This window comes from Topomyia yanbarensis, chromosome 3, assembly GCF_030247195.1.
Source record: "Topomyia yanbarensis strain Yona2022 chromosome 3, ASM3024719v1, whole genome shotgun sequence".
NCBI classification, from domain to species: Eukaryota; Metazoa; Arthropoda; class Insecta; order Diptera; family Culicidae; genus Topomyia; species Topomyia yanbarensis.
In genome coordinates, this window is record NC_080672.1 from 395,580,439 (window position 1) to 395,717,737 (window position 137,299).

General features: G+C 38.1%; 1 protein-coding gene across 6 annotated transcripts; it reads left to right on the top strand.

The window, feature by feature from the left end:
* The first annotated feature begins 13,290 nt into the window (after nt 1-13,290).
* On the top strand, nt 13,291-110,142 carry LOC131689584 (uncharacterized). 6 transcript variants are annotated; one of them, XM_058974781.1, is made up of 13 exons: nt 13,291-13,380; nt 13,962-14,328; nt 62,861-63,127; nt 63,191-63,326; nt 63,420-63,564; nt 63,652-63,976; nt 64,070-64,253; nt 74,720-74,836; nt 74,933-75,033; nt 75,188-75,279; nt 105,629-105,821; nt 106,023-106,123; nt 106,257-110,142. In XM_058974781.1, exons 3-13 carry the CDS (start codon nt 62,908-62,910, stop codon nt 106,413-106,415), a joined length of 1,773 nt encoding a protein of 590 aa, XP_058830764.1. In that variant the 5' UTR covers nt 13,291-13,380; nt 13,962-14,328; nt 62,861-62,907; the 3' UTR covers nt 106,416-110,142. The 6 variants fall into 6 exon arrangements, with proteins under 6 accessions (XP_058830764.1, XP_058830760.1, XP_058830761.1 ...); XM_058974777.1 differs by having other exon boundaries at nt 13,294-13,521; XM_058974778.1 differs by having other exon boundaries at nt 13,294-13,521; nt 14,029-14,328.
* The last annotated feature ends 27,157 nt before the right edge of the window (nt 110,143-137,299 follow it).

Sequence of the window (137,299 nt, forward strand, 5' to 3'; positions counted from 1 at the left end):
TGTACCAGGAGGAGTGTCTTGAGAAAATTCTTCTGCCGTTCTTAAGGGAGCATCATGCGGATGGGAAGTACGTCTTCTGACCGGACAAGGTGTCTTCCCATTACGCCAAGAAGACGCTGGATAAGCAGAAAAAGATACCCTTCGTGCCAAAAGAAAGGTAGCCGACTAACTTGCCCCAGTACCGTCCCATTGAGGATTTTTTCAGCTCCCTCAGTGTCCTAGTGTACAAAACAATATTGGTGGGCCAAGGATACGAAGCAGTTGACCACCAGGATCCGGAATTGTATCGGGAAGATGGAAGTCAGTGCCGTCCGCGTCTTGTGAGAGCATCGCGTCTAAGTTCTCCAATATTCATTGACGTTTTTTTGATGAATAAACATTTTGTTTTTAATAAAAAAATACTGAATTCGCTGAAATTTTGTTTTTGTTTTTTAACTACATGACTGTAAAAATTCTCATTTTTTATTGAACACCCGTTAATTCCAAATTAACACCAGAACTTCTGTGCTTGGCTTCACGAGACATCACTCGGGACCAGTCTGGTTCTTTAACGGAAAATTTCTTCACTTGGATGAAAACCGGTTTTCGTTGAAAACCGGTTTTCGGCTAATTGGTTACCAGCAACTTGAAAACTGGTTTTCAGCGAAAACAGGCTTTCATCTAGTGAAGAAATTGGCCGTAAGTGTTCTCATATGTTATATGAACTGGTTGAATTTAGTTTCTAACTGGCACCATGTTGGTGTCACCTACTGACGAGTTGCTACGAATCACCGAAATCCAACTTTTCTAAGTTGAGTGTTATGTCGTCATGCACGAATTAGTTCATTGAATTTGTTTTCCTTGGGGAAGTTAAAAAATGCATCCAAAGAGGGATAAGTTGCATTATGTTTTTAACTGCTTCAAACCCTCACCAGAAATGGCGTCAAGTTTTGCTCCAAATTATATTTGCATGGATAAACATTACCTGGCATATCAGATACGTTTAGTTCGTTAATATGTACTTTCTTCGGTAACGCTGAAACTCCTTGCAACTTAGTTGTAATTGAACTAATTTCCTAATAGGTATAACTAAACGGACAAATCGATAAACTAACGTCACCTTGATAAAATTTATCGTTCCGTACTCGATTCGATTAGTTTGTTAATGTTACTAACAGAAATGCATTGGTTTTCATTAGTTACCTACTTCGTGGTGGCGCTGCTAGCTGCCGGATACGGTGAAGCAGCTCCCCTGCTTGAGGTATTCTATCTAGTGATTAGTAAAATTAAAAGTTATTTAGGTAATGATATGTATTATAGCTAAAGTGTTCAACACAAGCTTGCTGATGTAGGAACTCGCCTTCCCGCTTCAGGACTGAAATGTGACGAGAATTGGAACTGTGCGCACATCCCTAACATAGGGTAATTCGAACTAGGATAATGTGTAGGCGTCAGTTTTTTCTTGGCCAAATATATTTCCTGACCGTACTGGTGCTTTATTACACAAATAAAGTCATTTTCACAGTTTGGACGTTGTTTGTAATGAAAGGTGTTGTTTGTATGCCTATTAGGGTATATGGGATGTCTTTAGGTATGACACAGTCGACCTAAAATTAAAGTAGACTTTCAACCTTATCTTTAAGCGGACTACGGGAGATACGCTATAGAATATTCGAAACACGATTTTATGTTGTCACTACTACGAAAACCTCTTCGCAACATTCCCATCAATCATACAAATACATGAATTGCTTGTTGAAATTTCATTGCTGAATAAATTTTACAATGAATGTTGAAAATTTGAGTAAAATAAGGAAAAAAACTATTTTGGGGATAATAAATCATTAATGATAAGTTACCAAAGCTAGAACATTTTTTTGCGGAAAACCTGTTGAAAGGTTTCGAACAAATATGCGTTACAAATCATCGTCGCACTCAATTTCACATCGGTGAGTAACCATTGACTAATCCATGTGCAGTTGTGTTAGTCCGAGATTGTCGTAATAAACGAAAGAGAAAGTAAATAAAGAGAGGCTCTCAATGTTACTTACGTACTATTGAAAAATTTCTCTAGATTTATCGGTATGTTTCGAAAGACCAAGGTTTTTACTAGCTTATTACGCAAATAGTTGAAGGGAATTCAGAGAAAGAAAACAAAGTAAACAAAGAGAGGCTCTCTTTTGTAGATTGGACCTATTGAAAAAACCTGTTTTAATCCACCTAGCGGTGCAATTGTGCCTTTGAACACGAGAATGTTTGCGTTGTTTATATTCATTGAAAGCTTTCAAATGCAAACAAATCTCCGAGAAACCGATGTGACTGTTATTCTGAATTTGGATACTTCCGCAAGTGTACCGTATTCCAAACAGAAATTTTTGCGATTCTGTTTGGCGTACAATCAGCGCTTCAACAGGGAATTTGCGGTAAAAGAATCTATTTTTGAAAGCACTTAGTTCGAGATTGAAATTAGTAATCGCAAATCGAACTCAAATCGAAGAACTTTTTCAAAGCATTTCAAAGGCTATCTACCTTCTGTGAGTCCGGTGGTCATTCCGGTGTTACTGGAAATGAATGGGCGGACAAATTGGCTAGAGCGGGTGCTGCGACTGACTTCGTTTGGCCAGAATTAGTTCTACCGCTGTCGATAAGTTGGAAAAAGCACGAAATGCAGTCTTCGGCTGAATCAGAACATGGCAACCATCGGCGTAGCTCGCAAACCTGCGTTCAAAAGAAAACTTTTTCTCCTGGATGTGATTCCGAAAATGCCGAAGAATTTGTTGCATTTTTTCAAGCACAATTGCAATATTCTAGTCAGGGTACTAACTGGATATTGCGAAGTCAATTATCATATGGCTGCTATTCAGCATACTGAGAATTATTCGTGGGATCTTTGCGAATCCGATTACCGAAGTTCATATCATTTGATATGCAACTGCCCTGCAGTAATACAGTTGCGTAAAGTGGTAAAGTTTAAACCGTATTTGAATGACAATATATCTTCGGGGGTGTTGTCGTTCTGTTATCTCAATATTTCTTCGGCGGAGTTGATATCCCGAATAGAAATGTACAGTAATAAAATCTTGATTTTCACTGTGACAGTACACTCAGGTTTTTTTTTACGCGGGGGATACGAGCCGCGTAAATGAAAACCGCGTAAATGAAAACCGCGTAAATTTCAAAATCCGCGTAAATGAAAACCGCGTAAATTTCAAAATCCGCGTAAATGAAAACCGCGTAAATTTCAAAATCCGCGTAAATGAAAACCGCGTAAATTTCAAAATCCGCGTAAATGAAAACCGCGTAAATTTCAAAATCCGCGTAAATGAAGACCACTTAAATTTAAGAATCCGCGATAAAGGGAACCTCATTGATGGATACCGCGTAAATTCCAAAATCCGCGTAAATGAAAACCGCGTAAATTTCAAAAACCGCGTAAATGAAAACCGCGTAAATTTCAAAATCCGCGTAAATGAAAACCGCGTAAATTTCAAAATCCGCGTAAAAAAAAACCGCGTAAAAAAATACCGCGCAAAAAAAAAAACCGCGTAAAAAAAAACTTGAGTGTACAGTATTTTTACAATATTTTCAGTAAGTTTTAGTGTTATGCTACAATACAAAAACAATAAACTTTAACGTTTTTATAGTAAATTTCAATGTAAAATAGACTTTTACAGTGAAAAAGGGGGGTGGTTATGTATCTTAACATTAAAAAAATCAGTTTTTCTCCATACATTTTTTTTCTCGAAAACAGTAAAATTTAATGTGAATGCACTGTATCAGTTTTTTGCTGAACAGTGAAATTTATTGTTACATGAAATTTTATTGTAAATCTACTTGGCATCGAACAATGTTGAAGCAGAAATAATTATAATATTTATTATTTTATGATTGATTTTAGGGTAAATGCTATTGTAAAATTCTATCCGGGATATCCGCTCATCGAGAAGTGTCTTTTAGTACCTTGGGAGTCAATAATACTTTTGTATTGTCTATGTTCTCTGTGTCGTTATTTACCTTTTCCCCAATCTTACCACTTCCCCAATCTTCCCATCGGGAAATGAAGAAAAGACAAATCACAGTAAGGCACGAATCTCCGATCAACACGAGGAACGTGATGGCAAAGAATCCCTTTGCAAAATTATACTGACCCTCTTTTCTCATATTACCCAATGATGAATGAAAAAAACACAAAATTCCATTCAAATTTTACAGGATTTGACTTCACGAATCTCTAAAGCGAAAGATCATAAAAGTTAATAGAGATAAGCTTCGCGTTAGCATTAATTGGGTCATTAAGCTTCCATTAGTTTCCCATTCCATTCGATAAATTTTAGGTCCAATATGCATAATATAACATCATTTCAAAAAAAAAAAAAAAAATTCGTTCTAACACGTAAAACCGGTTTTTTTTGTTTTTTAGAATAAATCTTATGTAAACATAGACAACAATACATAGGAAAACTGCGGTTGTTTACATCTGGCCTATCAAGACAACACCCAAATTGAAAAAACTATATGCATGTTTTTGTCAAATAAAAATAACCCTGCGGGAAAACCGGGAAAACATGTATTCACTTTTTCTGACAGGGCATCATTTATTGTGAAATTCGAAATGTCAAATGCTTTTGATAGTGTCAAATCAAGACTGTTAAGATATTTCTTTATTTTAAATTTAAATTTTATTTTCGCGTTTCCTGAGTTGGAAAAAAACATTGTTGTGATCACAAAAATCAGCTTTATCGATCTATGTAATAAAAAACGATATTTTTTTTTCTCATTTAATTACCTAATTGCGTTAGACAAGCCAACGAGATTGTCTCCTATGTGCTCTTTACGTGTTTATATTCCATCGCGCGACAATAAGATTGACGGCGTTTCATCAGCATGTCATTATGTGATCATGAGCAAACCACAAGTCAAGTGTGATGTCCCGCAAGAAAAGGAGTTCATTGCACAGGAACACATGTTGTGGCTACGTTTTGGAGCTCGCGTGAATCCTGTGCTAGCTGTCCAAGAGGGTGAATGTTTTAACGTTTCTTTGAAAAATGAGTGAAGCTAACATAAGCTGGCTTCCTGGCTCGGATAGTTGCCAAAAATGACAGCGAACGCGCTTTAAGCAACATTTACATTGCTACGAGCCAATGTGGTAGCTTCAGGCAACAAACATTTTTCATGGGGCTGTAGCTGTCACTAAGTTAGTATCGGATTTTGATGAGACAAAATCGAAACGCTAATTCCATAACTAATTTAGTTATAGGTTTTGTGCCCTTTACGCGCAAATGTTTTCTCCTTAGTGGAAGAAAATCGGTTTTCACTCATTTTTTTCCTTATGGAAAAATATAACATAGCAGATTGATGATGTTGTCACCGAATTGAATCTCACTGAAATATAAGGTTGTTCGTTACATGGATACCATGTTCAAGGAAGAATTAATTGGAAGTAATCACTCGTAAGGGGGATGCGTGCAATACGAGTACTGAAAAATGTCGGCTTTCAGGAGAAAATCTCCATGAGCTTTCAGCATATCACATCCATAAATCAACATTTCATAAGGCATTATATACAATATGCTCATGTTGAGAAAATGGCGTCTGAAAAATTACCTCGTACTTTATATTCCCATTTATGAACAGGAGCTTGATTTAAGGACCAAACAACTCAATGTCGTGTTAAATAGTAGATACAGAACACTAGATTAGGATTGTCGCTGGCATCAGTGGTTGGAACATCATTGTTTTGATTCCGGGATATACCTGTTAAATGGGCCAAATAAAAAAAGCAAAAAAAGAATCCTCTATCGTTGTTTCATAGCGATTAATCATCTTTGTTTCTTTTAGCCAGAAAAAACAGTGGCCATTCTTAGTTGATGTATTTTCACTAATTAGAATGTACAAATTGTCTAAATCTGTACTGAATTTTAATGAATTTTCATTTCCTTGTGCGGTATATACAAAATCTTCCATTTCATGACAATAACTGTCGAAAATGTACACCGAGAAAATTCGTTATATTGAATACATAGATTTCACACATATTTTTTTGCAACTTGTAGTAGCACATAAAAATGATTTGTCACCCATAGATATCATGTGAAAACTAATGAAATATTATAATTTCATTAGTTTTCACATGATATGCCACATAGAAATTTGTTTCATAGCAGATATCACGTAATTTTTCTGTTTGTCTCTCGTTTATTCTGCTGTAAATTTTATGCATTGGACGTTTTCGATCTTGAATGTATAAAAATCACAGCAGAATAAACGAGACTGAATTGAAGAAAGGCACACTCTGCATTTTACTAATTCGAAGTTCAACTAAACGGTTTGTGGTTACAAGCAAGCCATATTTTTCTGCGCGTACCAAAAGTGCGGACCAAAGAATTTTACTAGAGAGACTTTCGATATCTTGACAGATATATACCGAAAGCAAAACAAACATGTTCCGAGGCGAAAACGATGGAAACACCAGCCACAATCGTTATCTAGTGTTCTGTATCTACTTGTTAAATTAACCATTTTTTCCGAATAATATACCAGATTTATTAAAAAAAAAAAAAGTGTTTTGAACGATTTTTGCAGATAAATGTTTTGGTCCCTTTTGAAACATCGCACTGGTTGTGTGCCCTCTCTCATAATCCCTTTTCAGCGAGACGTTAGCTTATAGTGCGTGCGGGTGAACCCTTTTGTTTACATCAAATGATTATGTGACGTTTATTTTGATTTCTTTCTTGGTGTTGCGATGTTTTATTCCCTTTTCAAGTATAGTCTTTTTCATTAAGAAATGGGCCCATAAACAATTTTTCCGTTTTATTGTTTGGTGTATATGAACCGTTTATTTTTGAGGGGAACTGCAAGGGAACATAAGCAAAACAAGTTATTTTGCTTATGTGCCTTTTCGATAATCCATTATTTCGCCAACAGCCAGGCTTCAGAATCGGCTTATTTAAGGTATGTATAATGCTTTGTTAGTGTCCATTTGAAGTAAGTATTAACCGGAATTGTTTACGTTTTGTTTATCGACCCATTTACTGTTTTCGATGAAATTGTAGAGCAACACATTTTAGACAAATTTGCTGAAGACATGCAAGCTCTAGCTTTTATACTTTCCATTGCACGAGAAATATAAATGTAAGCTTCAGGGTGTTTCTTAAAAACCGGTTTTATTTCTAGAATTTTTGAAGTTTTTGTTTTACGCTAAAGTACCCTTTGGACAACTTGAAGATTATTTTAGGGCGCATAATTTGCTTTAAAACACCAACTACTTAACCTTTTTCGTTTTAAAGTTATAAGAACTTTTATATAAAAAACATAACTTTTTCAAATATAATTAACTTTGATTCGGGCATTGAACATTAAATACCGTTGCTTTCATATGAAATAGCATGCTTTGCAGTATAGATCACCAAAAAATGGCAAATGCGATATTTTTTTATATCTTAACGAGTAAAGCTAGAGGTTCAATATATTAAGACAAATTGTTCCCCTTCAAAATATCTGAAAGAATTCTAAAGTGATCTTAATGAAAAATCAAAACTGCAAAATGTATACAAAGAAAACCATTTTTCAAGTAACACCCTAATTTTTTTGGTAAATTTCTTGTAAAATGAAAAGTACACGACATAGAGTTTCAATGTCTTCGACAGAGTTTTTTAAAATTTCATTTTCTTCAATTTTCTGGAAGACCGCGAAACTCTATCTCGAACCATTAAAAAGTTGATTTTCTGATTTAAAAAACTACAAGGGGCAGCCCTATGGGGTTGCACGAACTGTAGACGTAGGACTATACTTCTTAATGTAAAATATTTATTTTATTAGTACTTAGTGTGTGGGAAAAAACACCCGGACCGGTGAAGAAAAATCAAATTTTAGACAATATAATCACATCTCATGTATAGAACAAGCTTTCTAGTTGCTCTCAAACAGATCCTAAAAGTTCAAACACTCATGGATAACCCCAAGTTTGTAGATGTGTTTCGATGCCACAGGATTGTAAAATGGTTAATATTACGTCATGAAAATTCAATTCTTCCGTGACAATTTTTTGCCTGCAAAATGCCCTGTGTGTGTGCAAAGCTCATGATTTGTTGGGATATTAGCATTGATCGGAAAATGCTTTCCAACGCTGCGCATTGCATACATACAGGACATTTTGCAGGTCACCAGAAGCTGTTCATTTTACCACCGCCACATGTTCATTTTACCCACTCGCTATAAACATTTTGGACATGTTTAGAAATCAAGAAAACATTTTGGACATGTTTAGAAATCAAGAATCATGTTTGAAAAAATGTTTTTATGACGAAATATTTTTACCAGATATGTACAAAACATGTCTAACAAGAAACATAAGGTGATTGTAATATCTCATTCACTTATTAGTTAGAAAATAATGACTTTGCTTAACGTGTTCATTTTACCGCCAGTTCCTCTACCTACCAACACATTCGCACCAATCATTGAACCCAAGCGTATAATGCAATATGAGTCAACGCTGATGATGATGAGACAAAAGAAGAGACGAAAGAGACAACTAGTACCACCACGACACTATTAGCGCGTTTCACCAAAATTCCACGCGGCCTTTCCCGATTGAAAGGAACGGCCGCGCTTAGCCCATCTGTCATAATATCATGATTTTGCATAGCGAAGGGCTGAATGATTTTGTTACAAGAAACAGCCCTGCGTTATGCAACACTTTGTGCAGGTTGATTATACCAGTTGCAAGTGTGGCCAAATTCACCAAGTTCCGTAAAATTCCTTTTAAATTACAGAATTGATAAAATTGCTTAGATGAGCTAAACTAATTAATCAAATCCTGTTTTAAAAATTGTCCTTGCGTTTAAACCAAAATAGGAAGCTTATTACTACCACTACATTACTTAATTTCAAGCGCAAATAGCAAATACATGCGCTAGTTAAACCAAAAAATTTCTGGCAACATTACAGCGGCATTTAGGAAGCAGGTGGAGCGGTCGCCTGTTGGACGACACAAGGTAGCGTCCCTCCACAGCCAGTGTAACGGACTTCTAGCTCAGCTACACTGGCTGTAAAAAACACAGCGCAGTGATCTACTTCGCCAGCCGTTCAACAGTGAACTGAGCGTGTCTGGCCAAGTCCGTTCTTTAAATAGTCGATGATGACGTCATTCATAGAAGCGTTGCGCGCAAGGACACCGATTCGTCGTACAGGGCTTGGGAAGCGCTATCTTCTGTGTGTTAATGCGCGATATTTTGACAAGGTTGTATATTATTTAATTTTTTAATGCTATGATATCAAAAATCTTTGGATTTATCTATTGGAATCAATTCTTAGAAGTATTTCGGGGCGATTTGTTCAAAAAATTTGAAAATTTATCTTGAGATGGCTGAATTATATGCGTTTAAAATTGGACCACTTTTCGTTACATACCATTTTTGTAGAATTTGCAGAGTGCACCCCCATATCGAAAACAAAGACGTAGTCCTACGTCAAAAAAATAGAACCACCCTACCCACTATTTAAAATTATAGAAAATTATTGTAAAGTGCAATATTGTATCATGAAAACGAAACTACCTTTTTATATTGTAAACATATTACAAAGAGTCAATTTTTGGAAAACCAATTTTTTAATATAACTTTTTCAGTTTTCATTTTTTTCAAATCTATTCTTCAGATGTTTTTCAGAGTTTTTGAAGATGAACATTTTCTTCTAATACATCAAAACTCTAGCTTTTATTGTTCAGAATATGTAAGCACTTAATATATCAAAAATAAATTTTTTTGAACCAATTTTGTGAAATTTAAAAAAATATCGTGTTAGCCATTTTTAGCTCAATTATAACTCTAATCATGACCTTATTTATAGTTCAAAAAGAATTGTCTTTTGTTTGCCCCAAATGAGTGATATTGTTATTCCAAAAAACCTCATTTTTGGCGAAAAAGTGCTCATAAATTTTCAACGGAAATAGTTAGATATATGGTGCCATGAAACAAATTATTCGCCTTGAAACAATCTTAAAGTTGTCTGAAGACTACTTCAGTTTTAAATGAATACAGCAAAAGTTATTTGCATAAAACTGTATTTCTAAGAAACACCCTAAGCCCCGACTTTAAATTTGTTGTAAAATAAAAAGTATGACAGATAAAGCTTACATGTCTTTTAGCAAACTTTTCTAAAATTTGTCGCTCTACAACTTCGCTGAAGGCCGCCTCACACCAGTTGGTCTAGGTTCAATCCCAGCCGAGGTTGTTGAGATTTTTCTGAGGTAAAAACAATCTGTGGTCACGCCTTCCTCCATGAGTTTGATGGGTCGATATCTAGTCCAGATAGTGGAGTCCCCTCTCTGCCGTCAGTGTTTGGCCTCGTAGCGGAACTAGGCCTGTGGAAAATACCTAGAATAAGAAGTAGAAGAAGCAGAAGACTGCTCAATGGCCTGTCCTTGCGATTTTATCTCTTGATAAATAATTCTTCATTTTAGGTGAAAAATTCCATTAGTTTTTTAAAGTGAAATTGTAGAAGTATCGGTCCCAAATATGAATCCCTTAAATATTACTACACACTAATCACAAATGCAATACTCTTACTTTATATGCCACATGGCTTGCTACTAACTTTAATCTCAAAATTAATGATTTCAACTAATTGTACGATTGTTGCATTTACGACGAATGGCTTAAAAAAATGCGGATGAACATGGTCAGGCGATTTAACCAGTTTGACGTTTGACGCAACTCGCCTGGGCAATTAGCCCCTAGGAACAAATGCAATTTGCGAATGCGATTGAAAGTCAATTTCAACACTTATGTGGTTTTTGTTTGAGGCGAAACTGAGTCAGTTCCTAACCCCAGCTGCTGTCAAAATGTATGAACTGACAGCGGTTGGGGTTAGAACCTGACTCAGTTTCAGGTTCAAGCGAAATCGCCATTAGATAAATTTTCTGGCGGCTGAAATGGACTTGTCAACAGTTTTTTCGGCATTTAATTAGCAAGGGACTGGAAGGTGAAGTATATTTTTCAATATTTAGAGCCATAGTACTCAAGGGAGAGCAAGGTGTTGAAAGGAGAAAGTTTAGAAAAGCGTGGAAGGATCATATATGCAAGCTTAGAGCTCACCGGCGACTTAACCCTTTGTCTGCTGCCGTAGTGGTCAGGGTCTTTTGGCATTAGAAATGCGGTTCCGACAGCATGAAGTAACAAGTTACTTTACGCTTGTTCGGACATGCCGTAGACTCAGGTGATTCGCATTTCTAATGCCAAAAGACCCTGACCACTACGGCAGCAGACAAAGGGTTAAGCCGCCGGTGAGCTCTAAGCTTGCATATATGATCCTTCCACGCTTTTCTAAACTTTCTCCTTTCAACACCTTGCTCTCCCTTGAGTACTATGGCTCTAAATATTGAAAAATATACTTCACCTTCCAGTCCCTTGCTAATTAAATGCCGAAAAAACTGTTGACAAATTAACTCAATAGGTCGTTAACAAAAATGGTTAACAAAAAAATGGTAAAAATATGAAATGGACTTGGTTATTTTTTGCGTTTTTCAAACATGGCGGTTCATGTTTGGCTTAAGCTTAAAATTGTTTTTTTTTTAAACAATTGGCGGGTTATCGCTTGTATTTTGTTTGTCTAGTGCACTTCATTTAGCCAACGAATGCCGAAAATTGTGGAATCGTGTGTAAGTATAGTGGAACAAGATCTCTGACCCAAAGTCATAATGATCGTCAGATTGTGGTAAGTTTGGTTGTGCAATTCCAATTTCACCATTGATTCTTCCTATAGTTTGGTGGTGATTACCTAGTGTACTGAAAAATTTATGTGAGTAGATAATGAATCCGAAAATAAGTATTATTTGTAATTTTCATATTAGGCAATTAAGGGCGATTAAATGGCGCGTTCCAGCGATTTGGGGGCGATTTAAGGGCGGGAAGGGCGGCAAAAAAATGACGGCGGCAAATCGCCCAAATGTTGCATTTGAAATAGCCTCCTAATTGCAATTTGCTGGCAACTTGCCCTTTTTCACCGGGTACTTACTCTAACGCCGTTGGTAGCCTAGTTCTTGGCTGATTGACTATTGACCATTGTATGAAATGCCTTAACCTCACAAATTTGACAAGTGCTGGTCCTTATATTTACAGTTTGGACTTAACAAATTTGAATTCCATTAAAATAAGCTTAGTGCTAATAATTAATTACCAAGAAATTTTACCCCAAAACTACTTACTGATTCAAGCAACACTAGAAGTAATTGATAAACAAATAATTAGTTCACTTATTAGATCTTTCATATAAATTTTCGCACAGTAGGGAATATCACAATTTAATTGTAAGGCGCTCTAGAAAACATTTATACTTCTAAAAACATGATTCCTAATTTATTTCAAATGCTTCATTTCGAGAATACGAATAATCTCTAAGTTCAAAATATAATCAACAGGACCACCACCTGTCACATTTAATGCATGACGTCACTGTGCAATGACCAATATTCAATGGCTAAATGGCAGGTCCCACCAAGTACAAGAAGTTCGCAAAGTAAGACGCTAAATTTTGACATGGTCAAAATTATCGGTAACAACACCACAAGTCCCACAAGCAATGGAGTTCCTCATTGCCAACTTCCTTTGTCATGGTTCCAGTTAACCGTGCAGTAGAAGCCTCGATTGTATCTGCCGCAGAAAAGGAATTAACCTTATGTTCCTGGTGTCTAATCTCGTGCATCTGGTCAGGTCAAATCTGTAGATTTCCTCCGAGCGTTGGAAGAATTTTATTCTTACATATCGAAAATTTTGGCATCACTATCGCACACCCTTCAAACCATCAAAACACCAGCGACGAGAGCGCGCGACCATTCAATACGGAACCGCCTACAACAGCCTGTTAGATTCAAATCAGCTGGAGCGGCAAAAGTTTTTGCAAATGCGCACGTTTTCTGAGCATAACAGTTCCGAAATGAATGCCCTCGCTACCAACCCCCCTCCGACCCCACAATCAATCATTGTGATTTTCTCCCCAAATCCTGTTATCACGGGAAGCAGAACAGCATCGCGCGATGGCAGTTATCCTTCGCCGTTCGCTCGTTTCACCAGGATACACGAACGAGGGGCTGCCGGATGTTGGTAACACTGCCCATCGCTCATCCGGAACGCAGCGTCGGGTCACCCTTGGATGGTGCGGTGGCAGTTATCCCGGAGCACAGAAAAACGGGCAAAAAGAACCGAAGGCTACACCGACCGTACGTACCCGATGATGACAGATCCCTATCCGAGCGGTTCGAGGGTGACTATCGAAGCCCGTCGAGCTGACTTCATCCATCATTCGATTGCGAGACTTACAGACATTCTAAATCAATCTCTTCCAGCAGAATTTTCTTGTTTTTTTTTCGGTCGTGCTAAACCAATGTCAAACTCTGAATTACAGGTACTTGAAAGCAGTTTTGAATTGTTTGCAGAATAGTTTTTTTTTAATTTTATTATGAGTGGTAGCAAATAAAAGTGATTCGAGTGAAAAAGTTTGAACAGATCCGGGGCGGATTCAACCGACGGCAGTTTGAAGCACCGAGTAAGTGAAAACTTGGAGGAACCTTGAAAATTAGTTGAGGATGCAATATTAAATTAATTTTTCCTCTCGGTCTGTTTGTCTGTATCGTTCTGGTGCACGGTCCCTACCGCTCATCGTTATGTAGGTACTGAAGCTGAAACAGAAGATTAGTGCAAACAAATTTTTCTCAGAAATCGTCAATAAAGTCAAGCTACGTTGATGAGATTGGGCGGTCAGGCCGTTACGTGTTTAGTGTACGCGTGTGTGTGTTTGTGTGCCTCCACAGTAATTCACAGGGTGGGCGGGCGGAAGTAGGGTGGTTGTGCAAGCGTGAACCCAAGTACTGAGCAAAAGTGCAAAAATAACTGGCATCTCGTTGCCTCGGTTCGGGCTTTCACAGTCACTCGTTCTCGATTCATTCGGTTTTCGGCAATTAAATTTCCTGTGTGCAAATCGAAAAGGTAACCCCGAACCGAGTTCGAACGGTATAGAAAAGTGAACAATATCGTACAATCTTTATATATATAGAGTTCAACGGTTATCACCTTCAGCAGCTGAAGAGCACAGGCAAACCACAAGTAGAAAAAGGCTAGTGGAGAAAAAAAGGATGTTCTTCGTCGGATCACGACCTTTTATCGGCTAGTACCTAGTGAAAGCGAGTTTCATTTTGGCTGCGAAAGGAAAATCCAACGTCAGATGAAAATTGGATAAAAGCCGAAAAGGAGATTACCTGCCTCACTCTCAACGGAGTCATCAGCCACAGGTCGTTTTGCTGGTGGTTTGTTTGATTTTGGCGTCGTCACCGAATACCACGCGTCTAGCTAACAGGTGAGTGAATCGCACACGCACTTGAGGTGTGATACGCCGTTCATGGTACATATGATTATTGCATGAGAGCTTTGGGTATTGTACATACTACGTGCTAGGAATGGGAAAATTAATTCATTTGTTGGGTATTCTAGTTCACTTTTAATGTATGATATGTATGCAACAATATTTGGTTGATACTCTTTCCAAGAATAGAAGTTGCTTGTAGTAATGGTTCAGGTTCATTCGTTCCGTCTTTGACTGCATGAGGATCAATGCATCTGAAGAATAGTTGCTTAAGCTTAAAAATGAAATGAGGTGCGAATGTCAGATACTTTTTTTTTAATTAAAAACCGTTTTTAATAAGATTTTTTCAACGATGCAAAAAGTGTATTTAGCCAATTTTCTTATAATAATGGAACATTTGAACAATATTTTAGTAAATTTTCATTGTAATATATTGAAAAATTTATCGAATGATAAGGAATCTCCGGTGTCACCTCGAAAAAAGATCTACTGAGTTAATCATTTTGAAATTTTGTACAGTTCTTCACATTATTTCTCAGGTTGCTACGAGAGCTTTTTATAATAATAATTGTTATTATAATAGTTATTAATATTTTTATGCTAGCAAATTAGCCGATTTTTGAAGTAGAATACTTCTAACGTTTCAATAGTGGGTCCCGTTTCAAAAATTTCTGCTGAGAAATTTTCCCACTTTTTAAATGCGAATAACTTTCGTTCAACGAAATGGCAATATCGGAAATATGTGCACGCGTTTTGTATTCAATTTCACAAAATGCATGACTACTATAAAAATAAGCAAAAATTAAAAATAGAAAATGTTTCGAAAACGACGTGGAATAAGCGAAATTGGCAAGCCTTTTTCAGGCAGAGCCGTCAAAAAAGAGCATCTAAGCGTTTCATCGCATTCGGGAAAGTTAATAAATAGGTCAATAACGCTGAATAAATAGGTCACGTGTACTCGTTTTGCATTGCAGAAACAACTCAAAAGTAGGTTGTGATGCAGTTTGTTTTTATTTATGCTCTTGGTTTTGAATTGATATTCAAAGCAAATTCGGTGTTTGTGACGTTGTGATAATAGCGAATCTTGACTAATCCGTGCATTGACGATTTTCGGTTGTGCGGTGACAAAAATCGAAAAAAATGTTTCATTTTTCGATAGTGAAAAGTTGCTTTTTGGTTTTTGACTTATGTGCAATTCGCCAGTAAAATTTCACATACTTCGTGCTTGCTTCGCCATCTGCAGGTGAGTAGCAGTAAGTGTTTCCCGCATTCCATCAAGGCGGTATGAAAGCTCTTGCAGAAAAGTGTTATAATTGACATAAACAAACGCCGCGTCGTATTGTTGCATGATTGTCAATGAAAATTTATGTTAAACGCGACACTTCTTTATATGTCGAGAGACGTAAAGTGAGAAATAAAGAAAATAAGTGAAATCTTTCCAAGGAGTGTCTACTCGAACAATTGTTTTAACAGCGGAGCGGGATTGTACGCGTTAGAAAGGCTATTCCCTCGTTGTGCAATATGGAGTGAATTTTATGTGATGCAATTTAAGAATGGATAATCATGAGAGCGGAGATGGTGGTCAAGGCAAAGGATTGTCAAAGTTGTCCTATATCAGACTATGCTGTGGGTATTTCTTTGAATATCTACTGCGATTTTGAGTTAGTACGGAGAAGCTCATGTCGTCGAGTGTGTACCTTAGCCGCGATCGGTCGACTGTTTTGTTGATAAATTGCGCTGTACTTGCAAATGTGGGAAAGAGAAAGGATTGCACGGGCTGTTTGATGCGTGAAGCTGGAAATTTTGAGGATATCTGGAGGTTTGGAATGGGACGAAAAATGGATAAGCAAGTATCAGTCACTCGCGTAAGTAGAAGATGAGGAAGGAAATAGAAAAACTGGTATATTTTTCTACAGACATTCTAATTTATATATACAAAAATCAAATAAATACACTAAATACGCGTCCATTTCTTACCTCATGTAAGGAATCGAAAGTCTTATTGTAATGTTATAATCCATTTGATACAAACATTACAGTAAGGCGGGGCTGGTTGATGGAACGATGACCTCGGAACATGTCTGGTGCTGTACACGAAATGGGTCATCGGAAAGTCAATTGAGCTAACACCTACCTAAATCCTTGAACCAAGTTATTTGCATGGATATGTTAAAATACATGCAAACATCTTTTTTCTGTAAATCACTACCAGCTAGTGGGAGTTAGGATGGTTAACACACACACACACGTGTACTCGTTTTGCATCAGTCGAAGCTCACTTACCAAACAATCAACAGCCTGGCTGTATTGTCCAGTCGGTACTATAAGTGGTCAATGCTATGGATTTTCGGCAACGTTGGAATATGCACACACTCGCACCTAACTGATTCAATCAAACACGGGTTGTTTACAAATAGAGCGCTAGCTGGCTGTTCGTTTTCATCATTCGTCGCTTGAATATTGAACGAGCAACATCATTGTTATATAGTTCGTGGTAACGTGAGGTCCAACAAAAAGCGCGGAAGGTCACTCGACGGACGGAATTACCGGGGACTGTGTGATACGTACTCGATTAAAATAAAAGAAGCGTCGTACTTCTATCGACTAACAATTTGTAGCCCCTCGACTTGCTCAGTGGGTGTTGGGAGGGGAAATATGTTCAATGTTGTCAATCCAATGCTTCACACATACTCACCAGGTAACTCATTCGTCAACGGGAACAGGTGGAAACGGGTCCGTCAACTGACGTATTCATCCAGGGTGAAGGAATGCCGATTCAAAGACTCTAAAATAAAAGACGAAAGCAACAAACGACCAGTTTCTATGCCACCATCCAACGATGAGGCTTGAAACTCCTTTAACGAGTACGGAATACGAAAGATGTAAAAACACGTGTATAGAAGTTAAGCAGGGCTCACTGTAGTTAAAGGACACTACCAAATCACTAAATTCGATACATATTACAATTTTATTAGTCCTACAAGGCATATATCTAATTGTGACGTCACAGAGGTACTTGCGCTTTTACGGTGTTGCAATTACGGTGACGGTGACGGTGACTGCGACGGGTACCCGGAGCGATTCCTGTTGCGGTTTGCTGGTGGCGATGGTAGTTTCTGATGGTGGTTCTAGCTGGTGAATGGTGACGGCGGTTGGTAACTGTTTGGTATGGTCGTGTCCGACCCAGGAGTACGACGAAAGACTCCGATTAACTTTCCGTTGCCCTCTTTCGGACCACACAGGCGTGATTAGTCAGTTTCTTGACCACGCTGACTCTAATCCGTAAAGATGGCGACCAAAATGGTGGTCTATCGAGGCGGTGGCGATCTTTCACCTATTGAATTGTACCCTTTAACAATAGCGAATTTCGCTTTTCTTCTATCCACTCAAATCACCACTTTCTGTATCTACTTTTACTGACCGCTCTGTACTATATAATTCTCTAGCTTAAACGATATAACACAACGCGCACTTTTAACTCGTTGGAAGGTTGGGAACAGAAAGAGGTCGATCCGTCTCCTTGCTGAGCTATATCAAACAAAGCCTACGATCACATACGATCGGGTATTGCGCACTTCCCACCAACCTGGACTCCGCACTTTTAAAGTGCGAGTGATCTCAAAACTGCGAGCTGTCAAAAAACATGTATTTCAAGTGATAGAGATGGTACTTTCATAGACAGACCAGTCGAACTAACCGGTCTATGAGAAGAATTTAATGGAAGAATGGTAAGTGCGCAGTGCGGTTAGAATCCAGTTTTTAGTGCCACAAGCAATATTTGACAAAAGCTTTGACACATAGAATTGGCAACCCTTCCACTGGCTGAAACGTCCGTGGATGGTTTGTTGCGCGACACCTTTCGCTCAAACCGTTGTGACCGGTATCCCTAACGTGTATCTGTGAGCGGTTCTGCGTGAGTGACCCCTCCGTCCCAGACGAAACGTCAGACTTGGCGGGCTATCACTCACACAGCTTGACATCATATTCAGGGTAGGATTTAGGATAGGTAGGACTGAGCATATCACGGGTATTATCACATTGTGGCGAAACCAACAATCGGTGTAACCAACGGTTACAAATTTGTACTGATTTATTTGATTTAGTTAAGAGGTTTTTATAATTCGTAAAGACAAAAGGGTAGAAAAAGTTGTGCTTGGCTTTTGATAAGCGATAATAAAGAGCTCATGTGAATAATGATCATTTGTGCTGTGGTAGTGCGCCAACGCTACCCGTTGGCGCCAAATCATTTTAGATCTGTTTCGACCGTAGCAACTAGGGTGACTCTTGGTTCTTGCGCGAACAGTTCGGACGGTACAATCGTCCGTGTATATGCAGGGTTGGAGTTCGCACGGCATGGTGGAGGGCGCACGATAGACTGCACACACCAGGGAAACGGGTGCAAGCTTTATTCAGTTTAGAAATCGTAGCGTTTACCTCTACTATGGGGTCTGGGCAGTGGCCAGCGATGCCAACCTTCCAGTTTAAACTGGATTCTTCCATTTTTTTTACAACATCCAGTCAAACAGACAATCGGAAAAATCTAACAGTTTATTGAAATTTGAGAGTTTTATCCAGTTTTTTTAGATATTCATTTACAAAGTTTTTTTTTCTCACAAATTGTAACTTGATTCATAGAATTTTCAAGCAAGCGATGGGATGATGCCGAGTGCTCCAAAATATGATTTTAATATAAACTCTTTTATGTAACCTGTGAGTAAAACGGTTCGGGAATGTACATTTTGATTCGATTTCAAATGAATTTTACGCAAACATAAAGGTACCACTACATTGTGTCAAATATATTGATGACCATTTGTTGAATTCTCAGCTAGTTGCTATAGTTGTATTGTAAGAAAGGTTTAAGCGCATCCTTAAGTTTAGCAAATGGTCTTAAATTTAGGATTCTGAGGATGTGTAGATTGAAACCTTCAAAGCAGTAAAATTCGACTGTAACTATTACAATTACAATCAAATTCGAATGTTACAATATTTTTTTAATTAGGACAATATCAAAAAGCCGACTCAAATTTTCAGTAAAAGGTATAGAGCATAAGTGTTTATTTAAAATTACGTTCATTGAAACGTTGACTTAAACATTAGGTTTTTATGAGCATCCAGTTTTTCCCGTTTTTTAAAGAAAGTTTCCAGTTTTTTTTGAAAAAAAACCAACTTAATTCACCTAGCAGTGAGATGAGACATTTCTTACACATGTCACTGTTGGATCATTCATTAATTTGCAGAACTCTTTTATTAGTTTGCAGTTTCTGGCCCTGCACGAATAAAACCTCAAATAAACTGAATAGAATGTAGAAAATCAATAAAGCGAACCAAATAAAAAATAAAGCAAAAAATGCAAAACAAAATGTTTTCAAATTCATAAAATGAGTCCAATGATTTGTATAAATCAAATTAATAAAATACATAAATCAAATTGGATTAGCTCATTATATGAAAAACTAGTCAATATTTAAAAATAGTTATAAAATTAATTGAATAAATTAAATTGCCTCAAACTAACAAATTGAATACAATTAATAAGTGGAATGACTTATTATGAAATTATTAAAATTAAATAATGAACAAAATGAATCAAATGAATGAAATGGATCAAATGAATCAAATGAAACTAATTAATCAAATGGATAGAACGAATTTAATGAATCCAGTAAAAACGATGAATCAAATTAATGAAATGCATAAAAAGAACAAAACGATTGGAATGAATGAAAAGAATAAAACTAATAAAAGAGTAAATGAATTGAATAAAATGAATAAATAAAACAAACGAACCAAGTAAACGAAACGAATAGAATTGATTAAATGAATAAAAAGAAGAAGAAAATGAAAAATAAGGCGATGTTAAAAAGTTATAAATTAATTGAAAAAAATAAATTGTGTCAAATAAATAATTTGGATAAAATGAATAAATCTGAAAAATAGTCAAATTATTAAAATGAAGAAACTAAAAAATGCATGAACTGGAAAAAACAAAGAGAATAGAAGGAAAACAATGAATAAAATAAGTTAAATGAATGATATGAATAAAATGTACAAAAATACTGATCCAAGTGAACCCAAAGAATGAAATGAATAAAATAGATTAAATGAACCCAAATGAACAAAATGAATAAAAAGAATGCTGAATGAAATAAATAATTAAAATGCAAAAATCATATACTTAAAACTAGTCAAATATTAAAAATGAATAAAATAAACAAGACGAATAAAATTCATGAAATGAGGAAACTGAAAAAATGACTATTTAGAATGAAATTAAAAAACATGTTTGAATAAAGTAAATGAATAAACCGGATTGTACGAATTTGAGAACTATTGTATCAGAAAGTTATAAATTGTTTTTGCTAATCCCATCATCTGAAAAATGGCTAATTAATATGCAATCAACTTTCTAAAGTTTTCATTCTTTTTTGTTTTAACCTGTTTTGTTTTCGTTGTTCTTTTCTTGGCGGCGTCGTTTACGATTATCTGGTATTTCTACTTTATTGATGGACCTTAATTAGTTATCAGGAACCTGGAACGTTCAATTTGTTTTGGAATTCAAAGTCGTCATTTTGGTTATTTATTCGCAAAAAAAGAGTTTTCTGCAGAATACGTAAATATGCGCAATTGGAAATAGCAAAGTAAGTCAAGGTCACATATGATTTCAAACCCCTTAAACAAAGAGCGACAGAGAAAGAATGCGATTCGTGAATGAGACAGGTAGAATTTTCAAAATTTTCATTTGCATTGATGTATATAGTGTGAAGTTTCTAGGCTATGTCGATAGCACAAAAGCCGTGCATTCAGTAGACATTAATGTACTCTCTTTCCAGTCATCCTTATAGCGTGTATATTGTTTCGTTCGGAAGTATCGTTCAGGAAATATGGATAAATGAGTCCTATACTAACCAACACTACGAAAAAGAAATGGTTCAATTTTTCAGGGTAAGTATTTAATTTGTTGGAAACGCAAGCGCCATTGAAAGTGTCACTTGATATAAAACTGCTCTAGATAGATAGGCTTGTTTGACATTACAAGTCTTAATTTTCTGCGAATTAATACGTTTCTTTGTGTTCATTTGTTGTTACACAGTAATGTGTATGACAAAAATGTAGATCAAATGTTTCAGTACACAGTACATCCAACGCCTCTCTGCTAATTGTGACTGCCATTGAAACATCAATTCAATTTTACTTAGTATAGAGCAAAAATGGACAACGATAAGTTAGAAGAAACATTGTACTTGTATCCCCCATCGAGAATGGGGTCTTTAGGAGACTTATTTTCCGGGTCCAATTTGTGGATATTTTTGGGCTTTGATCCGTTTTTCTTCATAATAGTTCATACTAATGCAATGAATACATATTTTCAATAATACCATCACAAAAAAGATATTCTTACTTTTCACATGGCATATTTGAGCATGTGATTCATTTAAAATTGAATTCAGATACGAAAAGCTTAAATAACGCATGTGGAATGTCTCTTCTTAAAATTTTCATCTTCAAACATCCATATTACCCAGTTAAATTAAATATTTTTCTATGAATTTCCTTAATTATAGTGTATATAAAAGCTCCGAATAGAACTGAATTAAATTGGAGTTGATGTAGTTTTTGAATTTCGGTCGCCTACCAACCCATAGTTCAACGTTTCGTAGGGATAACCTTTCATCTTGAGGGGGTGAATATTTGAAAATAGTTATAGTTTTCTCATAATACAAACATTTTGCAAATTTTCTCAGGACTATAAAATAATTTACTTACCAAGTAGGATGTAATATTAGGCTTTTTTCATACTCTAAAATGCAAAAATATATTTACAGAGTAACGACAGACAAAAAATAGTATTGTCTTCTCAAACCTCCACAATTACATCGCACACATGATTGGACATTAATAAATGTTTCAGGTTATCAGAAGATCTTATCACACAACTTAGAAATGGATTGAGAAACAGTAAGAAATATGTGAGTCGTTACAGTTACCAGGAACACGAAGGAAGGGAGAGAGAGTGAGTGAGAGTGAGAAAGGGAGAGGGGGCGTGTGAGAAATGGAAAATGATGTTTAGTGCCGTGACCTTATATTTAAAGGTATATTATGCGATATATTGATTCCTTACATCTTTATTATAAATAATGTAAGTAGTAATTTTTACGCCATGACCAGTATAAATAACCTAAATCTTGCAAAAGAGCTAAATTTTCGCTAAAGTTTTGGGATTCAAAAATACAGTTTCTTTCGGTGATGCCGTGAGTATAATTATACGAGAAACCTTTTATCTCACTACTAGGTGAATTACTTGATGATTTATGTATTAATTTACCATCAACAAGGGAAGGGATCCAAGGGATAAATACATGAACTCTAGAAAAAAATTCACCATGAACACATTATTTTGTCTTTCAAATGAACTTATATATTAATTTTTGAGAAATAGTTCATTAATTATAGAGGTAATTCACATATTTTTTTCAATATCGAATTCCTTGAATCACGTAGATGTGTTTTCATACCCCGATATTCAAAATCGGTTTAGTTTTGCCTCTAAAACACCAGTAAAGCAATATTCTGTATGAAAAGGTCTCCTTTTTAATTAGTGAAAATTAGTAAGAGAGGAATAAAAATACAAAATGTTTAATATCTCCGCCGCTCGTGAACGGATTTGACAATCTATAGCTTGTTAGAAAGGTATTTTCATAAGCTTTTTACTTCTTTCTAGTTTGTGTGATGTGATTACTTTGTTCGAAAGTTATTTGCTTAGAACCCGTCTTGTTTTGACAGGATCACCCATATCTCAGAAAGTAAACAACATATCGAAAAACAAAAATAATAGTGTCAAATGGTAACATGACATTTTGTACATACATACATACACACATACAGACATTGTCTCAATTTGTCGAGCTGAATCGATTGGTATATGAGACTCGGCCCTCCGGGCCTCGGAATTTTTTTTCAAAGTTTGAGCGAATCCTATACATTTCTTTTGTAAAAAATGTTAGCAACGCTGGCCTTGACTCGCACACAGTTGAACCGTGTGGGGCTTGCATGCTTTTTAATTGAGTTCAACACTACACGGTACGACTTGTGTGTTGCTTGTGAGTTGCGGTGGGATAAATTAATTTATTTTTCTGCTTGTGTGTGCGTTGGTTTGATATATCTAGCGATATTATTCAAAACGACATATCTACAATGAGTGACTCTCTTTGTTCACTTTCTCTTTCGATTTTTACGGCGTCACTAAAACACTTTTCACTTATTTTACAGTACAGATCGGTGGTTTTGACGAGCATATTATGCAAAGAGTAGAATGTTAAAGCGACCGAATTATTAACAGAAGAGAAAGTAAACAATGAGAGCCATTTATTGTAGATAAATACTGTAGCCATATTACGAGAGTGCATTTGCGAAAAAATGTTCTGTCTTTTTGCTCTTTTGCTCACTCAGCTTGACTGAAACCTCCCGATGACAGTTTCGAAAATTATTGCTATTAACCGTTATGTATCCAACAACACCTTTAATAGGCCGACAAGGGTACCCGGTTACCCACAAATTGAAGTTCCTCATAACTCTGTCTTTCTTTACCCGATTTGGACACTTTAAGACGTTTTGCATACAGGAACTCGTCCACTTTTTGGTTCTGTAAAAATGAACCGGATGAATGTATCTAGTTCTCGGTAAGCCGGATTTTCCTGATTAATTTTCCAGCACTAGAATATGATTTGTAAATTTTAATTATATCTTTACAATATGTGTAATAAAACTTTTCAAATTGTCTAAGAAGTCTGTCATTTATTGTTACGTGGCCATATGACAATTTGACCTCGGAATGGTCACTCACGGCCCCACGGAAACTTACTCCGGAATATTCGTTCCGAGGTCAAACCACCATCGTTCCAAAACCATGAGATATAACCTGGAGATGTACTTCCAAGAATTTTGGTACCTATATTGCCAGTATTCCATTAAAATTCAGAAATAGCACCCCGGTACTGGAACATGCTACCGGCAATCCGGATTCCCGCGAACCGAATGAATTAACCCGCTTCATTTTCACCAAGTCTGAAAGTGGATGTGTTCCCAAAACCCAAAACATCCAAAAGTGTCGAAATCGGTTGCAAATTGCCTTATTTATTGGCATTTCAGTTTTGTGGGTACCCGGGTACTCTGTTACGTAGTAAAAAAATCAGGAGTCCCTCCCCACGTCTCCCTGACTGTATCAACAACAATATTAACCCAAAAGCTTGACTTGGTGAAGTTCCAAGATGTCACAATGGTTCAATTTCCAGCTGTGGATAAAACATTGGAATTTCATTAATCCGCCAGGGTAACAATTCAGCACTGGGTGGAAATATACCTATTCGTGCGTACTCTCTCCGCAGAGTGTATTGTTTACGTGAAAGTTATGCTCACCGCTGTTCGGTACCGTTCACTTTTTCTTGTAAATTTTTATATTGTTTCGCGTTTGTAATTTTTGTTTGACAATTGTGAATTAATGACATAGGGTTTAGTTAGGTAACCGCTCTCCTCTCGCTGCAAAAGTGGTTTGATTATGCTGTGCCATAGCGATGACGGCTATGCGGCGGTGCGTTTTTTTTGGTGTTTGTTTTGTGATAGTCGAGAGCGGAAGGCGGCCATCGGGTTTTGGCAAGAAAGTGACGAGCCACGGCGATATACAGACGTCCGCCAGATTACGTGTTTTGTTTTCGGGACAGTTTCCCGCAACGATAGCAAGTGTAGCGAAGTGCGCGAGTGCGACGGTAAAATCACCCGTCGAGATTGCCGGCCTGTGGTTCGGGCACAGTGAAAATTACGGTGTCGGTTTGCCAACAGGGGTAAGCTAACAGTTAAGGAGTGTATTCGCTTCTCCAGCTAATCAATAAGGAACCGTGACATCGACCGTTCTCGCTGTAGAGGATAAGTCGAACGAGCCTAGCTCTCCTCTATAGCTAATAGCCAAGGAGAACGAAGCAGGGCGGACAAAGGTTCCCCCTGGGAAACTTACTGCGGTAACTTCCGGGATCGTTTACGGCGAGTAGACGATCCAGCGATTCGTCGCCAACGTCGCTAGGGACGTTCCAACATAGGAGCCAAGCTCACCTCCCTAGCTAAACGCCAAGGACCGCTGCTAAATCCCTACTTACGCTACTTACATATTGAAACCTCAAAAAGTACCCGGGTACCCTGTCGGACAGATAGTGGTTAAGCCTGGCAAGGAGAGTTTTAAATTCTGCACGATACAAGTCTTGAATTCAATATTACAGTTCAGATACATTACCTATTAAAAAATTCACAAATTGCATTACTATCAATTTAGGAACATATGTTTATTACCTTCACCTATAGGCCCCTTGGCTCCAATGGTGGTTGCTTAAACTAATTACATTTCAAAATTTCCAATATTTTCGATTTTATCGAATTCCGCGTCCGATTGAAGTCAAAGACCGCCGCCACACTGCAGGAGCGGATCCAGAAAAAAAAATCGGAGGGGGTCCAAAATTTCGACTTTGAAATGTTCATTGTACAATACGTAATGTGCAATATCCTCATTCAATAAAAATCGGTTCTGGTTATCGAATCTGGCTTGGAATGATTTTGAACTTAGAATGAATTTAAAATAGAAACTATTTCAAAATTTCTCAAGCTTTCGGGGGGGGGAGGGGTCCGGACCCCCAAGACCCTCTTCCTGGATCCGCCACACTGTTAAAAATTCGCTGGAGTCCGGTAACAGCGCGCTGGCAACCACAGTTGGTTCTCCTGAACGGAACTTGAAGATCCAGACGTCCGAGGATTGTAGAGCAATCCACTCTGGCAGAGAGTAAGTCCGAGACGCACAGGGCTCGAGAGCAGTCCCTCAGTATGCTGAGTGTATCAACTGGCAACGGTTTTCATAGCTGGGCAGTTCGAATCTGTTTCGCCATGGAAGATGTCGAAGGGCGAAGCGTATGAACCTGCGTTGGACAGCCTAGATTCTGTCAGTCCCGTTCTGGTAGTACGGATTCCAAACAGCAGAACAATATTTCAACGTTGAGCGGACCAACGCGTAATAAAGCGATTAAAGACAGAATACGTCCCTGAAGTTTTACGCTATATTGAAGATGAACCCAAGCTGTCTTGATGCCGTATCTACGATGTATGAAGTATGTGGTTTGAATGTTAGTGCCGCATCCATAATGACTTCGAGGTCTTTGATGTGAGAGTGTCTCGGAATGCTAGAGTCGAAGAAATTGTGGTTAAACTGAGTCGGATGGCGTTTCCGCGTGAACGTAACTATTGAGCATTTACTCAGGTTTAAAACCATTCCGTTTAGATCACACCACGTACTAAAGCTTTACAGTTCCCTCTGAAGAATCTCGGCTTCGGTTTTATCCCATATTTGTCGAAAAATTTTCATGTCGTCGGCGAAAGAAAGACTGGGTCCTTGTAATGTGGTATTGACGTCATTAAAGTAGAGCGGGAATATTACTGGACCGAGATGGCTTCCTTGTGGGATGCCATATGTAGCGAATAATGGTGCTTATAGACAGTCTTTAATGCTGATTTGGAGTTACATTCCATCGAGGTAGGAACGAAACCAGCGCAGAAGTTGTCCATGAATACCGAGTTTGTCCAGCTTCGCTAATGCGATATCAGGGTTGATTTTGTCGAAGGCCGCAGATAGATCCATGTAAATTGCATCGGTTTGCAATCCCTCAGCGAATCCATCGAGTATATATGCTGTGAACGAGAACAGGTTGGTCGTTGTTGATCGTTTAGGCATAAAACCGTGTTGGTCGTCTGTAATGTAGTGTTTGCAGTGTAAGAAAATAGGGTCTAAAACAACCAGCTCGAATAGTTTCGATACGGCACTTAAACACGAGATTCCCCGATAGTTATCACTGTTCGATTTGTTTCCTTTTTTTTATGAATTGGAAACATGTGAGCTGCTTTCCAGCAGAGAGGGCATGTTCCAGTAGTGAGTGATAGCTCGAAGACTCGCCGAAGTGGTTCAAGAAGCCCGCTGAAGCACTTTTTGACAAAAATCGAAGGAACGCCATCTGGCCCCGGGGAACTATAGGTATCATTCAAATGTTACTATCAGTATATTATTGATTTTGATCAAATTCAAGGCAAGTGCGAAGGGCCAATAAACACTGGATAGTGATTGAATCATACATGGCGATTATTTAGTGAACAAAAACTACGCTTGTTGAATTTGCGAGGTAGACAAACAGAAAAAGTCAAATTTGCATTGTGTTCTCATTTGACTCTGCTGTCTGCATGCCGTCATTTTTTTTCCTCACTCTCCCTCGCCACTGTTGTTGGTACTCACTATCCTCAGTTGGTTACCCAAGTTCTCTCAACTGAAAAAGACGATCATTTGATTTGTGACACGTACATTTTTAAGAAAAAGTTATAGTCATGATTTCGTGCAACTCTGCTATTGACACTCACGATTCATTTTTCGAATTAGTTATGAGTTTTCTTATCGCTGATGCATCTGACAATAAATTTCTGTAGGTAAATTTTGATTGGCGAGAAGATTAAGCTATGTGAGAGCAGTTTCAGTTTGTGTCAAAAAGTTGCGAAGTTAATTTGTAGCAATTCTCGGTATTCAACCCAATGGTTGGTAATGGTTCCGCAGGGTGTAGTCAGCAGCGTAGGGTTTAATATAAGAGTTTAGAAGTTAAATTGGAACGGAAACAATCATATCCCTAGAAGACGATTTTGATTTATTATTACGAACAGTTTTGTTTCGTACTTTAAATCTGCTGCTGCTGCTAAGCACATTATTGATCGAATTGTCAACGGCCACGTCTCTCGTGAAGAAGCTGACTTGATCAACTTGGTCGAAGCCTGCCGCAACTGAGGTGATTTTTAAAGAATTTATTTTCAATGTTAACCGATTTTTCATACAAACTTCCATAAAAACTTTGAAATTTTTGGAGGGTCCGTAGACACAACCGATCGGTACCAAAATTTGCACAATTACTAACGGCCATAAAAGGAATCAGTAGAGCCTGGTGGAACTAAAAGTCAAAAATTGAACCAGTCTAGTGTGCATTCTAAATCCCAGACGAATACGCAAATGATCACATGGTTATATAATCGAATTTATACACGCGAAGTTACATACACGCTAGCACACACGACATGCAAACGCTCACGTGATCAAAGCCGATTACATACAAACGCTCGAGACCTTCACGATCACGCCCATCTACGTCCGCGTTTTCGTAAATACAAAAAAAACGTGACTAAATGAACGTTTTAGCATTTATATAGTTATAAACGCGCTCCCAAGTGCGAACATACAAACGCTCGTTTCCTCCTCGAGCAGGAAGTGTCCACTCCACCATATCTGAAACGTACACTCAATATCACAACCAGACTCACAGCCCGCTCCAATTGACCCGAAACAGTGTTTTAGTGGGTGACATTTCCCAGCTGCAATTATAGTGAATTGGTTATGGAATTTACGTTTTGCCTATGTCCCGTCAGAGTCCGACACTAACATAGTGACAGGACTAAGCTAGCGCCGGATTAACACTAGTTCTAAAGACGGAGAGTGAGTTATTCTCACAGTTATTTACACCGTTCTGAAAATCCAGCTCTACAGCTCTAGGACAATTCTCGAAAGAAAAAAAAGTAATAGGAACAGAGAATTGCGATAATATTGCAGATCGCATTGGCTTACTGGGCCGAACTATGTTGCGATTTCGCTGGTCTATTTAGTAAATCTGAACTCCTGTACGCTTTACTTGTTGTTTTCTTTAGTAGACAGTGATTTCTTTTTGGATTTAGCGCCTACGTGGCGCTATATCCGTGTCAGGAACTGATGAGACAAAGTCGAAACGAATTATTTCTTAACTTATTAGCATACAGTGTTTCTTCGAGTCTCCGAGAATTATAATTTCCATAACAATTCAAAAATAGCCTTTGCTTCTTTTGGGGATCTCGGAGATGTAAATAGAAATTAGTTATACATAATTCAAACGGCATTATGAAAATAAACAAGATAACCATAGACCGGATCCTATACGACCAGCAAAAAGTTTAGCGCTATCCGGAAAATGTTCCTATATTAATCCACCCAGAGATGTGGTTGTGCTTTTCTTATATTTTTTTTACAAACGGTTGACTGTATATTTAATTTATATTTGTTTTGCAAACCAAAACTAATACATTCAATACCGGTATGATAAGAAGATTGATATTGCATTACGGTCACTTCATCAGGGAGTTCAGACCTAGAAAACATAGCCTTTACGATAAAATAAAACACGACTTTTAATTACGAAGAATCCCATCCAAGTTTGTAAACGACGGTGCCAGCGGTTGCGTTGTATGCATCTCTGCTTTGCATCACAGTAGTTCTCAGTTCACTCCTAGCCGTGGTCGTTAGATCTTTCTTTAGTGAAAAATTACATTTCCATTCGAAACGGTAGCAAAATCGGTCTGTATGGTGATTAGTCGAATAGCTCAGCTGGCGAAGTTAACTCTCTAGCGTTGGTGATTGGAACGCAATGCGGACAGAAACTGACAATTTCCGTTCGAGCTGAGTAGAATGGTATTTATAATATATACATATTGAGCATCCAAACGTTAAATTTCTGAGTTATTTCATAGCCTTTCTTATAGACCAAAGGCAAACCCATTTATTTTCCAACATTTCGCACCTCTCACAGACAGGCAACTGGCAGAATTATGCAAAACACGCCTGTGGGATCGGACCCGAAAAAGTTTACGGTTGACAAATGTCAGACAGATATACTTATTTCACGGCTTTGATTCTCGGAATGGAACCGCAATCCATCGTTTACGAATTTCCCCATTTATGATTAGATGATGGCATCGGAAAAAGAAATCCTCGAAACATTACGCTCGGTGCAGGATGTGCGTGTTCGGAGACACCGAACGAAGACAATAAATATAACCCAATGGCAATTTTGATAATCCCCGTAATACCCGTCATCACGATAAACGTCAAATCCACGTGTCTGATTTCGTCGTTTCGCTTACATTTCGTGCTCACCACCCAGACTGGGTAAGGTTGGTGATCCCTTATTCGTCTCACTCCAAATATGTATAATAATTCAACCTGTTTGAATACATTAGTTATCTCTGTTTCAAGTTTTGGTTCTTGAAACGAATTTTTCGCTTCGCAACGAGGTTTATTCAAATTTAAGCGAAAGCCATCGGTTTTATGCCGAGTAGCCATGAAAGAGTTCAGCAGGATTAATCACCCGAGCATAATAAAACATCAAAATTACAGTAAATCGACATCGTTTTTAATGACAACATCAAATTGAAAAGTTTGAGTTTATAATTGTGAAATGTGATATCAAATAATGTTCTCATTTTCCTGTGTTTACATAGCTGGCGTTTGTTTTTATTTTTATTTGTGCTAATTCCGTGGTAAATTTCCTCTTTGCTCTCTTTGATAGCGAAATAGTTTTCTGTTTGAAATGGTATATAGTACAAGTTATTAGCTCTCGATTTTAAATGTTTGACCTAAACGACAACAATGATTATTATTGCACGTATCGAGACAAAAACAAGGATGGGTAGGTAATGTCAGAGACATAACTGAAGTGAAGTAGAATACACTTAGGATGGTAATTCGAAAGCTGTAATTTTTACTATCTTCTGCGTGGTTGCATTAAATTCAGCTATCAAGTATTTCTGTTATTTACATATATGCATTACCTACACGTACATCACTTGCGATGCGTTTATGCAAATGAAATTTCGGTCCTACCTCGAAACTTGCAAACGTCCGCCCGAGACACATGTGTGGCAAAATGCAGCTGCAAGGTTTGTTTCCAAGTGTCCAGTGGGCAATTATTTTCAAGTAGAGTGTATTAGCTTTACTACTAACCGACAACAAATGTAGTACCAGGACATTACTTTTAACGAAGCATTTCACTTGAAGAGCAGTGAAATTCGCAAACAAAATAAGTAAAATGAAAATCCCGTTTCACGATTCCTAGCTTGCCCCTAGTATCAAATCATCAACAGAAACTTATATCAGTATTCAACAAACCAACATAATCTCCTTCAAATCATCAATCGCAGCCACACTACTGTTTGCTAGAAGACAACTAATAAAAGAGCACACTCCTTAGCTGTGCACTCTGGAGCGCGCGCCATGATGAATTTATTTGAGAACGCCACACATAATTGAAAAAGCAAGAGAACGGGGTCTTTTTCACTCAACTACCCCATCGCCAGCGAACACTTGAAATTCGTTTATATAGCTTCGAATGAAAGAGCGTTCTGTTTTTTCTGAGGTCTGTGATCATTGTATGCATAAAACTGGCGCGCCTGTACATCATTGAAATGATGCCTGGCGGCAGTTATGTAATATACTGCTTCGAGCTGACGGAACGTAGCAACTACTACGAGGTCAGACAGCAAACTGACAATTTTTTTTCTTATGTGCTGCTTTTATATGCGTGTCGCGGTTCATTGGATGCAAAGAGGCGGTCCTAGCAACGTTCGCTGCTTGGTTGAATTGTTCGGACCAATCAGCGCTGATAAATACCACTTTCACAAAATACATTATTTTTGTTATTTATAGTAATAGTACATTTTACGGAATCAAATACAATATATGTGCACATATTTCCGATCAGGTAGTGAAAAAATATAGCGATTTCGATCAGTACAACAAAAGTTATTCGCTTTTGAAAACTGGGAAAATATCCCAGCAGAATCTTTGAAACGGGACCCCTATATTGAATCGCTAGAAGTATTCTACTTCAAAACACGTATATTTTCTAAACATATTACTGTCAAAACATTCAGACTTGAATCACTATATTTGCAACGTCACAACTTCATCGTTAGGTTTTCAACTTGATACCAGACTCTGGTCGGTTTTAGGGCACACTTACCCTACTAGGTAAGGGAGGCAAAATGGAATGGATGAGATGGTTTCGGGGCGGGTGGGCGAAGGAAATTTAATGGCTTTTGGGGTCTCGTGACAAAGCCATCACCACTTGCTAGAACGAAAGAGCAGAACGACGGGCGAATGACAGAGGGCGCATCATTTTCCGTTTCCGCCCATTCCGTAAGGATGTTGTTTCTCTGTATAAGAAATCGGAGGAAGCATTTATCTCGCGTTTATTCTCTTATATTTCTACTTCCTACCTTAGCAAGCTGGTTCCGTGTCGTGTTGTTTGGCCAAGCGTTGGCCGTGCCTCCCACGTGCATCGTCATCATTACGTTACCGTCGTCGGGGAGTGATATGATTAATGGCGATATCTTTGTTGCCCGTTGTTTGCTGTGTTGTTGTTGTTGGTTAGTACCTGTTTGATGTCGTCCGGTTCGGGGATCCTTTCAGCATTCCCTGGCTACAGAAGTCGCGCTTCACCGGTGCTATGTTTATTTAGGTAAATGAACTGTATGTTTTTTGTTGATTTTTTGTGAAAAATTTATGGTGCGGTATCGTTCTACTAGATTGGAATGATTTAGTATAGTTTATCAGTAAAGGAGATTCTGAGTACGAGAATAAATGGTTTGTACCTTTCAAGTAAGGTTTCTACCCAGAGATTTTTTTCTGACCTGGGGGTCGACCTCAAGAGAAACATGAGTAAATGCTGAAACCAGATGGAATTTCGAATTAAAACCGTTGCTCGAAAAAAAATTGGAACATTTTCACAGCATTTTATTATCTAATGAATAAAATAGAGACAAATCTGTTCTTTTTTGTTCCTTCTACAACTCCAATGCCAATTTAGTAGAGGTTTCAAACTTTACCCACATTCTCCGTAGAGTTTTGTTTTGACAACGTGCAATGCTTAACACTTTTCTGTGCCACCCACTATTGTCTGTAAACGAGAAAACAAAGTGTTTGTAAACAGTTTTGTCGGTTTTGTTTAGTGTCGTATTTTACTTTCCTGGCAAACCGAAAAAACTTCGAACGGACCAGCCACTCTCGCTGTGGAGGTTAAGCCGTACAAGCAGCTCCACAGCTAACAGCCAAAGAATCAGGTAAGACAGCGGCATCATCTGGAAAGCACACTTCGTGGGAAACAAAGAATACCCCCTCTGGAGGCTACCCCTAGAAATATCACACTAACTGATAGTTGGAAACTTGGTTGACATGACGATAGAAACCCGACTACGGTTTGGTGCAAACCAACTATGTCTTTGATTCTCCTTTTTATGCTTATTAAAGATTTTTCATCTGATAAAAAGATGGTTCAATTTACTTAGGAGTTTTGTAGCTTTCCCTAATCGCCGTGATTTTGTCTCAGAAATGGCCTGTGCCTAGCGTATATGACTTATATTGCAGACTTTTAGTCATTACTTGTCGGAATGACTGGAAGACCGAACACTAGATTTCTCGTATCATTGTCCTCATCAACCCTGCTGGGTTATTTTTAATATTTTTTCCTACTTTTGCTACTCGACTACGTTCAGCCGTGTTAGAATGGCATTTGTATCTCTTTCGGATAGGTGTGTTCTAGTGGTTATTACTTTCCCAAGCCTTTTTTATACTAAACACTGTGCTTTCCGACATATTCACCAACCGAACTATATCGATCGTTTTCTCAATTTTATTGAAACATAAATAGGACAGACCAGATAAAGCAAAGATCGTGTAGTGCGCTATATCGATTACCATCGAGAAGACAGGAGGTGGGCATGGTGAAGTTGGTAAATTGGCTCTTAACCCGAAAGAAGAGGCCAACGACCCTAAAGTTCAAATTTCTGTAATCAAAATAAAAAAATCGAGAAGATAATTCCATGCCATACTATGAGAATTGAAGTCTCCTCAGTGTAAGGAGGAATTCCGCAATGACACAAAGTGGCCTGCGCCCAACAACGGTGCAGTAGCAAGGGGATGTCAAAGTTGTACTCTTCCTGAGCCAAGAGATCATAATATTTTTTCATGGTGACTGATGTAGCTCTCTTCAGTGCAAAAGAGTGCATTAGCATTTGGCATGCTTAAGCGTTTTTAATCAGCATTCAAAAATCTATTAAAAACGTTTTGTTAGTAATCAATTATTTGAAAGCATAACAGCAGTGAAAAAGAGGTATGGTTTTTTAGTATTTCGGATTCTCCTCTTCAGTAACTAACGCCAACTTACTGCTAGTTAGATAAATCCAAACCAGCACCAAATTAGCGCTAGTTTGACACTAAAATCCAAAAAGTCTCACGTTTTGCGTGAAAGCTGAACAACTTGCTGTGATAGTAAGCACAGAGGTTCTGTTTGCCGACGAGGAATGTGAACCGAAACCTTCCTATATAAGCACCAAAGCCTGGCACTACGCAAAATTCCTAAAAGGGAATTTTTTTGGATGATACTGACGAAGAGAATTCGAAACACTAAAAACTTTTTATGTTAGGTCTTTTGTCCTAATGCACAAAAATTTGGTCTTATCCATAAAATTTCCCGTTTGGGAATTTTACATAGTAGAAAAGAATTTACCGGCGGTGCAGTAATGTAGCCGTATATTGTACCAAAAACGGATTTTAAAGCAGTCGGTGATCACGCCGTCGATCTCTACTTTGTGGACGGGAATGTAGACACCGTAACCGTTTATAAAAAAAACTCGTCTTTAGTAATATCATTTGCTTACTTTAGCTAGGATATCACAATGCTGGGCTTATTTGAGCGCACTATTGTGATATCCACCACGACTGAATATTTCTGTGCTCTGTATAATAAGTCTTTTCCAGGCAAGTTCAGATCCTGACGCAAAGTGGAAAATTGTAAAGGCAGCAATTACGAAAAATATACGAATTTGAAAGACAAGTCATGGGATAATACACCAAAAATGTGGTCGTCTTTAGTAATAATATACTGGCATATATTCATTAGACTTCATATCAGTTATGAAGCCTGCTGAATATATGCTCCATCCGTTGCCTTCAAAAATCAAGCGTCAACTGATTTCTAAATCAAACAGTCTTTTGTAGCTCGGATTTATCAGTGCCTTTTAAGTTTCCAAGCATCGGAAATATTTATTTTTTTGGTGAAGGAACAAATATTCAAAAAACAATCTATTGGTTTTTTTCTATGATAGGACGTGTTAAATTTCCTTATAAGTCGTCTACTCAGTTAACCGATCTGCATGTACAGTATCCCGTAAAAATGTTCCGTCCGTCGCCTTAAAACACCTAGCGTCAGCTGATTTCACAAAGTGCCCCGTGCATCTTCAATCACCGCAATGATGATATTACCGACGAATCTGCACTGAACTTATATTTAAAATTTCGGACTTTTTGGTGCTCATTGGTCGCTTTGCTCGAAATAAGGTGGGAAATTTTCGAGTCGCTTTCGAAAGATCGTCGAAGAATTAGTTTCCGTAGTATATTTTTAAATGTCATACATACTTCGAAATTGCTTGGAAATAAAAATCTCTCCAACTAATGTGTTTATACTGCTCAATGTTTCATCGGTGGAATGTGGCTTTTGTCTATTGGGTGATGAAATAATAAGTCTTGGGGTCTACAAACGGCGTTATTCTCAAAGGTTTTTAAGGATGGATGTTACTAGAGCACTCTAGTTAGAGTGTGGCCAAGAGGCCATGACGTATCCAAACGAACATGGAATTTGACGTATACACAATAGAAATACGTCAAATTTCATGTTCGTTTGGATACGTCATGGCCTCTTGGCCACACTCTAACTAGAGTGCTCTAGATGTTACTGGCTGGAATCAATACTCGTCGAATGTAAACAAAGTTTATTCTGTAGCGTCAAACTGCCGCCCACACTGATAAAATCAAGTACCTATTAATGCGTAGAAAACTACTAATTTTCAATAAAAGTGGAATAACCCATTAAATGGGTAAAGCGTTTGTACCCATAAATGTGTACAGACCTTGTACGTCAACCTGGGTATGTTTCACCCATTATTTTTCGCAGAACTGTTACAACAAAATGCGTAAAAAATACCCATTCATGAAATTCGCGCCAGAATGAAAAATTCTGTCAATAGAATTATTTCAGAATTAAAAAAACATAAAATAACATTCATTTCACATTATTGTTTCCTTATAAAAGTATAAGAATCTAGATAGAAATTCTATTTCTATTCTAAAACTACTTAACAAAATAAAAACGCCAACTGGATACATTTTTGATGGCTGGATCTTTTGGCTGCTCTAAAAATGCCGAACTGGCGCATATTTTCAACATCCTCAGTAGTCTAAACAAACGTTGTTTTCGGAGCATTGCCGAAATGTTCCGTTTCCGCCACGGACTCCAATGCAGGGCGATAATTTGCAGGTTCCACTACGATCCTTAGTTTGCAGGTTAACTCGCTTGAAATAATACTTAAGGATTTTTCACCCATTATCAAGATCAATATACCCATTGACATTACCTCATCGAGTAGTTGTGAAATGGATAAAAGGTACTCATTGTTAGAAACAAAAAAATACCCATTTTTTGACAGCTGGAATAACTTCCGAAAATGGGCAATTTGAATACATAAAATGGGTAAAGTTTTTTTTTACCGTGCAGGTGGCGAAATCGTTTGAGTTCAACAGTGAGCTGGACCGTTGCCAGAAAATTATTTTATCTCAGATTATGTTTTAAAAAATATCCAGTAACCATCTGATACAATTCAGGAACCTCTGTACGATGTGCATAACCGAGGCCTAGAATCCGAGAGCAATGTGTCCGCCGCACAGTGGTCCAAAATTGAAAAATGATGGTCATAAGTGTTTCCTGGCTTCCAGTTACGTTTTTGTGTTTTGTTGTCTTCAGAAAAATTATGTGGATTTTTTTTACCTATATTGTGAGATGGACAGCTTAATTCTCATTAACCCTTTGCGATGCAGTGGGACCTATACGTCTCACCTACTTCTCCTAAATTCTAGTTAGCTTTCACATCTAAATACGAATTCATACGTTTAATCAACTCTTAGGGAAAAAAATTATGTGAATTTTTTAATTACTTATTAGTTATAAACAAATAAAACTCGAAAATCCTTTTTTTTACAATAAATTCGGCTGGGCCTAAACTAAAGGTCATTGAGATCTAAAAATTTTTTTGCAAGTTTCTCAAATATTGAACTAAATAATAAATTTTTTGCAGAATTTTTCGTAGGTCAGTTTTTTCGAAAAAAATTATCAAACATGCAAAAATGGAGTTTATTATTATGTTTGTCTATAAAAGATTCTGAGAAACAGGGATAACTCCTAGCATAGCATAAAAATATATTCTGTGGCTTTCGAGGTTGCTGATCACGATTCTGATAACAGAATTTGAAAATTCAAAATGGCGGCTACATAATGGCAACCATTTTTTACGAAATTGACAAATTCGGTTACAGTCAGTAAAAAACTCGATTCACGGAGTCGCACAGTCGTCATATTCCATCCATTTTGAATTTTACATTTTCGACGTCAGAATCAAAATCGACGACCCCGAAAACCCTCTTGTAAGACGTTTCAGGCCAATATAAAAAAACATGATATTTGGTCGGGCACTGTCGCCATATGGGGTCGGACATTTTGAATTTTACATTTACGGCGTCAGAATCAGAATCAGCGACCTCGAAAACCGATATAAAACTAAAAATTACAGTATTAACAAAGAAAAATGAAATGCGCGTCGCAAAGGGTTAAGGTGTTATAACCAGTTTTCAATAACTTTTTTTATTATTCAATCAAAAAATTTGTATCGTATATCTATAAATTTTTATAGACAAGATATAGTTATGCGATTATAAATGTGCAACATTCCTAAATACCCTAAATGACGTAGAATTTCGTAAATACACTGAAACCTCCATTTACGAACCAAACCGGGGGTTCGTAAATTGAATTAGTTCGTAAAAAAGTGTTCGTTATTTGGGATTTAGTTTGTAAAAAAAGTTTGCTTCACATTCTTATTAATATTCGTTGGTTGAGCAATAATCTCGACAACCCTGACAATATGGGTATTTTTGGAACGGGCTTGACAAGTAGATGCTGAAATGGACAATTGGAACCGTTTTGAAATCCAAGATGACGACTTCCGGTTGAGCAATATTCTCGATAATCCTAACAATATGGGTATTTTTGGAACGGGCTTGACAAGTAGATGTTGAAAATGGGCAATTGGAACGGTTTTGAAATTCAAGATGGCGACTTCCGGTTGAGCAATATTCTCGATAACCCTAACAATATACAATATGGGTATTTTTGGAACGTGCTTGACAAGTAAATGCTGGAAATGGACAATTGGAACCTTTTGAAGTCCAAGACTTCCGGTTGAGCAATATTCTCGATAACCCTAACAATATGGGTATTTTTGGAATGGGCTTGCCAAGTAGATTCTGAAAATGGACAATTGGAAAATTTTCCAAGTTTAATATGACGATTACCGGTTGAGCATTATTCTTGATAACGAACAAAATGGGTTCTATTTCCGTCATGCATTGGTCAACCCTATCCCGAAAATACCCATATTGTTGAGGTTATAGAGAATTGGATTCCAAAATAGTTCAATACAGCGATTTCCGTCCTGCACTCGTCAACCCCATTCCGAAAATACCCATATTGTTGAGGTTATAGAAAATTTATCTAAACCGGAAGTCGCCATCTTGGATTCGAAAATGGCTCAAGACATCGATTTCCGTCGTGCACTCGTCAACCCCATTCCGAAAATATTGTTGAGGTTATAGAGAATTTATCTAAATCGGAAGTCGCGATCTTGGATTCCAAAATGGCTCAAGGCATCGATTTCCGCCATACACTCGTCAACCCCATTACTAAAATGCCCATATTGTTGAGGTTATAGAAAATTCATCTAAACCGGAAGTCGCCATCTTGGATTCGAAAATGGCTAAAGACATCGATTTCCGTCATGCACTCGTCAACTCCATTCCGAAAATACTCAACTTATATTAGTAACAATTAACTAAGAATACATAAGTATATAACTTCATGCTGTAATGTACGAATTCAAACTTTCCAAAAAGAGTTCGTTATTTCCAATTTAGTTCATAAAAAAAGTTACGTAAATCGAATATTACGTAAAAAAAGAGTTCGTAAAAAGAGGTTTCAGTGCAAAAGAATATTTCAGTAAAAAATGCGGTTTTCTACATCATTTTTTGTTTGCCTCTTTTGGCAGCTAATTTTTAGATATGTTTTACAGTATAGTATAATGTTGCATTTGAAAGCAAAACTGGAGCCCGATCTAGTAAGATTTATTTTTGAGCTCAATTGACATACACACGAAAGATACAGTTTCTTCTATCTCGCCATCTTGGATTTATCAGCCATCACCGTTTGTCAACATAAAATCAGGCCACACTATAAGTTTTCAACAGTTGGAAAAGGTTTCCGGAGCTGCCAAATGCAGATCTGACCTGAAACAAATAACAGTTTGTATACAGTTTTCTAATACGTTATGTAGATCAACGACTGGTTGTTAAGTTGGAGATTTTGAAGTCGGCTGTCTCAGTCTTTTGAAAAATCAAAACAAGGGTTTCTTATTACCCGACGTTTCGGCCTTTTGGCGATGGCCTTTCTCAAGGGAAACTATAATTTTTTATTAGAGAGGAAATCATTAACATAAAAACATGACTACATGAAAATTACGTGGTATAACATTGTGAACTTACTAAAGTTATTGTTTTTCGTCAAAAAGTCGCTGTCCGACCGTCCGGTGTCTGATGTATGTTTCTGGATGCATAAATCTGTGCTGAATGCAAAAACAAAAACGAGTTTTCATGTTTTTAATACATTAAATAGATTTAAACGGATTTTATAAAAACTTCTATTAAAAGAGATTTTGTTTAACCCTTCCTGCACCCGTTTTACTAACATGGCTAATACAAAATTGTCTGGCAGCTCTGGATTTTGCACTGCGCATGTATTACTTCAAAGCATATGCAAGTACTCAATACTATGAGAACAATTAGAATCAGGCATTGCATTTATCGCTCATATGAGTAAATGCGTTCGGATAATTTGCTACTGCGTCAATAAAAACTCACATTTTCACACGAAAAGTTATTGGCACTCACACAACTTCTCCGGATAAATACAACGTGTTATTTCTCCGGATAAATAAAACCGCCGGAGAATGAGCGAATGAGTTTATCACGGTATCCTTTTTGTGCTCGCTGCCTTGCTATCGCTATTCCAAAACACGAACAAACAAGTCTGTCGTACTTCTTTGCCGCTTGCCGCTTTTCTTTGAAATTAAGTGTATTTTTTGGCGCTTTCATTGTGTTTCATGAAATTAAAATATTATCACCTACTCCGGTGAGAAGGAAAAACTGAAATAAATTTTATCTGGAAAATTATTCTCACGCTATTTGTGGAGACGAAGAATTTTGCAAGAATTACAATGCCTGATTAGAATAATTAATATAATTGATTGATGAGTTGATGGACTAAAAGTAAACCAATGGATATGACAATAAAACATTTGTTCTTCTTGCTGATATACAATTCCTAACCCTCATACTAATTCAAAAGTCATCATTCACTCAGACAAGACCATGCGTATTCTTCACGCGCATTAAATACCCAATGGATTAGTTTTTTAGTTGCTCAAATAACACTGAAAAAAACAAAGAAATTAGTTCGCTCAGTTTAAAGAAATGTCAGCGCGATTAGCATCAATCGGTGGATACGTGTTCCCTTACAATGCCATCAAACAAAAAAAAACATTTGAAATTATATACGACAAAATATGTGCAATCCTTATATTCTTACAACGGAATGAAGATTACTTAATCATCTCCATTAAAGAAAGATCGGAAAAAAATAGTTGCATAACCAAGGTGGTTCATTTTCAAAGCACTGCTGATAAATCATTTTATAAAAATAATTGATAAGGGATGCGAACGAAAATAGCTGATCACCGCGTGTTATTTCTGTCACTTTTATTTATAGCTTTAATCACGGTTTTTACCATTACAATGAATTTTGTTTCGAGAAGGGCAAAAAAACGAAACACGTTGTATTTCCTTTCTAAAAAACTGCAGAATGACATTCATATGTAAAAGTTAATGTATTAGAATAGCAGTTCCAACAATATGTACGACAGTCAGAAAGTCTTACGATTTTCTAAGAAATCGAGAGGGTCTGAATTACCCTCACGGTCTTAATTGCCTCGCGTTTCCCTAAATTACTAAGTTACTCGTTCTGAGATAGTTTTGCTACATAAAATACGGTAATCGACAAAAATGATTGCAAAAAATGACTTGATATTATACTAATATTTTTTTTTCTTCTAATTTGTCACGGCTCAATGCGTTAGCACAACTGAGCCGTGGATCTTTCGTGTTTTTACAAGATGCAACTGATTCACTCTAGAATACCTATCCGTCTTTCAATTTCATTGCTTTCGTTGTCTCTTCGTCTTAAATTTGCGGAAAATAGCTAACAAAATCGATACAGTCGAACCTTGCGGCAATTGAAACATAGTAACAAGATGTAAAAATAGAAAAAAAAATAACGTTACAGGCTGTCCGTCGGGTCTTGTTGACGCAGCTTGCTGCTGCGTGTTGAAATCCCCTTTCTTGAGGGTGCTGCATTAGGTGCGTTATCCTCTGCAACTTGGTAGTCAGTCAGTCTGCATTCTCTCGTATTGTCGGTCAGGCCCATGTCATCATCAGTACTGCTTTTATGCTACTCATTGTCGGAAGTTATAGTTTGTTTCTTGTTCTTTCGGGTCGCTGTTGTAACTCCGTCTTCATCGGCATTTGTTTCTTTATTGGTGGTGTTGGCTGTTGGATTGGAGGAATTTGATGCAATTTTTGTTGCTTCGCTTTTGAATACAGTAATTTTACTGGTACTGGGCATGATCATTATTGATTTAGTGTTTGTTACTGCCCGATTCGCTGTCGTTGGTTTAGTAACCGGTTGTGGTTTAGCATACGTCGACTGTGTATCGGTCTTGCTTGTAATAGATGGAATTTCCTAAGCAGCCTCTGCGCAAGGTTTTCCGTGGTGTAGCGGCTGATCACAGAATTGGTACGTAGGTATCTGTGCTGGGTATGTAACTAATATTCGCTGAGTATATGTGACACCTTGGATTGATTTGCATAGGATAGTCAGGTAGGAAGGGATAGATTTTGTCGGACACATTCTCCCCACACACACGCTGTTGCAAAGACCTGGAAAGAAATTCCTCCAAGTATCTTCCTTAACGGTATTCACTTCTCCGTATTTTGAAATGTGTTTTTTGATAACACTAGCATTAGTACGCTGTGCAAGGTCATGCAGCTTTTCTTCACTAGTGTCATCCTCTATTAATGCTGGGAAGCTACTTATATAGTTTCGCGGTAGACAATATAAAAGATATAGCTTCGTTTTCATGTTTTTTTTTTCAATTTATAAAAATCAGAAAAATAACTTTTCAATAGTTCGAGATAGAATTTAGCAGTATCCCAGGAAATTGTAGAAATCCAAATTTAAAGAAACTTTGCCGAAGACACTGAAATTCTGTGTCATATACTTTTTATTTTACAAAAAAAATTGTCTCAATATACTGAACCTCTAGTTTCTTTCGTTAGAAAATCATAAATATTTTTTACTAAAAATAAACTAATTTGTGTGTAAATATTGCAATATATAAAAAAATTGCCATTTTTAGATGATCTATACTACATCTATATTATTCTTTCATATGGCAGCAACGGTATTTAACACTAGAACGTTGCAGTAGGGTACAAATGTACCCCACGTCATCTTTGAAACCATGTGAAAACGATAATTCGGTATTTACCGACCTGGGACCCCAACCATAATTCAACTTAGAGTTCGTAGTAAGAGTAGGCAAAGATGGTAAATCCAGTTTGATTTTGGCCTTCGTGGTAACAGGAGTCAAAGTAGGTGTGAGGTATATTTGTACCCCAGTGTACGGTTGCCACAAAAAAAATGTGTTATATACCTGCCGTGAAATGATCCACATTTTTTTGCATGGTTTCTTTGTTCTGGGTGAGACTCGTGAGTATTGAAAAGGAAATCCTTGGCAGTTACAAAACACTTTAGGTACATGCTTGCTTCCCGGAGATTGCAACAGTTAAATACTTTCACGCTAGCGAGGTTGGCTCAGCTTGACTGTGGAAATGAGAAAACAAACTTTTCGTTACAATAGAAAATGTTATGAACAACTTTTTTCTGCCTGCCTATGGTGGCAGAATGATATTTCAAATCGGCACCGAGAATGATTGTAAAACCGAAAATTTGCATATTATTGAAACGAATCACCCGAAACGAATTAATTTCGGTATAACTTTTCTGTTTTTTTTTTCTGTATCGTCAATGATATGGAAATTCACCTCCCTCGTTTTAAAATGGATAAACACGGTAAGTTATTCACTGCTATGATGAAACTAATTCCGTTTCGTTCTTTTCCAAATCACCTTTTTTCAATCTTCCAGTCCCGGTTAAATGAAAGAAAAATAAAGAAACGATAAGAACAACTTTCCTTCCCGAAGGATAAGATTTTCCATTTTGTCTTACATTACACGTCTATTTTCCCTTTGGCGGGTAGCTACTTGCACACTGATGATTCCAGCTGATTGCACGGGGAATGGGCGAACGCGTGCTGCGTTGACCGATGAACGACTACGATGAAACCGACGTCGCGTCGCGTCAGCCAGTCCGTTACTACGGCAGATAGCGAACGCTGGGAATCTAATCCCGCGCGGGAAATATGGAAAACGTTAGCAATTGGTATTAATTAGAATTTAATTACTTTAATGTCGTTGGTATTAAATTTACCCACAGCGCCAGCGAAACAGGTGTACAATTTTACCTCAGCCGAGCAGCATCATCAGTGTGCTATACACCGCCGGGATGCTGAAGCACTGGCGAAGGACTTATTACCGATGGGCTTGGAGATTGAGAATTATGGTTTCATCAAAACTGTACCACGGCTGACACAGACATGTGGCACTTGAAGGGTTGCGCGCCATCGCCCCGTTCCGGAACAGGTGGTGGGGGAAGGAGGATTACTTTCGAACGCAAAAAAGTAATCCTGCTGCTACGGCAAAAGGCGTGCTGATTAGTGTAATGAAGTAACTTTTTGTGTTACGTTTCTTTGGGGCTTGCTGGTATTAACACTGATTGCGGCAGGCGGGGAGTCGTGGGAGGATTGTATTGCTGAGGACCATTTTTCTGAATATAGTGTAGACAGGTCTGATCATTTCACGTCATTTTCTATTTACTTCGAACATGGTTTTTCGCACTCTTGGCGAAAATTAATCGAAGCGTATTTTTTCAATTGTTGTATTTTTATCTATTGAAGTATATAAAATTGAATATTTTTACATCATTGATAATTCGTAAACCAGAAACATTTTTGAAATGTCACCTTTGTTATTTAAGTTTTGTATTCTGCAAATGTTATTAATTAGTTGAACTATTTTAACTTGGACCTACTTCTATTTTTGGGAACATTCAGATTTGTGTGCAAGATTATATAAACATTCTATAGTGAATCTCGAAAGACTTTACGAGATAATTGAACGCTTTAGCGCCAGTAAGGATTATGTAATATCACTGAGAACTGACATATAAGTAAAGTTTTCAACTTGTGTAAGAAATTAAACTGTTGCTTTGAAATGACAACAGCAAGTAGCAACTTGCCACTGGTCGGCGTTTCGATCGACCAGCAATCGCTATACGGGACTTGTATGCAAACTTGGATACAATGGTGACTCACGCATGCAAACCTGTATGCGATGGTGATTTTTAACGCATTTTCATTTAAATGTTTACACAGGTTTTTCGGGAAAGTTTGTTTTAGCTTATATGTCTGTTCTCTGCGGTAATATTAATTCCCAAAGGGAAAATTGAATTAAATCAATTTGCAGAAGGGTCAAATGACTCATTCGGCCAAATGACCATTTTGGCTAAATGACCCTTTCGGCCAAATAACCCTTTCAGCCAAATGATCCTTTCGGCAAAATTACCCTTTGGGTCAAATGAACCTTTCGACCAAATCACTCCTTCGGGTAAATGACTGTTTTGGCCAAATAACTCTTTCGGCCAAATGACAGTTTCGTACCTAGTTCAACATAAGAGTTTAAAATTCATAATAAAAGCCTATTTTAATCCACCCAACGGTGTAATTGTGCCATTCTCATTTGTCCAAGCTACAATTCCATGGCTAATTATGTTGAATATAATGGTGGAAATGTCTATTACATATTCAGTACGATTTTCACATACATATAATGGATCGACAGTCACGAACATAAGATGCTAAGTATCGACGCCAAAAAACTTGAAATCAACGGCGGATCCAGGAGGAGGGTAAAATTTTTTCTACTTGTTAAGAAATTTCAAGTTAGTTTCAATTTTAAAGTAGTTCCAAACTCAAAATCATTTCAAGCCAAATTTTTACTGTTTTTTATTGAATGCAATTATTGCGTATTACGGAATGTGTTCATTTCGAAATCGAAATTTCAAACCCACTAGGAAATTTTATTCTGGATCTTCCTCTGCTTGAAGCAAAAATATATAATATTAGACGAATTTCGCGCCAACTCGTACAAATGTTGGAAGCACCCTCTCAGATTTCAATGAAACTTTCTGTACATGAAGACTTTGTCACAAAAAGCCACTTTGCATACTTTGTTTTTTTTTTTTTTTCCAAAAATGATCTAGCCTGTCTTTTGAAAAGGGCCAAACTTTATTACCAATTTTTTTCAAATGGCTCTAAAAATGACAAGACCTACAAAAAAGTGTTGTAGGAGTGATTTTCACAAAATTAGTCAAATTTTGGAATGAAAATATTAAAAAAGTTCTTTATTGACTCCTTCACTGAAAACAATCGATTTTAAAAAATTAAAGTCGATTTACAAAAAAAACATTTTTGATTTGGATGAAATTTTGTTCCAAGATAGGTAATTATGTTCCCTACCCACCGTCAAAAATTCAAGGTGGGCACTTTCAAAGAAAAAAAGTTATTTGAAAAAAACTTTTCCTTGTCAAAACTGAATTTTTTTTCAGTGTATTTTTATCGAAAACTAAACCAATGAAAGTCATAATCATCTCAGGTTCCATTTTCCCAGCTGCTAGTTGCCTGATACATGCAAAAAGTATCAGTAACGAATTTGGTATATATTCATAACACACTTGAATGAAGTCTGAAAGACTGGAAGATTGGAAGTCTTGAAGAGTGCAGTTCATTTGTTCCTCTCAAAATTGATAAATTTTATGAAACAATTGACAAACTTTTCTAAAATTAATTTTAGGTCTGATACCTTTTCGTCTCATTTTTCCACCAGGAATAGGCACAAAACTGGAATTTTTGAGTTTTTAGTAATTGTTTTGGCGTTATTATACAGTTCTTCGAGTTCTTCTGACATTTTGTTGTACTGTTCAGTGAATATGTAGCAGAAAATTAATTTTGTGATATTTTTATCAGTTTATTCAACTGTCCAGTTATATAAATCTCGGGGAGTTGTTATGGTATTTCCATAGTCGCGAGCAGGACTGGCTCTTTTTGCCATTCGCTTGAGTGTCACTAATAGCATCACAGGGTACTTTTCCATGGGATGATGCAACAAAATGCCATCCTGCGCTTAACTAATACTTTGACTGGAATCTACACAAGCTTGCGAAGTTTTGCTTATTTTTGTATTGAGCAACAGTACAACGGTTTTGATGGTAGGTAGGGAACATAATTCTCTATCTTAGAACAAAATTTCATCCAAATAAAAATGGGGCTTTTTTGTAAATCGACTTTAAATTTTTAAAATCGATTTTTTTCAGTGTAGGAGTCAATGAAGAATTTTTTCAATATTTTTATTCGCAAATTTGACTAATTTTGTGAAAACCACTCCTACAACATTTTTTTTGTAGGATTTGTCATTTTTAGACTATAGCTATTTGAAAAAATTGGTAAAAAGTTTGGCCCTTTTCAAAAGACAGTCTAGATCATTTTTGGAAAAACAAAGTATGCAAAGTGGCTTTTTGTGACAAAGTCTTCATGTACAGAATGTTTCATTGAAATCTGAGAGGGTGCTGCCAACTCTGAATACGATTTGGTACGAAATTCGTCATTGGTGAGGTTGTCTTTCGGCAAACACAATTGATCATACGAGGGTGTGTGCGAAGGGAATGAATAACCCACAACTGAAGCACCCCCAGTCTATCTTGGTATACCCACTATGTGAAGATGATTGCGATGAACGAGGGGTGTGTGGATGAGTTGGGGGCTTGTTGAGGGGGTGGTGTATTTGATGAAAGGGGACTTTGTGAGGGGGGGGGGTAACCCCTCACCGTATACCCCTAGATATGTTAAAGCACAGAACCCTAGTAAAAAACATTGGCCGGTTTTAAGTTGACGATGTTCAGAGTGATTGCATAACCTTCATATATGAGAAACGTAAAATGGCAAAAAATGGGCCAAGGTCCAAAAAAAGTCAATTTAAAAAAAAAAAATTCAAGATTACTTGAAATCTCGACGTTTCATGTATTTTAAAGACATTTGGCATCAAAAATGCAAATTCGATTTTGAAATTATCCTTTACTTCCCTCTTTGAGGTTTTTTCAGTTCCTGCCTACATGGAATCAAGAACCGTCGTAGGTGGCCAGCGTGGTCAAAGAGACATTGGTTAGACATTATTGATCATTTTGATATCATAGTGGTACCAGTTTATATGAGAATTAGCTGTGTGGCCGCACTCTTCAACCCGTATCTCCGGAATCAGAAGTCCAATCAGTTAAAAAAAATCAATAGTAGCCGATGGGAAGGTTGTACCTTTCATTTGAGACTAAGTTTGTGCAAATTGTTCTAGCCATCTCTGAGAAACAGAGGTGACATTTTTTCCACATACACACACATACATACATACACACATACATTTTCCGATCTCGACGAACTGAGTCGAATGGGATATGACACATGGCCCTTCGGGCCGACTTTGATTTAACGATGTTCAGAGTGATTGCATAACCTTTTCATATGAGAAAGACAAAAAGGTGCAAATGTCAAAAACTTCAGCTTGACGCATTTTTTTGATCGTGCGTTAAAAACCTGCACACCCCTTGTTTTAAAGATGTATGTGTGTAGCATCATGCCAACTGTTCCATTTTAACATCTGCTTATCAATTGTGAAAATGGCATCGAGGAGCAACGGGGCAAAATTTTGCTCGCGTATCGCGAAAATCCGAACCACTGGCACGCCAAGTAGGCGAAGTTGAATGTGGCCACACCAACTAACGTAATAAAAGTCTTCAGAAAACGTTTCTTGATAGCCAGGAAGACTGGATCGGGGGAAAATTTAACACCGGAAGCCGCAAAAACTGCTAATAGTGTGGCCAAGCGAAACTCCAACCGCTCCCTCCCTCGAGATGTGGTAAGCAAGCTGGGAGTTTCGTCTACAATCATGCAACGAGCTAAAAAAGGACTGTCGACTTATAAGACTTCAAATCGTAACGATAAGCAAAATAAGTTATATTATTATATGTCGACTGGAAGAAGAAATGTGGCAGTAACTTTCAAATTACCTAAGCTGTCGAAATTCGCTAAGAAATCTCTCGTGTGGCAGGCTATCTGTTCCTATGGTTAGAAGAGCGACATTTACATCGCAACAGTGACCATCAACCAGGAAATTTATGTGCAGGAGTGTGTGGGAAAACGTCTGTTTCATTTCCTCAAGCAACATAATTGTTCCATTCTGATTTGGCCTGATTTGACATCTTGATCGTCCCCAACCCTTCCAACACGTCAGAGCTCAGCCCAGTAGAAAAATACTGCGAAATCGTCAAGCGGAACCTCAAGAGGATGTCAAAGACAGTTTGGAATTTGTATTTGTCTTATTTACACCAACAGGCATTTCAAAGCCCCTATATCTTAATTCTAAACTTATTACTAAGGGACCGTCCATAAATGACGTAGCATTTTTTGAGTGATTTTTAACACCCCCTCCTCCATCGTAGCATTTCGTCACAAACCTCTAAGTACCCCCCTGGTAATTACGTAGCTTGACGGTAACTCTCCCCCTTCCTTGTCCCCGTAAAATTAAAAAAAAATAAAAATCGATGTTAGTTTTTCCCCTTTAAAAATGCTACGTAGCATACACATGATCCCCTACCCCCCCTGTCATCACAAAATTCGAAACTCCCCCCTCTTCCATATAATGCTACGTCATTTATGGATGATCCCTAACAGTCAAATAGTAATATAACAATGCACAGTGGTCCAGGAAGCGAAATTAGCGGGAAACAATTGTTAACGCATTCATCTTTAGGTTTAGAGATTTGGTGTCTTAGAAACATTTATTGTGCGTGACAAATTGCATCTTATGGCTGAAACGGTTTTAGGGTGGCCCTTAAAGTGTCAAAGTTGTAGACATTATTTCAAATTATAGTTCAGAGAGAATGATACTTTCTTCTGCAATATTCTAGAACGATCAATTCTGAGTAACTTTGTTGAAGATACTAACTTTGTATCTCAAACCGTTTTCATTTTATAGTGAGTTCCGTATCATAACTTAGGGTGTCTCTCAAAAAGCAGTTTTCTCCGTACAATTTTTTAATATGATTTTTCTCACAAAAGTACCTTTCAGTGTACTTTTAGAGCATGATTAGAGGCAACTTTTGCTGAAGAAAGAAAATTTTCATCTTGTCTGGTTCAAAAGTTATGCTTAATTTTCACTTAAAAATACGCCCTTTTCAAATGACGATATCTCAAAAGGGGGCAAACTAAAATCGATAATTTTGATTGCATTTGAAAGGCTGTACTTTTGCCTACAATATATTGAAAAATTGGAGAACGCTTTTTTGTCTTTCTCAAATAAATCAAATTTAAGTAAAAGCATTTTTGCGTATAATCCTACAGCGCTCATATTAAAAAATATTTGTTTTACGCTGATTCTGTGAATTCTTCTAAAGACTTTTCAAGGATCACATACATTTGCAGGCTTTTCATAATGCAGATAGGGTAAAGACCACCAATCACCAATGACTTGACCTATAATTTGCTTCCAATTATTGCCAAGATTTCCCAAAATCTACACAAATTTTCAATCGATTTCGTTCATTTGCAGGAACGGTTTTAGCAGGTAGCAGTATCAAGATCTGCAATCTACTAACCTCAAACCAAAAAACAAAATTGTACTTCATATAACAGTATTGTTCAAGTAAAAAAATCTGATATCCTTCTGTTATATACGCAACAAATTATTCAACATAGTTTTTAATATTTTTAAATGAAATAAGAGAATCATTCAAGTACTTTACAACGACTGTCGTATATTTGGTAGACCACTCTGCAAAGCGCTTAATTGAGTACATCAAGTGCAATACTGAAACCCAGAAACTAAGCATGATTTTGATTATCAAATGGGGAACTGCTGAGCGTTCGACTCATTGCAGCTAAGATGTTTGGTAACGATTTCCAATATTACACACTAGCAGTAATCTTTAAAAGACGCGCTTATTGTGGTTTTTAAATCATCAAACTAATCTTCTACTACATGATCAAAGATTCATCGACGAAGATGAAAACAGAGAATTGCGCGAATGCAACAATTCCTATATACAGTATGTAAAAAATTAAAGCCACCCCTTTATCGTTTCAGTAGTTTTGGTCATAGGAAAGGCTTGTTGTATTGTACGATGAGCATTCCTTTAAAATTTTTGATTTATCGTTTCACAGCCAACAAATAAAAAACTGAATAAGTTAGTCGTCGTAATAAAGTGTGGCAGTCTAGTAGTGGTAATGGGATTAAATAGAAAAGAACGAGGGTGTCTTTAATTATTTTACATACTGTACACTTAGGCTTCTTTATGTAGGGGATGCGCCATAAAAACGCCTAAAAAGACTTCAGTGTATATTTGCATTTTCGATAGCTTCATTATGTTTGTTGGTGGTATGGTAGGGTGCAAGTAAGAGGAAAGCGTTTCTATTGCACTCGTATACAAGTTATTTAATATACTGGTTCTCAGGAATTAAGCAAATATATTGACCCTAACGCATTGATCATAATTTATATGTATTTCAACGATTGTACATAGGTCGAGTAATTAATAATAGAGTGCGCCACCCTAACGAGTGAGCCCAAAATAGGGTCATCGCCCTATTTGCAATATGAAAAACCTGCAAATGTATGTGATCCTTGAAAAGTCTTGACAAGAATTCACAGAATCAGCGTAAAACAAATATTTTTTAATATGAGCGCTGTAGGATTATACGCAAAAATGCTTTTACTTAAATTTGATTTATTTGAGAAAGACAAAAAAGCGTTCTCCAATTTTTCAATATATTGTAGGCAAAAGTACAGCCTTTCAAATTCAATCAAAATTATCGATTTTAGTTTGCCCCCTTTTGAGATATCGTCATTTGAAAAGGGCGTATTTTTAAGTGGAAATTAAGCATAACTTTCGAACCAGACAAGATGAAAATTTTCTTTCTTCAGCAAAAGTTGCCTCTAATCATGCTCTAAAAATACACTGAAAGGTACTTTTGTGAGAAAAATCATATTAAAAAACTGTACGGAGAAAACTGCTTTTTTGAGAGACACCCTATGTTATGATATGGAACTCACTATAAAATGAAAACGGTTTGAGATACAAAGTTAGTATCTTCAACAAAGCTGCTCAGAATTGATTGTTCTAGAATATTGCAGAAAAAAGTATCATTCTATCTGAACTATAATTTTAAATAATGTCTACAACTTTGACATTTTAAGGACCACCCTAAAATCGTTTCAGCCAAAAGATGCAGTTTGTCACGCATAATAAATGTTTCTAAGACACCAAATCTCTAAACCTAAAGATGAAAGCGTTAACAATTGTTTCCCGCTAATTTCGCTTCCTGGACCACTGTGCAATGAAATAACAGATAATGAAGGAATCAGTCGAAGTTAGCGGGTCCGTTGAAGGTTCCGGAAAATCGAAGACGCTGAGTTTGGCGAGACATATTATAGTCGAAGACTGAAGCGACCCGGTTGAAGATCCTTTGTAGGCCATTAATGGTTCCATGCATGCTATAATTAGTGCGCCGTAATGGTAATCGGAGCATAAGGTTGTTACGCGTTGTTCGAGGTGCGACATTTATGTTAAGCTGTTCCAAAATGACTGGGCAATCCAGATGATCTCGCAAAGAATCAGCCAAGAACAAAGCCCTTAATTTTGTCCTTCGAACAAGCAGGGGTTCCAAATGAATCAGCTATCACCGGCTTTCGTAACTGGGTAGACGAACAAAATCTCTCCATGGTAGTCTGCGAAGCGCAAAACGTAAAAAGCGTCGTTGCACGGACTCAATTCTTTTAACACCGTTATTATAGTGTGTGCTTCAAACTTCACAGCAATACTCAAGAATTGTCCGCAACATAGAGCAGCACAGCGATTTAAGACAATAAATAACCGTGAAATTTTTGGCACACCTGAAGATGAATCCAAGCATTCGGGATGCTTATCTAACTGTATACGAGACGTGTTGTTTAAAGGTAAGTTACGAGTCTAATATCACTCCTAAATCCTTCACGTGACTAACGCGTTCAATTTCTGTATCCAGTAGGCGGTAGTTAAAACAAATAGGGTTTTTGTTCGTGAGAATGCGATCACTGAGCACGGTTCGGATTTACGCACATGCGGTTCGTGCTACACCAATCTGCGAATGCTTGAAACTCCTGCTGGAGTAATCTGCAATCTTCCGTGGAGCGGATGAGTAGAAATATCGTGAGATCGTCTGCGAAGGACAGGCGTGTAGTCTTCAGAACTAGATGAACATCGTTGAAGTAAAGCAGAAACATCAATGGTCACAAGTGACTTCCCTGGGGTACTCCTGACGATGAAATAAATGTGGGTGCCTGACAATCTCCAATGACAATGACAATTTCTCAATCTGTGAGATACAGGAGCGGATCCAGAAAAAAAATTTCGGAGGGGGTCCAAAATTTCGAATTTGAAATGTTCGTTGTACAATACGTAATATGTAATACCCTCATTCAATTAAAATCGGTTTCGGTTATCGAATCTGGTTTGGAATGATTTTGAACTTAGAATGAATTTAAAATAGAAACTTGTTCAAAATTTCTCAAGAAGTTAAAAATTCTCGGGGGGGGGGGGGGTCCGGACCCCCAAGACTCTCCCCTGGATCCGCCACTGGTGAGATAGAATCGAAACAGCTGCAGCAAACTATCGTTGATGCCATATCGCTCCAGTTTAGCGATTGTTATATCATGGTTCACTCTGTCAAAAGGATCAGTTTGAGCGCGACGTTCCATACTCTCTTTAACGTAGGATGTTAGACATAGCAGGTAGGTCGCAGTCGAACGCCCAGACGAGAAGCCATGTTGATCATCATGTCACTGCTGGAAGAGGTTCCATAATCACCAGCTCGAACAACTTCGAGACAGCACTCAATGAAGTGATTCCGCTGTAGTTATTGACGTCTCGCTTATTTCCCTTTTTATGGGCTGGGAACATGTTCGCGGACTTGCAGCAAGATGGAAAAATGCCTCTGGTAATAGATGCTCTAAAGTTGTGAAGAAGCGGAGCCACTAAAACGTTGATGTGCTTTTTCAAAAGTCCTGAAAGGAAACCGTCGGGCCTCGGATTGAAGGACGATTTAAGCCGAGAACAAGCTCTGGTAATCACCGTTTCGTTGATATCGAAAGCACCCAGAGTTTGGCTCACGGCCGGAACTGGACTAGCAGCGAGTTCAATTTGACCAACCGTTAAGGTCTCGTCTGTAAACATATTCACGCACATATCTTGGGATGTGGTAGCTGTGCAGCCATTGAAAGTCATGAACGACGGCAATCCAGATTCCTTGCGCTGCTCATTCACATATTTCCAGAAACGTTTAGGGTGTGACTTGAGATTGCGCTGAATGTTTTGCTGATATCGAAAGAAACAATCTTGACTGGTTCGTTTATAAGCATGGTTGAGACTGGCGTAAGAGTATCTAAGTGGGATTGTTTATTTTATTTATTAACAGATTAAGGCCGAAGTGGCCTGTGCCGTATACAAAAGATTCCTCCATTCCACTCGGTCCATGGCCGCGCGTCGCCAGCCACGCAGTCTGCGAAGGGTCCGCAAATCGTCTTCCACCTGGTCGATCCATCGTACTCGCTGCGCGCCACGTCTTCTTGTGCCGGTCGGATTGCAATTGAGAACCGTTTTCACCGGGCTTTTGTCCGACATTCTGGCTACGTGCCCGGCCCACCGTAGTCGTCCGATTTTCGCGGTATGACAGATGGGCGGCTCCCCCAACAGCTGATACAACTCATGGTTCATTCGCCGTCTCCATGTGCCGTCTTCCATCTGCACTCCACCGTAGATGGTACGCAGCACTTTCCGTTCGAAGACACCAAGTGCGCGTTGGTCCTCCACGAGCATGGTCCAGGTCTCGTGCCCGTAGAGAACTACCGGTCTAATCAGCGTCTTGTGGATGGTCAACTTCGTACGACGGCGAACTCTGTTCGACCAGTGTCTTGCGGAGGCCAAAGTAAGCACGATTTCCTGCCACGATGCGTCTACGAATCTCTCTGCTGGTATCATTGTCGGCGGTCACCAGTGAGCCCAAGTACACGAACTCTTCAACCACCTCGATTTCGTCGCCACCGGTGCAAACTCGAAGCGGGCGGTTCTCATTCTCTTCTCGTGAACCTCTTCAGTGGGATTGTGCGATACTTAATAAACTTGGGTAGTGCAGTTCTTCGCGACTTCAGCCGTCGAATCGTGCTCGTTTACTAAGGAGGGACGGTTTGTAGCTTATACACTTTCTATGGGACGTGCCTGTCAATTACATAACTCAACACGTTGGAAAATGTTTGAACTGCGCTATTAACATCTTCTGGGTCCAGAATATATAACCAATCGAGGGTGAAGAAAAAATTAGCGATATTGCAATCATCAGCTTTATGGAAGTCGTAAGAAACGAGGACCAGAGAAACATTGAAATCGTGCGCCATGGTGCGATCTATCGTGGCGATCAATGGAGGATGATGTGCTACTGGTTTCACTAGAGGAGAGGGAGCCATCACTACAGATGTAGCAGAAACCCGATCGCTGACAAAATAAAGATCAAGGTGGCGGTTATTCTCGCTGGCAATAGAATTAATTTGCAGTAACGTTGCTGAGCTGTAGCTGTCTGTCAAGAAGCCTCACCGTCCCTGTGTGAAGAACGGAGTGATCGGAATTCGGGTAAAGAAATCCATTGCGGGAAGATTTCCTCGAAATACTGGTAAGATTGAAATTGAAGCATTCTTTTGTGAAATGCTGGGAGGAATTGTTCAAGAAAGCACAGGCCATGACTAATTTATACGCTTCCTTGTCCACTAACGAGCGAGATTCTGACAATCCCGTCAAGGGAACATCTTCTAATGTGCCTATAAGTGTTCGAAAGAGGAAAATCATTTCCTCCCCTAAGTTTCCTTGAAAAGGCCTGAAAGTGTCCCTTGATGGGTGCTGCTACAAAACCGAAGAAAGTGGCTCCTGGTTTCGGAAAGTCCACAGCGGACATCCAAAACTCCAAATATCTCTATATTTCAGTCCTATTATTTTCCTAGGTTTTACACATTTGCATTGTGTAAAACCTGGTTTACTTCCGACGTAGACCTTCCACAATTTTAACATTATTCACCATGACCAAGAAAACAATATTGAGGAGCGTTTTGGGGATCAAAACGTGCTACTATTTCAATCAGATTAGCCTTTGCTCGGTACCAGGTATTGAAGTTGTCGCTTGTTAAATCCGAATCATAGCAAAGATTTATTGATATTTTTTCCTTATACATCGCACCTCAGCTGCTTCTAGTAGACTGCAACTACCACGGTATGCCATGTTTGTCTTCATTCTGATAACCGATCTATCTTACGGCATGATATTCGCAACAATTTCAATATGAGCATTTTGAATACAGTGGGAATGACACGAATGCCTACCGGCGCGGCCAAGCGCGTTAGATTTATCGCTGTACTCTCTCTTTTCATTAGTGTTTCAATGGGATTGAAAGAGCTACGCGTCCACTATAACAATCTAATCAAAATAAGAAATTCCTCCGGTGGAAGTGTACAACGTTTTGACTGGCTTGTTCCTCTACACTGCGCTTAAACGAATACCCGGCGCGAACAACCGTGGACGGTTTCCCACTCCGTTGTGGGCAGAGAGTGCTCAGAATTTTATGCGAAAAGTCCTATGACGACTTTTTGAACATTTTCCGAATATACGCGACGTTAGAAACGCAAATGAATAACTTGATGAAATCTGAAGAACGCGGTTACTGGCACCGTTTCGTCAACGGATTAACGAGAGAAACAATATTTCGTCTGTTGGCTGGCCCCTACGTTGTGTACTCGATTCGACCTTTGATCGGGATATACGGAACTAAGAATGCTTTATCGGCAACAACGGCATTCCACGTAGATTCACATTCAAATGATAGACGTTTCGCGATGAAATTATAATAATGTATATAAACGTAATAATTGTTCTTCAACACACACAAATTTATCTGACAGCAAAGATATTCGCGCTAAGCATTCTTCTTATACGGGATATGTCGACAGTTTATTCGGAGTCCCTCCATAGAAGAAAAAAGTTTTCCTGATTCTCTCCGCATTTTCCACGCCGTGCCTTGTATCTACAATGGCCGTGGTACAAAAGGGCGAACAAGTAGTCGAGTTCCGGTCAAAAGAACAAATTGTGGAGAAACAAATCTGGCGAAAGGCTCGAAATGAAGCTGATGGAAAATAACTTTTCTTATACTTATACTTTTGCTGAACGCAATTGCTTGCATACCAGAACTTTCACCGACTGAAGCTCAGGAGCCATCCCTTATTTCGTAATTAGGGCCCTTCTCGGAGACTACACCATCAATCTCTACTTCCCGGGCTGGTACGTAGACGAAATACTTTTTCGTGCACGGTCGGGTGTTGTTTAGTTAGATCACGTGATATATCGATGCTGTTAAATGACTTGTCTTTGGTGCGGAAGTAGACCATCCAGGGGTAGGTTGTATTAGATAGAATTTGTATCGAAAATTAAACTTATCGACCTCCACAAAGCCTGAAAGGATGTCGGTCGTTGGAGATACCTTCCCATTAGTCAACACTATCAAACGGGCTTCAGTACTCGCGAAAGGAAGGTTTTATAGCACGGAACGGAAAATTGAATGAACGAAATTGAAAAGAATGGAGTGATTGGTACTTAGCTAGGGAACATTTGTAGTATCTGTGTTCAACAAACACATTTTCGCTGAGAAGTCGTACATACAGCCTTTTTAACCCTTTCATGCCCAACTTTTTTCTAGTGCATGTAGGGTTTCAAAAGCATTTTTCCTTTAAAACGGTGAGATCAAGAAACATGAAAAGTCTATTTTCATGAAGATAGGTGCTTCCCTTGCAGTGCTAGTAGCTGCTTAATTTTTAGCTTCCAATGCACAATACAATTCTCCAAGAATATTTACAATAGTCCAATTGCATGGAAAACCTAGCCAAAGACAGTCTAAATTGATAAGTTTAATCAGTTTTCAATAATATTGCACCACAACGAAGATATATGAAAAAATAATTTTCCGATGTGAACGTAAACTGTCCCTGGCAGCATTGCTCCATCGGAATCCAATCAGACTAATTGCAATAACTTCGCTTCTAAAGCTGATCCTTATAACTGTTATTACCCAAATGAAAGGCAATAGTCACATTCATTAGCCTTATTTGTTTTTGTGAGCAAATCTTGCCTCCTTCAAAAGTAATTGCTGTTTAAAAACGTTGTTGTCCACAAACAACATGGGCATGAATGGGTCAATAAAGGGTGTTTCCAAATAGCCACCTGATATTATTAGGGAATTTTCATTTTCACTTACACACGCCATATCAGAACTTTCGTCAGTACGGAGAGAAATCACGCCGAATCTTGCTACCCGCTCGGGAAAAAAGTGTTCCGCCAGCCCTGAACTTACGGCCACCAAGCTCGATTATCGTCCAGACCTGCTTGAGACAAAAGTGTTATCGACGACTCGTGCTTTCAAACTGCTACTAATACACCACCTCCAGTAGATTTTCGGCTATTTTTATGGTTCCGGTCGCAACGAAAAACCTCATATCCAGTACCGAACATCTGACTAGAAAGCGTGCATCACGTTTCGATAAGGACGATGATGTCAAAGCTCTTATCGGAGACTGCAAGGCGATATTCCTCAACGGTTGAATTGATACCGCCAACGTTTTGATAGTATAATAGCAGTTTTTCCCGTCGTTGACCAAGACTGGGAATCGAAGGGCTTTGAGGCAAGGAAGACCTCACAGATGCATTATATTTGCCTGCTGAAGGTTTGCTGAAGATCTCTCGTCCCAGCTCCACCACAGGACCGGGACGGCTGCTGGTCGCTGTCTGGATGGACTCAACTGTGATGGGAGGACTAAGGGCTTCCTCACGACTGGTGGCAAGTATGCGTCCCGGTGAACGAAGAGACGAGATTTCGTGGGATGTATGCAATGAAGCTGGACTAGGTACCTTTCGTAAACAGATGTGGGTTGCTGGTAGGAAAGACGGAATCGGGTGCTGAAACGAAGCAACTAACGGTGAACTGGAAGCGAGGAACATTTCAGCGCTTAAACTATTCAAAATTGATATGTACTTGCCGCGGTAGGAAGTTTGGAAGATCCTTTCTCCACTCCCGCACACAGGGCCGAGACGACTGGTGAACGCTGGTTGCAGTAGCTGGACTGTGACGGGGGGATCCCTTGATAATATAAGCGGCGGTGCATCGCGGTATCCTATTAGCGAAATCTATCCTGCTTTGGTTGGTCGAAATTAAATTCCTGAACGAGTACACTAGCTGGCCAAGTAGACGCTTTGAGTGCAGTGTCCTTTAGTTCGCTCGGAAGTTCAACTCGGAACAAGATGAAATTGAGTTTATCGGTATCTTTTTGATCAACATAATTGCTCAGGCATTCTTGGGTCATATCAACAATCTCTTCCACTGTATGGCTCAGGTCGAGGCGGCTCAGATAGACCCAGAATTGATCCCGTCCATCAGCAACTATTCCGATTTCTCGTTGAATGGCTCTAGTACCACAAACGAGAAGAGTAGACTTTGGCGAAAGACGGACGCGTTTTCACAACCTGTCACGTATTTTTCATTTATAAAATTCAGTCCTTGCAGTTTTGAAAAGTATTTATTCATTGTGTGAAGGCCGAGAATTGCCAAATCATTGTTTGAACTGAGTTTGCAGTTATGGTTGACGGAAGCCGACAGTGGTGACAGTAACCAACTTTGAGCAGTTACCTGTAGCCATCCTGGGACGGTTTGTTCAGGGATATCAGTTTGCTGGATCAGTCGCACTATTTGCGGAAGGTTTTTGGTATCAGATGCGTTGCTCCCCAACAATCAAGATACCAAGGGTCAGGATCACTGCATGCCGCTGAAAATGATTGTCGCCAATGAACGAATGGTGAATGGTACTGTGTCCAGCAATTAAATGTAAATCTTTGAACACCAACTCCGTTGTCTGGAACTGAAGAAGAACCATAGTAAGGGAATGTAGTCTAGGTTGGGACGGGTTTGTTTAGAGGCTGATATCTTATTTCCATGACAATATTTTTTAGCTTGTAGTACACTATTTTTTAGATATATTATGTGGCTTAATATCTGCGAATGGAAGATGTTTACTTGCAATTTTAAATAGGACTCAGGATCAATTTTCTATATGACGGTAAAATGGCCAAAAAAAGTGTCGTATAGGTTGGGGCACTTCAAACAATTTAAATAATTAAAGGCAATTTAAACATTAATGCATTATATTTATTTTTTGGTTAATATTTATTTGTTAATTGGTATTTTAGAATAAGAATAAGTAACTGAAAGACTTATTTACTTCCTTTTGACAATTTGTTAATCTGACTCACAGTTTTTACATGTAAAACTTGTACGCAATCTTGTACGCATGCGCAATTGTATGGTGTCCCAACCTATACGACACGCTTGTCCCAACCAATTTTTCGAAGAAAAAAATCCAATGAAGCAAATGCAAAACCCTGGTCGGTAATAATATTTTAGTTACTTCTAAACACTTTAAAATTATTTACGTTGAAATTTCGATGAAAAAGATTCAATTTAAGATGGCGCAAAAATCAGCACAACAAAAGATTTTTTCGCTCGTTTTTTGACATTGCTTAGTGAAGCTGTGACAATAATGAACTATAATTTCAACTTGGTATAAAAATTGAGCTACGATCGAGTCTAGTATGTGCTAAAAATAGCAGATGGCAACACTGCATAGGAACGAAAATGTCGAGCTGTCTCAACCTATACGACACTCCCTTACCATACAGCATCATTGACGATTAGAGAGAGAGACGACGTTCATTACAGGAAGCAGACAATTTAGTGAGATCTTTCTTTTTTACAACATGTTTTAATTATTATTTTATTTTAAATATTTAACCCTAATCGTGCCTATAATTAACAAAATTCGAGCGAGTAAAGGCGCTATAACTTAGGCTCATTAGTAAGGACAGGGCTAAATACCTCTGTCCCATCCCAGGAACCAAAGGAGTAACATTAACCCGCTTAGCAAAGTCACTCCCAACGATTTATCAAACCCCCATCAAATTGAAACGGTTGTGTACGGTTGTCCACGTTTCTTGCTTAATCAAGGTTCAAAATAATTCGTTGATTAAAATTTTCATTAAATGGATAGTTTGATTACCGTATAATTCTGAATCATATTCACTTTGTACGCTGCACAGTTGGCCTGGCCGCTTTAATGCTTGTGTCATATTCCATATATGCCACAAACGTTAATAATGACAAGAAAAATTGTGGGCGAACGTCTTCAATTTTCCAGGATCCCTACATGTATTGGCTGTGTATGTGTAGACAAGACTAGACTAGAGAATGGCTCTAGTACCACAAACTTCTTCTACAACTTTGTAGAAGACACCTAATTTCTATCTCTTTACGTTGAAAAGTTGGTGTTGGTGCCCTCTATGCGGTAACATGTGGAACTAAAATGTTCTAAACAAAACATGACTCGTATTAATTACTATAATTCTTCTGAACTCAATAACGGTAAACCTAACGATTATTTCACAAAAATGTTTAGTTCGTGGGAATCGAGTACTAATACATAACTGCACTGCTAGGTCCCATGCAAAACTGACTTTGACAACACTTTGTTAAAAGTTTAATAACTTCTTCAGTCTTCGACAAAATTGTAGACAATTACATTATCTTTCTTATTTTTACTTATAGCGATAATACGATGCAAACAGTGCCACCTAGCAGCGAAAATGTAAAATGGGTTTTCTCCGTGTAAATTCTCGAAAAATCCCATACAAACTTCAGGCATGTTGGTCCGGTAGCTAGACTTGTCTGATTTTCTTCAAATTTGGAGCAAGTACTCCTGGTGGGACTTGGTATCGACTCAATGGTGGGCCGATAGGGGTCATTTTTTGTCTTGTCAGTCTAATGAGCACATATGCCGATTGCTAAGCATTGCGCGTATCCAGTTGAAGATAACTAAAATTAAAACTCACGCAGCTCTCAAATGGTATCGTAAGTGTCTTAGATATCCTGAAAACTCCTAAACTGTATTGCTTCTGAAAAAAGCTTTTTCAATATTCAATAGTGTTTCATATTTTAATAGTGGCGTAAAAATACATCGCTCTATATTACACTGCATATGGAATGCTTGAACACCTCACCCGGAAGCTATTCGATATGAAACCATCCCAAAGGTATCTTTCGCGGATACCCAATTTAATCAGCATTAAATTATTTGGTTTTATCATAACCCAACCTGGGATGATAACAAAGGGCGACATCCACACGTTCGACCGATATCAGAATTAATCTGTGAGTTCGACTGATTTACGATATTTGTTTTATGAACCAATACATATTCTCCCTTTCCGCTGACGCCCGTCGCATCGGTCGCTGGTAGTGAATCGATTTCCATGCCCCGGACGATGTACGGTACGATACGTACGGTTGGAATGAAAATCTATTATCCCCGTGTAATATGAGCTAGGCTAACCGGTTGTAAAAAGAGGAAAAGTAAAGGTGGGAGCATAAAAAAGTTCAACAAGCTGTTTGCGGTTGGAGAAAGAGCGATGGGAAGAGCGGGCGAGGGAAACAGAAAAAAGACACGACTGGCGGTTGTGTAATTAATAATGCATAACAAGGTAGAACAGCAAATTCATCTGTTGATTCGTTATTTTGTGTGGGTGGAATAATGATTGGGGCAGGAAAAAAAGGCTGTAGCTTGCGGGAGTTTGTCATTGTTTTGCAATTTTCCAGGTGTTTAGTGGAAAAATGAAGCGTGACAAGTATGGGCGGAAAATTTTGTCCCTGCTCGGGGTATTTACCCCCTACCACCGGAAGCCACCTAATTGCTTTTTGGGTCAAAAGTTTGCTGAAGTCGTGTCCGGGTACCGCCCGGGCTAAACGAGTTGTTTGACTTTGGAAGCTTGAATTTATTGCCGCTGGGAGAAACTATGCTTTGAACAAACATTGCCCTTGTTTTCGGATTCTGAGCGAATGACGACCAACAAGCGCTAATTAGTTTGCACAGCAAGCAATTTAGTCCGTAAATTGAAGCATTTTTAACTGTGGTGAATTGTTCATACTAACAAAGAAATGTCTTCCGAACAGGTTATAGCCAGGGCGATGATAGAAATTCTCAAGTAACCTCATCAGCCATGGAAGATACACGACGGGCCCGGAAAGATTTCATACAAAGGCACGCTGACTCCTGGCCTAGCCGAAACTCACTGCCGGCGAGTCCGAAAATAATCAAAACCACCGACGACGACGATCCCGCGACCAATCGCAGTGCTGTGTTCGATTATTGCCAACTATCATCGCAAGCATCGTCCACTGCTCAGTACGAGTATGATGCCATCAGCCCTAGGTTTGAACGTATGTACGCAGTTTCTAACGCGAGGATTAGTAGCTAATTTATCATTTATATCATCCCGAAAGGTAAGCGCTTCGAATACTGCTATCCCAATGTGTCCAAAGAAGACTGCAGCAACAGCATATCAAAGGATAATCATGATCTAGATCGTAAGAAAAATCGAGTTTATCCGAGCAAAACGCCGGACAATTCCTTAGAAAAGTAAGTGACCGGTGGAAAAGCTTGGTCCTTTGATCGATACACCGAGTACCAAGGCACACCAGCATATTTGAACGTTCAATTTTTCGCTTTCAGTGAACCAATCCTCGCTGAATCGAACGCAGGTTCCAGTTCACCGGCCCCCAGTAGCTCAAGGGCGAAATCGCCCAATCACTCACCTCGTCCCACACGCCGCCAGCTCAACAGCGAGATCAATATCACGTCCAATCCCGGCTATCAGGTGAGCAGAGAACGTTTTCCCTTTGGGGGGGACCACAAGCCATTAATACTGGAGGATTATCAATTTGTCCCGTCACGTTCGCAACAGGTGCTGCGGAACTCCCACTCTACACTGGATCGCACATGTTCGGATAGCGTGGTGTCGCTCAATTGCCGCAAATCAACCAGTGACCTAACGCAGACCACCGATGCCAATGCGGTCGGACTGGGCGCGGTCGGGCGGAAGGGGCGTCGGAGAAGCAGTCACAAGGGTGGCCTTGCCTATCTGGCCAGCAGGAGAAGCTCCCGGGAGTCGATAAAAAGTGCCGCTTCGAACACGTCCGTGTTTTCCAACGAGGACATCGGTCCGTTGGCCTTTCAAGCATCCGCTCGTGGGAGGCAAAGGCGGACGTCAAACTTTCTGGAGCTGCCCAGTAAGTGTTTGGTCAAACGCAGACACATGCGATCGGTTTGTGTTAATGGTAAAACTGAATGTTTTTTCTTCATTTTCTATCTCTTTCGCTTAGTTCCTGATCATGCGAGGCCTCGCGTTTGTTCTTTGCCTGAGCGTCCCTACAATCCAAGACAGAGTGACGATCTGTACCGGTTGAGACATTTTTCCATTAGCAAAGGAACGGTGGTCAACTGCGGGGATTCGATGATCTCGCGCCGTTCGAGGAGCAATACCAGTGTGAATTCTACTGCGAGTCGGTAAGTAGCGGTATACTAAATAATGAAGTGAAATTTATTTTGCTTGAAAATACCCAGTTAAGTTCAGCCAGAAAATGAGCCGGAATGCTGGCTGGTTCTAGTTCGTATTCCGAGTCCAGTGACACAACCAATTCTAGTTAGAATCGGTTGTGTCTCAGAGGATGGAATACTAACTAGAACTAGGCAGCATTCTGGCTCATTTTGCGGCTAAACTTCACTGGGTAAGGGCACAAGTCCGATTAATTGCCATCGGTGAGTTTGTGTATGTCTTTGTTATAGTGCAATCTTTGGACGAAATGATGGATTGGCATTCTGAAATAGTTAATCAGTTTTCATACCCACAGTTCTATATTTAAAGTTTTCGATTTATTTATTTTGTACTGTCATTTGTCTTCTATTTTTTTGTCTTTAAACTTTTGTCTTCTATATACTGTATTCTATTCTCGAATTTCTAGCCCTTAATTTCTGTATTCAGTTGCCTGTTCGTTGTCTTTCTTTTCTGAACCCTTTAATGTTAGAACCGATTTTTTCCTATAAAGTTTTTACAAACTTTTAATCATTGAATTGTTTCAGTTTATCGAGTCTTCTCAACCTTTCCAATGTTATCAATATAGTTTTTACCTTTTCTGACTCTTTTGCATTTTTGTTCTGACTTTTCTTCTGCCTTTTCTTTGTCTCTTTCTGTCTTCATTTTTTGTTTACGATTTGTCTGCTAGTTAGTAGTTAGTTTTCTATTTATTCTTGTTTTTAATTTTTCTGTATCCCCGTTTATTTAGGTTTAAAAATTATTTGCTGTCTTTTGTTCTTGAGTTTTTTGTTCATTTTGTGACAATTCTGTATTTCATTCTTTTCTATGTTTATAAATGCAAAAAACCGGAAAACCCAAAAAAGACAGTTTATTTTTATCTTTTCCAGTTTTTCTTATCTATTTTTTCTCTTTTGTTTTTTTTTTTTCAGATTTTATTGTTCTCTAAATATTCATTTGCCTGAGTTTTTTGCTATCATTTCTTGTTTACTGTTCTTTGTCTATTTAGATTTTTCCGTCCTTACAGTTTTTATGTTTCGGTCTTGTTAGTTTTCTTGTTTTTTTCTGTTTGTTTCTGATTATTTTGATTTTTTTAGTTCTATCAGTGATTCTACATTTCTTGTATTTTGCAGTCTTTTCTGTTTCTTTGGTTCTTCTAATGTTTTCTTTGTTTGCTGCCTATTTTCTCTCTAATGTGCTTTGGTTTTAGTTTTGTTTTTATTGCGTCGATTTAATCTTTTTTTTTGTTTTTTACTCTTTTCTATTTTTTGTTACATTAATACAAAAACAAAAAAGAATGGAAAAATTGAAAGAATTTTGAATATTTTAATAGTTTGAATTAGTACATTTTTTGGATTTTGACGTAAGTGGCAATGCCTTATATAAAACAGGATTCGAACCTGCAACCCTTGGGACTCCATCCCAATGCACTAACACTTATGCTATCCCTGGGCTATGATGGAGTTCCAAGAAGAACACATAATTATCGCGTTGGCGACAGTGATCTTACCACTGCCTCTAAAGCAAGAGAACCTACTATCGCCGCACACTGGAGGATTTTCGAACAAAAATCGGACAAAACCTGAAATGTTACCTGATTTGGCTGAACATTACAAGTTAAGCTAATTTTGAGGTACTGGGTTAATTTTTGATGTCAAATGTCATAAAATAATAGATACATTTTTCCATACAGTGTCATCGAATCTTTCTTATGGCTATGACTCCATTTTATGGTAGATTTTCCATTATTGATCACCTATATCAACAATATCATAAAAGAATGAAGAACACTACTTTAAATCTATTGTACAACGTGTTGGTTTACTTTAGATTTTCTAATTTTCTTTCACAAATGTCGGTGCAGGGTTTCCATATCAGTAACAAAAATTTAAAACCCCTTGAACCGGTTTGCGCACAAAGGCGCAGAACGAGTCCATGATATTCGAAAAGTAGAGATAATTTTCCATTGAATGTAAAATATTTGACAGTTCCGAACTGTTTCGCCTGGTGGTATAGAATACATTAGTGAAAAAAAGTATTTTTCATCCGACCGCCTTAGACATAATTAAACGAAAAAGTCATAGCTCCAATCAAACTTAGTGAATATATTATAATCGCAAACCACGTTCTTCGGTTTCCTACAAAATGAAACTAGTTATGCTAAAATCTATCCAAAATCAAAAGAGCAACCTGCATTTGATTTGAACATAGACATTGTGGTTTCGGAAATGAAAATCGTTAAAAATTTCGGACGTAGCTACGTTTAAACTGCTGTTAAAATCGTGTTTTTATCCAATGATCATAAAATTTTGAAAATTTATTATTCAGTACATAATAAATTTAAGAAAAATTTAAAATATCAAAAATTAAAAGATTACTTTTTGAGGCTTTGTCCGGCCACTGTGCACCGCCCTAGTAAACATCGTATGACTAAAGAGCCCAACAACCTATTCGGGGTATCATCCAAACAATATGTGGAATCATTGCACTATATGGGTTAAAGTTTGTGTATAATTTATTTTTATTAGGGCACTGCCACTCAAAACATTTATCCATTTAATTTCCTCGTTAGATACCAAGGCCGGGTAATTCTATTATCGTCTGGTGTCTGATTTGAGTTCAATACCCATGGGACTTCACTTCACAGGGATAGCATGGGAGTTTGTGCATTGGGCTGGAGTCCCAAAGGTTTCAGGTTCGAATTTTGCCTTTGGGGTGAAATTTTTTCACATAACCGCTCTCGTTTAATTTACAATTTCGATCTATTTTTCCCGATTGATACCACCAAAAAAAGATTTTTTTTTTAAATTTCGGATTTTTGAAGCGTCATACATTTTCTCCTTTCTATTTATGCAGTTATGTGTATCTTTTCTCATTTGTTTAATTTTGTTTATTATTTTTTACGTTCTTGATCTTTATTCTACCTTTTCAGACTACACTTTCAGTCTTTTGACCAGAATATTCGATCTTTTCAATCTTCCTGTCGTTGGTTGTGTTTTGCTATTTTTTACCTTTTATTGATTTCTTTTTTGCATTTACTGTAAGTTTTTAGATTTTTTTGTCTCTTTTATCATTTTGTTTTTTTTTGTTGTCATTTTTTCATCTTTTTATGGCAGCCTTCTCTGTCTTTTCGACTTTCGTACTTTTGTAATTTTTACGTTTTTTCTTTTTTGCCATTTCACCGTATTGTATGTCTTTTCCGTATTTTTTATTTCTTCTGATTTTTCTTTTTTTATTTCTTGCAAAAGAAATGTATTTTTGTTTTTTTCCTATGTTTTGTTTCATTATTTTTTTCTTTTTTAGTCTATTTCTGTTTCGTTTTATTTTGCCTTGTTTGACTGTAAAACTTATTTTTGTCTTTCTGGTTTTTTTTCTTTCTATCTCTTCTGTGATTTTGTTTTTTTGTCATTTTTTGTTTTATTTTGTCTTTTTATTTCTTTTGTCCTTTTTGCTTTCTTTACGTTTTTTATCTTTGCGTTTCAAGTTGTCTCTTTTGGCATTGGCGTCTTCTGAAACTTTTTAGCTTTTCTGTAAGTTCTTCGGTTATTGTAATTGTATTTTAAGTTGTATTTGTTCCTTCGTTTTTTTTTGCATTGCATTTTTATTTTTGGGGCATTTTTTTTGTTTAATTTTATCGTCTGTGTTGTTTTTTTAACATTTTCGCAATTTTTGTCTCTTGCCTTTTATTTGACCTTTGGTATTTGTTGTCCTTTCTTCTTTTTTTCATAATCGATTTTTTTGGAAGATTACCATATTTGTGACCTTTCTGTTTTTTTTTATTTCTAGTCTTTTCCTTTTTCATTTCGTGGCTCTTTTTCCTACAGTGGCTTTTTTGATTTTTTTTATTTATGAACTTTTTTGTCTTTGTTCGTTTTCGTAAATTTTTGATTTGTACCTTTTTATGCTTTGGTTTTTTTCCTAATTTGCAAATTGCCCATTTTGTATATTTAGCGGTTGTTGTATCGTTGATATTATTTCGAGTTTTTGTTTGATCAGTTTTTTTGCATTTGTCGCCTTTCTTGTTTTTTTGTCTTTCGAGTCTTTTTTACCTTTTTTCATTCATTTTTTTACTTTTTATTGTTTGGGACCATCCATAAATGACGTAGCATTATATGGGGGAGGGGAGTTTTGTATTTTGTGAGGATGCGTGACAACAGGGGGGTGGGGGGTCTTGTCATGCTACGTAGCTTTTTTAAAGGGGAATAACTATCATCGTGTTGGGGGTGTTAAAAATCGCTAAAAAATGCTACCTCATTTATGGATAGCCTTTCTGTCTTTTTTGTCTCTTTGGCTCTGCATCTCTTTTTTTGTGCGGGTCTTTAAGATTTGTTTTTTTTCTTTTTTGTCTTCTTGCCATTTTTGCCTATTCTGTATTTGGCCCTTTAGAATATGTTTTCTATTCTTATCCATTTTGTCTCTTTTTGGTTTTACGCCTTTTTTCTTTTCTATCTTCATAGTATTGTTTGTGGCTTTTGTCTTTTTTGTCCTTTTTACATTTGTGTCTCTTTTAATTCATTTTCTTTTTTGTGTCTTGTTTGCGGTTTTGTCTTTTAAGGGACCATCCATAAATGACGTAGCATTTTGTTAGCGATTTTTAACACCCCTCTCCCCCATCCTAGCATTTCGTCACAAACTTCTAAATACCCCCTGGTAATTATGTAGCTTGACGGTAACTCTACCCCCCCCCCCCTCCTTGTCCCTGCAAAATTTAAAAAAAATGAAAAACGATGATAGTTATTCCCGTTTAAAAAAGCTACGTAGCATGACAAGAGCCCCTACCCCCCTGTCGTCAACATCATCATAAAATACAAAACTCCGCCCTCCCCCATAATAATGCTATGTCATTCATGGATGGTCCCTAATTGCATTTGTCATTCTTGCTTTTTGTTCCTTTTTTGTATTGTTTGTTTTTTTCTGTATTTTTATTTTTTGTTATCTTTTTAACGCTTTTTGGCTTTGATTTCATATCTTCTTTGACTTTTTAGCTATTTTGTTTTTTTTCATATTTTTTGTCCATTTACGTTTCAGACTTTATGTTTATGCCTGCTTTTCTATTCTTTTCGATTTTTCACAATTTTTTTGTTTATGTTTTCAATTTTATCTTTTTTTGTAAATATTGTAATTTCTGTTTTTTTTTGTTTTTCTTAGTCTTTTTAATCTTTGTGATTTTTTTTATATTATTTTCGTTTTTTCTTATTTTTTCTGTCTTTTTTTTCTTTTTATTTTTGTGTTTTTTTATCTTTTGGAACTTTTGTCGTTTTGACCGTTTTGAATGTTTTGTCTTAAGCTTGTTTTGTTTTTTGGTTTCTTTTGTTGCTTTTATTGTTGACTTTTTGAATTTTCTGTCCCTTTGTGCCTTTTTTATGACACTTTGCTCATTTAAGCTCTTTGTGTTTATTGTTCCTTGCCTTATTTTTATTTTTAGTGGTTTTTTTTTATTTTTTTGTGACCTCAGTCATTTTTGAATTTTTTATTCTTTCTGTCATTTCTGTTCTTTTTTTTATCTTTTTGGTCTATGCATGTGTTTTTTTTTTGAATTTTGAGTCTTGTTGTTTTTTGTCTCTGTGTCTTCTTTACCTCATACTTTTTTAGGTTTTTATGTTGTGTTTTGTCTTTTCGTCGTTATTGTATTTTTTATTTTCTTGTGATTGTTGTCTTTCTAATTTGTTGTTAAAGTTTGCCTTTTCATTTTTCCTCCCTTTTGTCCTTTGCGTGGACAAGATGTTATCACTTTAAACTTGTTCTCCTTTTTGTCTATTTACAGCTTTGGTTGTTTTTGTTTTTTGTCTTCATTGCCTTCTTTGTTCTTTTGTCTTTTGTTTCACCGATTTTAATCAATTTTTTTTTTTACTTTTAAATCATTTCCTGCTTTTTTATCTCCTGTGATTTTTAACTAGTTTGTTTATTTTTCGACATTTGCTTTTTGTTTATTTACTTTGTTTTCCGATTTTCGCATTTCTACGAGTTTTTTTGTCCTTATTTTTTTTTATTTTCTGATATCGTTTTTTTCCTTTTTACCTGTTTTGTCTATTTTTTGTGTTTTGTCTTTTTTGCTAGTATTGTCCTTTTTGCCTTTTATGTCTTTTGCATGTCCTTCGATCTTTATTATCCTTCGATCTTTATTGTTCTTTATGTTTTTTTTTGTGTTTTTTGTCTTTATTAACATTCCGTTATTATTCTTTTCAGTTATTGTGCCTTTTTGTTGTTTATGTCTTTGTTTATATTTTTTTTATTTCTTTTGGTTGCTGTCTTTACGGTTCTTTCTGTATCTCTTGTTTCTTTTGTATTTTTGTCTTTTTTACTTTTTGGGATCTTTTTGTATGCTTTTGTCCTTTTCGTTGTTTTTAAATTGTTTGTCTCTTTTATCATTCATGACGTTTTCTATCTTTTAGTGTTTTAATCCTTGTCTTCATCTTTGTCTTTTGCGTATTTTAGTGGGTTTTGTCTAATTCGTTTTTTGCTTTCAATCATTTTTGAATTATTTGTTCTTGTTGTCATTTCGAAACATTTTCTTCTTTGTTGTTGCGTATGTTTTTGTTTATTTGACTTAAAAGATATTTTCGTTTTTTTATCTCATTGTGTCTTCTTTTAAATATTTATTTGTCTTTTTTTTATTGCTTTATATTTTTTTATTTTTTCGTCAATTTTGCCTTTTTTGTATTTAATGCCTTTTTAAATTTGTTATTCTGTTTTTTGATCCTCTATGTCCTTTTGTCTTTTGCGTCTGTGTTGTCTTTGTTTTCATTCAATCTTCATTTATCTTGGCTTTTGTGTCCTTTTATCCTTTTATCTTTTTTGTCTTTTAGGTAACTTTTTTCCTTTTTGTTTTTATCGCTTCTGTCTTTTTTGTTTTGTTTTTGTCTCTATTGATATTTTTGTCTTCTGTTGTTTTTATATGTTTGCTGTCTTTTTTCTTTTTTTTTTCTGTCTGTGATACAAAAATCGTTTTTTGTCGTTTTTCAGATTTTTCATTTTTTTATAGCTATTTTGCTTCTTGGTCATTTATGTTATTTTTTGTATTTTGGGTCAGTAATGTTATTTTTGTTGACTTTTTGGTCCTATCGTCTTTTTGTCCTTTTGTTTGTATCTTTTTGCCTTCTTGCTGTTTGTTATTTGAACTTTTTGCTTTTTCATTCTTTTCCATTTTTTTTGCATTTTTATCTTTTTGTATAATCGTATTTTTTGTCTTTTATGTCTCTGTCTTTTTTACGGTCTTTCAATTTCTTGATTTTTTAGTTTGTTTTGTTTTTTTTTGTCTTTCGTCTTTTTGTCTATTTTGTATTTGTTGTCTCCTTCATTTTTCTTTTCATTTCGTCTCTTGTTTTTTATGCTATTGTCTGTTTTGTCCTGTATTCCTGTTGTGTATTTTGTTGCTTTTTTGTGTTTTTGTCTTTATTGATGTTTGTGCCTTTTTTATCTTTTACGTCTGTGTTGTCTTTTTGCTACCTCTGGTTTGTTTCTTTTGTGATATTTTCGTCTTTTTATTACTGTGTTTTTTTGTTTCACTTTGTCTTTGTTTTCTGTCATTTTTGTCTTGTTCTTTTGTTTTTTTTTGCATTTTGGTCTATTTCGACTTTTTTGCTTATTTATCTATTTATTTTTTGTGGTCTTTATCTTTTTGGAATTTTTGTCTTTTTTGATTTCTTAGCTATTTTGTTTTTTTTTGTTTGTCAGTTTGACTGTTTTGTGTTTTTGTCTTTTTTGCCTTTTTTCTCGTTTTTTATCTTTTGTGGATTTTATGTGCCTTTTTATCTTTTTCGTCGTTTTATCTTTTTGGTATTGTTATTTTTTTCATTTTCGTATTTTTTGTTTTCTCTAATATGGTTGTCATTTTTGTAATATTCTTTTACTGGTTTCTTTTGTCTTTTCTGTCGTTTATTCATTTTTCATGTATTACCTGTTCTTCTGCTTTTTCAATATTTTCTGTCCGTTGCGTCTTTTTTATGTTTGTTGTTCTTTCTGCGCGTTCTATCTTTCCAGTCTTGTTTGTCTGTTCTCTCTGTATTGTCATTTCTTTTGGTCTTTGTCTTTTTTGTTATTTTTCTGTCTTTTTAGTTTTTTTTGTTTTTCTTGTCTTTTTTTCTTTATAATTTTTTATTTGTATTTTATTATACATGTATTAAAAAGAAAAAAAGTCTTTTTTGTTCTTTTTCTGTCTTTTTCGTCTGTTGTTTTTCTTGTCTTTTTTTTCTTTATTATTTATTATTTGTATTTTATTATACATATATTAAAAAGAAAAAAGAAGAAAAAATGTGTTCCGATTTGGTTGATGTCCCCATTTTGTTAGCCTAACATACATTAAGAGTCTGATAAAAACGGGTCTTCACCGTATTGATACTTTTCCGCTTTTTTATATTTCTTTCTCACTTTTGTTTATTCTGTCTCTTTCGCCTTTTGCGCCTTCTTTGTTTTTTTTATGTTACCATCTTGTTGCACTAGCTCAAAGTTGTTCTAATTAGGAAGCGATTTTTATACTTTTTGGCATTTATATATGAATATGGAATACATTATTTCGAATGAGATCCTTATCATAGAGAACAGACGTTTCTTTCTTGCGTTAAAGCTGTGAAAAAATAACGGTCTTTTTAAACGTTATAGATACTAGGTGCGCTATTGATTATCACTGAATCAACAAATGATCACTTAGAAATTTTAAAATGTCTGACATGCCTCTAGTTGGGTTATGCTGGTGTGGCGGCCCTAGAGTTTTAATATATATTCACAAATGTTATAAACTTATTTGTTCGAACGTGATTGTCTGTTCTTTGTGTTTTCAGCGAATACTTCATTTAAGCGACCGAAAATAAAAGTTGCACGGACAGAACATGCTCCGTAGAAACTGCTTCAAAATAGGTAGAATGTGAAAATCGAATATAAAATTCATACATAAAAATCGGACTAAGATTCTGTAAGAATCGAATAAAACAAAACTTTCAGTATAAAAACCGCAATTAAATACACTCAAGTTTTTTTTACGCGGTTTTTTTTTGCGCGGTATTTTTTTACGCGGTTTTTTTTTACGCGGATTTTGAAATTTACGCGGTTTTCATTTACGCGGATTTTGAAATTTACGCGGTTTTCATTTACGCGGATTTTGAAATTTACGCGGTTTTCATTTACGCGGTTTTTGAAATTTACGCGGTTTTCATTTACGCGGATTTTGGAATTTACGCGGTATCCATCAATGATGTTCCCTTTATCGCGGATTCTTAAATTTAAGTGGTCTTCATTTACGCGGATTTTGAAATTTACGCGGTTTTCATTTACGCGGATTTTGAAATTTACGCGGTTTTCATTTACGCGGATTTTGAAATTTACGCGGTTTTCATTTACGCGGATTTTGAAATTTACGCGGTTTTCATTTACGCGGATTTTGAAATTTACGCGGTTTTCATTTACGCGGCTCGTATCCCCCGCGTAAAAAAAAACCTGAGTGTATATCCAATTCTTGCACAGTAGTTTTGTGTTGCCTACTTTCAACCTCGAACGTCACGATTTACGGCAGCTCCTGCGTTGGAATTTATTTTTAACCAGTTCTTATGCTGGAGCTTCAACCTTTCCGAGTCTTGCGGTTGAGAACTCTTCAAGCGATACTTGTGCTGAAGGATCTCAATCCGATTTATACACTTGAAGTTTATTTCCGATTATTACATTCTAATATATTAAAGGTTTAAGAAAGCATGTTCTGTCCATGCGATTTCTATTTTCGGTTGCTCATTTGATTTGTTGTTTTCCATTCTCCATAGTTGTTATTATTCAATTTCAAGTTTAGTGGAGAGCAATATCAACCATATTAATTTAGAAATTTGCCCTCTACTTTTTACTTAGCTATCTTCAACTTCTAGAGACTAGACCAACATCACAGACCAATCAAGATTACAGCAATTGACATAATATTTAGGTTATAATCCTTTTGGTAGACATTGACAAACCGAGCGAAAACGTCAACCCTTCCTGCCCTTTCTGCAAAGGAACAATATTTATTGAGTCCACAAACTTTATTTCCCAGGAGGTGCCGCTCGTACTCCATTCAATGTACATAATATCTTTCCCCTTCCCAATGATCTGCAATCAGCGAACCGGACCAACTTTTATGGCCAGCGATTTCCCAGGAAGTATTCTTTGTCTTATTACACCCCACCAATTCGCACGGTTCGTGTGGAAATGAAGCATTTCCTTCGTACTTACGTCAACCTTACGAATGTTGGGCATAATTCTTGTGGCGTCAGTAACACAATTAAGCTGATAATTAATGGCACCGGCAATTAATTCACTTTCGTCGAAAAACAAAACCACAAACCCACATAAAAGCACCGGATGAGTGTTCATCGGAAGACACATTTATTTAATTAACCTTTTGCCACACCTTTTCTTTTGCCGAAACTTCCTTCGAGCTGATTTCCTTGCAAACACTTATCTACTACGAATGTATCAATTCCAGCGCCAGTGAACGTTCGCCCTTTGAAGGTTCCTGCTGTGGGGGTGGTTACGCTACGGTGGATTCGCTTCCCTCATCCCCGGCCGCCGATGAAGATGACAGTGAACCGATCCCCACGAGGTAAGTTCTTTTATTTTGTAGAATTTAGCTCCACATTCCGACGAAACGTAAAGAGGCTGCTCAGAAAGGTGACACTTACTTGCTGCATTCCCTCAGGTACCGCGTGGTGATGCTTGGCGACTCCGGCGTTGGCAAAACCGCTCTCGTTTCCCAGTTCATGACGTCCGAGTACATGCACACATACGACGCCAGTTTGGGTGAGTAGGCACCGGTAGCTCGAACTTTTTTTATTTTTTACGCGAAATTAATTATGTGTGAATTAGGTAAAATAGGCCACCGAAGTGGAAGAGAAATGTGTGCCTTTTGGTAACATCTCGTTGTTTTTGCCTGTGCGTTATTTTTATTTTGCAGACGATGAGTTTGGCGAGAAAACCGTTAGCGTCCTGCTCGATGGTGAAGAGTCCGAGATGATTTTCATCGATCACCCGAATGTGGAGATGAGTGTAAGTAGCTGATTATAACCATTATATCCGCCCATCTGCAATGCTCTGTTTATTGATGATGATGATGATGATAATGATGATGATATCGTTACGGCGTTCTTTAAGCGCCAGAAATAAATTTCACTTCGATTCAGTGACGTGGCGAGGGTAAAATGTAATGGCGCCATAGTTGAAGAAATTAAGAAAACAATGATTTTTGAGGGAATGTAACAGGCACGTAGCTAGAGTTGGAGAGGCTTAAGCCCCCCCCCCCCCAACTGTTTTGAAAATAAATTTCAAAAACATTATTATCAGCGACTTTAGCTTGTAGCCATTGGTCACGAAATTCAGTGTGGTTTATGCTTCTGTCCCAGCCGGTGTGAAGCGAACGACAAATAAAGTTACTTTTATATTGTGTTCCTTGTCTGAAGAACAAAGGAAACTTCTACTATACTATGCCCTAGTAATCTGTCGAGATGAGTGAGTCGCAGAAGCAAGAAGTGGTGCACCGGCCAAATACTGTGATTAGTGGTGATTCGCATAAGACCGAGTATTTGTGATGAGGAACATTTTCTGAAGGTGAAAATGCAGACTATACTTACGATAGCCACCTTTATTGATTTCTACCACCTCAGGTATTCGGCGCTCATAGCGTTCAACAAATTGGATCAGGCGAAATCATTGATTTTGAATGATTTAAAGCCACTAAATTTTAATGGTTGTGTGTGACAATGCTGTAATTAAGATCTTCATATAAATGGACGGTGAGAGAATCAATGTCCGGTTACAAGATCGAATACCGCTTACCTGCAGATACATATCACATATGGGAGAAATGCAGTACAAAACATAATGCGATAGTACAATTCCAATTATCAAAGGCAAACTAGTACGTTCCAGTTCTATGGAAAAACGACACATTACGATTTATTTACCGCTGAACACAAACAATCACCAAATATGTGGCACATGTTCAGGTAATATTGACAACGACAAAAGCTGCGTCAATATCTCACAATCTACAGCCAGCACAATCATTGAGGAAATTCACAATCATAAAGGCAACAAGCAAGCATGTTTGCGAACATAAAGGCAGCAACCACGATTATGACATGGAAGTGTTCAATAGCGAGATAGATACGAACGACCCCCTATACGCAGTTGGTGAGGAAAAAATATTTCCCTGCTTCGTGGACAGGTATCTACGTACAATGGTGAAGAGCTTGCGTGAGATCTGTTGGATAAACAATAAAACTGATTTTATTATTTTTATTGTTGGAGTTCACTTATGGATTATTTAAAAAAATAGTAGAAGTTTATTGGACGACTGAGTACTAAAACTCTCCAAAAGTGAACGCATCATCGCAATTGATTGTCCCTCAGATGTAATACGCGATATTGGCTAACTCTAACTCTATTTTAAATTTAAATGACACACATAAATTGTACCCAAATTGAATTACTGTATTAGGTCTGTGCACTCTGTACTCTTAGTATAAATACTAGACATCACATTCAAGCGTACTATGCAAAAAATATTTCAATTTACTGTGAACGATATAGCTGAGGCGACAGTTTTTGCTTTCGCGTCATTTTAACGCATCATCATTTTTTATGGCACTTAATTTCACTTTCATGCGAGGAATTCGTTCCGTTCATGCGAGTTCGCAACACTGTTGCGACTAAAATGTTGTGACTGGTTGAATCTATTAGTCCAATAATTTCGATTTTGTCTTCAGTATGTAGCAGTCTCACGATCTGTTTTTATTCGTTTTGGACTAAAATGAGAGATGAACAGAAATCACGGAGGAGGAAAAAAGAATCAGCTAATCTAAGAAGCTTAAAAAGCACCTCTTCTATCTTTTCTATGCACTCAGAACGAGTGCTTTCAGAATTTTGCTCTGATCCTCTCATTTCGGTTTGAAAAAAGGCATTTTCGAAAACACATTGCGTCTTCGTTATCCGCACAACATTGAACGGTAGGTGGAACAACGTTGATAGAAATTGTTTCCTAAATTTTGGTAAAACAAACCTGTAATCAAAAAGCATTACAGCTTTCTTCAAGAAGTCATGCATATCTTCCAATCTTAATGATGATGAGCTAATTAAAAACGAACCAATTACTGAGCAGATTGTTTGAATTAACTTAGAAAGCATCTTCGCATCACGATTTGCATTTGCCGCTGACAAAAAATTTTGCAAAAGATTCACAGAAATCGGATAATTTACAATAATTTAAAAACAAAGAAATCTAAAAGAAAATCTCTTCGGCACAGGAGAAGCAAGTGCGGTGTGTTTTCTTTGATTTGTCGGAAGCAAGTGTGATGCTAAAATTATTTTTAATTCTAGTGGTGTCATCACTGTTACATTCAGTTCTTCGAAATTTCAAAATCAGTTAACTATTTCTGCTTATCGAAACTGACATTCAGATTCAACGCCTCGGTCATTCAACTTTCCAACTGACTGAAATTTCATGCAGAATCGAATGTTTGAGTGCAGAGGAAATATAAATTCTTTCATTAACTAAAGCATTCATTTGAGCTGCGTAATCTATGTCTAGTGCATTTTCGCTCAATAATCCCTCTCAGAGCTAGCATAGAAACAAAATTCAGTTTGCCTCTGAAACCGAACATATGCGAACCCGAATGCGCTATGTCGGGAGAATGAATGACGAGGGAAACGAACCAAACATTTCATTCATCGCGGCGGACAGGAATCGAATTTCGGTTCTCTTTCAAGTTCACGCAGGGAGTTAATTTTTTAAGCTCTGGTTACATTTAACAAAATTTACGTAAATTTCAAGATAACAGTAATTAGGGGACCTTTCGATTAGTGAACAGTACTATAGTAGATAAAATTCCGGCTAGTTTAGTAAATTAATTCATTGAAACATCTCTTTTGTATTGTCCAAAAATCCATGAATTCCGAAATGAAACCTGTAAGCTTCGTGTGCTCAAATATAATATTTGCTTAATCTAGGTAAATACAGGTATAGTTCTTATTTATGCTTTGTAGAGAGATCAGTAGTATTTTTTGTACACCCTTTACATGTCTACAAACAAAATTACTGGTCTGTCTTTTGCCATAGTTTCAAGGATCTAGTAGAAGAATTGCATAGAAAAAGAAACCTGTCTAATGATATAAAAAGTATCAATTTCGTAATAGAATAGGATCTGTGAAAAATCTGAATACTTAAATAGATAAATAATAAGTTGTTCTCACTTGTCTGAAAATAGTCTTTAATATATCATCATTTAAATTGAAAATTATTATAAATTTGAATTGAATAGGAGTTGAATCGTTTCTGTGCATCTAAAAATCGCCTGCCTAATCAGAGGATTTGGAGCGAATTTCAACATTCTATTGTATTTGTATTAAAATTTGTGATAAAAGATCGGGAACATCATATTCAGCCATAAGAAGCTTAGACACGAAGGTAGTTCACGACGCGGGTCTACGATCTTCTAAAGTGTGTAGTCCTAATAATCGATAACGATCTTCGTATGATTCAGGTTCAGCGGATCGATCCAGGGCAATTGACGTAATACATATCGTATGAATCTGCGCTGGACAGCCTCACTTCGTTGGCTTCAAGTTGTATGATGGGAGCACCCACCAGACCACGTTTGCAAATTCCAACGGTGAAAATGGTAGCTTATAAATTAATAATAAAAACCAAATTCAAAAGCAAGATTTCGTCGATGTACTATACCATTTCTTGTATCATACAACATATTGTCTATTGCCTTAGTTTTGGAACTGTTTTCACTAAGAAATTTTCGAAATTGCATTCAGTTTCAAGTGACTATTTTCACCAGAATTAACACATTTATGCAACAAGTTTTAAGCCCCTCCCGAAACAAAATCCTGGCTACGGGCCTGGAATATAACTGGAGATAATTTAGGGTAATGAGACGTTATATTATATCCTCGTATTAATCCATGTATGTTTGGTGAAGAGTCAACACGTGGGTTAAACTACGCTCATATTACGAGCAAAAACGTGTTTTGCCGCTATCTTGATGACATTTTTCCTGCTGCTAATTATTAAAACGTGTTTTAACTCTGTAGTGTGTAAATTTGAGTGACAAGATAAACCACTGAGTCGATTCCTAGCCTCATCAGAAAAGTCTGCTCCAATTTTGAAATACATCGAACAAGTCTAGCTACCGGACCAACGTGTTCGATGGGATGGGATTTTTTTGACAATTTACATGGAGAAAAATACACAAATTTGCATTTTCACCGCTAGGTGGCACTATATGCATCAGTTTATCTCTGTAAGTGAAAATATGAGAAATAATTTTAGTACCAAGAACTTTGTCGAAGACTGCAAATCAATCCAACTTCCCTAGGAGAAGTTTTTAAACGTTTAATTAAGTAATGCCTGAGTCAGTTTTGCATGGGGCCTAACAGCACATGGTTGTGAATCAGTGGTCGTTTCTCACGAATTTTATTTTTACGCGAAACAATGGTTGGGTTTAACTGGACCAATTTAGTGCATGATATGAGTCGACTTTTAACTAGAGAATTTTAGTTCTCTATTTCACCGCATAGAGGCCGCCAGTGCGTTTTCCTCCATGTAAATTTGTTTATTTGTTTATTTATTTGTAGAATAGATAATATTTTAGCTTTAATCGAATTCCTCGTCCGGTTGAAGTCAAAGGCCGTCGCCACACTGTTACGCTGGAGTCCGGTAATAGAACTCTGGTGACCATAGTTGTTTTTTAAAATTTTAATTCGTTTATTTGACACGGCTCGTTGCGTGAGCTTAAAGGAGCCGTGGGTTTTTTATATATTTAAAGAAAAATAAATATTAAAAATCATATTTTAATGTGTTTATTTTGAATCCTTCGCACGCTATTTCGTCGCTGTTGTGTTATCTTATGACAAACGCCATTTTGGGGTAAACTGAGTTAGATATGCCACATTACTTGTTTGAAAAATCTCTACAAAGTGGCGTTTTCAGAATTTTGAAATTCTACTTGGTTTCTTAGATATAGCGAGATTTTTTTTCTATGGAAAATTTTCCATGCACGATTATGACACGTCATACAAATTTTATCATCAATACACGCCTATGACACGTGTGAGTGCGACTTTTGTTTACATTCATAGTAAAAACTCGCAACATAGTCAACCGATCTTCGTAATATAGTCACATAGTATACATTCTATGGGAAATAACCTCTACTTTTCGAATATCACACTCTCGTTCCGCGCCTAGGTGCGCAAAAAGGTTTAAGGAGATTTTGAAGCTTTGTTGCTGATATGGAGGTGCATGGTGTTTTGTGTAAAATAGTTTATACAGTAAATCAATACTTTAAACAATGGATTTAAAGCAGTGTTCTTCATTTTTTATGATATTGCTGACATTGGTGAGCAGTAACGGAAAATCTATCATGAAAACGGGATCATAGTTATAAGAAAGGTTCAATGACACTGCATGGAAAAATACATCTAATATTTTACGATTTTTGACATCAAAAATGAGCTCAGCACCTCAAAATTAGCTTAAATTGTGATTTTCATCCAAATTAGGTAACATTTGAGGTTTTGTCCGACTTTTGTTTGAAGATCCGCCACTGTGCAGCGCCTCAAGGTGAACTCATCGTACACGCAGGCTGAGACATCTCGACCAACAAAATGCATACAATACTCACAACAATAACGGTGCTTTCTTTGTATAGGGTTTCTATAGCTTAGTGTTCACGAACCGAACACGACGGGGAGCTTCTTTGAACGTGACCTGCGTCGTTGGTGGTTAGAAACAGACCTGAACGGAACTCGCAGAAGAAAGTTATTGCGTAGAGCTCAAACGCGGGCTTCAAGATCCAGACGACCGAGAATTGTAGTGTAATCCACCCTGGCAGACAGTGAGTCCGAGATGAACAGGATTCGAGAGCAGTCCCTCCAGATGCCCAGAGTGTCGAGCTGTATTAACTGACAACGGTTTTCGTAGCTCTTAGTATGAACCGGCGTTGGGCGGCATCGATTCTATCGACGCCGTTCTGGTAGTACGGATTCCAAACAGCAGAACTATATTATAACGTGGAGCACAATAAAGCGATTTAAGACAGCAAAAGGCCCGGAAGCTTTTCGCTAGTCGGAAGATGAACCCAAGCTGTCTTGATGGTTTGTTGGTTGTATGCGATGTATGAAGTATGTGGTTTAAACGATAGTGCCGAATCCATGATGACTCCGAGATCCTTAATGTGAGATTGTCTTGGAATGCTCGAGTCGAAGAAATGGTACTTAAACTGATGGTGTTTCCGCGTGAAGGTAACATTTGAGCATTTACTCGGGTTTAAAGCCGTACTAAAGCTCTCCAGTTCACTCTGAAGAAATCCGACATCGATTTTATCCCGTGTTTGTCGAAAAATTACATGTCGTCGGCGAAAGAAATTGTAATTTTATATTGGCGTCATTAAAGTAGAGGAGGAATATCACTGGACCGAGATGGCTTGTTTGTGGGATGTCGGATGTAGCGAAGAATGGTGCAGATATTCAGTCCTTAATTCTGATTTGGAGTTGCCTTCCATCGAGGTAGGAACGAAACCAGCACAGTAGTTGTCCATGAATACCGAGTTTGTCTAGTTTCGCTATTGCGATATCATGCTTGATTTTGTCGAAGGCCGCAGATAAATGCCTGTAAATAGCATCGGTTAGCAATCCGTCAGCGAAACCATCGAGTACATATGTTGTGAACGAGAGCCAGTTGGTCGTTGTCGATCGTTTAGGCATAAAACCGTGTTGGTCGTCTGCAATGTAGTGTTTGCAGTGAAAGAAAAGAGGGCCTAAAACAACCAGCTCGAATAGTTTCGATACTAAACACGAGATTCCCCGATAATTGTCAATGTTCGATTTGCTTCCTTTTTTGTGAACTAGAAACATGTGCGTTGCTTTCCAGAATTAAGGGAATGTTCCAGTAGAGATAGCACGAAGTCTCGCCGAAGTGATTAAAGAAGCCCGCTGATGCACTTTTTAACAAAAATTGAGAGAACGATATCAGAGCTCGGGGAACAAGATACTTTCAGCTTGGAATTCGCTGCAAGAATGACAGCATTATCGACGCAATTTCGGTTGATGGTTCGTCCTAGAGAAGGAGATAGATTAGCGGCGGCAGCGACTTGTTCTGGTGGAAGGCTCTCGTCGGAAAAAAACGCTTGAAAATTTGTCGGAGAACAGTTGACAAATTTCCTTACTGTTGTAACCTCAAACTCCATGAAATGACATACACAATGGTAAACCGGATTCTTTTCGCTGCTTGTTCACATACTTCTAGAACGACTTGGCTTTAGATTTCAGTTGACACTTGACGTTTCGCTGGTGTCCGAAAATGGCGTCTGCTTTGCTGTTTGTATTTGTGGTTGAGTTGAAAGTGGTGATTTCAAATTTTTGAAATGCTGCTCGCCTGGCAGTTTTTAATCATCTAAGTACGGTTGATTGCCACAGCATTTTTAAAATCGTAGACGATGGAGCTTGTGACGCCTTCAAGGTTCATTTCTAGGTTACCAGCGAGTACAAGATGTAGTGAGGGATGATGATGTACATGCTGGACTGAAGGACTCGGAGCAGTGCAGCAGTACGGAGCGTAGTCCCAGGCACTTACAAAGCAGAGGTTCAATGTGCGTCCATTCTCGTTGATAATTGATTTGCCGAAGTTGCGCTGCTGCAGCTGTCCAGAATACAACTGGCATTGTTGATAAGCACAGATTTTTCGATATCCAGTCGTAGAAATCCATTACTTGCCTGGCACCACGTCAAGCCTGGTAAGTTGAAGTCGTCCAGTATAACAATATCATCAAACGGGATGGCAATCGAGGTTCTGAAAGAGACGGAGGAAAGATGTACATCGATCAGGCTGGAATCACAAATTTTGTCTGGTGGAAAATACACGACACACAGGAACAGATTGTGATTGGCAAGTTTCACTGATATCCACACTTGCTCGGAGCTCGCCCACCGGTCATCATTGATCACTCGGGCTTTTATACCATGGCGAACGGCGATAAGCAGACCTGATGTCTTTTGGCTGTTGAGGGCGTTGCGGTAACAGTGGTAGACATCGAATGATGAACCATACCCCCGGCGAGACAGAGTACGGTTGTCGAGCCACGTCTCGATCATGCCGATGACGTCATAACAGCAGCCCTTGGTCGCGAGCAAATAGCTGCCCGTTGATGAATTCAAACCACCAACATTCTGGTAGTGAACCTCGATGTTGTTGGAGGACGAATTAGGTTCAGCTCAGAGCGAAGCAATCCTGCCGTTTCGAGCGCTCTGGAAGGTCCTTTCATTAATCCCACAAACAGTACCGGAGCGTCTGACGATCGCTAGGTCGACTGTGGTGGAGGATTCGGGGCATCCCGGTTTAATTTCGTCACACCTCAGGATACGACGATCGTCGTCAACAAGACGAATGGTTGACAACCTGTCGCAAGATGCTGGAGCAAAAGGTAAATTAATGAAAACGAAGAATGCATCATCGCTTGAAGTGTTCGGATCAGATGTATACTTGTCATTTGTGGCGGCTTGGAAGACCCTTTCATCCATCCCACACACAGGACCCTGGGCTTCTATATTAGTATCTGCGGTGCGTCCTAGTATGCGTTTAACCCAAATGGCGCGATGAAGAAAGCAGAAACGTGACGGTAGTGGCTTACGGCGAGAGTCGGACGATGAACTGGACGCGTGAATCGGTTCAGTTGTTGTATCATTATGATTGGTATAATACTTGCCGACAGTGGTGTAGTTTGGCGGGGGGGGGGGGGGAAATATTTTAAATGAAATATGAAAAATAGAATATGTGGAACAAAAAGGTGCCTAAAACTTTAAATACCAAATACTAAATCCTTCTCTCAGTTTAATTTGCGAAAGATATTATTATTTATTTGCAGTGAAAATTGGCGACAGTCCTCGGCACCTACCGGTCGGTTCGTTGTGGAGACTAGGTCTACCGCCGAGGACTACAACGAGTAGATCACGGCATAGCAGGGAGCTAAATGGTTCCTGGGGCGACATTATGGAAACATTTCGAATCGACTTTTTCATACAAGCTTGCATACAATAAACAGAACTGGAAGCTCACTGGTTCACAAAACGGACATTGGTTCCGAGAGAAATTTCGCCACATTCTGTAGTCTTTCACTGACAACGAACATATATTGGAGAGTGTGCGAGACGTATCCCCATAGCAACCATCTCAGGTGATTCCGTATTGGCCAACGGAACCCTGCACGGAGAACGACGACCGGCAAGCTAAAGTGGAAGACGAAAGCTTTCAACGAAGCCCTCTTTCTTGAGTCATTTCGACCGGACAGCGGGATCAAGAACGTTGATGCGGCTGATCTAACGAAAAGGATTGTGACGGCTTGTGAGGTTACAATGCCGGCTTCTGAGGTTACTGTAGTCCCGCAGTAAACGGCGTCCAGCTTACTGGGTAAATAAGATCGGACAGTGAGAGGAGAGCGCAAGGCGACGTTTCTGGAAGCTAGGGCTGCTTTAGAACGGGAGATCCAGATTAGCAAACCAGTTTGCCATAAAGAACTGTGCTGAGAACTAGACGCCAATCCCTGGGGGCGCGTACCGAGCCGTGAAGGCGAAGATGACGGCCCGTCGACGTTGCTATGTGCCTTGGTAAGCTAAAGATAATCGTTGAGTGTCTCTTCCCGAAACACGATCCAACTACCTGGGCACCGACACCGTACGGTTAAGAAGAAAGAGCAAACACAGACGAGTGGTAAGTGACTAACAACGAGCTCAAATAAGCGTCGATGCGACTAAAATCAACGAAAACCTCCGGTCCGGATGGAATACCAAACATGGTGCTAAAAACTGTGATCCTGGCATATCCGGAAATGTTCAGGATGGTGCTGCAGAAGTGTTTAAATGAAGGCAACTTCCCCGAAATGTGGAAGATACAGAAGCTGGTGTTGCTGCGATGCCAGGGAAGCCACCTGGCGATCGGACTCCGTATAGGGCCATATGTCTGCTGGATACACTCGGAGAACTCCTGCAAAAAAATCATCCTTAACAGGCTGACAAAATGCACAAACGGTGGGCGCCAACTGTCCAAGATGCAGTTAGTATTCCACAAAACAGCATCGACAGTGGATGTAATTCGGACAGTGCTCGCGAGTGCTGAGAAGGCATCCAAACAGCAGCGAAGAGGAGCTCGATACAAAGCTGTGGTCACGATAGATGTGAAGAATGCATTTAACAGCGCCAGCTGGGAAGCTATCGCTGCAGCGTTGCACAGAATGAGGGTTCCCGACTATCTATGCCAGATCCTGGGTCAAGCTGCAAATAGCTCACCACTCGACTACGCCTGCAAAATGTCGCCGAAGGCAACGCACGCAATAACGAGAATAATGCCAAATGTCGGCGGCCCGAGAAGCAGCACGAAACGTCTACTGTTTACTCTTTCGTCATCGATACTCCGATATGGGGTTCCTGCCTGGGGTGCTGTGCTGAAAACCAAGTGGAACCGTAAAAAGCTGAACAGGACATTCCGGCTGATGGCTGTTCGTGTCGCGAGTGTGTACAGAACTATATCGTCGGAGGCGGCATGCGCTATCGCCGGGATGATTCCCATCTGCATCACTCTGGCTGAGGACGTGAAATGGTACCAGCAGAAAAATGCACGTAATGCAAGATGATTGGTCCGAGCGGACACGTTGGCTAAGTGGCAACAAAAGTGGGACAACGCGGAGAAAGGAAGGTGGACCCACCGACTCATCCCAAATGTGTCTGCTTGGGTACATATGAGGCAAGATCCACCGCTGGGGGTTAGACCAAGTAGACCGCGTTGAATAGCTAGCAGTGGGTCGCTAAGGCGCCAGTGAATCGGAAGCTACGCTCCACCCGGAATCGCTGGATGGACCTCACCATCTACTGGCTGGTCCGTTGAGTAGGCTAGGTCCACTTGTCGGGGACTAGATCAAGTAGACGAAGCGGGGAGCTAAATGGCTTGCGGAAACGAACGTCGGTATCGGGAGCAATATACCGCCCGGGAATTCACGGAAGGGTAGATTCGCCGCCGTGGACAACCCGACAGAATCGCGACGAAAAAGGGAGTTAATTGGCTAACGAAACATATACCGGTACCTAGAGAAATTCCGTTGTCGGGGAGCTCTCAGTCGGAGTAGGATAATATCCGAGTTAATCTCGATAAAGCTGGGAGCTAAATGGCTCAATGAAGGTTATCGGTGTCGGGAGAAATTCCTCCGCGGGGAACTATCGATCGGAGTAGGGTAAGTTCACCGTCGGGGTCTATCCGAGTAGATCGCGACCAGGCCGGGAGTTGAATGACTCACGGAAACAGGAGCCAAAAGGCTTAGCACTTAAACGGCTCACGGGGAAGAGAGCAAAACGGCGATGTAAAAGATGGAGACAAGAAGCAAGCGAAGAGTCGAGAGTTGAAGCTATCAATCGTTGTTATCGATGGTACACTAGATGAATAATTGACCCCATTGAAATTTTATTAGGCATATAGGATTGTACTATTTCACGGTGTGTTTGGTAGAACAATTTTATTCGAAAAAAAAATCGGCGTCGCTAAAACTGCAGGATATGATAGAATGGGCTTTTCCCTTTCATTTCAAAGTAAAATTAAAATATTCTGTCGGGGGCTCCAGAACAACTTTTTATTTTATAGTTTTTTTTGTTTGAAAACTTAGGTTTTTCAATGAAACTGTTGCACATTTTTTCCCCTAGGTAGTACTTTAGACATTCAAATATTACCAAAGGTGAGAATCTGATGGAAAATTTCATTGTATACAACTTTGTAGAAAGCTACATCGCGACCTAAAATCGCCAGAGAAAGCGATTAAATTTTTATCAAAGTTTCTAGATTCGCACGGGGCCTATTGATAAAGAAGGTTTATTCCAAAAACATTTTCATTTGTAAAAAATGGATTGCCTTATTTTAACAGTGTGCTCAGAAGAACCTGAATGCTAGCAAAGTTTCACCTTTAGGTGGAAAAAATATAATTCTAGATTCTACCGTTTTATGCGCACCAATGACATTTTAGAAGCAAGGAGATATAGAGTAAAGTAGATAAAATTTGAACGAAATTAAGACCCTTTTGAAAGATGCTGGGTAATGCAGCAAAATGAAACCGTTGTTTTCTCCCTGTCAAAAAAAATGCGGACGAACATGGTCAGGCGATTTAAACAGTTTGACGTTTAACTCCACTCGCCTGTGCTAATTGCCCCTAGGAACAAATGCAATTTGCGAATGCGATTTAAAGGCACTTAGACAAATTTACTGGCGGCTGAAAAGGACTTGGTTGTTTTTGTGTTTTTAAAACATGGCGGTTCATGTTTAGCTTAAGCTTAAAATAGTTTTTTTAAACGATTGGCGTGTTCTCGCTTGTATTTTGTTTGTCTAGTGCACTTCATTTAGCCAACAAATGTGGGAAATTGTGGAATAGTGAGTAAATATACTGGAACAAGATATCTGACCTAAACACTTAATAAAAGTCAGATTGTGGTAAGTTTTGGTGTGCAATGTCAGTTTCACCATTGATTCTTCCTATAGTTTGGTGGTGATTACCTAGTGTAGTGATAAGTTTATGTGAGTAGCTAATGAATCCGAAAATAAGTAATATTTGTAATTTTCATATTAGGCAATTAAGGGCGATTAAATGGCGCGTTCCCTGGGCGATTTGGGGGCGATTTAAGGGCGGGTAGAGCGGCTAAAAAATGACGGCGGCAAATCGCCCAAATGTTGCATTTGAAATAGCCCCCTAATTGCCAGCAATTTCAATGCTGGCAAATTGAAGGGCAATTAGCGCATCCGAGTTGGCAAATAGCCTCCCGTTAGCCAGCAACTTGCTCTTTTTGACTGGGCTATCACAGATGTATTTGTTTCTTCTTTTCTATTTCTTCACTTATTTTGGAGTATGCTTAATATAATCCTGAATCAACCTTTTTGCTCGTTGGCATCTTGTGGGATATAATTGGCCTAAATTTTCACTTTATTTTTGATCAACTAGATTAGATATTCAGTCATTTGATTTTATTTCGTTTGAGAATCCTGATTGACAGTTTCATGAATGATAGAAAAATAATTCGATGAGATTTATGTTCAAGTTTGTTAACTTTTGGGAATCGCTGTACATTGAACAGAAATCGCAATAGTAAATGAGAAATAAAGGTTTTGTCTATTGTACGAAGATAGCGATCTCAATATAAAAGTAGATATAGAAAATATCACCTTTACTCGAAATACTTGTTGCTGTTAAAGTTTCCAGATTATGAACTGAACTGGCAACTCTGTCTTCTTGATATGTTGTCTTTGCTCTTATCACATATTATGAGGGAAATCTTCAATAAACAGACTAGTATTACTTTGAGAATTTACTGAATGTATGGTCAAGCCTGATATTTTCTTGCTCGTTTTCTTTTTTGATCCGTTTTCAACTAGTAACGACTCTTCTTAAAGGAAATTATGAAATTTGGTTTTGTTCTTTTTTCTAAGATTGTGTGAAGTGTGTTCGATTTGGAAATAAAATTTGAGGACGAGCAAAACTCTGCATCTATAAGTTCTGATGAAATGAATCAACCCCAAAAGATAACAAACATGGATCCAAAACTCGAAGAGCTTTTTTCTATTTCAATCATCTTTCTTTTGATGTTGATGAGGACAAACAGGATTTTCAACCCAAAATTACAATAAAATCCGTCGTTTATTACAATGCCTCGGACTGTTTACTTTAGTTCATTCAAATATAAAGCTTTGAATTTAAGCCAATTGTATTTTAACAGGCAGGATAGGAACAGGAAGAAGGGTTACATTACCTATCTCCTAGAGCGAGAAAAGAAATGAAAAAGGCCTGATAAAATCCGTCACTACATTAATCAACACCTTGAAAAGGCATAAGATTATCGAATAAATTTGGAAAACACCTTTCTACACCTCCTTGTTCATAATGTGTCATTTTCGCCCAAGACCCGGAGGAATCTGAAAATATATTTTTTTCTGCTGAGACTGGTACTTTGCATACATTGAAATTTATCTGAATTTACTGTTCATTTAAACCCAACATTTTGTTGTAAGTCCTTGTTAATCGACTTCTTAACCCATAGGCCCCGCACACACCTAAAAACTGAAAAAAATTAATAACTTTGTCGGGTGATTTTACATCGATTTATAGCATTCTACGAAGTTGTAGACAATCAGATTCTCACTTTTAGTATTTTTTGAATGTCTATAGTACAAATTAGTAGCAAAAATGCGAATTAATTTCACTAAAAATTATGTTTTCAATCAAAAAACTTTAAAATAAAAAGTAACAACCCTCCGACAGAATATTTTAATTTTACTTTCAAATGAAAGAAAAAAGTCCATTCTTTCATATCCCGAAGTTTTACGGATGTCGAATTTTTTTGAATAAAGTTGTTCGACAAAGATACCGTGATTTCTGATTCATTTTAAAGCAATCTACCAGGACATGTACCAGCTCTTCTGTATCTATATTTAATATCGCTTCAGTACCATGTGCCATCAATAGCTCGTGGAAGTTCATACTCGAGAATAAATAAATAAGAACACAGCATCGAATTCCCATTGTACGGTTCATAAGTAAACAACCAATCCATATTTGATTTATTTCTCACGCACTCTGGTGTGGTCTGGTGTAAAGACATTCGAACCAGAGATGTGGCAGCTGGCTCCCTGTATGTATGTAGAATCAAGTTTCCTTCTCCTATTCCGGAGAAGCATCAAGCCATCAAATAAACTCTTACCGCCTTGGGGTGTTTGATAACTATCACCTAATTGGACATCTTCCGTACACCATTATTGCCATTTCCTGCCAAACACCGTTTAATCTATGAAGCTCAATTTCCAATCAGCAATGAGGCAAATACATACCCGTTGATGTGTGCTTAGGGAATAGAGACCATCGATTAGGGTGGCTTTACATTCCCAACGGTTGCTAATTCAAGCAATTCAACTCAATCAGATGTTGGTTTTTCCGATTGGCTGCTTTGGCTTTGTCACCTTTTCTTAGGGCAATAAGCATGTTTATAGTCTTCTATACTTGGAAGCATTTGGGGTGATATATTAACTAATGACTATTACGATTCAAATTATTTCTTTATGATTTGAGAAATCCTGCCAATCATTCGTATTCGTACGAGAAAAGTTATGATGGTATAACTAGTTCCATTTGCAGTTCTCGGGCGCACTATTCGGACTACTGAAATTCGCCACAGGACATAGAATTTCAACGCGTGCAGATTACATTTGTAGAAACTCAAAACTGAGGGCTGAAAACGAACATGATGCGACTCGCGATGGATAGAAAAAATATTCATTCAAAAATACATTCAATTGAATATCGTACAATAATTGTCATTTCACTTAATAACTTGATAAAAAATTTCAAATATTTATAACAATAATTATCATCGCTAATTGTGTCACAGTCTACTTTGATGCATTTGATTCGCTGTTGCACGTTCGCTTCGTGTAATTAGGTTCTTTACTGACACAGTTAACCTCACTTTTCTTGACAATTCACTAGTACTGTGGACTGAACAAAGTGGACTATAGCCAGGGGAATAACATACAAGTATTTAATAGAAAGACTTCTGCCTAAATACCTGTAGTCATATATCCAGCGGATTCTGGTTGCAATTGATCTAAAGGACATCTCCTTCAAGATCAAATACAAACAATATTGAACATTCGTTCCCAAAAAGCGTGTGACGTCTAAAAACTAAATTCACTTGCTTACCTCACTAACTTGGATAATATTTCTCTAGCGATTTATGTTGTTCTGCTTTAATCGCACTCACTCGTACTGACATAAATCTAAACCACGTGTTTCTATAGTTACTATATTCATAGTTAGGCGGAGACACTGAGCGGAGCCAATCGAACATGTCAAATGCCGGAGCCAATCGAGTATGACGTCACATAACATGTTCTTTTCGGATGTATATGGAAAAGGTATTGTGATTATGGTGATGATTATTTTACTCTCCTTGTGTTATCGAGCGTAGATAAACAAAAATAAACAATATTTTTTGTGTATCACCAGGAGATGTTCGCAAAAATATGAAACCACATCATATCTTCAAATTCGTATTGCTTTTCGTACATGCAAAGTTCTTACTAACATCGTCAACAATAAAACTGTTAAGCTAGAGCTTGAACATTTGCATGGGATGCCAGTGTTTTCTTCCTGAAATAAGAGCTGCCAGTTTTCCGGTTTTTGAGTCCGCCTAACTATGAATATAGTATCTATACGTGTTTCTACTAACTGACATTTGCCAGTGCTTGCTACACTGAAAAACAACTGTTACATATTTATTGAACACTGAGAAGGTATCAATTTAATAATTCAAAACTGTTTACATGGACGATGGACGATTAGATTCACTCGTAGCAAATCGCAAAGAATTTTTCTAAGTCCATGTAAACAGTACTAGTGAACAGTCAAAAAAGTGAGGTTAACTATGTCAACAAAAAACTTAATAGTCGGAGACGAATGTAATCGCTGTTGGTTCGTTTGAGGTAGCGTCACTGAATATTGATGACGAGTGTGTGTATGAATATGTTGGATTTTCATTGAATAAATTCGAATATTAGTATTTCTGCGCATGAATCACTCTATTATTCACATCATTCTAGCATGCCAGCCTTAGTACCGACTGCATCGCCCCTCGTCACGTGCGGCTTTATTCAGAAATGTGCCCACTTCAGCCACATGCAGATTTCCGTTTCTACACCGCACACACAGCACCACATTGCATCGCATGGCACGGATCACGAGGGAATGCTTTTCCAAGTTGATTATCCTTTGCGGTACAACAAACAATCATCAACCCACGCACTGACTCTAACTAGCTCGAAACGCAAACCGAACAAACTTGAACCACCGACCGACCGTCGAACGGGGGGGGGGCACTTTCTGTGCGTGTTCTGTGTACCCAAAGCAGTCAGTCTATCGCCAACAAACGGAGATTGACAGAGAATGATAACTTTGGGGGGTGCTCTCAATTTCAATTTGAATATCCGAGGAAAATCTGGGTTTTATCTAGCCGTCGTGCTTGACTGGAAGCGCAACCGGTTGGTGTTTCCGGGCAAATGTGAAACCGGATTCGTCAAACCAATTGTGTGCCATTGGGTATGTAAATACTCAGACTTCATTTTATCTTCTGTGCGAACAAACGATCGATTTCCTAATCTTGTTCGTTTCGATGCTCAAGTTAAATTTTCGACTGTGGTTTTGATGTTGAACAGGGACATCTGTGTGTAAGAAGGGAACAGAGGCGTAGTTTGAATCAACAGTCTGCAGACGTTCCCGGAAACGAGTTACCAGTGCACATTCATCTATAATATATTTATGATAATATAACTTTAGTAATAGCTGATTATTTTTTTTCTGACAAACATCAAGGTGCTCAATATGTCTGTTAGGGTATTTAAGACCTTAAAGTATACTTAATTAAATATTAAAGATATCTTTTTCGCTTGAGATATAGCAAAAAAATGTATTTAAGTATGTTGTTATATATGTAAAGAAAAATATCATACTTTTGCATACTAATTTAAATTAATTACAATGACCTATTCATAATATGGTATCGAAATGCTCGCATTAATATGATCGCAAAACTTCCGATACATTGTTGCAAGTTTTTATTTCGAATAACGTTAAAATTCTCACAAATTTTCGCAATAGAGAAAATTTAACCCATTTCTAAACTGATTGAAGCGAATATCAAGATCTTTTGGACAGTTTCACTAAATCACTAATTGAAAAAAACTCCATTTTGTTCATATAAGAGCTATTAACTTGTAATCTACGGTGAAATAAAAAAAATCCTGATACTATTTTCGATAATTTCATGAAACACCTGTAGACGTATATTTAAGGTATATTAAATTAGATAACAGGAAATTAATATCTGTCCTTAAATTCATGAAAAACTCGTGGTCGTGATTTTTTTTTAATATTATTCATAATTTGGAGTTACATTGATTTGTATTCACTATAACAACTAAAAGAGTCAAAAATTAAACGATGTTCCTGATTTTAAGAGATTATTCACGATTTTCATAATCTACGTATTTCGGGATTTCCTGACATAGTGATGTAATTCATATTCATCATTTCAGGAACTTAGATTTTCGTAAGTTCTCACTTGACAATACCAAATCTAGTCATGTTGAATCTCCGATTCAGCCAAGATTAGAAATAAGAACTAATGCGAATTTGCACTCTCGTTCTGTTCGAATATGCCACAAACTAACTCGCTCCACAAGCTACCAGCCAGCCACTATGCTTGACTGTGAATAGGACGCAGTTTCCGAAATATGTGATGGTACTTCTGGATAGATATTTTCTTTTCATTTGCTTTATTTTTCCTTTTCTAATAATGTTTGCATTCTATGTTATTCGGGCTCAAATGCTTGGTACAAACTACCATTTGAATTCGTCTAAAATGACCCACGTTTTCATTCTGTTGGAAAGTCCAATCTCAGGCCGAAAATAATGAAAACAATGGCATACAGAGGTAGTTTGTAAGTTTAATGTAAATTTTGGTCTACAGTTGTGATTCGCTGGTTGGGCCACAGCTTCTGTCCAACTAACGAATTTGATTCGCTTGTTTGATCCAATGTAGTATGTACAGGTGTGGCTAAGATGGCACTTTGGTGTTCATAAAATGAATCTTACATGAGTGATGTGAGTGATCACAGAATAAATCGACATACCGTTCGTTCCGCTCCCATTGAATCGTGTGAAGGCTATGACGTCGACCCGTTGTGCTTCTAGATTGTTTACATATTTCTGGTTGCCAACACTAGCAAACCGTGTGTTCTGCCACATCTATATATACCACATTGGTTGGGAGGGGGGTAGTGGGTTAAGAGGGATGGATGGAGTGGTGGTTTGAAGGGAGTGTAATGAGGGCTGATCTAAGGGGGTTTAAAAGGTCTGGTGATCAAGGGGGTGTTACAACCCCTCTCCGTACACTGTTAGCTATACCCCTGTCAAAATTCAGAAACATCACGTCAGTTGAAACAAAAAAATAGGTTGACGATTTTCAGAGTTATTGCATAACCTCTTTATATGAGAAAGGAAAAATGTGCCAAAATCCGAAACTGTCAATTTTCGTCAAAACTTTTTTTTCGAGATTACATCAAATCTCGAAGTTTTATGTATTTTAAAGACATTTGGCATCAAAAATAAAAATTCGTTCTCAAAATGTTCCTTTACTCCCTTTGAAGTTCCTGCTTTTATTAACTCAGAAACGGTTGAAGGTGGCCCATGTCAAAGCGACTTTGATTTGTTATTAGTGATCTACACTGCCAAATCCAAGTAATTTTGCACCCATTTTTAAAAGTTTTGCATCATTTTTATATTACAATGTTACCAGTTTATATGCACTGCAGCCTCGTAACTCCGTAACCGGTATTTTGATCGACGAGAAATTCAATTGCAGTCGATGGGAAGGTTGTACCGTAAAACGGGGTATCGTTGATCACCGGGGTAAGTTTGACCAAATGAGACTTTTTTCAGTAACGTACAATTAGATGATTCCTTCTAACAAAATCATCTAAAACAAACCTTATTCTAAACAATTTCAGCATTTACTAGCAACCATTATTTCGTTATTCAATGCACCTTTTATGAAAATTTCTAATAAAAATGATACTGCTCTCATGCTTCAAACAATCCCTTGCATATTAATTAAATCAATCAACTTCAACTGAACTGAGCACTTTTTTAGAAACAGCAAATAATTTTGTTCAATATTTCATTCTTAAAACCCGAGATTTTTGTTAACTATTTAATTTCGACTATTTTACTGAAAAAGTTTGTTAAAAGTCAGCCACATCTTTCTTGGCAATTTTGTTTACTTTCGAGACGTCACAATATCAGGCCATGAAATTGTCTACAGATATGCAGTTTTTACAAAACATTTCGAGCGTTATCTCTTATTTCGATACACATATTTTGCTGATCAAAGTTACCCCGAAAACAACGAATGAGAATTTACAACAAAGTAATTTCATTTTTATAGCAAAACGAAAAAAATACCCAACTGTTTGAATATTTTCAATTTGTGGGTACCAGTACTTGTTTTAAAAAGGCAAACAGTTACATCTAATTGAATTGATGATAGTTATTCGAAAAACATTAGAAAAAGTGATCAATATTCCTCCATTTTACAGTACCTTTCCTTTCAGACGAAGTTTGTGCAAATCGATCCAGCAAGCTCTGAGAAAAATCAGTGATATTTTTGACACATACACAGATACATACAGGCATATACACAAATACAGACATACACAGGGGCAGCAAGGAGTAGGGCTGGCACGTTAAGTAGGCCGTATATACAGGTCTGGCGAAGATGGCTCTTTGGTATTCGTAAGATGAATCATACATGAGTGGTGTGAGTGATCACAGTATAAATCGACTTGCTTTCGTCATAGCGGTCGTTCCGCTCCCATTGAATCGTGTGACCGCTATGACGTCGACCCGTTGGGTTTCTGGATTGTTTACATATTTTTGATTGCCAACACTAGCAAACCGTGTGTTCTGCCACACCTATATATACCTCATTGAGCTCCACCGCCGGGGACTAGACCGAGTCGACGAAGCGGGGAGCTAAATGGCTCACAGAAAGGTACCGCCGGGGAATTCGTGGTAGGGTAGATTCGCCGCCGTGGACTACCCGACAGAATCGTTACGAAAAGGGGAGCTAATTGGCTCACGAGACAAACACTGGTACAGAGAGAAATTCCGTTGCCGGGGAACTCTCAGTCGGAGTAGGATAATATCCGAATCCATCTCGATAAACCTGGGAGCTAAATGGCTCAAGGAAGCGGGTATCGGTGTTCTGGGGAAATTCCTCCGTCGGGGAACTATCGGTCGGAGGAGTGTGAGTTCATCGTTGGGGACTTTCCAAGTAGATCGTGATAAGGCCGGGAGCTGAATGACTCACGGAAACACGAGATAAATGGCTCAATGAATCAGCACCTAAACCGCTCACGGGGACGAGGGCTAAATGGCGACGTAGATAGATGGAGACAACAAGCAAGAGAAGAGTCGAGAGTTAAATCAAAGCTCATAGGTCGAGCCACTCTATGAACCAAGCGAGGCTCTGAGATAGAGCAGAAGAAAGAGGTGCGACGGAAGCACAATGACCTCCCCCCCACGAAGTAATACGATGGCGTAGTTCCGTGGGGAAGAAGGGCGTAAAAAAGTAAGGAAGTGATTAGGCACGAACGTGAGTCGTGAGTCCAACCCACTGCTAATACACTACAGGCCAGGCTTTTGAAGCTTTTTTAACCTTACTAAAAAAAAGGGGGCACCAAGGAGAGGAAGGACAGGAATTCAGGGGCTTAACGACCCCTCTCCCCCGGTCCTACTGCGAGTTGGGGAGTCTTGCTAGGATATGGTGGGGTTTGGATTGGGCTCTGTAAAACCTCTAAAAAACCATAACTCCGAAAGCGTCTCCGACGAAGTGAGTCTGTGCCGCTTCTGCTAAGATCCTAAGATTGCAGTAATCTGGGATCTTAGCAATAAAAGCACCCTAGCCAGTAACATCCTGATTATGGCGTACTGGTCATGGCAACCCCCAACAGCAGTAGCTGAAGTTATTCAGCAAGAACAGGAGCTGGGTGGTGATTGCCCGTGTCCGGTCATTTGGTCGAGTGTGGGGTCTACACGAAGTCGTCTACCTATTCCGGGCTGTAGGGATTCCGTATTTAGCCTTTGTCACATTCACATTTGTCCTGCAGTCCACTGAATGTCAAATTTCAACTAGCTGCATGGTTCTCTTCTTTTAAAGGTTAGATTTTTGTTTCTATACTTGAGCCATTTTTCTATAAGGATGAATCAATAAAATTGATTGTACTTATTCACTCATAAATCAACTTGCCTGTTTTTGACGTAGGACTACGTCTTTGTTTTCGGTATGGGGGTGCACTCTGCAAATTCTACAAAAATGGTATGTAACGAAAAGTGGTCCAATTTTAAACGCATATAATTCAGCCATCTCACGATAAATTTTCAAATTTTTTGCGCAAATCGCCCCGAAATACTTCTAAGAATAGATTCCAATAGATAAACCCAAAGATTTTTGATATCATAGCATTAAAAAATTAAATAATATACAACCTTGTCAAAATATCGCGCATTTACACACAGAAGATAGCGCTTCCCAAGCCCTGTACGACGGATTGGTGTACCTAGCGCGCAACGCTTCTATGAATGACGTCATCATCGACTATAAGAATAATTATAAGAACGGACTTGGCCAGACATGCTCAGTTCCCTGTTGAACGGCTGGCGAAGCAGATCACTGCGCTGTATTTTTTACAGCCAGTGTAGCTGAGCTAGAAGTCTGGCTATGGAGGGACGCGCTACCCTGTGTCGTCCAACAGGCGACCGCTCCAAGCGCTTCCTAAATGCCGCTGTAATGTTGCCAGTAAATTTTTGGTTTAACTAGCACATGTATTTGCTATTTGCGCTTGAAATTAAGTAATGTAGTGGTAGTAATAAGCTTCCCATTTTGGTTTAAACGCAAGGACAGTTTTTAAAACAGGATTTGATTAATTAGTTTAGCTCATCTAAGCAATTTTATCAATTCTGTAATTTAAAGGGAATTTTACGGAACTTGGTGAATTTGGCCTCACTTGCAACTGGTATAATCAACCTGCACAAAGTGTTGCATAACGCAGGGCTGTTTTTTGGAACAATATCATTCAGCCCTTCGCTATGCAAAATCAAGATATTATGACAGATGGGCTAAGCGCGGCCGTTCCCTTTCAATCGGGAAAGGCCGCGTGGAATTTTGGTGAAACGCGCTAATAGTGACGTGGTGGTACTAGTTGTCTCTTTCGCTCTACCCATCATCATTCATAAGTGAATGAGATATTACAATCACCTTATGTTTCTTGTTAGACATGTTTTGTACATATCTGGTAAAAATACTTCGTCATAAACACATTTTTTCAAACATGATTCTTGATTTCTAAACATGTCCAAAAATGAGACATGTTTATAGCGAGTGGGTAAAATGAACATGTGGCGGTGGTAAAATAAACAGCTTCTGGTGACCTGCAAAATGTCCTGTATGTATGCAATGCGCAGCGTTGGATAGCATTTTCCGATCAATGCTAATATTATAACAAATCATTAGCTTTGCATACACACAGGGCATTTTGCAGTCAAAAAAAATTGTCACGGAAGAATTGAATTTTCATGACGTAATATTAACCATTTTACAATCCTGTGGCATCGAAACACATCTACAAACTTGGGGTTATCCATGGGTGTTTGAACTTTTAGGATCTGTTTGAGAGCAACTAGAAAGCTTGTTCTATACATGAGATGTGATTATATTGTCTGAAATTTGATTTTTCTTCACCGGTCCGGGTGTTTTTTCCCACACACTAAGTACTAAGAAAATAAATATTTTACATTAAGTAGTATAGTCCTACGTCTACAGTTCGTGCAACCCCATAGGGCTGCCCCTTGTAGTTTTTTTCAACGAAGTTGTCACTTACGAGTTACATCCTCGAAACAAAAGAAAAAATCCGTGAAATTTTTATTTTACTGATTATCAATGTTTGCTTAAATTGTACACGATTAATAGTAGTCAAGGCATATTGAGTGTTTCATAGTTAAAAGTTATCCATAATAATAGGGTACATATACATAGGTTATAGATCTCGCCAAATGCAACACAGGACAATGTTTTAAAAATGTTGTATACCCTCAAAATCTTGATTTATGGCAAAAAAACTATTTTTGGGGACTGAAGAAATAACCTTTTCAACCATATGCTATGCTGAGAATTTAAAATCTATTAAAAATGACTATAAATCAAGATTTTGAGGGTATATTAAATTGATCAAACGTGGTTTTGTGTTGTATTTGACGAGATCTACAACAATTATCAATACATTACATTCAATTTCTTTAATTTTGTAGCACCGTTTAATAGATAGTTATGAAAAGTATACTATCGAAAACTATATAAAAACCATCGCCTCAATCTGCTTGATTTGTACTATCTATCTATCTATCTATCTATCTATCTATCTATCTATATATATAAAAGTCAATGTTTGTATGTATATGATTTATAGACTCCCAAACAGCTTAACCGATTTCCGTAAAAATTTGCACACAGTAGGTATTTGGTATGGGGCGTGTTTGTGTGCTATTAGTTGGAGATTATCTGCCCACCAGATGGCGCTTCGGAACAAATTGTGTTTTCCTCCAATTTCGTTGAAGGTCGCAGCAACGCGCGATGGGTAAGCTAGCAATTATTATAAAATGAATTTATTTTGAATTAGAAATTAATCTTTGAATTTCTAAAAAAACATTCCGTTGAATATTTTAAATTTTGTCTATACGACTCATATCGTAAATATGACTAAAATTTCGTCACTACAACTTTAGTTACTTATCTTAACTCCACACAATCAATAATCGGTTAGTCAAACGGTATAGGGCCAAATAAAGTTCTGTTAAATGATGGCTAAATGGGCTAAACGCCATTCTGCCAAAGGGCATTCGACCAAATGATCCATTCTGACAAATGACCTATTCGGCCAAATGACCCATTCGGCCAAATGACCCATTCAGCCAAATGACCCATTCGGCCAAACAACCCATTCGACCAAATGACCCATTCGACCAAATAGCATTCGGCAAATGTACCTTAACCCATATATCATTGGGTCAAACAACCCTTTCGGTCAAATAGCATTCGGCCGGAAAGCCCTTTTAGTCGAATTAATTTCGGCCAAACGGCGTTCCGCCACACAGTTTGCGGCTAAATGACCTAGAAACCAGGTCTACGAATTGAGAAGTCTTTTAGGGTCACGCCGGCAGTATCTCAGAGTTCTATACTTGGGCCAACGCTCTGGAATATAATGTACAAAGAAGTGTTAATACTGGAACTCAGAAGAGTTGGGATCGTCGGCTTTGCAGATGACGTTGTCCTGACGAAAACCGGTAAGACCCTTTAGGAGGTAGAATAAAACGTTGCCTGGCGGGTGTCTCATTCTCATCATCTTCGTCGGAGCCGGTATGCGTAATTGCTGGGATGATTCTCATTTTCATCACTCTGGCTGTGGACGTGGAATGCTATCAGTAGAGAAATGCACGAAATGCAAAAAGACTGGTCCATTCAGACTCGTTGGCTAAGTGGCAGCAAGATTGGAACAACTCGGAGAAAGGAAGGTGGATCCACCGACTCATCCCAAATGTGTCGGTTTGGGTGCATAGGAAGCATGGGAAGGTGAACTTCAACAATTAGACGCAGTTTTTGTCCGGGCACGGATGCTTCCGGAAGTACATGTATCGGTTTGGACAGGCTTCGTGCCCCCTTTGCTCGGAGTGTGTGAACGTTCAATAGACACCGGAATACGTCTTCGAATGCCCTAGGTTCGAGGAAGTTCGTAGTGGTATACCTGGTGTGACAGTTGATAATATCTTCGAAGAGATGTGCCACTACGAGCATATCTAGGATGCTGTTAACGTGGCGAAGGGACCAACAAAGTAGCGCCATAGGCTAGAAAACCGCAGTAAAACCACACATTCCGCCGCCGGACAACTCTCCGTCGATGTAGACTAGGTCCACCGCCGGGAACCAATTAATTAGTACGTGACATAGCACCGGGTTCAGGTCGTCGGGGCTTCAGTGAATCGGACGGCAGGCCTTACCGAAATCGCCGTAGCGACCTTGGCACCCTACCGGATAGTTCGTGACTATACTAGATCCACCGCCGAAGAGTAGAGCGAGTAGACCGCGTCGAAAAGCTAGCAGGGGGTCGTTGGCGCGCCAGTGAACCGGAAGCTACGTTCCCCCCGTAATCACTGGACAGACCACAGCGCCTACTGTCTGGCCCGTTGAGTAGGCTAGGTCCACCGCCGGGGACTAGATTGAGTAGATCGATACGAACTTGAGAGCTAAATGGCTCACGAAAACGAACACCGGTATTGGGAGAAATCTACCGCCGGGGAACTCACAGTAGGGTAGATTCACCGCCGTGGACTTTTTGACTATATAGTGACAAAAATGTCGGAGTAGGGTAGTCCACCGCTGGATAATATTCGAGTAGATCGCGATAGAGCTGGGAACTAAATAGCTCAAGGAGGCGGATATCGGTGTTGGGAGAAATTCCTCTGTCGGGGAACTATCGGTCGGAGTAGAGTGAGTTCACCGTCCTAGACTATCCGAGTAGATCGTGATAAGGCCGGGAGCTGAATGGCTCGCCATTTCATGAACCAAGTGAGGCTCTGAGGACACATTCCAGCGTTAGGGGACAACGTTTGCACGCATCATGCAACTGTTAACAGCTCGTCGTTTGAAAAATCCTACGATGTACGCTCAAAAAACTTAATTGAATACTTTAAAAGTCCTAACACAACGTTAATGTTATGGGTTTGATGTTTTTCAGGTTGTCCTTTCATTCTGAGAGGTGAAAATGTCGCGTTAGGGGACAACAGCGCAAAAAATTGATTTTCCAACCTACACTTGTATTTATCAAAAAACCTGCTCTGTTTCAAACTTTAGAGCATCTATTTGTTCTAGAAATTTAATCATCGATAGTCACAGAACTATACTGTATGCTTAGATTTTCGAGCTTTTTGGAAATTTTTTTCACGACCGCTGCGAACACTGCGTTAGGGGACAACACCAAAATGAACACAAACGGTCGCATATGAAGTGTTGTCCCCTAACGCGACTGAAGAATTTGTTGAAGCTCAAACAAAGTGATGTATATCACCTCTAAACCTGTAAATAACTCAAAATAAAGATTTGAAACGCCAAACCAGATGTATTTCTAGTTTCACCTTCATGTGTTTTATTAAGAAATCAAATTATTATGAAATGAGAACAGGACACACCGCATACCACAGTGTGGCGCGGTATAGAAGAGATTGTAGACCACAATCGCCACTTTCTAATGGATCGAAAAAGGTGGTTTCAAGTAGTTTTGGTAAGTTTAATATATTATTGACATCAATGGCTGATCCAGAGGGAGGGTCTTGGGGGTCCGGACCCTTCCCGAAAATTTTTCACATCTTGAGAATTTTTAAAAAAGTTTCTTTTTTAAATTCATTCTAAGTTCAAAATCTTTGCAAACCAGATTCGATTACCAAAACTGAGTTTAATTAAATGAGGGTATTACATATTACGTATTGTACAAAGAACATTTTAAAGTCGAAGTTTTGGACCCCCTCCGCAATTTTTTTCTGGATCCGCTCCTCATTGACATAGGAAAATATATGAAATAAAATTAACTGTTTCTTAGGTTTCTTTTTATTTTGTTCACCAACTAAGTTTTTTTCATGTAAGTTTGGTGCACTGACTTTGTTTTTTGACCTTATAAAATCTTGAAAATAAAATTGACTGGTAACTAGGGCAGATAAAATACGTCATAGGGTTGTTCAATATTTATTTTCTTGTTACGTTACAAATACACAAATTTGACTCTGAAGCAATTCAACAAAGGAAAGACTGTCAAACGATTATACTCAGTCGAGCAGTTATTATATTTACATATTGTATATAATGTTGTCGCGAAATACTACTAATACGGTTGAAAAAAAATTTCGAAAGAGAATATCGCCCTTCCAGTTCATCCTCTGGCGTTTGCACAACTGTTTATACTCATAGATCTGCAAGACGACACTTATTAGTGATGATTGCGGAAATTAATCAAAATGTAGCCGTTTTACGCAATTTTTGGAAAAGAATGGTAAGATCCAGCTTTTCGAAAATTTTGATATATTAGAGTACAAAAAAAATCGTTAAGAAATTTCATACAATTGCGGTCTTATGGCTCAGATGGCTGGCTTGTCATTGAATTATCTAAATAATAGAAAACTGGAGAATTTCGTAAAATTGTATTTTTTATTAGCGAATTCTAAGAAATGCGTATCCTCAGGATAACAATTTGAATTTAAAGTGCTATAAAACATCAAAAAACTGCATTAAACTACGATGTTTGGTTCATGTTGAAGAAAATCTATCCCGAAAAGACAAACCGGGTTAGTTCCAAATGGTCAATAATTATCCCGCTAATTTGAAAGAATGTGACGACGAGTGAGTGTTATTCTCTATGACCATATTCTTCCGCGCGCCCTCATGCTTATTTGGTATTCTAAAGCGTTCCATTCTATATCTTTGAAATCACTTCGAACTCTGTTCTGAAATTGTTGATATATCCTTAGATAGTTTATTTACTAATATATGCAATAAAAAACTTGATAATTTTTCGATATTATAAGGCCTCCCCCTTAATGGAACCCCCCTCCTCTCCCCGCCCCTGAGACCACCCATGACACTGCATAGCTGCGGTATTGCTGAAATAGGTTGGTTATATCTTTTATGTCCATATACTGTTCTGCAGGCTCTCAAAGTAACTCTGCAGAAGGATTTATCGTATTGCAGCGGAAAGCGTTAGGAGACAACACTTCAGTGCACCCCTCTGAAAGAACGATTCCAAAGCTTGTTATATACAAATAGCATATTTTTAGAAAGGTATTGATGAGTACTAATAGCTTCTGAAAAGATTTCATAGATAGCGTGCTTTGTTTTCGTGAAAAATTGAAAAAACATGATATTTTCGTTAGGGGACAACGTAAAAATGGTCAATTTTTGCCCCCCTTTTATCCGACGATCAATTCACTCAATAAATCTGCGTCCGAAGATGAAATCTTTGTACAATATGTGAACAATAAAATGGAATTTAAGATTATTCCAAATAAATTTTATTACAAACCTGTCGGTGTGGTACGGGAAAATCAATTCAATTATTAAAAACGAGTCATAAATATATTACTGGTTTTCATCGACCACCGTCATAAAATTCTTTTAAAAAATTTCTATATATCTATGATTTGGGAGCCTTAAACCTATACCAACATATTTCAGAACAACTTTTACTTATATTAGCAGATTTATTTTTATGAGGTAAGCGATACAAGTGCGTGGAATGTGTCTGAGATAGAGCAGAAGGGAGAGGTGTGACGAAAACACAACGAGCCTCCCCACGAAATAATACCTTGATGTAATTTCGTAGGATGAAGGGCGAAAAAACAGTAAGGAGGGCGAAAAAACAGTGAGTCGTGAGTTCCACACAATGCCAATACACCAATACATTACAGATCAGGCTTTTGAAGTTTTTCAAACCTTACTATAAAAAAACCCACAGACATTTTGCGATCTCGACGAACTGAATCGAATGGCGCATGACATTTGGCCCTCCGCGCCTCGATTGGAAACACGATTTTCCAAGTAATTGCATAGCCTTTCTTCATATTAGAAAGGCAAAAGCATAAAAAATCTTTTATAACCCATCTTCTTTCAAATCTGTCATAACTGTCATTCCTCAGAAGCCATTCAGTCCACAATCACCCCCATTTCATCAAATCAAAACCTCTTAATACTCTACGAACATGAAATTTGATCGAATAGATTAGGCTCATCAAATCGGGCTCAAAACCTGACAAAATCGGATCTGTACTACTTATGCACACAAATAGAAGGGAAATATAAATACTCCCGAGTTAAAGTTCAACGAGGAAATCATTAACACCCTCGAAGGGATATTGTAGTATTCTTGCAGTTTCACCTTCTGAAACGCCAGGTTTTTTTTTAGATTAGTTATAGAAGTTTCAACTTCATCTCTTTAGAATCCGACACTAACTTAGTGGCAGCACTAAGTCAGCGCCGAATTGACGCTAGCTCCAAAAACGAAAACTTTATTTGTGTTTCTGATAGTTCCCTAGTCCTGCTTGATGTCCCAAGAAAAGGGGCTTAGTCCTGTCACTAAGTTAGTATCGGATTCTGATGATACGAAGTCGAAACGCAAATTCAACAACTAATACAGTTAAAGGTTTTATATTTTAAATGTGGCTCAAAACAATTATCACTTTAGTGGAAAGAAAATGGTTTCTACCTAAAGTTTTCTCCACTGAGAAGAAAAATAACATTGTGAGTTTTTTTGTTACATCAATTGAAATCGAGTGCAGTTGGGTAATTAGGGTAATGGTTTCAGGAAAATATTATGCATGACACAAAAAATCTCTTTACTCAACATCAGATTGCTATAACCTGTCCAGATAAGAAACATTTCTCAGTTTCGTAGAAGTCCCGCAAAGTCATAAAAAGAGGGAATAAACACGTTCCGATTATGATAACATAAACTAGCTAGAGATGACATTCCAGAGAAAAAGTGAAGTTATCAACTCATTCAATAGATGCCCTAAATCCAACCATCCCTGCCTCCAATCTCCATCAACAACTTACACCATTTTCCGTTGCCTGACCCACTGACTGACCAACTTTACCATCAACATCCGTGCCGCAGGTGGAGAACTCGTTATCAACATATGAACCTCATTGCTGCATCGTCGTCTACTCGATCGTGGATCGAAACTCGTTCCGCGTCGCGGAAGAGATCCTCAACTATTTGTGGTCGGAGAACTACACCAAGGAAAAGGCGGTCATCATCGCGGCCAACAAGTCCGATCTGGCCCGCTCCCGGGTGATCAACACATCAGGTAGGTCGGCATTCTGCTTTTGAGTGTATGTACCTACTATGTTTATCTTTGCCCTCTGCATGCCGGTCGGGCCGGCCAGTCTGGGCCCGAAAAACTCGTTACTTATGCTGTACATGCATTGCATGCCCCATTACTGCATGGTCCTAAATATCATCGCAATGCAAAGCGACTGACTCCCGTTACCTTACTTGTCAATTGCAGAGGGAAAACAGTTAGCCACCTCGCGGGAAGCGAAATTTATCGAGACATCCAGTGGAATTCAGCACAACGTGGACGAACTGCTGGTGGGTGTAGTGAAACAGGTGAGAGACGCACGAAATAAACATAAGCTGGACGCGGAAGAAATGTAAATGTAATTCGCTCTACTTATTTTAATTCGATTTTGTATTTATTCTCTTCCTTTGCTATCACTCGCTCGGACCGGAATCGAATCAGATTCGACTCAAGGAGCTACGCGAAAAGCGATCCAGTGCCACCAATCTGCGGAACTCACGTACCCAGATGTCACTTCACATTGCCAAGGAAATTTTGCACAAAATCTGTCTTACCGACATCACCAAGTCAAAAAGTTGCGAAAATTTGCACGTTCTTTAAATCTAAAAGTAAACAACTGATTAAATTACCCACCACCCCCCGCCTCACTAACTAGCTCAATGAAGTCAAATTGAAGAGCTTTTGTTTGTTACGGTCGATTGAAACAATCATGCAGGTAATTTTTATCAGCCAGCCTTACCCTAGTTATAGGAGGCTTATAAACACGCAAGTCTAAAAATTGAGGGTGATAAAAAAAAGTCGTAAACCGACATCTATTCCAAAGAAACGTTGTGTAGAGATAGAAATGCAAGAGTGTTTAACAACGTGATCTAAGTAACCATAAGTAGCGAATAGCATAAAACATCACTCGATAAAATGAAAGTCCCGTATTTTACCACAAAAAACATTACTGCTCAATGAGACACAAACCGCACCTGTTACCCCACCCGTCCTCTTTTCGGTTCGAGAGTGTTGAAAATGCGGCGAAAACACAAAACCATTGAAAAAATAACCCGGCACCTTTTCCCACCCGGTTCGCGCTGACTGGTGTGACAGATGTGTGCCAAACTTGACCTCATATCACGTTTTACACTTGGTCCTCTCGGTCGCCATTACCGGAATAACCTGTTGCCTCGCGCAGTACCTACACGTACGCGAACGTCGTTTAATCACTAGCGTCGGGTGACGGGGGGTTGGATTGATTTTTCTGACAAACAGACGGTTGCTGTTGCTATGAACTGCCGAATGAAACATAAATTCACGTTATCATGAGTAGCTTTCAAAGATATGCGCGCAAAATATGATTTTTTTTTAATTACTGTAACTATTTCTTAACTGCCATCGTAGATAATCTTTTAGATGATTAGTGAAAGCGAACCTAACATATCCCTTATCCCAGGTAACCAATAAGCACATTTGGAGGTTATCAGCCGGCATTATGGCAACGCAGGCCCGTGCGCAGAAAACTCTCAAGGGGGGGGTTTGATTTTTAACGTTTATTTTAAAAGAAACGTACAGAAAACCTCAAACTTTGAAGATTTTTTCAGAGGCCTGGACCTAGTCTTGTGAACCAAACGACTCTGCTCAACAAATTGGGTAAATGTTTGTTATCGAGAAGAAGTCATCAAAAGACACCGCTGCATAGTGGTCGGAAACCCCAAAAACGCGAACTTAATTCACTTTAGGCCAAACCATCGAATATATTCACAGGATATCTTTGGACGAATTGTTCGTAAGAATATTCCCCACAACCTGATAAAAATTAAAACTAGGCAGGGCTTACTACGATCAAATTAAAAAAAAATGAACTTTTTATGCTGACTTGGTAGAAAGTTGGTGTCTTCGACAAAGTTTTAGAAATGCTCGTAATAAAGAATTTTGTTGAACTAGTTAAACTTGTAAGATTTAATGTTATCGATTTGTAAAGCGTTTTCTATGGCAACACCCTCAAATTTAGTTTTTTTAATATAACTTTTTCCACTGTGACTTTTCGTGCAAACCGTGCTCTAGACAAATATGGAGGCATTAAAACCACATAATATTGTTGAAGACTGTAAGTAAAAATACCCAAGTAAAAACATTACAAAATGAGCTTAAAGCTTCTTACCTTTATTATGCGTAGTCCGGACATTGAAAATAGTGCCTGCTCGTCCATTTTGGTTTGCACCTTTCTCTCTTATACGCAGTTGAACTTGGTGTAAAAAAAAATTAAAATTCTTCAATAACTCTAAAACGAATGAGTGTTTTTACAAAAGTTGTGCGTGGCGCCGCCGATTTCAGGTAAAATTTTTATATGCAGTGTTCAACAATATTTTTACATGCAGTCTTCAAAAATAATTTAATTTTTACATGCAGTCTTCAACAATATTGTGTGGTGTTAATACCTCAACATTTGTCTGGAATATTGTTTGCACGAAAAGTCACAGCGAGAAAAGCTATATTAAATAGCTAAATTTAAGGGGTTTGCCTTAGAAAACGCTTTAAAAATCGATAACATTAAGCCCTACAAGCTCAAGTTGTTCAACAAAATTCTTCATTATGAGCATTCCCAAAACTTTGTCGAAGACACCAACGTTCTACCTCGTCAAAAAAAGTTAATTTTTCTATTTCAATAATAGTAAGCCATGCCTCAATTTAATTTTTATCAGGCTGTGGGGAATATTCTTACGAACAATTCCTCTAAAGATACCCTATGAACATATTCAATATTTTGGCCTCTAGTGACGTTTTTGGCATTTCCGACCACTGTGCGTTGAATGCTGGCTCGTGGTGGATTCGGATTGGTTTGTAGTAGTTGTTAAGCCAACCGACTAAATTTAAACCTCTTGTATCTCGTAATCCTCATCCATCCGGGGCAACTGTTAAGTACTGCTTTAGTAAGGATTGTGTTCTTGCTTATTTTGTTTTGTGTGAATCGTCCTGTTTTTATCCATAGCTACTTTTCCTTACTTGCTGCCAAACCTTCGTGATATATCTCACCTGCTCATGTCTGCTGCAAATATCGCACCCTGTTGAGACATGAACCGGTCCGGGGGTGTCGACCATAAGGATTTACATCTGTTTACAACCACCTTCGCCGGGTTTCTTATCCTTCTTGGTGCTAGTCGTTTCTATTTATCTGCTAGCTGGTGCTGAGAACTTCTTGGCGGCAGTATTTCACCCTATACCGATGCCCATTTTCGCGATGCATTTCTCTGTCACTCTAACGGAATAATCATCGGCGGTAAAATTTCTCCAGACAACGATATTCCAATTTTCTCCAACTTCGTGTTTTTCCTCCTTAACTGCCGTTGCTAGCCCTCTGACCGACATCTGTTGTCTACTCACTACTTTTGCCAATATCGAAGCTTGTCGATACGTTAACCGATCCTTCAGAGAAGCCGTCCAACTTGACATACATTCCTTTCCAGCCACCCTCGCAAAGTTTCGTCCTTAGTTTCTTCATTGACTTGTTTCTAAAGTGACCGATCTCAAATGACATTTTATGTGTCCAAACGGTTTGCAGTATATTTATTTTCCTGGACAGGAAGACAATTAATTTTTAAAAGTAATTCAAAACTATCATGAAGGGGGTTTGAACCCCCCCCCCCCTCGTGCGCACGGGCCTGTGGCAACGGGTTTCGTCCATTGCACAGTGATCCACAACGTAAACTTAAAAGGAATTGATTCTTTTCACTAAAACTTTTTGACTTGGCCTTAAAAAATGTTTGAAATAGATATTATAGTTTATAACACGCTCCGTTTTGTAAAATTATCAGCTAGGGAGGATCTAATTATAACAAGATCTTAAATTGAACTTCTAAACGGTACGAGATTGAGCTTCACTAACTTCAATGATGTTGTAGAAAAATACATTTGACGAATTTCGCGCGAACTCGAACAAATGTTGGCAGCACCCTCTCAGATTTTATTGAAACTTTCTGTACATGAGAACTTTGTCACAAAAAGCCACTTTGCATACGGGTCATTCCACGTAAGATTTACAACCAAAATTTTGATTCCTTCCAAAACTTTTTCTTGAATTTTTTAGCTAAAAATAATTGACACGTATTTATTGTTTTGGCTGAATATGATATTCTTTTCAATTAATTAGTTTTTGAACTTTTGAAGTTTATAAAGTTGAACATTTTTCAATCACTGATAACTCGGAAACGAGTCGATATATGAAAAAATAGATAAAAAAGTTGCGTTTTCAAATAAGCTTATTGAAAAAAATACACAAAAATTATTTTTTGTTATATACCTTATGAAGTTTGCAATTATTTGAAACTAATTGAATTTTTTAATGTTGGACCGATTTTTTTGTTATGATGTTAAAAAGTTTGTGTAAAAATTTGGGAGTGGATATCAAAATACTTTGCGAGATATTACAATTATAAACTTTAAACAAGACAATTTTACACTAAACGACCAGTGATAAGCGTGTTATAATTGAAATATCTCGTAAAATATGTCGAGTTCCATTCTGAAACTTTCACATAATCTTCTTAATACTTATGTTATCAAAAAAATTGATTTCTGAGAGACTTTAAAGAAATGCATTTGCACACATGGATACCACCAAAAAAGTCCTAAATTTGCAGAATGTGAGTCATTCCACGTCAGATTTACAACTACAATTTTAGTTCACTCCAATTTTTTTTGCATTATTTAGCTAAAACTTGTTGACATGAATTTTAGGCTTTAGCTGAATTTGATATGTTTTTCAAGTTATGAGCTTTGGAACTTTATAAAATATTTTTATTAAATTTCATAACTTATATTATTGAACATGTTTCAATCCCTGATAACTTAGAAAGTATTAGATTAGTGGAAAAAAGCATTAAATTATAAAAGTTGCGTTTTCGCATGATCTCACCGGAATTTTTTTCTTTGCAATATTTGTTATGTAATTCATGTATTCTGCAAATGTTAGAAGCAAATATTTTTTTAGCGCAGCACAAAAAAAAATTCATCTTTTTCAAATAATTTATAATTATATCGAGAAGTTTGGGTGAAAATTTCAAAATGGAACTCAAAGTATTTTACGAGATATTTCAACTTAACAGGCCTATCACTGGGCGTTTGGTGTAAAATTGCCTTGTTTTAAGTTTATAATTGTAATATCTCGAAAAGTGTTTTGATATCCACTCCCAAATTTTTACACAATCATTTTAACGTGATTCTTAATATTTAAAGTAAAAAAAAATTGGCCCAGCTTTAAAAAAAATCAATTTGTTTCAAATAATTGCAAATTTCATAAGTTATATAACAAAAAATATTTTTTTGTAAATTTTTTTGGTAAGCTCATTTAAAACTTTTTATTTATTTTTTCCCATATATCGGATTGTTTCCGATATATGGAAAAATGATTAAAAAATGTCCAATTTATCAAACTTCAAAAGTACAAAAACTAATAACTTGAAAAAAATATCATATTCAGCCAAAACAAAAAATACGTGTCAATTATTTTTAGGTAAGGAATGTACGAAATTTTTTTGGAAAGAATCAAAATTTTGGTTGTAAATCTGAGGTGAATGACCCATATTTTGTTTTTCCAAAAATGATCTAGACTGTCTTTTGAAAACGGTCAAACTTTTTACCATTTTTTTTTTTCAAATGGCTATAGCCTAAAAATGACAAATCATACAAAAAAATGTTGTGGGAGTGCTTTTTACAAAATTAGTCAAGTTTTTGAATAAAAAATATTGAAAAAAATCTTCATCGACTTCTACACTGAAAAAAAAAATCGATTTTAAAAATTTAAAGTCGATTTACAAAAAAAACATTTTTGATTTGGATGAAATTTTGTTCCTACCTGGACTGAAACGAGGCCTTCGGGATTCGTTCAAAGGAGATCTGGTACTGGAAAACTTAGCGCACGACCAGACAACATGTTCAATATCGTGATAACCGCCACTATAAACGCAGAGACCGCTCTCCACGACTTCAATACGCCGGAGATGGGCCTTCTACGTATAATGATCGTACATGACCCGAGATATCACTTTGTGATTCAACATTGAATGGCACCGAAACGTTTGCCACCATTTCTTTTCATTAGTTTTCAAAAAGGTTACTAAAATCGGTTTTCGGCACCCAAACATGAATGAATGAGCGCCCAGTAGGACCTCGTGTTACACGTGATACAACTTGTCCAATCAAATTGAGAGCTAATAGTAGTGAAAAAGTAGCGAAGATTTTCACACAAAATTTCATTCACTCAAACTAACAACTGTCAAAACAATGATTTAGATATGCATTCCCGAGAAAAGTTAACCATGATTCTTCCTCATTAAAATTGTCAGGTTCAAGTCGTCAACAGTAAAACAGGGAAAAGAACAATTCCATCGTCAGCAGCGATACTAGATAACAAAGACCCAACATCTATCGTGCCAAATTTTCTAGAGTAACTGTCAAAATTTCTGTTCCACACAAATCATGAAAGCGTGCCTCACAACGCGGATTTTATAGGCAGTGCTGCCAGCCTGAAATTAGTTTCACGTATTGTATATATAGATTCGTTTTCATCGTTAGATATAACAACTTAAATATTCTTACAAATATTACCAAAACGTCAAAGTACAGCTCTTCTTTTCACTGTTGCTTGTAATCGGTCCCCAATTTTAGCTCTTGCCGCTTTAAATACTCCGAAAAACAAACACAAAAACGTTAGCTTTAAATGGATAACTGTATGTCCCAAGCGGAGAGAAAAAAAATGCAATTGTTGACAGTTGTTGAAATTCTAAAGGGAACAACAAAAAAAAAATAATATAGCGCCGAACTATTTGAAATTAATGTATGTGGAGGGCCTAGAAACTATTGTGAAAGGATTAGATTTAATAATATCGTATATAGGAAGGGTAAAATATGACCTGTACATTCAACTAAACATAACCTGATGCAAAAGAAAAGTTTCAAACGACCTAAGTTGTGTAGAATGGCAAAAAGTTGCACTGTCAATTAAATTCTTCAAGAAATGGTTGGCTGTTCGATTGACTAATAGAGAACGGAAGAAAAGTGGAATTGAGAGTTTTAGAAAGTTGTTAAACAGAGAGAATCGGTTTTAGGGCAAATGTCTTCAATGGATCTATGTGCTTGTTAGCAAATATCGGTAATATGTTGTATCGTAGTAGCGAGCCGGAATTAACTACTATCACGCAAGAAAAATAAAAAATAAACTAAACAAAAAAGTAAACAGAGACAAGACTATTCATCAAAATAATTCAATCGCTGTCCATTTGTTGGTAATTTCTTCCTAGCTATTTTTATACAACTATTTTTATGTACACAAAGCTAGCGTAATCTATATAACATACAAATATCGATGAAGGTATTATTAGAGAAACACTGAGCAAAGTATTATAAAACTAAATCTATTATACACACTAAACATACACTCAAATAAAAGATGTAAGTATTTCGGTAAAAATGTACATGGCGCCAATTTTATTTCAACCTTCACATTTCCCTTGTTAGTACAATAGAGACAATCATGATGCAAAATCGATTTGACATGATCTTACTACCAATGTACAATGCTTCAAAACGGAATTTACGTTGTAAAAATGATTACCTCTTCAAACATCTATTCTAAGAATTTGTATTTCTCGAAATAAAAATTTCAATCTTTCGTTTCTTTCGATGTAATAAGTGTGTAATTGTTCTGCCGATTGGAAGTTAGACAATCAGCTATCGGAAGGTTCCAGCAAATAAAGGTTTTTGGGCTGAGTCTATTTTTTAGCAGATTTGGTCCCCTGGGAAAATTTTATTTGATTTAGTTTCTATATGTATAAAAAAAGTAACAATTGCTCAATTGAAATTGCGAAAATTCTTGTTTATTTTCCGTCTGCCTCTGAGTGCCAATCACCGACACTAGAAAGGTGACTCCGCCATCTGGGCCCCGGGTATCACCCCTTCAACACATGGACCGGGACCAAGAGCTTTACTTACCTTCCGAAGGAAGACGTGATTTTCCCATCAGAAAATCTTCACGACCACGGCTGATATTGAAGTCAGACCCAGTGGGCTGAGTGGCGGTCACGCTTACCACACAATCACCGGCATTTGTGAATCTTGGATTTGATTCTTCATGAATATCCGTAAAATAATCATTGACTTATTTGACGTCTAGGACACCAATGAAGTTGCAATGTGTATTGAGTTCTACAAGATGACGACACGAATGAACTCATGATGAATGAAGTTCATGTTTGACAATTCTCGGTGGTTTGTTTACTTTGTCAGTTGCGTGAGTTCGAGTGCAGCGGGTGCTCATCTGTTGCATTTGCACTCACGTAACTCCCATGTAAACAAACCACCGAGAGTTGTCAAACGAAGTTCATCCAGCTCATTTTGTAGGGTTATGTCGGTTGGTGTAAAACCTAATAGACAACATACATATAACGCAATATTTACAATTCGCCAACTGATTTAACCTCATTTGGCAAAAATTCGACCCGATTGAACCTCTATCTCGCACTAACACAACTGCAAATGGATTAGACTATAGCATTTTCGGTCCATGTTATCAGATAAAACCATTTCCGGCAAGGCATATGATTTGATTCTGTTTTCGGATTTCACATTGCTGCTACAACGGTTTGCCGCACGAAAAAGCTAGACCAAGATTATACGAGTGTAATCGATTCAACACCGGTGCGGTCTAGCGTAATTGACAAAACGATAATACCAATAAACAGCTTGAAAAGTATCTACTCTATCATCCAATTGTCAATTCCACTCACGCAAATACTGACCTACTTCGGTTTCAATCACAGCATGGGACTATCGTCACCCTCGCTCGGGGAAGATCGCACATTGCCTTGACAAGCGTAACTTTGGATTACGTCATTTCTTTCAACAATAGTCAATAATCTACTGGTTTTAGGGTCACGACACGAAGTTGAGTATCGCACACGCATTCCAATTCCATTCGATAACTGTGAATTTTAAATTGCTAATGTGAATTGCAAATAAATCAAGCTAACTCCACTACCGTTATGTCGGATGGATTATTATTATACATACAGTATCAATATTAGTTATTTACTATTGATATCTTATCTCACATTGTTTGCAGAAGTTTCGAATCACACAAGCAAAATCCTTACCGATATTTTCTCATTCTGATTCAGATCTGCACGTTCTGCGGCACGTTGCTGAAGTAGTGACATCAGCATTTTTCCCAAACGGCGGATTATACAATTTTATCGATATGAAAGCGAAATCAGTTTCCCCTTTTCCTACAAAAATCACTAAAAGCAACACACAAATGCAAAACAGCCTCTCAATTGCAGTGTATACCTACATATAGACTGCCGGAACGGTCGGACGGATGACTGCAACGTAACGTAACGTGAACCGGCAACAATGCACACGTGAATATGCGATTAGCGGCAATTTTTAGTCGGCTCAAATTAGTCGTAATCGCGATCGGAAATTGCAAAATATTTATCGTTGGCCCATGTGTGAGCTAGCTAGGTAGAGTTATGATGCTGAAAATGAGCGGCAAAATCAATTCGATTTGGATAGGGTGCGTTTAAAATTGTGTTTTATACGTGCATTAACCATGTTAGTTTTATTTCCCATTCCTTTGCATCATTATTCTTTGTCTTTTGTTAGTTATGAAGCCTAAACTGCCCATATATGCATAAGAGTCCCATATTGAAAAACAGCAAGCCGAGAAAAACGCTGTTCAAGATTTACATTTTTCATTGAGCCTTATGGATGGGACAACCATGTTGTGGTATTTTTTTCGATATTTTCTGAACAAACCTGGTAATCTTATTTATGTATTATGATTCAGTGGTGATACAGAATACAATCCAACAGATATCTCATTTTCGACAAAATTCCATATGGGACTCTTATGCTTATATGGGCAGTAAAATGCTTATCAAATAGAAACACATAATGTATAAAACACAAAAATACCGCTCAATTTAATGCAATTTGGGGTCGAACTGATATAACCAAAAACTACAATTCAAACACAATATACACACCAAAAAAATCTTCAAAATTTTTGTTAACTTTGTCGTTTGATTTCACAGTGATTTTGAACTATTCGGGAGTCCTAGTATCCCGATCCAGAAACACATAACAGAAATATTTCAAAGCTGTATCTCCCGTTGTTACTTGTTGTAAATTTCTGTTATTTTCACTATTTAAGAAATTTAATTTATAACAAAATAGCCGGCTATTCGGCCATCTAAGGAAGTTGTCCTTCAATGTCAGCGTCTTTCTCCGAACAGCTTAGATAAGCCGTGTAGTGTCGGCAGGGCCGTCGAGAGCCGCGTCGGGCCCCAAGGCTTGTATTAGTGCCGGGCCCTTTTAAACCAAAGCCCTCTAGTTCAGTATGAGCTAGTTTCTCTTCAGCCATGGGAAACTCGTGAGTTCGTGGTTTCTAATACAGTGTGTCCCACATTTATACGTTCACCCTGTTTTTTCAGGATAACTTTTTTTTTTCTTTCGACCAAACTGCACCAATTTTTCAGTGTTTGTTTTGAAACTTAATCTACGTTGTTTCCCGAAATTTGGAGGCTCTGGAACGTTTGGTTCGTTTGTTATGGCAGTATAAGTGAAAAAAGTGGTCTACCACATTTATTCGTTCACCTCACTATTTTTTGGATCACTTTTATTCGATTCGCAAAAACTGCTCCAGATTTTCAGCGTTTATTTTAAAACTTAACCAACGATTTTACTCGAAGTTTGGAAACCCTGGTGCGTCTTGTTCGTTTGTTATGGCAATTTAAGTGAAAAATTTGTCCCTTATTTATCCGTTCACCCTATTTCTCAGAATAATTTTTTTTTCATTGAAACGTACTGCACCAAATTTTCGAAGTTTATTTTAAAGCCTAATTTACGATGTTTCTCAATTCATCTTCAAAAGCTTTTTAGCACGATGTCTATGTCGATATAGTGCCAGATTTAATGCTTTACATTTTTGGTGCATTGAAGCATTAAAAATACTTGTATGCGGCTAGTTAGCAATGGAAATGCTAACTTCTAGCTTATCTTAGGTAACGACACAAAACAATTAAAGCAGAGCATTCTGCGCCTCTGAACGATTTGCAGGTGTTACAATAGCAGGAATAATATTTCTAACCCCCGGAGGAAATTGGAATTTTTATTTTAACAGTGAGCAGATATATTTTGTTTCGCGAAACAAACACTTCTGCTTGATTGATGGTCTGGAACATAAACAGCACGCTATGTCTAACATGGTGAAATTGTAGGGTGTAAATATTGGCCATAGTAGTTTGAAATGCGGCATTTTGCTTCGACTGTGCAGACAAAGCGATACACGGATTGATTTATTTGTTGGTAGCAATGGAACAGTTTTTAGCTTTTGTTGTAAGCATAATGAGAAGGTAGTAGATGCAGTTCAAAATTCTCGTTTAAAATTATTACATCACAAATATTTTCAATGTATATAGGTTTATCTCATATTGAATCCAAAAAAACCGTTTCTTATCGTAGATTTTATGCAGGTTTAAATAATAAACAATGTGACATGGCTAACGTAGGACCCGGTTTTGATATGCTGTGAGAATATGTAGAACCTGACACCAATATAGACACAGAAAGAAATAAGAAGACGCAAATTAAACAACTGCAAATACAGTGGGCAACCGAGTACTGCTGCTATTGGATGAACTGAACTTAACGTGCTATAAAAATACAAAAGATTATCCATATTAATCACCTGTTAATTAAGGTCAGTCTACCTTCTCATCTCGCCCAGAGTAGAAACTAAAAATGGTTCCGCTATAGATACACGGCAAAAAACGACTGCAGACGAATTGTGTTGCTATTGATTTTTGGAAATGTCTTGTAAGACCAACTACTCGGGAAGTGAAATAACTACTAAATGTGCAGATTTTGCTCAATCAGGGAGAAGTTAACGCGCAGCAAATGCAACCATATAAAACAGTGAGAAACATTCACGGAACAACGCGCAGCACACCAACGAAAGCTGCCACGTTAACAACATCATCCCCGTATACAAAGGCAAGGGCTCTAGAGAGATGTGCTTACACGAATTACCTCCACACTCTGACATCGTGATAAACAAATTTATGTCAAGATACGGAGAAGTGGCTCCATAAGAGCTGTAACTTCGCATTTCCCCGGGTATCCCTAACTATGTTCTTGTGGTGAGAATGCTTCCGTACAAACCAACTTTTCATACGTAACCATTTTATGCTGATCAACCAAAAATGGGACATTTCATTAGAAAATACTGGTTAGGCAACCATGGTAGATCCCTATGCGCGAATTCTACAAAAAGACACTGCACCACGGAAAACTGTGCAAAAGCAACTAAGAAAAGCACACCTACTATAACCGTGAATAGCACAGTGTTATCTTATGCCAAACCACAAACGGCTACAAAACCAATATCTACGAATATAACAGGAACAAATATTCACTCAACAACAATCACGCCCAGTGTATCCAAGCCAACAACCGGCACCACCAGCAAAAAGCGACCGTAGAAGAGGACGGATGCGTTTGTCCATGCACTCGCATTTCTGTTTGACGCTCTATTATTTTCTTCGAAAATACTTTAAATTGGCTTCTCAATATTTTGCCGTTTATTCCTTCGTTTCAAGCAATAAAACTCGTTTTTGAAAACTTGTACACAAAGTAGACAACTCCCTTGAGTTTTCATTTTTATACGCTTTCATCGTATAACAATTTATTAAGGCGAATGATTACAAAGAAATTACTATTGCTATTTTTTATCTTCTATGAATACCGGACGTGTTCGCCAATCTTTCGGGTAAGATCGCGGGCCCCCAAATACGATCCGGGCCCCAGGGCAATTGTTCTGGCTGCCTCCTCCTCTCATCGGGCCTGAGTGTCGGTAGTGCTTGTTTCAACCAGCTAAGTATTGCACTATGGACTACCTGTTCCAGTGGTAAAAACCCACCAAACAGGGAACCCCAATTCCATGGTATCATGCGATCCGTGCTATGGGCAAAATTGTTGAGGGGGTTTAAAATATTCTCAAAGGCGAACGGAGCCTGGCAAGAGTTGGGCGAACTCTCCAGTATGCTGCATTACGCAGCGGAACGTTCATTTTACGCACCGAAGTTTTTTTCACCGATGATCCGCTTAATTTTGCCGAATTTTTGTTGGCTGGGGTTTGCTGAGACTCTCGGCTGATGGTAGTTCGGTGAAGTTTTGCTGAGTTTCGATTATCAAATTTCGATGTGTACAGATGAACCTGCCCAGAGGCCGTGTGGTATCCGGTCAAGAATTGAGCCACTGGGGTCCTGCTCCTATGTCGTAGGAGTCGACTGAAAGTAGGAGACCATAAGTCAAGGTGTAGTTCCGTGCCGAGGACTTGATGACTGGAGGGTCTAAAATGTGCCAGTCGCGCACGGAGCATTTTGGGTTTTACTCTTACATCTCCTTCTGCTGTTTCAAAAGCGTTGTAGAAATGGGCTTCCGCTCATTATCAACAGGCTTGTTATTCGCTCACACGATGTGCCACAAAGAGCGAAAAACACTGCGATGTGCAGAACGACCGCACAAAGAGAAACTTGAAAACGAAAAAGAGAAAGATCTGTGCACTAAGAGCTGCACAATATCGTTCAAAGGGTCACCTTGAAGAGCCACTTTTTTGTGCCTTCCCTCACTGGAAAGCAGGTAGGAAGGCGAAACAAACTATAATTCAGATAAAGTTTGATCGGGAGAACGTTTTTAAAATGTTTTTTGGTGCCTTCTCTGCTTCCGTATGCGTGGGACCAAGATGCACACTAAAGAGCCTCTTTATTTCTACTCTTTGTGGTGTGCAGCCATGGAGTAGAATGCACACATGGGAGCAACACATATCGGAGTGAAGAGGTTTATTGTGAAAGAGAAGAGCGGTGGTTCGCATGAAAAGTTCAAAGAGCGTTTTGTTATTCTTCTCTTTATTTGCTCTGAGGTGCATTACATTTCTGATTATCAGCAGTGATGCGTATGCTCATCACATCATTTGGGGCAGCTCAGACATCAATCTGAGAGGCTCTGAACTGATGGAGTACATAAGTAGTACAAATCTCCATATTCTGAATGAGGGAAACCTAGCAACTTTTGCGGGGTCTGGGAGGGAGGAGGTGTTAGACATAACGCTTTGCTCTGATAGAAATTAGATTGAGCTGGGAAATTGGCAGGCTCCAAATGAAACTGAACCGTCTCTATTCAATCATAAATATATATTTTTCGATCATTTTGATGTAACATATCGTCATCCTAAATCTACAAACTGGGACCTCTTTTTGGAATATCCACTGCACAAAATGCAACATGCATATCAGTGTGGAAAATCCACGATCGCTCTGCTTCACGATGTTGTTTAGTACATTGAGAAAGCCTTCTCGCTCAATCAATCTAGCTTGGGTGTATTCCTAGATATTGAGGGTGCTTTCGACAATGTGTCCTTCCAATCTATTCTGGAAGCGACGCGCGGTCATGGGATACCTGCATGTATCTCGGGTTGGATAAACGCAATGCTTAGTAACCGCATTCTTTGCTCGTCACTGCGACAGACTGAGATACGGAAGTTGAGTATTTGCGGTTATCCTCAGGGCAGCGTTCTGTCACCTTTGTTATGGAACTACCGCCGACGGCTTGTTGAAGAAACTCAATGAGCATGGATTTCCAACCTACGGGTTTGCTGACGATTACCAAATACTAATTACTGGATTTTGCATTAGAACAATCTTTAACTTAATGCAACAGGCATTAAGAGTTGTCAAACAGTGGTGTCGACAAGTTAAATTATCAGTTAACCCAAGCGAAACTTCAATGGATCTTTTCACGAAGAAGCGAATAACAACCGGGGTTCGTCCCTTGCAGTTCTTTGATTCTGAGCTACTATGTGCAGATCACGTCAAATAAGTTGGAGTCATATTGGATTCCAAACCGAATTGGTTTGCTCACATTGAGTTCAAAGTAAAAAAAGCGTGTATGGCCATCGGGCAGTGCAGACAAACTTTTGGAAAGACCTGGGGTCTCAAACCTAAATACTTCTATTGGATTTACACGACAATTGTACGTCCAATACTGTCATACGGATGCCTTGTGTGGTGGCAGAGGGGAGAGGTGATGACAGTCCAGTCAAAGCTAAACCATCTGCAAAGAATGGCGCTCACGGCGTTGACTGGTGCTTTCACCACGACTCCGACTGCTGCTCTTGAGGCACTTCTAAATATCAAACCATTACACATACACCTCAAACAAGAAGCACTATTATGTGCATACAGACTGCAGGTCACAGGGCTTTGGAACAGTAACCATGTTGATCTTGCTACCAGTCATACACAATTGTGGACACAAATGATTACATGAGGTGAAGATATTCTTGCTCCCAGCGATATTACACTCACTTGTAGTTTTCCTTACAGGACATTCCATGTTAAGATTCCCTCTCGAGAGGAGTGGTTGTCTGGCTATATGGAAAGATAACAACAAACGCAAGTGGTCTGTTACACTGACGGGTCTCTGATGGAGGGACGTGCTGGTGCTGGTGTCTACTGTCGTGAAATGAGATTGGAATAATCTCACTCACTAGGTAGATAAAGGGCGAACACGAAATTATTGCGAAACCGAAAATGTCATGCCAATTTTCTTATAATGTTTAAAATCTAACCAAAATTTTAGGGTAGTTTTATACATATATTTACTTCAAAAATCAAAAGAAAAGTTAATCGATGGAGCCTTGAGTGTAAAATTGAACGCATTTTCGCTTGATGCCCTCCATCAAAGTCTTTACAGTGTCATCCGGTACCAGTTTCTCAGTTTTTTTCCATTTTCTTAACATGTCCTTCTCGTCTTTGACTGTCTTCTTGCTCTTCCGAAGTTCCCGCTTCATCATTGCCCAGTACTGCTCCACCGGGCGCAGCTCCGGACAGTTTGGCGGATTCATGTCCTTTGGAGCAAAATGGACAGAATTGGCCTCATACCACTCCAGGACACTTTTAGAATAGTGGCATGATGCCAAATCTGGCCAAAATAGCGGAGCTTCGTCGTGCAGCTGCAGGAACGGCAAAAGGCGCTTCTCGAGGCACTCAGATTTGTAGATCTCGCCATTTACTGTGCCCTTTGTCATGAAAGGCTCACTCCTCAGTCCGCAAGAGCAGATGGCCTGCCAAATGAGATATTTGAAGGCGGACCTCGACATTTTCTTCTTCTTAAATTTGTCGTCCACATAGAACTTGCTCTTGCCGGTGAAAAACTCCAACCCCGGAATTTGCTTAAAATCGGCTATTGACGCGTGTCTCATATCGGAGCTCACAACTCGCGATATCTGTGTTGTCACAGTTACATTGACTGTCGGAAACGTAGAAAAAAAATATATATATTGTTCAGCATACCTACCGCATAACGAATCATCTCCTTCTGATGATTTCAAAAGCGTTGTATCATATTGTAGCAGAAATGGTCTTCCGCTCATTATCGGCAGTGATGCGAATGCTCATCACATCATTTGGGGCAGCTCAGACATCAATCTGAGAGGCTCTGAACTGATGGAGTACATAAGTAGTACAAATCTCCATATTCTGAATGTGGGAAACCGACCAACTTTTGCGAGGTCTGGGAGGGAGGAGGTGTTAGACATAACACTTTGCTCTGATAGAATTTTGCATGAACTGGGAAATTGGCAGGTTCCAAATGAAACTGAACCGTCTCTATCCGATCATAAATATATATTTTTCGAGCATTTTGATGTCACCTTCAATGTGGTGACATATCGTAATCCTAAATCTACAAACTGGGACCTCTTTTTGGAAAACTTGGCGACTAAATTTCATGGATATTTTCCAACAATTAGTCAATTAGACGACTTAGATGACGTCGTGGATACGACAAACTCATTCATATTAGCATCCTACGAAGAAGCTTGTCCACTTCGTACTGTTAAATCGACTAGGGGAACCCCTTGGTGGAGGGCTGAGCTTGATAGAATGAAGAAAGTTATGAGAAGAGCTTGGAACCGGCGTCAGCGTGATGACTCCAGGGCTTTCAGGTCAGCTCGTAGTGCATATAAGAAATGTCTTAGATCTGCAGAACGGGCTGGCTGGCAAAGCCTATGCACTAATGTCTCTAGTCTGAACGAGGCTAGCAGATTAAATAAAATTCTCTCCAAATCGAATGATTTTCAGATGAACTCCTTGAAAACCAGAGATGGTGTTTATGTGACAGACGAAAAAGATGTTCTTAATTGTCTCTTCGACACACACTTTCCAGGTTGTATCGATCCGGAGTTGATCAATGTTCACAGATCTCATTCTGGTGATTCGGACTCGTGGGCGTTAGCACGCACATTGGTTTCCATTGAATCGGTCAAGTGGGCAGTTGACAGCTTTGCTCCATACAAATCACCCGGAAAAGATGGAATACTTCCCGTGCTACTGCAAAAGGGATTTGATATTCTTAAACATGTCTTGAAAAAGATTTTGCTTTCCAGTCTTGCTACCGGGTATATCCCGAAAGCATGGCGAGAAATAACTGTTAGATTTATTCCCAAAGGGGGGCGCTCTAGCTATGAAGAAGCCAAGAGTTTTAGGCCTATCAGCTTAAGTTCTTTTCTTCTGAAAGCTTTGGAACGGATAATCGATCATCACATCAGGAACGTTAGTTTAGTTGAATATCCACTGCACAAAATGCAACATGCATATCAGTGTGGGAAATCCACGATCACTCTGCTTCACGATGTTGTTTACAACATTGAGAAAGCCTTCTCGCTCAAGCAATCTAGCTTGGGTGTATTCCTAGATATTGAGGGTGCTTTTGACAATGTGTCCTTCCAGTCTATTCTGGAAGCGACGCGCGGTCATGGGATACCTGCATGTATCTCAGGTTGGATAAACGCAATGCTTAGTAACCGCATACTTTACTCGTCACTGCGACAGGCTGAGATACGGAAGTTGAGTATTTGCGGTTGTCCTCAGGGCGGCGTTCTGTCACCTTTGTTATGGAACTTAGTAGCTGACGGCTTGTTGAAGAAACTCAATGAGCTTGGATTTCCAACCTACGGGTTTGCTGACGATTACCAAATACTAATTACTGGATTTTGCATCGGAACAATCTTTGACTTGATGCAACAGGCATTAAGAGCTGTCGAACAGTGGTGTCGACAAGTTAAACTATCAGTTAACCCAAGCAAAACTTCAATGGTTCTTTTCACGAAGAAGCGAATAACAACCGGGGTTCGTCCCTTGCAGTTCTTTGATTCTGAGCTGCTGTGTGCAGATCAAGTCAAATACGTTGGAGTCATATTGGATTCCAAACTGAATTGGTCTGCTCACATTGAGTTCAGAGTCAAGAAAGCGTGCATGGCCTTCGGGCAGTGCAGACGAACTTTTGGAAAGACCTGGGGTCTCAAACCTAAATACATCTATTGGATTTACACGACAATTGTACGTCCAATACTGTCATACGGATGCCTTGTGTGGTGGCAGAGGGGAGAGGTGGTGACAGTCCAGTCAAAGCTAAACCATCTGCAAAGAATGGCGCTCATGGCGTTGACTGGTGCTTTCACCACGACTCCGACTGCTGCTCTTGAGGCACTTCTAAATATCAAACCATTACACATACACTTAAAACAAGAAGCACTATCATGTGCATACAGACTGCAGGTTACTGGGCTTTGGAACAGTAACCATGTTGATCTTGCTACCTTGACACAAATGGTTACATGGGGTGAAGATATTCTTGCTCCCAGCGATATTACACTCACTTGTAGTTTTCCTTACAGGACATTCCATGTTAAGATTCCCTCTCGAGAGGAGTGGTTGTCTGGCTTTATGGAAAGACAACAACGAACGCATGTGGTCTGTTACACTGACGGGTCTCTGATGGAGGGACGTGCTGGTGCTGGTGTCTACTGTCGTGAAATGAGACTGGAACAATCTCACTCACTAGGTAGATACTGTACTGTATTCCAAGCAGAAATCTTTGCGATTATGTGCGGGGTGCAATCGGCCCTTCAACTGAGTTTGTCCGGCAGAGTTATAAACTTCTGCTCCGATAGTCAGGCTGCAATCAAGGCCCTTAGCTCAGACAAATCCCGGTCCAAGCTAGTGATCGCGTGCCGAACCCAAATCGAAGAACTAAGCATTGTCAACACTATCTACCTTGTCTGGGTGCCCGGACTTTGCGGTATTACTGGAAATGAATGGGCTGACGAATTGGCCAGGGCAGGTTCAGCGATTGACTTCGTTGGTCCTGAGCCCGCGCTGCCAATTTCGACAAGTTGGATAAGGGAAAAAATACGGTCCTGGGCTTCGTCCGAGCACCGCAATTATTGGAGAAATCTACAAACGTGTCGCCAAACAAAGGCGTTTCTAGAACAACCATGCCCAGTGGTTTCGAAAAATCTCTTACATTTTTCGAAGCTCCACTGCGGCATGCTGACCAGGGCTTTAACCGGCCACTGCAAACTCAATTATCACATGGCAACTATTCAGCGCGCTGAGTCTTTTTCATGTGATCTTTGTGAATCCGACTACGGAACCTCATATCATCTGATATGCAACTGCCCAGCGCTAGCGCAATTGCGATTACGAGTCTTCAGCCGTCCTTATATAGACGAAACCATGTTTGGTCGACTGAAACTCAGAGACATACTAAAGTTTCTTATCCAATGTGGTAAAGAGCTTTAGGCTTATTCGCAGGCAAGTTGAACTACTTGTGAGTTTAACTTACCTGTTGTTTATTTTTTGTTTTGTGCTGTTATTTTTCCCACCCTTCCAAGTCTACTTCCCCACACCTCCTTGTCCTTTCCTTCCGCTCAGGAAATGATGAAAACACACGGCAAGGCACAAATCCCCGACTATGTACGGGGAACGTGCCATTTGAGCCAATATATTCTGATTCCTGATTCCTTCCGCAAGAGCAGATGGCCTGCCAAATGAGATATTTGAAGGCGGACCTCGACATTTTCTTCTTCTTAAATTTGTCGTCCACATAGAACTTGCTCTTGCCGGTGAAAAACTCCAACCCCGGAATTTGCTTAAAATCGGCTTTTATATACGTTTCGTCGTCCATCACACAGCAGCCATATTTTGTCAGCATCTTCTCGTAGAGCTTCCGTGCCCGAGTTTTAGCCGTCGATTGTTGCCGTTCATCGCGGTTTGGGAAGTTCTGTACCTTGTATGTATGTAGTGCAGCTCTCTTCTTTGCATTCTGGACGTAGCTCTGCGACATGCCGATCTTTTTAGCCAAATCACGGCTTGAGACGTTGGGATTTGCTTTAATCATCCGCTTCACATTTCCCTCCGTCTTTTTGTTCTCCGGTCCCGGTTTTCTTCCAGCTCCTTTGCCGTGGTCCAACGTCAACCGCTCCTGGAACCGCTTCAACACTCTGGAGACGGTTCAATGGTGAATATTCAACATTTTCCCCAACTGCCGGTGCGACAGGTCAGGAAATTCCATGTGTTTGGAAAGAATTTGTTCTCTCGACTCGCGTTGGTTCACCTCCAACTTCAAAATCGTTGAATCGAAAAACAAGACTTCGAGTTTGACAGCATGTAAACAATACACATCAATGAGAAAGTGTGCAAAATTTGGTTGATTTTTACCCAATGGTAAAAAAGTTATGCTCTGTTGAATGTGTCGTGTTCGCCCTTTACTGTACTGTATTCCAAGCATAAATCTTTGCGATTATGTGCGGGGTACAATCGGCCCTTCAACTGAGTTTGTCCGGCATAGTTATAAACTTCTGCTCCGATAGTCAGGCTGCAATTAAGGCCCTTAGCTCAGACAAATCACGGTCCAAGCTAGTGATCGCGTGCCGAATCCAAATCGAAGAACTAAGCATTGTCAACACTATCTACCTTGTCTGGGTGCCCGGACATTCCGGTATTACTGGAAAAGAATGGGCTGACGAAGTGACCAGGGCAGGTTCAGCGATTAACTTCGTTGGTCCTGAGCCCGCGCTGCCAATTTCGACAAGTTGGATAAGGGAAAAATACGGTCCTGGGCTTCGTCCAAACACCGCAATTATTGGAGAAATCTACAAACGTGTCGCCAAACAAAGGCGTTTCTAGAACGGCCCAGTGATTTCGAAAAATCTCCTTAATTTTTCGAAGGTCCACTGCGGCTGATCAGGGCTTTAACCGGCCACAAACTCAATTATCACATGGCAACTATTCAGCACGCTGAATATTTTTCGTGTGATCTTTGTGAATCCGACTACGGAACCTCATATCATCTGATAAGCAACTGTCCAGCAGTAGCGCAATTTCGATTTCGAGTTATATAGACGAAACCATGTTTGGACAACTGAAACTCAGAGACATACTAAAGTTTCTTATCCAATGTGGTAAAGAGCTTTAGGCTTACTCGCAGGCAAGTTGAACTACTTGTGAATTTAACGTACCTGTTGTTTATTTGTGTTTTTGTGCTGTTATTTTTCCCGCTCTTCCAATTCTACTTCCCCACACCTCCTTGTCCTTTCCTTCCGCTAAGGAAATGATGAATGCACACGGCAAGGCACAAATCTTCGACTACATACGGGGAACGTACCATTTAAGCCAATATATTCTGATACGCATAGTTTAAGCACAACCAATCAGCATCGAATGTTACATATTGAACCAAACCTTCTTGGTTATCAGGTCATTTCATTTGTAGTAGGTGATCGAATCCGATTAAACTTATTTGAGAAGGTCTGAAGAAAGAAGACATAAAACCGTGACCGAACTAATATCAGGAACATCTTTATAGCACAAAATCAGCTTTTAAAAATTGTAAAAACTTTTCGATTATGTGTGGTAAAAACCCGGACCGGAGAAGAACAATCAAATTTTAGACAATATAATCACATTTCATGTATAGACCAAGCTTTCTAATTATATTTTGCTATTATTGTAACTCTCCTAAAGTACGCATACAAATGTATCGAATGCAGTGATCTTAATCATATATCGATACTATAAATATACAAGAATTTATATTTATATTTATTTATGAACGAAAATCATTAACAGGCCGCAATCGGCCCCAATAATGATATCTTAATCTAACCACTCTTAAAAATTCAAAAACTTAGACCTAATCACATTACGGGACAAATAAAAATCGAACAAATGTGTCACACGATTAAAAATGCGTTGTAATCCCGTGATGGCCGCATTCGCGGTATGACTGAACCGACGAAGTGGTACTCTCAGGAGAATGTTACTACGCAACGTCCTAGTTCTCGCTGGGATATTAACTCGTTCTATTAGGCAACAACTAGGGCTCTTGCTGTACTTCTGCGTTGTTGGAGAGTGTCGAGTTGAATAAGTTGACAGCGACTCTCGTAACTAGGTGGCCGAAAAGGATCGCGCCAAGGAAACCGCCTCAAAGCAAATACGCCAAAGTTGACCGGACTAGGGAACAGTACAAACTTTTCAAGCAGTATATATCCGTGAATGACTTGGCAATACGAAAGATGAACCCAAGGTTTCGCCATGCCGAGATGCGAGAATCGAAAACAATTTTATATGGACTTAGATGCGTATTCATTCCTGACGGTTTTCTAGTGGCAGTGTATTCAATCATAACTAGGCTTTATAATATGTACCTACTAGCAGAATCAAAATAGGATAGGCTGAGTGGAAATGAATCACGTGAAGCGGAAATGAATCAATGAATTAATCGAACGTAAATAATAAACTTTCGTTGTACTTTCCATCGATCCGCGTAAATTCGTTGTTAAGAAAGTTTTCGTCTTTGCGCAACGAAAGCACAGATTGCTATCATGCAGGTTACGTATGCAACCTCTAAAAATTTGGTAACAAATTAGATATACCTACCTACACATTCGCCTCAAACATTGAACCCAAACGCACAAAGCAAAATGAGTCAATGCTGATGATGATGGATAGAGCAAAAGAGACAACTAGTACCACGACACTATCTTAACCGTGTTTGCAAATGGAGCTCGAATGTACAAACGATTTTGTGTACGAATAATTGTGTTCGAGATTGTACATAATAGTGTGCTGGAAATGAGCACAACACAAAAGAGAGCATAGTATTTGAACGGACAAGCTCAGTCGCGTGTTGGACGGCACTGGGTAGTGTATCTCCACAGTCAGTATAACAGCTCAGCTACACTGGTTGTGAAAACACACGGTGGAGTGATCTGCTCCGCCTGCCGTTCAAGAGGCAACTGAGCTTGTCCGGCTAAATCCGCTCTTTAAATAGTCGATGATGACGTCATTCATAGAAGCGTAGCGCGCTAGGTACACAAATCTGTCGTGCCGGACTTGGGAAGCGCTATCTTCTGTGTGTAAATGCGCGCTATTTTGACCAGGTTGCACATTAGTAAAAATTTTAATGCCATGATATCAAAATTTTTAGGATTTATCTATTAGAATCCATTCTTAGAAGTATTTCAGGGCGATATGTGCCAAAAAGTTGAAAATTTATCGTGAGAAGGCTGAATTATATGCGTTTAAAATTGGACCGCTACATACCCTTTTTATAGAATTTGCAAAGTGCACCCCCATATCGAAAACAAAGACATAGTTCTACGTCAAAAAATTCTTCTCGCCGCATGATGGAATGATAACGAAAACATAAAAACAATATACATCAATTCCATGAAAACAAAAACGAAAACAACCCATCCTCTTCAACACATGCAGCTATCTGAACATCCGTCCATAACTTATCCCGAAATCACCAATTTATAAATGCGGAAACGTTTGAAATATACTCGGCAAAACCCGCTGCAGTAATAAGCTACACAATCATTGTCGGAAGAATAAAAATAGGCCCATTACGCGTACGATCAAATGTTCCCATCTTTTGCGAAGAATTGATGAGTTCTAATTACAGCGAGAAATCTGGGTTGATGCATAATGGAACAGCACCGAAAGCTTCCCAACGAGGGGCCATACATTGAAGATTCATCAACTGTTCTCGTATTTAAGTCTTCTAGCGTAACAATCTGGTAGCCATCCATTACCAGTGAACACTTTTATAGGTCAAAGAAACTTGAAGAGCCCTGACCATTAAGAACGTACAACCTCTCCCTCATTACCCATGCATCACAACGATTACGAGATGATCTATGAAACGAATGCCTCCCCTCTTCCTCTTTCTACATAAATCGACAATCCAGCCGTTCTTCTTCTTTTTCTTCGCAATTTTAATTGATTTACTGTTTGTGTTAATAGATGCATAAGCGGGATATCGGAGAAAAAAATAACACCAGATTTATAACAGAACCATTCTGTTCGCCTGCCTATCCGCCCCAGAAGCTAGCTAACAACAACAACAACAACGGGTAAGGTGCTAAATAAACCGGCGGCGTGGTGGAATAGAGGCGCACGAACTCCGCACCATCTGCAGGTGATTAACCGTTCTGCCGTTTAGCGAGTGATGCTGCCAAAGTGCGATCGAATAATTTTTGTTCCGTCGATTCCTCGGCCACTCTATCGTTTCCATTTGCCTTTTTTCGTTCAATTCGACAGTAACAATCAGTGGGTGAAGAAATTGGTGTTGATTTTTGCAGTGGATTTTATTTGCAGAAGCATGTGTACACACGTGTGCAATGTTGTAGAGAAATAAAACAATACAAATGAGTTTTTTAAAGGGGTAGAGCGAATCACGATTTAATGTGCACAAACAATCCGACCAACTAGGCTCTGTTCCGTCTATTGTCAAGACTCGTTACATCACAATGGGAGTTATTATTGAAGTAATCGTTTTGGATATTGCATGCATAACAACATGCCCGCAGTTAAGGTCGTTGTAGTTTGCTGCAGAGCGACAACTGAGCCGTATAAAAAGTTGTTCGTTACCAATGCTGCCTGGAGCATACAGATCTGCAACTGCAGCGATCACAGTCCGATCGATGGTCTAATAATATCCGTGCCCGGCGGGGTTAATTGGAATTTAATTTGTCACTTTCGCTTATTTCTCTTTTCATCCCTTTCCCCTGTTTATTTTTTCTGTTTCATTACACCAATTCGATTGCTCGTCTTCCCGTTTCGCACCGGCGAGTATCGCACAGGTCCGTCCAAACACTGCAAGTCGCAGCTCATTCGCTAATAGCCCTTTTTACTGACGCAAGGGTGAAAACGTAAGACGCGTATGGTTCGTCCGAGACCGAATGGTCAACCAGTCAGCCAACCAGCCAGCGAGCCAGCCAGTTCAGCGTAGCGCATCGGACGCGCGAATTCGAAATCCGGCTGCACAGCAGGATAGGCATTCGAGTTAGCTGGTGAAAAAATCGAGTTCGTTTTGAGGCGGCGAATCGATTTCAGCAGCGTAATGTGGATCCACTGCCAACATCTAATTATAATTAAATATTGAAAATTGGTTCCAATTTTAAAGTCTCAACTATTGCGAAAGTATTTTAAGCGCTGGACTACAAATATATAACTATGACCAGTTTAAACTAGAAATCAATTACCTTTCATAATGATTACTTCATCGTTTGTCAATTAGGACTTTTCAATTTTCACAGCAGAAAATTAAAACCTATTAATCGGACTCGTCACTTGCGGAGTGTAAGGGCACATAATGCATTTCTGCGCAATATTCTTTAGTACTCATCAACGATAGCATTCTAAGCCATTTTTCTACTATTCCACGTTTCGGATTTGTTGAGAGCTCCATACATTTTGCTTAGGCGGAATTACAGGCTGCTTTGGGGATTTTATAATTTCTAAATGACGCCATTATCGTGATACCACTGCACAGTGATCCAGAATGTGAATTAAGCAGGAATTTTGAATTTTTTGCTAAAACTATATAACTAAGACTTGAAATATGTTTAGGAAACAATTCATTCATTTCTTTGGGCTTTGACGTAAGTGTCAATACTTTATTTAAGACTTTTTTGGTGATATACAATGGGACAAACAGATCTAAAAGGTGAGTTAAACGAAAGCAATTATGTGAAGAAAAAAAATCCCACCAGAAGCAGGATTTGAACCTGCAACCTTTGGGACTCCGACCCAATGCACAAACCCTTATGATACATATGTGTTCTTTCTGGGACGTCATCATAGCACAGTCACCATAGGATCGAATCCTACCTCTGGCGTGATTATTTCTTAAAAATGGTTTTATTCATATATTATGTAATTTTTACTTTGCACTGGAGTAACCTTTGGTGAACTTTCAACTTATTTTGGGACATATAATTTGATCCAGCACACCAACTACTAAACTATTTTCGTTTCAAATTTTCGATATCTTGAACTTGTTAGTGGAAAATTTCGAAAGGCTTGTTAAACCAAATTATTGTATTTTGAATACATGTCACAATACATCAATCTTCGTATAATACCAATCGTGTTTGTTTCTTAAATACTTCTAATTCTACTGTTTTCCTTGATACATCCATGATAGAAGAGATTTCTGGCACACTACCTGATAAACACGCGCCCGCAAGTTATCCCACGTATTTCTATAGTAAATTCATAGAAGTTGACTGCAACGATACTCTTCTAGAAACAATAAACATCTAAATTTAGGCCTGGCCCATAAAAAGGATTCCCTACGGGCTCAAAGTGGAAGAGCCAGCGCACAGTGGCACCTGTTCATACAAAGTTGTGACAAAATTATAAAAAATTATCTATGTGGTTAAAAATTGGTGTTTTAACTAATTTTTGGTCGCTGAATCCATTTTTGCTATCAGTTTTGAAATATTTCTTTTTTTCGACTACTTTTATGTAAACCCATTCAAAGGCGTTAGTCGTTAAAGGGTTATTATGATGCTGTTTAGGCAACCAATTTGTGAGGAGTTTTACAAGTTACAGGGCGATTCCAAATGGGAATTTTCAAAAGCATAGATACACTAACTTCGGCGCAAAAATGCGCACGATGAGGCCTTACACTAAATTTTGAGTCAGATTCATGATAAGTGACCCATGGAAGATCATCTCAAAAATTTGGAAGACGTATAAAGATAAATTACTGATATGACATTAAATTTCTCAATTGCTTTTTCTTGATGAAGAACAAACGTAAATTATTTCTACACGAAAAGCTCACAATATAGTTTAGCATATTTATTCTCTCTTCCAAAGAACTCAAATTCACTCCAGCCGTGTATTTCTTGAGATATTGCCATTTGAACTACTCCCTGTTCCTGATTCCGCCTCAGCTACTACTTCCCCTTGTGATTATGAATAGCTTTCCAAAGAATTAATCCCCTTGTGAATGTATTTCCAGAGTATGGCTTGCCTGCTTTACAAAAAGCTGAATTGTGTTTCTCTTAGTTGTAATCGCTACATCCAATAATCTTTATGTTTAAAAATATAATACTTTATTTTTTTAAAAGTGTGCCTAATTTTCGCACATAGTTTTAAAAAAAACCCATTTAATCCACCAATCAGTGAGATGAAACATTTCTTACACATATCATTGTTGTATTATTCATTAATTTGCCGATCACACGCTAAGTTTACAAGCAACTAGTTGTTAGATAATCACAGTTTCGAGCCCTGTACGAATACGGCTTCGAATAAACTGAATAAATTAAAGAAAAATAATAAAACAAATAAAAATTTAAAATAATTATGAAGCAAAAAATAAAAAAGTGATTCATGAAATGGATAGAATGATTAACGCAAATTCAAAATTTTTGTCTTTATTTATCAAATTAGCTCTAATGAAAATTACACAATATTAAAAAAGTTATGAATTTAAGAGAGTAAATTAAATTGTTTCAAGATAACAAACTGTCATACAATAACAAAGAGAACTGACTAAACGGTTTAGGTGATTTGACGGCGTAATTAGGATTATCTGTTGTCTACTTTATGGATGGGCCTAAACTATTCATCAGGAAATCTTGAAATCAGGAATTTGTTTTGGAATGAAAAGATATCTTTTTTGTCACAAATATTTGAAAATTTTTTTTTGTACAGAGTAGAATTTTCAGGTGCAGTATTTTAATGCGTAATTCGAAATAGTAAACTGAGATAAGGCCACCTGTAAATAGTATTCATTTGCATTGAAATATCTAGAAAAGAGTGTCAAGTGTCCAGGATAAGTTGGCAATTATATTATTGTCGATGGCACAAAAGCCGTACATTCAGTCGATTACAGTCTTTCTACATGCGAATTGTTTCGTTTGGAATTCTCGTTATGGAGATATGGGTTAATAAATCCTATACAAAACAATACCATTGCAAAGAAATGGTTCAAGCTACCAGAAGAAGCATTTAAATTCATCGAGAAGCCAGTTAGTAATGAAAGTGCCCCTGGCCTGCTTTGAGACACGAACATTCTTGAAATGTCGTTTTTTCGCAAATAAATATGCTTTTAGTCACATTGATTATGAAAAATATATATTGGGGTTTTCAGTACAACTCAGTGTTAGTTGTAGTTATACAGTAATATGTGCGACATAAATTCAGTGAGATCAACTATCTGTCCAATGCATAAACTCTGATAGTAATCCTCGCTAATTTACGTGTAGAATTCGGAGCACTCAAACGAAACGTCCATTGAATTATCCAATACCTTTACTAATTCTGGCATTGCAGCTTCAAGTGAACCGTTCTCAGCATAAGGCAAATTTGGGCAATTGAAGCCATCGCTATAAGTTAAAAGCATCATTTTACTTGCACTTTGGTCGCCATTTTTTCCCGGATCTAATTTGTGCATATTTTTGGGAATTTGATCAGTTATTTTTCTTAACCCTCCGGCGATCGCGTCGTTGTATTTAGTGCAACACCTTCAGAAACTCTAGCGAAATCTTCTTTCAGCACCAGCAGCTGCTCATTTCGATCCCTTACATGTTTAGTATCAATAATGCAATTGGTAATTTTTTAAATAATATTAACCCAAAACCGGTATTCTTAATTTTCAAATGACTTATTTGAACATTAGTTTCATTCAAAATTCAGGAGAGAAACGAAAAGTTTAAAAAATGCTCGTGGGGATATCTCTTATCAAAATTTTTGTCTTCAAACAACCATATTACCCAATTTGAAATACCCACAGATTATAGTAAATACAAATGCTCGGTATAGATTTGAATTGAATTGGAGTTGATGTTGTTGTCGGTTTTTGGACACATGACTCTCCTTGGAGCAAAGTTTCGAAAGAAATAGCCCTTCATCTTCAGAGCAAAGCAGGGTTTGAACATAAATTAGTTATAGTTTTCTCGTAATACAAATATTTTACAATTTTTGCCAGGACCACAAATATTTTCTTTTTTAAGTAGAATGTAATATTTAGTTTGTTTCCGCAAGTGGCTCTGTTCTACACTAAAATAGAAAACTATTTATAGGGAAACAGAAGACAAAAATAGGTTTGTTTTCTTTAACCTGCACAAATACATCGCAAAATATTAGCTTGGATACTAAAAATATTTCAGATTAGTTGAATATCTTATGCACATCTTAGAAATGGATTTGGAGATATCAGCATAGATCTGAGCGGTGACAGTTTTGCCACGAGAGCTGTGACCTTATTTTTGCATATAGGGCGCAATTTCGATTCCTTACATCATCCTTACATCCTTACATATTATCAATAATGCAACTGGTAGTTTTTACGCCATAATTAGAATAAATCTTGCAAAGGAAGATAAATTTTCACTAGAATTTTGTTATTCAAAAACACATTTGCTCTCAGTGGTGCTACGAGTATAATCTGAATATGAATTATATTAGAAATATATTTTCTCACTACTAGAAGGATTACTTGGTGATCTGTAATTTCATATAGCATCCAACGTTTATCTCACGAGATAACGAATTGCTCAATCCAACGGGTGAATACATCAACTCTGGACAAATTTGCACTTTGAAGTTACTTTACACATTGTTTTGTCTTTGAAATGAACTTGCCTATTAATTTTTGAGATAAAGTTAATTAATTACTTAATTATTAAGTAAATTCACAAAATGTTTTCGGAATCAAATTCCTTGAATCACGCAGATGTGTTTTCATGCCCCGATATTCAAAATTGGTTTAGTTTTGCCCCTAAAACACCTGTAAATCAATAGTCTGTATGTAACGATCTCATTTTCAGTTAGTGAAAATTGGTAAGCGAGGAATGAAAATACAAAATGTTTAATATCTCCGCCGCTCGTACACGGATTTTGACAATCTATAGCTTGTTAGAAAGGTATTTTCATAAAATTTATAAAAAGAATGCGTGATGTGATCGCTTTGTTCGAAAGTTATTTGATTAAAACCCTTTGTGTTTTAACAAAATCACTCATATCTCAGAAAGTAAACAACATATCGAAAAACAAAAATAATAGTGTCAAATGGCAATGTTAGGCCTAATTTCGTTAAGATCGGTTCAGCGGTCACTGAGATAATTACATGACATTAGTGCACATACATACATACCCACACACACCCACACACATACAGACATTGTCCCAATTTGTCGAGCTGAGTCGATTGGTATATAAGACTCGGCCCTCCGGGCCTCGCAAAATGTTTTCAAAATTTGAGCGAATTCTATCCATTTCTTTTGTAAGAAATATAATAATCCAATTAATGTCGATCTGTGTTCCTAATTATAAGTAAGCCTAAAAATCTATTCCATTTATCAAGTAATGTTATTTGTAAATATGTCCTCTTTAGCTTGATAATAAAAAATGTGATACCTTAGTTTTAATAATTTTTAAATGAAAACCATAAAGATCGACATCGTCAAACTAACGTAAACGTGCCGTATAAAATAAACGAACTGAAAAAACATTGATTGGTGGTTGATTTTGATGGAGAAACATGTTGTAATTTCTCAAAATAATTGTTTTTGTAAAACAAAAATTAAAAATATCCTGATCACTAACGCATTTTACAAATAAATTAAATAGCATTTTGAATTGAAATGACATATAGAATCATATTCTGTAATAAGATTACATTTATTTCGTCAAACAGATGTATACTTGAAAAAATAATTTCACTATGATTACTTACATTTGTTATTTCTACGGTTTAAAGATATTTTTAATTTATTTCTAGACAGACTAAGGCCATTTTTTCGTAATTTTGGTTATACTGGCACGACATTCGATTGACCGGGTCGTTTTTTACTTTTTTTGAGTTGTAAGATGTTTCTAAACATAATTTACGAGACCTTTACCCTTAAATGAGCAATATTGTTAAAAAAAATAAAACAAAATTGTGAAAATCATCTCAAATTTATTACAGTAACGTATAGAAGCTATAAGCCAATTTTCGCAAAATTTGAAGAAAAAAATTGATTTGCGTCTTTAAGAGTTAAATAACGACTCGGTGCATAAATGTTAATTAGCATGCAGCGTGCCTCATATGATGCAAGAGTGAATGCGGTCTTATTGAGTTTACAAAGTGCATATAAGAGAAATTGTTTTTGGATTGATTCAATGCGTTCTTCATGCAGGATGCTGTATGGGCTCCATATTATGCTACAATATTCCAGAATTGATCTGACGCCTTATTGTATAGTGATTTAATTGTGTAAGGTTCTCCAAAATTAAAGCAGAAGCGTTTAATAA

Excerpts from the sequence above, each read along its gene's own strand:
- LOC131689584 (XM_058974781.1), top strand. The coding sequence starts at position 62,908 with ATGGAAGATACACGACGGGCCCGGAAAGATTTCATACAAAGGCACGCT. Across the intron at positions 63,327-63,419 it reads CCGGACAATTCCTTAGAAAA|TGAACCAATCCTCGCTGAAT; the intron begins GTAAGTGACCGG and ends TTTCGCTTTCAG. Across the intron at positions 64,254-74,719 it reads GTGAATTCTACTGCGAGTCG|CGCCAGTGAACGTTCGCCCT; the intron begins GTAAGTAGCGGT and ends TATCAATTCCAG.